The 112,545-nt window shown below is 41.5% G+C and overlaps 7 protein-coding genes across 12 annotated transcripts; 4 read left to right on the top strand and 3 right to left on the bottom strand.

Moving 5' to 3' along the window:
• Window positions 1-3,419: 3,419 nt before the first annotated feature.
• Window positions 3,420-50,060, top strand: usp9 (ubiquitin specific peptidase 9). Of its 3 annotated transcripts, XM_086123219.1 has the most exons (48): window positions 3,420-3,876; window positions 6,931-7,194; window positions 11,719-11,864; window positions 16,261-16,340; window positions 18,574-18,686; window positions 19,485-19,703; window positions 19,803-19,918; window positions 19,991-20,242; window positions 20,335-20,470; window positions 20,546-20,698; window positions 22,365-22,469; window positions 22,650-22,856; window positions 22,942-23,078; window positions 23,227-23,265; window positions 26,779-26,912; window positions 27,003-27,093; window positions 27,190-27,303; window positions 27,384-27,612; window positions 28,712-28,807; window positions 28,900-29,111; window positions 29,198-29,438; window positions 31,241-31,390; window positions 31,514-31,634; window positions 31,745-31,875; window positions 32,498-32,776; window positions 32,869-32,994; window positions 34,192-34,329; window positions 34,412-34,578; window positions 34,694-34,802; window positions 34,871-35,017; window positions 35,115-35,261; window positions 35,483-35,690; window positions 36,152-36,372; window positions 36,452-36,639; window positions 36,714-36,887; window positions 37,223-37,364; window positions 37,478-38,234; window positions 39,287-39,410; window positions 39,479-39,704; window positions 39,796-39,925; window positions 40,051-40,236; window positions 40,703-40,923; window positions 41,384-41,472; window positions 43,152-43,308; window positions 43,602-43,814; window positions 45,564-45,593; window positions 45,885-45,983; window positions 48,155-50,060. In XM_086123219.1, exons 2-48 carry the CDS (start codon window positions 7,099-7,101, stop codon window positions 48,398-48,400), a joined length of 7,842 nt encoding a protein of 2,613 aa, XP_085979345.1. In that variant the 5' UTR covers window positions 3,420-3,876; window positions 6,931-7,098; the 3' UTR covers window positions 48,401-50,060. The 3 variants fall into 3 exon arrangements, with proteins under 3 accessions (XP_085979345.1, XP_085979343.1, XP_085979344.1); XM_086123217.1 differs by lacking the exon at window positions 23,227-23,265 and having other exon boundaries at window positions 3,421-3,876; XM_086123218.1 differs by lacking the exons at window positions 23,227-23,265; window positions 45,564-45,593 and having other exon boundaries at window positions 3,421-3,876.
• A 2,982-nt stretch (window positions 50,061-53,042) lies between these two features.
• On the bottom strand, window positions 53,043-56,106 carry rpl8 (ribosomal protein L8). Its single transcript, XM_086124100.1, has 6 exons — window positions 56,001-56,106; window positions 55,418-55,561; window positions 55,213-55,354; window positions 53,513-53,731; window positions 53,313-53,428; window positions 53,043-53,235 (listed from the first exon to the last, which is right to left on the bottom strand). Exons 2-6 carry the CDS (start codon window positions 55,553-55,555, stop codon window positions 53,077-53,079), a joined length of 774 nt encoding a protein of 257 aa, XP_085980226.1. The 5' UTR covers window positions 55,556-55,561; window positions 56,001-56,106; the 3' UTR covers window positions 53,043-53,076.
• Window positions 56,107-56,664: 558 nt separating this feature from the next.
• Window positions 56,665-69,291, top strand: coq10b (coenzyme Q10B). 3 transcript variants are annotated; one of them, XM_086123327.1, is made up of 6 exons: window positions 56,689-56,812; window positions 59,150-59,341; window positions 61,729-61,887; window positions 63,473-63,665; window positions 65,810-65,911; window positions 67,122-69,291. In XM_086123327.1, exons 3-6 carry the CDS (start codon window positions 61,757-61,759, stop codon window positions 67,287-67,289), a joined length of 594 nt encoding a protein of 197 aa, XP_085979453.1. In that variant the 5' UTR covers window positions 56,689-56,812; window positions 59,150-59,341; window positions 61,729-61,756; the 3' UTR covers window positions 67,290-69,291. The 3 variants fall into 3 exon arrangements, with proteins under 3 accessions (XP_085979452.1, XP_085979451.1, XP_085979453.1); XM_086123326.1 differs by lacking the exon at window positions 59,150-59,341 and having other exon boundaries at window positions 56,665-56,812; window positions 61,732-61,887; XM_086123325.1 differs by lacking the exon at window positions 59,150-59,341 and having other exon boundaries at window positions 56,665-56,812.
• Window positions 69,292-69,930: 639 nt separating this feature from the next.
• hspd1 (heat shock 60 protein 1) lies at window positions 69,931-74,493 on the bottom strand. Its single transcript, XM_086123324.1, has 11 exons — window positions 74,390-74,493; window positions 73,269-73,444; window positions 72,814-73,149; window positions 72,625-72,720; window positions 72,273-72,366; window positions 72,007-72,175; window positions 71,819-71,918; window positions 71,331-71,576; window positions 71,088-71,262; window positions 70,837-71,015; window positions 69,931-70,759 (listed from the first exon to the last, which is right to left on the bottom strand). The coding sequence occupies exons 2-11, from the start codon at window positions 73,440-73,442 to the stop codon at window positions 70,598-70,600; spliced, it is 1,731 nt and encodes a 576-aa protein (XP_085979450.1). The 5' UTR covers window positions 73,443-73,444; window positions 74,390-74,493; the 3' UTR covers window positions 69,931-70,597.
• A 455-nt stretch (window positions 74,494-74,948) lies between these two features.
• hspe1 (heat shock 10 protein 1) lies at window positions 74,949-77,607 on the top strand. Its single transcript, XM_086124570.1, has 4 exons — window positions 74,949-75,100; window positions 76,990-77,145; window positions 77,237-77,326; window positions 77,407-77,607. The coding sequence occupies exons 1-4, from the start codon at window positions 75,098-75,100 to the stop codon at window positions 77,455-77,457; spliced, it is 300 nt and encodes a 99-aa protein (XP_085980696.1). The 5' UTR covers window positions 74,949-75,097; the 3' UTR covers window positions 77,458-77,607.
• A 1,671-nt stretch (window positions 77,608-79,278) lies between these two features.
• mob4 (MOB family member 4, phocein) lies at window positions 79,279-84,024 on the top strand. Its single transcript, XM_086123645.1, has 8 exons — window positions 79,279-79,449; window positions 79,985-80,047; window positions 80,347-80,447; window positions 80,577-80,619; window positions 80,686-80,772; window positions 80,863-80,942; window positions 81,009-81,120; window positions 82,136-84,024. Exons 1-8 carry the CDS (start codon window positions 79,285-79,287, stop codon window positions 82,268-82,270), a joined length of 786 nt encoding a protein of 261 aa, XP_085979771.1. The 5' UTR covers window positions 79,279-79,284; the 3' UTR covers window positions 82,271-84,024.
• A 41-nt stretch (window positions 84,025-84,065) lies between these two features.
• rftn2 (raftlin family member 2) lies at window positions 84,066-100,795 on the bottom strand. Of its 2 annotated transcripts, none has more exons than XM_086123644.1 (9): window positions 100,183-100,790; window positions 90,694-90,874; window positions 89,857-89,965; window positions 88,203-88,383; window positions 87,917-88,135; window positions 87,522-87,628; window positions 87,002-87,105; window positions 86,422-86,503; window positions 84,066-86,038 (listed from the first exon to the last, which is right to left on the bottom strand). In XM_086123644.1, exons 1-9 carry the CDS (start codon window positions 100,319-100,321, stop codon window positions 85,853-85,855), a joined length of 1,308 nt encoding a protein of 435 aa, XP_085979770.1. In that variant the 5' UTR covers window positions 100,322-100,790; the 3' UTR covers window positions 84,066-85,852. The 2 variants fall into 2 exon arrangements, 1 of the variants encoding a protein (XP_085979770.1); XR_015102252.1 differs by having other exon boundaries at window positions 85,967-86,038; window positions 86,422-86,900; window positions 100,183-100,795.
• Window positions 100,796-112,545: the final 11,750 nt, after the last annotated feature.

Here is a 112,545-nt window from a genome sequence, read left to right as displayed (position 1 = left end):
AACCTAGAGAAAAGTCTAAACACAAGGAGAACATGCAAACTCCATACAGGAAGTCATGCGCTCGGATTCAAACCCTCGACCTCTGCAATGTGTGGGAGAGGTACGACTGCCCATCGTGCTGCCCCAGCCTAAACTAACCAAACCTAATTCATTCTATCACGATTTCTGAAGGTCAGAGCCCAAAATTGGTTGGAGCAATTTTCATTCTGTAAGTAAAGTATATTTTATTTATACAGTACAGTGGCGTAGCATCGTGAAAATCCATGTATTGACGTCCATTAGAAATGCATTGGGGGGGGGGGGGGGAAATATAGCTTTTTTGAAAACATACAATTCCTAAAAATATATTATTTTGTAAATATTGTTGTTACTGTTTACCACTATGCATTTGAGAGTACTTTTCACAAAGAAAACTCACAAAGCGCTTCAGTTATTCAGTGTTTATTCTATCAGTTATACAATAAAGGAAGATATATATAAAATACAGAATCACCGAATATCATATCGATTTAAAATGTACTTATTTAACCTTTATTGAGGTAACCCAAGTGAGAACACATTCACTTTTACAATGTCGACCTCGCTGCAGACAGCATCGTAAAACAAAGAAAAATAAAAGCAAGCACGATAAAATATTTACAACGAACTGTAAAATGTGATGTACACAAATTGTACGCAAAACATAAAACACACAAACACGAGATAATAATATTAATAATACAATGATAAACACCCAGTAAAATTAATCTCCAATCAAATTACACCATGTATCCCTTCAGCCTACCTTAGTTGCTGGAAAGGTCTCATTTTACGTGTTTGAAACTGACACGCTCGCAGCATGCATGTCACTCACTAAATAATGAGTTTAAAATAAACAAGCAATTGTAGTCCTCCAATAGCAGGTACTTCGTACATTGGCGAGCAATACACATACAGAAATATAGTTCAAAAGTTCACGTCTCATCTAGTCGTCTCTCTCGCTTCAGTGTCCTTTTTAGCGCCGACCCTTCCAACCTCTGCAACCCCGGGGACTCACTTGGCTTCCTATCGTCCAGCTCCTCAGCAGCCTTACCATCGCTGCCAGTCCAGTAGCACCAACATTCTCCACCCAACAAAAACAAAAACTGGGGCTGACTGCAAAAATGGTACAGTTAACTCATTCACTGACACCTGGAATTGGCTCCGGCAGGCCCGCAACCCTCATGACAAGAAGCGGCTCAGATAATGGATGGATGTTTTCTTTTGTCATTTATTTACACAACATCCCAACATCAGTGGAATTTAGTTTGTAGTTTTGAGAAATGTTAAAATATTTGTTTTTAATTCAAAAGGGATCTGGTAACAAATTGCTTGTGTTTCAAGGTGTTATTAGAGGCGGACAATTTGCAAATGTACTTTTTTTACAGGAAACATGAAGTCGATGCACACGATTTGCTTTAAATGCCTCCAGACCTTAAATTTGACACCTGTATTATAAAAGAATACAATGTGCCTTTGCAATGGGCCAGCTTTTATTTTAATTACCGGCACTTGCTTAGAATAATTGGACAAGAATATCAAAAGCGACATCACATATAGAAATCAACGATGTCATGTAACGCAGACAGAAGATAGCACTTAACCAAAATGGGTGAGACAAAATATTGTCTTTGCAGTGTACCATATCATCATCTCTTATCAGAATCAAATTTATTGGTCAAGTATGTAAAAAAACACAAGGGAATTCCTTTCCTGTGCAGAATAATAATACAGTTTCAATCACCACCATCAAATATCAATTTTGCTGCTGTCTCATGACAACCAAATACGTACAATTATGAATCACCATATGGTCTCCCGATATATTCTACCAATAATCACCCTTTATTTCCCCTGTGTTTCCGTCAATGCAGATTAAAAGTTCTATACATTTTCCTTTCTTCAATTACATAGTGTGATGTATTGTCTTCTTCCAATGTTGCAATTACCATAATCTGTGACCCAACCTTGATTTCTCTGGTACTACTCACATCTGCATTGTATCTCCAGATGGTTTTGATATATTCCATCCAAGGGTCGCAGGGCATGCTGGAGCCCATCCCAGCTGTCATCAGGAATGTGGGAGGAAACCGATGTCCCCAGAGAAAACCCATGCAGGCACGGGGAGAGTACCCAGAGAAAACCCACGCAGGCACAGTAAGAACATGCAAACTCCACAGTGGAAGGCCGGAGCCGGAATCGAACCCTGCACCTCTGCACGGTGAGACCAACATGTTAAACAGTCGCCCACCGGGTCGCCGGTTTTGACATATTAACCTTCCTATTCTACACAAACATTTGCATTTTTATCAAACACAAAAAATGCTAAATCAATACATTTTTTTGTTTTGACTTTTTTGTAATAGGGTAAAGCTAGCCGCAAATATGTCAATTATATATTTACCGTTTAGTCCAATATTTTGTCTTGCGGTATTTTTTGTTTCTTTTCATTCGCGCGTGCGACGTTCCCTTACCCTCGGACGAAAGAAAGTCAAACGGTTGCCTCGTGAAAAACACAAATTTGGGGTTGTAATTAATGGTTTCTGTCTGTATTATTAATTCACGCATGATTGAAACACTACAATATCCATGTGTGTATAAAAATAGGCATCTATAACTAAATAGTTGGAGAAAAAAAGCGCATGATTAAAACACTACAATATCCCTGTGCGTATACAAATAGCTATCTATAATCATACAGTTGGGAAAAAAAGCCAAGGGGGTGAGACCACAAGCACGTCCATGTTCTCGACCGAATACACATAAAGGGGATACGCACATGAACATCACAGACTTGAAAGAGTTCTGCAACGGCACCTTTATATAAATCGTTGCTGTAGTCGCTGAATCACACGAGGGTATGCGAACAAACGACATGTTCCCTCAGAGTTAACCGACATCAACACGCTAATAGTTGGAACATTATTCGTGCGATTATCGTCCTTAGTTTATTCGGGGATCTAAAGTTTTGCTTTACAACTGTTTTTCCCTCCGACTCAACGCTGGATTGCGGCGACTAATAGGTAAGCGACACCAACTATGAATATCACAGCGACCGTATTATACACGTGGCAACATTGCATAAACTATTACAAAGTAGGAATGGGGGGGGCACGAAAAAAACTATGCTAAAAAACAATCTGGCTGGTTTAATTTGTTCTTGACAGGCGAGGCAGCCATTTTGCAAGTCGAGTTCAAGGTTCCGCCGTTTTTCCGATTGTCGTAAGGGGTGCACCTGTTAAAAACTCGAAATTGTCGACTTTTCGTGTGTAACTGGAACGCAGCATTAGTGTGTGGTGGGCGACTATGGTCTTTCAGGCTGAGCTCATCGTCCAGTTTTAGCAAAAACACGGAGCTGGATCTTATCGGAGCCGGACTTCCTCTGGCTTTCAGTCTGTGGAGCAGTTAAATGCACTTTCCGTTCATCTGATGTTGTGTTGACTGGGCTGGTACTCGGCCGCGGCGCAATCTCTTCTTACAGACGAGGGCTGACGCTTTTGGAGTTGGGACTCGCTCGTCTGGCCTTTTTTGAACCGGAACGACGCTTGCACCCGACTGCGCTTTCGCCATGTTGAACTGATTCAAGTTGTGTGTGAGTGACTGCTGCTGGGACCGAAGTGACAAGCCCCAGAAATTGGTCGAGAGTCAGGGGGCTGTGACTGCGCCGGTGACGCAGGGAAAAACACCCAGAAGTAAGAGTGGTGAAACGTCGGAATTACAAAGATCTTTCTAACAGCGGGTCGGTGTCTCCTGCGAAAAACCATCACCAAGACCAGGCCACGTTTATATAATATACGACAACGCCGCCGCTCAAGGCTGGATGTAGCCGGCGGATAGAGAAGTCCTATCAAATTCCTGGTGAGTTGTTGGCTAACTAGCTCCGTAGGCTAACCCTAGAGGTGGGATTGTTAGCCGTACGGCTAGTAAATTACTAGCGTCAGCTGCTGTGGTGCACGGCAGGTAACCAAACTACAGTATTTGTGTCATTCGTGCTTTTCATGTGCTGGGATGTTGCCCACTCACAGCTATCGTGTTTCCATTGTGTAATCATGTGTCAAGGTGGTTAAAATGCAATTCATTGTCCAAACATCACGTCCGTTCCCAGGAACTCGCCCGGTTTTACTGGCTGGACCAGGGCTACTGGTAGCTACTCGTCCATTGACGACGCTGTCTACTAGCTGAACAATTTCTATAAATATTTTGTCTATCAGTGTTAAAATGTATGGTGTATTTAACCAGTTTTCACAACCTCTACGTATAACATCCCTATTAAATGCTACCTTATATTGGGTTGTATTCGTTCGATATAAATGAAAGTATATCGGTAATCCAAGTTAAAAACTTGGATGCTAGTCCGAACTCTCGTCAATTTCAGGAAATAGACGACTCCTGCGTTCAGTTGTAGGCTCTTGTTATTCATGAGCAGCGCGACCTTTTCGAAACTCAGAAAACAATGGCCTTGTCTTTGCTCACTACAGTTGATTTACATACAAGTTGGACAAAATTCTTAAATGTTGAGTCCTATGAACCCGGTACTTATCAAAATAGAATAGGGTTAGCTAACTCCACCAACTCGGGACGTTAGCGCCGACGGGTAAACCATCGTTAGCATGTCCCAAGCAAACTGCAAATGGCGATTCGGGAGCACAACTTGGGCAACGGGGAACGTCTCACAATCACACTCGGTCTTCGTTGCTAGTAGTGTGGGGCGCTAACCATATTTCGCCCACTTATCATTCGCTTATCAATGCGTATGCTATGAGAGCGGCTCACGTAATGTCAGGCCTGGCCGAGTGATGATGAGGCCTGCACGTCTCAACGCAACTCGCTTTTGACGACAAGGCCTCCACGGAGGCTCGGCTGTTTGGGTGGATCGCCTTGGACGTTCGCTAGCCTCTACTCCGAAAAACAGACGTCAAATATGACAGCCATTTGCCGCAATTAAATAAAAGGCTCTTTTTCATCCCACGATTGTCACCGTGTACTTCTTTCTGCCATGGGCTGTGCATCCATTCGTTATCGGTTCGTACTTAACACTGAATGCTCGAATGTTGTAAAGCCGGTTCAGTCCAAAAGGCCGGTCGACATTAAGTTTATTCTAGAAAGGGCTTTTAGTGTGCTAATTGTCATGGCAGGTGGTTTAGCAACACCGTGGATGGTTAGCAGGGGGGTGGGGTGGATACATCAACCATCTTTTCCTTTTCCTTTTCCTTTGCCTAGGTTCTTGTATGGCATGTAGTATTTGGTGAGACAGGATATAACCTAGCAAAATGATGGGTAACCCACTTTAAATGACTTGAATAAGATGGACACTTTGGTGTCACCTCTAACACCATAAAATGAAACATCAGTCCTGTTTTCTTTCTAAGGCTGTCCTCCCAGTGGGTTCGGTTCATTCTGGTGCATTCTAGGTTAAGTGTGAATGTTGTCATCTCAATACCTGGTGTGCACCGTTGCACAGAACATAATTGAAACCACAGCAAATCTTGATGAGACATACAGTTTTTAAATATATCGTCACTGTCCTGTGGAAAACACAAATGTCCATATTTTTTTGTCATTTTCCATTAACATGAATATTTTTTATAAAATGGACATATGTGTTTTTCATAGGACAGTGACCATGATCTATGGTTGTTTCAGTCTGGATTAAAAAACTTTGATGCATAATACCTTTCATGACATGATTATTTAAAAATTATTATTGTAATCTCTGTAAAATGTAGTCATAACTCTAAATGTACAAGATCACTATCACGGCTGATCAAATTTCTCTCTGAGCAGAAATTCATTTGATTGGGAGGAACCAATCACTTCTCTTTCACGATAGGAGACATGAGACTTGAAATCGTCCCCAGTTTAAAGAAAAAAAAAACAGCAGAATTTCCCTGACATCATTTATTTGGTTGATGGTGTGTGCCATAGGTTTGACTCTGATTGGATACCTTAGCTAGACAAAATCCTGACAACCGATATTGCCTGTCTGACATTTAATGACATGTTGTTCCTTGACGGTGATGTTTAAATACAAGTCTAAAAATCATCATTACTATCTTCTTTGTGACACGTTTGTTTCATTTTGCTGTGGACAGATTTGTATGGTTTGGCCCTTTGTTTGCTCATTATGGACTGAAATGTTAATGGTATAAACAAAATGTAAGAAGATGATATATGATGTATATGATGATATATTAGAATGCATTGCTGTTTGTTGACATCAAAGTTTGACAATCCCACAAAATGTCTTCACTTTGCCTTTTACGCAGAACCTAATAAAGGCGGAATATCTGCCTTAAACCAAGGACCCCTTTTACCTTTCCACACAAGACCTGCCTCTGTAATGGGTCTGATAACTGCCTGCGAATGTGGGAATCTTCATCTGGGAAGACCTTGTGTTGTCATTTGCATTTGTACCAACATTAAAAAAAACATGGAAATTCATCAATTTTGTATAATAAACATTTAAACTGTTTCGAACAACTTGGGCACTCAATTTTAAGCCGAAAAGACACGATATGTCAGTTTGAAACATTATTTGGCACTTTTATAGCATCATAGTATTTATAGTGAGAAGTTACTATTGTTAATTTGGCCGAAGTAGCGTAATTTGGTGTAATCTGATTTAAAATAAAGTAAAGAGCAATTGCATTTTTCTTTCAGACAATTATTGATAAAAGGGTAGGAAAAGTAATGTTTCTACCCTTTGATCAATAACGTCTCTGGTGCCTCTTGAGATTTAATGAAATGAGAACTCTTGAAGGTCCTAAATTACTGTTTTTTCGGCCCCATATGATTGACGCAATGAAAATCTGCTTTGCATATATATATATATATATATTCCAAGTGATTTACCCTAGCCTGCTGATTAATTCCAACCTTTAACCTTTACCTCTCTCTCCTTCATCACTTCAGGTTATGCAATGGTCTCAGCGGCACATCCAGATCTCCAGGTGCTTGTGTCCCTCTCTCGCGTATTCGGCCGCTCTTCCCTCCGCTCCACAGCTGAGGTGGCTCTGATTTCCCTCCTGGTCAGCGCTGCATAAAGAGGCCAAGATTGCCAAGATCTGCCCTGTGGCGAGCATGACGGCCACCACGCGTGGCTCTCCGGTGGGGGGCAATGACAGCCAGGGCCAGGCGCCTGATGCTCAGAGCCAACCTCCGTTGCCACAAAACCAGGTCAGCATTTTAAATAAATTGTAAATGCATTAATTCAAGCTCAAAGTTTTGTCATCATAAAACTTAGGTAATGTCTTTAATACATTAGTGCATTCTTTGAGTAAAACCACTCTAAAGTGAACCTTCTGATCACAATGATACGTTCCAGACTGACGTAATTAAAAAAAAAAAAAGGAAACATTTTTCCCTGATAGTTTTACCTCTCCACACATGCATTTTACACTGAATACACTTCTACGCACTTATTAAAATGCACATCAATTTATTTAAGCACACTTAAAGAATTCCTTTGCTTAAAGAATTCCTTAGCCCAAAAAATGTCTTTCACTAATACACCTGACTCAAATTAAGCCAGAGGTGGTACCATCCTCACCACGTGCCATGACGTGCATGTATTCTGTAAATTCAACTCACTCGCTCTCTTTTACAGGAATCAGACTTTTAAGTTGAGACTTCCAAAAAGAACATGACTCTTATGTTAAAGTATTTGTTTATTAAAACTTGCATAGGAAAATGATGGACTTATAGCTTGTGGGGTGGGGCCACTTTTGTTTGAACCACTCGTATTATTTTGAAGCAGCCTTCAAGTGCTCTGTGCTCAGTGTACATCTGCGCTGCAATTGGACGCTTCAATGTCCTCCCGTTAAGAAAAAAAAAGGAAAAAATATCTTAAACTATCTAGTGAAACTATATTATTTTAGTTTTTCTAACTTTATTAGGTGTGTGTGTTTACATACTACCATGTTTCATAATACTTCTCCTTCTCTTCGGCCGCTTTGTGAATGGCCGTCACCTCATGTCTTTTTAATGTGTCCAGCCTGTAGTTGGTTGATGGCTCTCTCATAAGGGAAGCAGTAATTGCCTGCTGTGTTTGGGCGCAGTGCTTTTGGCATAAATAACAGTGCATGCCTTCCTCAGTATGCCTGAGCCAGGTTAATTCATTTAGCCACTGTTTGTCATAGTCACTGGCTCGTGTGTTTTTAAGACGATATGGAAAGAGGAATTAAAAAAAAAAATGTTTCAATCGTGTATGCGTTGAGTTCGTGTTGTTATGCTCCTAATTGGAAACAGATTCATGTAGCCTTGCTGATTTGTCCTGACACGAAGGAAACATTTATTTTAATAAACATGACATGCTTGGATGCCCCCCCCCCCAAAAAAAACAGGAAATATTTACCCGTTTGTGGAAAGCGCTAGGGAAAATCAGGCCACCGATAACACCGACTACCGTGGGGGTGAGGGGGGCATGATTTGATTGGTTTCTTCTTTGGTATTTGCTTCAGGTGTTTCCTGTGCCCAGGTGTTGATATAGCGCCTCCATAGTGCCGCAACGCTGCAATTACGGTTAAAATACATCGCTGCCGCAGTGGGACAGCTCAACACAGCGTAAAGCAGCTTTACGCTGTGTTGAGCGATATCAATCGGTCTGGCTGTGGGCAGCACAAAATTAGTTGGAGATGGCCTCCACGCAATTTTGAATGCAGGAAAAACCTTGTACACACAAGTTTGCTGTCAAGAAATGGGAGACTTTTGTCTAACATCACTTCGAGGGAACAGCTCGCAGAGTTCCTCAAATAAGAGGCCAAGTGTCATTCAAGGTATTACTCGAAACCCGAGTCATGAAAGAAAAACGAATTCAAACGTATATATTTAAACAGCCAAATGTTTACCAAACCCGATAATAAAAATGTCTTAGCTTTAAGTTTAACATTAAGCAACTTAATGTGAAAGTATAATGCCAAATTCACAATTTAACATGTTGTCACATCACCTACAAAAAAAGATAATTCGTTTTTGCTTATTTAAACAGAAGTGCCCAAGCCACAACATTATTAACAGTCATATATTCTCTCTGCTCTTTGGGGACAGGGACTGTCACTGCAGATGAGTGGGGAACATTCTCTGCCTCACCTTGTTCTTAATTGCACTATATCTAGGTCCAGCGGAGCTCAGTGCTGTCTTGCATGTTGCGGTACTACACTAACATTATACAACTCTACATTCGGACTTGCTGTGTTAAGCCATGAAAAGAAATTGCTTAAAAATCCACTATATAGCTGACGTTCCGAAGATGAACTACACCGTTGCGGGGGTTCACTAATAATATAACCCTATAAAAGTCAAAAGAAATACACATCCTTTGAAGACATATACTTGCAGAGTAATATTTTCACCATGTGGCATTTTATAGGATTTTCTAGAATTAATAAGACAAGAAGTCAAACACTCTTGTGGGTTCATGCTGAAGATGCTCGCTGATCTGAAATCTCACAAGTTTTGCGGACATCACATGTGATATCACACAATACATTTGTTCGGTTTTGTGCCACAATTAGATGGGGGTTGGGGGCTAACTCTCAGTTCCCTTATTTTGTTGCTTTGCCCGCAAGACCAAACACAATAACTTAAAACAACTTCATTGTTTTTTAAACCAAGATTTGGGTTGATTTTTGAATTGTACATTCTTGTTTGCATTTGACTCAGATGAAATCACTGTTCTTTTGCTTGTGACCTTTGAGACAGTAAAGATGATTTATTGATCCGTCAAGTCTTAAGTTGATCATACAGACGTATACTGTAGATGAGCCCGAAGCTGTATCAAAGCCTTTGCCTCGTGAAAGTACGGATGTATTTTGGAGGGAAACAGATCTCCGGATGAGAATTTTGCTCTTACAAGGGCAAGTCAGTCAATTGAAAAGGGCGCAGGGGGAAGCATTCTGTGACTTAAAACATCTTCATTGAGCAGGTTGTCCCTCCAGCTCACTGCCAACAAGGTGACCATGTACACTTTCAACTTTCAGTGTCAACTAATAATACAGTAAATAGGTTATTTCTGATATTGAGCTTGTAGTTAGTACTGGAGCGTGTGGTCACATAATTTAGTAACGATACTATCGACAGTTTACTTTATCAACGATGAAGGAAATTTTTAAGTGCCCTTGCCCAATTTCAGACACTGCATCTTAGGTTTTTAACAGATTTTTAGTGTTGTACCTTACCACGCATACTCACAGATGCCCAAGTGGATGAAAAGAGAGGGGTGTGGGGAAACGGAAAGAGAGGGGCAGTGAAGACGAGGCATCAATGAACAGAGCCCTCCTGAGTGATAGACAAGGTGTGTGTGTGTGTGTGTGTGTGTGTGTGTGTGTGTGTGTGTGTGTGTGTGTGTGTGTGTGTGTGTGTGTGTGTGTGTGTGTTGATGAGCTGTGGTGATACGTGAGAGGCAAGCTGTATATGTAGGTCAGCCAAGCAGCAAGCAGGAGGAGCCTTCACCACCCCCCCCCCCCCCCACATTTCGTATTTCTCACTTTCGCATTCATCCATCCATCGTGTTGACTTTCTCTGGCGTGTTTGACACCTGCCCTCACACCTGCCTACAGCAACATAGAAAATAGATGTCTCAAGTCGATACCAGGGTTCGGCAACCCGCGGCTCTTTCATCCTTATGTTACGGCTCTGCGTGGCTTCGGAAATTAAACTAAACTATCCGATTGAATAAATAAGTGACCGATTGAAGTGTATATTTGCCTCAAAAACGCTTATCACTTCTTTCTTGAGACCTTTTGCAACTCCAGTGTTCACTCTTTGTCTCAGTTATTCACATGTTTTGGCACCCACCTGCATAATGTGAAGTCCAAGCCTGTTGCATTTTCATTCTGCCACATTTGCACCTTTTTGTGCCTTGAATCCTAGATTCAAGCAGTGAATGAGCATTTCCCTTATCTCTTAAATATTATTTTATCTTGTCTTGAAATAATTTTTTTCTGGTGTGGTGGCGGGCAACTGAGCATTGACGCTATGTAAGCTTCCAGGACAAGTTTGTGTATTGTTTACCAAAGTCTTCATTTGCATATTTACTGACAAATATATTCAAAAGACTTATTGGTCTGGAAATTAGTACCTATGCAATTTTCTGTACGTTTCTGCGAGCAGAGGTTCGTATTTAGGCCAACATTTCTTGTCAAGATTCTCTCTGGTTCTAAATCAAAGTGGTGATTTCTTCTGGGATTATACAACATGCCTGTTGCAACTGAGTGCAATTTTGTTGTTATATTCACGCATAACAGTAAATGTAGGATTTAAATAAAAATATCAGATCAAATGCAATGCTAAGAGAGGGCAATGTTTCTCGGGAAAATTGGGAGGATTGACGTTGGGCAATAAATGGAAACAAAATGCAAACAAATAACCTTTTTCTTATATCAGTGTCCCGGTGTGTCAGGACTCACAATAGATTGTGGGCCCTTTATGGATAGGTGTATCAGATTGTGTTTTTGTCCAGCAATAAACAAATTTTCTCTGAATGTCAGCTATTTCTACCAATTAATTGGTTAATTTCCTTCATTCGGTGGCTGGTTTGAAATAAAATATGATCTTTGCTCGTAACGTCTATAAAACATGGTTCGCAAATTTGCTACAATTGGCCAATGTGAGTGGCAGCAGTTGAGAACCATTGCCCTATGTTACTGTGGTTCTGGGTGTATGACTGCATTTATTTCAAATTTTATATTTCTTATATTTTAGACTTCATCTCCTAACTCATCTAATGAGAACTCTCCAGTGAGCCCACCGGGTGAGCACGGACAAGGGGATGGACCGCCCCAGCTGGAGGAGGAGGAGCCCGCTTTCCCCCACACTGACCTAGCCAAGCTAGATGACATGATCAACAGGTACACAGGAAGCCTGCACTCTCTATCACGTCACTGGCTCCCCATTCATTTTAGAGTTATTTTCAAGATCCTCTTATTTGTTTTCAAATCTCTGAATAATCTCGCGCCACCTTACCTCTCTGAGCTCATCCGCCCCTACACACCTGCCCGGCGCCTCAGGTCTGTGGACCAGACTTTATTAGAAGTACCAAGAACTAAACTGAGGCTCAGAGGGGATCGAGCCTTTTCTGTTGCTGGTCCCTCTCTCTGGAATGACCTCCCACTAAACATTCGGCAAGCCTCCTCGCTGCCCATCTTCAAAACCCTCCTCAAAACTCACTTGTATTCTTTGGCATTCGACTCAGCATGACTTAGATTTGTTCTTGGTTTTACTGTTTGGTGCTTTCTACCGCCTTTATTACCGATTTGTCTTACTGTTTATTGTGCATGTTAAATTGCTCCATGTACAGCACTTTGTATGCAGCGATGGCTGTTTGAAAGTGCTCTATAAATACTGTTGACTTGACTTGACTTGACTTGACCTTCGCTGTTGTTAACTATCTATGTTGTTAATTTGGCACAAAACTTTTCATTCGGGATGTTCAATACCACTTTTTTTCCCCTTCAAACTGCTACCAGTACCTAGACTCAACACATGAGTACTCTACTCATGAGTACTCACTGATACCGATACTTTCTATTAAATCAATGACAGATATTAACTCATTGAATACCACCCCTTTTCACTGGAGCAACCCCCTCAATCCCTCACATTTTACTGAATTTCGACTGATTTGCAAGGCCCACAGAATTTTCTGCCCTATGGCTATAAATACATGCAACCTGTCAAAAGAAAGGTGAGACTCTCTTCTTTCAGCAGAAAAAAAAGATTGTTTCTAGCTTTCTCCGTTCGTTGGCAATCAGCATTAGAAAACTGCTAAGTTTGATGGAAAATGCCGATTTTCTGCAGAAATCCAGAGAAAATGAGTTTTTTGTAAAAGCATGCATTTCAAGCATCATTTCAAGTTTTACACTATTTTTTGCTTTTGTGGCAGCTCAAATACCTCAATAATGTGTTCCTCCTACAAAAGAACATTACAAATAATGTTTTTGTCGCAAAATAATTTATTTGCACATATCAAAACTATTGAACTATGAACAAAAGTGCAGCTGTGGAGAAGATGGTTTTTGGCTTCCATCCAGTTTGTCACCACATCGATTCATCCCACCACGTCCAGATGCACGACCTATAAATTATAGAAACATAAAAAGTTGCAAATATATCTTGCTGCAGAGTGAGGTACAATCATTTTATTTACCTTTCTTTCCACCACCAAAGCGAGGAGTCGTCATCTTTTGGCTTCTGGTTGGACAATCTGTAATGTATAGAAGTATGTACAATTACCACACTTTTATTTTTCAATTTTTTTTATTGTTGCTTTCCACTTACATTTCAGCATCTCTCACACACACACATACATACTCGCACACTGCTATTTACACCATTCATTCCACGTTGCTCAGCATCCAATTTGAAATGAAATGGAAAATGAATTTAACACTAGTGGTTTTAGCAGAGCTGAGCGGACCAAATGTGTCCTGTTTTTTTTTTGTTTGTTTTTTGAAAACCTATGGCGACATGCAAGTCAGCGCATTTACGGCGCATATTTTCATCCACATCTACGAGACGCATCAACCGTACATAAATGATGAGTGTTACTGGCAACTTCATAGTATAGCGGGGAATGTAGCGGTACATAAAAGTGACTGAGGAGGCATAAGAAGTGATGAAGTTTTGAATGGGAACTTGCAAGCTAGTCAGGAGTTACCTCCTCGTTCCAGCGGCTCTGGCGAGGACTCTCAGCTGCTTTCCGTTATGTCCGAAGGCACATATTCGTCCAACATCGGGATCCAAATCGCTCTCCAATTCATCGTTTTCGCCGTCGTCTTTACGAGACGATTCCAACGAATCGCTGACGTGTGCCCGGCGTCGGCCATGCGAAGCAATGCAGCCTCTTTGCCGGCATCGCTGGAAGTCGCCGGGGAGACGATTTGTGGGCGACGTGGGGCATCGGGAGGCACAAAATGCTCTGCCAAGCGATGATCGCTGACGTGGAGCAAGTTCATCTTCATCAGATGAACTCGAAACTCGGCGTGAGCTATGCGGGCTGCGTGTAGCACGCCATGTTTGTGCAGGCTGACGTTCGTTTGACGGGTGCTGCTTTCGATTAGTGACGGAAGCGTCATTTTCTCTTCCACACAAACACCATCTCCTTTGTTGTTTTGTTTCGAGGACGCTTTTATACCGAAAAAAAATCATTTTTATTAGTTATTTCCTTTTCTCCATCACTGCTAGTTGCTAATGTTCCAATCCACTATCCACATATGCCCCTCCTTCACTGTACGCCCTTTCTACTACTTCTGCTGCGTGATCCTGGTTGATTTTTGCACCACTGCCACCCGATGGCCATTTTTTTGCTATTTAACATTGCCGTCAAGCCTAATCCTGTGGTGAGAAGTTGCATTGGACTCTCTTGCACCTTCCCCCATGAAAACACGTGATTGACGTATTAATACGTCATGGGAAGGGAACGGCTATGCGCAAATTGACGTATTTATACGTCAAAGGGTGTAAATGAGTTAAATGAATAACATGATTTCAGTTAATCAAAATGACCTTTAGTTTATTTCTGGCAAAAGGCAGAACAGTTGCTCTCCAAAGGAGAATTGAAGTCAAAAATAGAACACACGCAACAAATTTTGAATTTAGGATTCATTTGTAATAAATAAAGTGACAACTCCCTAAATTGTTATCTTTGTTCAAAATAAATTGAAGTGCAAAATAATACAGGTTCAGGTGTTAACTGTTAAGCATGACTATGAATTTGGAAGATAGACCTGGGTGATAAGTGTGAAAATTGTTATCACAATGTAGGTATTTCATGTCAGCCAATATTGATGAATATATAGCAGTTTGGAAACTTTAGATCACTGCAAAGAGTTTTACAATGGCCCAGGGTCACTGTCTGGACTTGTACCAGACATTCAAGTTTGGATGCTGTACTATTTTCAACAATCCATCTTGCATTTTGTCACAGATGTTTGCTCGGACAGTTGAACAAACAGACTCAGGAAGAGATTGTCTTTTCTGCCGGCAGGAGGCGCAGTTTTCTACGAAGCCACTCCGTGTGCGCTTACCAACTGACACATGACCTCTTCTGCAGCCTCTGCCGGCTTTTTAATTGATCGTGTATGCAAATTACAAGTGATATATCAGAAAACCACTCCCTTCTTCATTTACATGTCATGCCTCTCAGCCCAGCCCACCGATACGCTCCTCAGAGGCCAAAACATCTCTCGGTACAAACAATGGATACATTGTTAATTCAATGGGTATATTTCGCATGAATTGAGACACTGGAACAAACTCAAGGACATCTTATCGTGCTGCTCACCCGAAGTTGAACATTCCTGTTTGTACTATCTGTTAACAAGGCCTCAGTTTCATTCAGCTCAAGTTCACACTTTTTCCTGTGTGCTCTACAACGCGTGTGGCGTTTGAGGTCAATCAAGCATACAACATGAAACTTTTAAACATGATAACCGAGTTTGTCTATACTCTATCACAGTTCGTCATTTATTCACGTTCTTTACAGTGTAGCAGAGCGCTATGATGCGATGTCGCATCAGATTTCTTCTTTGTGTTCAAGTCATGTACATCTTTATATGCGTGTAGAAAGAGAAACCGCGGTTGAAAACTGGTTAAATCCTAACTATTCCAAAATGTTACTTGAAGTACTCTTCCTTTTTTCCCCCAAATGCAATTTTATCATGCGTGATGAAATAATTAAATTATTAATTTCCTACTCCAGGAGAATTGGCAACAGCAATTTGCCACCCCTTTGTGTCCAAATGAAATTTTATTCTGATTTGCCTCTGTGTGACTGTTTTTATATTTAAGCCGTGTTAGATATTTGCAAACAGCCGTTTTTACTTGGGGACAGAGGGGATAGGGATGGGTATCTTTTACACTTGAACAAGTTTGATTTAAAAAAAAAACAAACATGCAAAATAATTTGGACTACGTTGTATAATTTCCATTTTAATGGGCAAATGAGAGGATTGACATGGATTAAAATGTTCCATCGCCTAGAAAGATGTTCTGTCAGCCATCCATGCTATTTAGTTCCCGATAGTAAAATGGCCCCATTGAGGACATTATTGGTTGCCATGTGGGTACCAGATACATTGGGCCCTATATCGACAACTTGTATCATTACTCACCCATTCCTACTTGTCAGGACTGTAAACTAGAACTCTGACCTCTCACCAAAAAAAAATTGTTGATCCATACATTGCACTGTTCTCCATGCATCTGTTGGAATTTCTTGATGATTGCTCCTGTCTTTCCTCCCAGGCCTCGTTGGGTGGTTCCAGTTTTGCCAAAAGGAGAGTTAGAAGTCCTTTTGGAGGCTGCTATAGACCTCAGTAAAAAAGGTAGGAATGTGCACCGCAAAATTCGTTTGAAATGTGCTGATATGTACCATAAATTACACATTTTTAATTGTATAAAGTAAAATTCCACAACCAGTGCAAAGAATTACCGTGAATGAAAAAGTATTAATTCGCCTTCTTCGCAATTTATTTATTTTGCATACTCAAACAGATCAGACAAGGTTAATCCAAGTAAACATAAAATGCATTCATTCATTCATTCATCTTCCGAACCGCTTCATCCTCACTAGGGTCGCGGGGGGTGCTGGAGCCTATCCCAGCAGTCTTCGGGCAGTAGGCCGGGGACACCCTGAATCGGTTGCCAGCCATTCGCAGGGCACACAGACACGAACGACCATCCACGCCCACACTCACACTTAGGGACAATTTAGAGTGTTCAATCAGCTTGCCATGCATGTTTTTGGAATGTGGGAGGAAACCGGAGTACCCGGAGAAAACCCACGTATGCCTGGGGAGAACATGCAAACTCCACACAGGGAGGCCGGAGCTGGAATTGAACCCAGTACCTCTGCACTGTGAAGTCGACGTGCTAACCACTGGACTACCTGGCCGCCCTAAACATAAAATGTAGTTTTAAATTGGTGATTTTGATTATTAGGGAAAAAATTTGAAAGATACCTGACCCATCGTGGAATAGGTACTTCCCTCAGCCTATAATAATTGGTTGAGCCAGCCTTAGCAGCAGCAGCAACAACTCTATGCCATTTCTACAATTGGCAATGAGTCTTTCACATCTGTATGGCAAATATTTTTTGGCCCACTCTTCCATTGAGAATTGCTTTATTTGATCAACACTGGAGCGTTTTTGAACATGAACTGCCCGTCTAAAATTCTGCCTGTAATGCATTTCAATGCGATTCTGGACTTGTCCAGACCTTCACTGAGTCACTCTAAAACCTTTTTGTTTTTTTTAAGACAGTTGACTTGCTGGTGTGTTTTGCATCATTGTCCTGCTGTAGAAACCAAGTGCGCTTCAGCTTGAAGTCTTGAACTGCTGGACGAACATTCTCCCTCTAGGTTTTCTGGTAAAGAGTAGAAATCCATACTTGCATCAATCACAGCAAGTCGTCCAGGTCCTGAATTATGGTAGCCATGGCATAATTCAGGACCGGGATGACTTTGCCTGGTCTCTTGCCTATTGCTGAGCCATGAAGGGAGGCTGACAGTTCTTTGGATGCTGTCCAGGATTTCTTTGTGACCTCCTGGATGAGTCGGAGCTCTGCTCTTTGGATAATTTTTGTAGAGTGGCTTTTCACCATTGCTTCTTTCCCCATTTGTTGATAAGGGCTCTAACAGTATTTTGCAGGAGTCCTAATGTGAGGTTCAGTCAGAACAAGAAATATCGCCTTACCTTGTGTGTCTCGTGTTTTGTTTTTTTTGTTTTTTTGATCCAAGGGGAACTCCACGGGTGTTGCTTTGATTGGAGAAGAGGAGGGTTTTAACATCGCTAGTTGATCTGGTGACCAGTGGCTTTGTTATTACTTTGGCTGCTAAATGCCATCTTGGTTGACAGTTGAACAGTTTTAAACAAATCAACACAGTCTGCAGATATGCCAGCTTCCTCTCTCCCCACTCCAAGCCCGCCCCTTTTTGGTTCTTTTCCGGCCAGTATTAGCTCGCTGTGTTGCAGTAACTCTTGGTCCCACAACTTGCAATGATTATATTGTCCTGCATTGCTTATTTCCCCACTCTGGGGCGGGGGTTTGGTGGGGTGTCAAGACAGCAGTTTTGTTTTCTTTTTCTTATTTAATATTGGGTGTGGTCAGTAACTCGGCTCGCCCCCCAAAATATGATAAGCCACAGTAATTAATGATTTAACATGGGGACAATTTTGAAAGACGGAGTTTGCCAAAATATCTCCACATAGATGTGAAAGTCTCATTTCCATTTAGAAAAAAAGATGCTCGTTTCCAGTTGCTGTTTTCACACAAGGCCAGGCAGATTGGAATTGCCTTTTTCCTTACTAAATAAAATCAACATTGAAAAACTGCATTTTGTTTACTTGGCTTATCCTGATGATTTACATTTGTTTGATAATCTTAAACATTAAAGTGGTGTTACTATGCAAAAGAGTAAGAATTTGAGAAGAGGGCAAATACTTTTTTATGACACTATGTCTCACTGTCCTCATTGCTATTTGAAAATGGGCAACAACCCCATGCAGTTCGTTGACAGTTATGTGTGCTATGTCAGAAATCATGTTGTCTTCCTGCAGGACTGGATGTGAAGTGTGAGGCTTGTCAGAGGTTTTTCAGAGATGGTCTGACTATCTCGTTTACAAAGATCCTGACTGATGAGGCAGTCAGTGGCTGGAAGTTTGAGATTCATGTGAGTACCTTTGCACTGCTGATGTAGCTTATTCAAAGAAATACTGTGACGAGTGGGTTCCATAAGTTTCTAAGCATCTTACACTGCCTGTAAAAGCAGGCTTTAAAGGTACTCATTGCGGTATCAATTGATTTAGGGTTATTAACACCACAATTACAAGAATACGTATTTTGTTATTTTTTACATTAGTTCCTGGGCCCAAACGTTTATGTCGCCAATAGTTTTATTTACGCCGATCAGCCAAGGTCCTTGGAATATTTACGTAAAACAGGTTGAAGACCTGTAGCTGCTCTACACTACCATGTGGAAAAAGGACTAAATCGATCCAAAACAATGACATCATAAAAGCCCTAAGGCAGAAATTATAAAAATAGAAACTACAATTACACCAGTTTTCTTTTAGCATGACTAGAACATTGAATCTTTTTCAGACTATCCTGTTAACAGCCACAGACAGCACAGAGACTGAAGTGTATGGCAGCAAATAGTCATCCAATAGCATTGCAGACCCCTCTCTGATGTAAAAGATTCCTGGGTGGTTCCTTGTCCATCTTAAAAACCCTACCATCCTTAGACAAAACTGTGATGCTAACCCGCTAAAGTTCATTGTCCTGGTGTAAGTTTCCTGTAGTGTGAACAGGCCTGAGTAGAGAGATCCCAATGAGGAGACATGATGGTATTCGTGCATTCCCAGTTGCTGTTAAGAAGGGACTTATGTTTGATGCGCATTTGCGTTTACTGATTGTATTAATTGTTTTTCTTTCTTTCTTTGCCTTTTTCTGCAATCTGTGTTTACAGCGGTGTATCATCAATAACACGCACCGCTTGGTCGAGCTGTGTGTGGCCAAGCTCTCTCAGGACTGGTTCCCTCTACTGGAGCTTCTGGCCATGGCCACCAACCCTCACTGCAAATTCCACATCTATAATGGCACGCGGCCTTCTGAGACCGTACCCGCGGGAACACAGTTGGCCGACGACGACCTCTTCGCCAGACCACCAGACCCACGCTCGCCTAAGGTATATCACTGCTCATGCTATTTATTATGGAATCAAAACATCTTGCGTTTAGTTGTTTTCAAAGCAGGTTACACCTCCTTTCTCTTTTGTCAATTCCAGGGCTGGTTGGTGGACTTAATAAATAAGTTTGGCACATTAAACGGGTTTCAAATGTTGCACGATCGCTTCATGAGTGGCGAAGCACTGAACGTCCAGATCATCGCTGCACTTATCAAGTAAGCTTGTTGACGAGCTTTCCCAAATGTGCGGTCCTGACTAGTCATGTTTCTCATTTTTTTCCATTGCAGGCCTTTTGGCCAGTGTTATGAGTTCCTCACCTTGCACACCGTGAAGAAGTACTTTCTCCCCGTCATTGAAATGGTCCCCCAGTTCCTGGAGAACCTCACCGACGAGGAGCTTAAGAAAGAGGCCAAGAATGAAGCCAAAAATGACGCACTGTCCATGATAATAAAGTCTCTAAAGAGTCTTGCATCCCGTGTACCAGGGCAAGAGGAGACTGTGAAGAATTTAGAGATTTTTAGGTTAAAAATGATTCTTAGGTAAGGACAGTGCGTTGGAATGGAAAATCAACACATTAATGCTGAAGTGATCTGAAATAAACTTTCTTTTTTTTTTCTCTCTCTCTTGCCAGGTTATTGCAAATTTCTTCTTTTAATGGCAAAATGAATGCACTAAATGAAGTCAACAAGGTGATCTCAAGTGTGTCCTACTACACTCATCGGCACAACCCCGAGGAGGATGAATGGCTGACTGCAGAGCGCATGGCGGTGAGCTCAGTCACTCAGTACTTCTGCACTCCATTTTGGTGACTTTACTTCACCGTATTTATTTTTGTGCCTCAGGAGTGGATCCAGCAAAACCACATCTTGTCCATCGTCCTAAGGGACAGCTTACACCAGCCTCAGTATGTTGAGAAACTGGAGAAGATCCTTCGCTTCGTTATCAAAGAGAAAGCTCTTACCATGCAGGATCTCGACAACATCTGGGCAGCACAGGTGGGCATCCCAGTATTGTCCTAATAATGTCCTTATGATAAAACTGCTGCTTTAATATAGTGGAACTTCCTTTTTATATTAAAATGCAATGTGAGTTTGCTAACATACCTTCGTTGTGTTCTGAACAGCAGTGTGTCTGCAGGTCCTTAGTCTTATGTGAGGTTTTCTACAATGAAGTCCCTATCATTCTTAAAGATCCTACTTCATCCTTAGATATAACCCCTCAAAGATCTTAATGCCACATACACATATGCATCAGTTGTCCAGTTATGTCCAACGAGTTTCTGGCAATGTGTCATTTTATTTTGTAGAGCGTAGTGGCTTTTGCATGAATAAATGCCATTACATACAGGCTGCAATCTCTCAATTTCACAAACAAATTCCAATGAAGTTGGACAGTTGTCTAAAGCAACAATGAATACGTTTTGCAAATCTTTTTTCAACCTATAGTCAATTGAATTCACTACAAAACAGGATAATTATTGTGAACGTGAACATTCCCACAACGAAAGGAGAGGCATATCTTAACCATTTTTACGTCATCATCATCCCATTTAACAACACGTAATAAGTGTTTGCAAACTGAAGATACTAATTGTTGAAGCTTTGTAGGGGGAATTCTTCCCCCTACTCGCGCACTCATACTACGGAACCACACTGCCATAACACATGCAGAATGTGGTTTGCCGTTGTCTTGCTGAAATAAGTAGGGATGTATCTGAGAAAGGTGTTGCTTGGAGGGCTGTGTATCTTGCTTCAAAACTGCATGTCCATTTCAGCATTAACAGATGTATAAATTACCAATTCCATGGGCACTAACATGCCATCATATTCTGGCTTTTTGAATTTAACAATCTGGATGGTCTTTTTCCTCTTCGTCCCAGAGGATACGACAGCTACGATATCCAAAACCAATTTGAAATGTGGGCTCGTCAGACGTCTGTACAGTTTTACACCTCGCGTCAAACTATCTTAAGATGAGCTTGGGCCTAGAGAAGCTGATGGCATTTCTGGTCATTTTGATAAGGATATGGTTCGTAGATGATGAAATCCCTAAATTCCTTACAATTGTGCGTAGAGAAAAGTTCTTAAACTGTTGGACGATTTGCTTATGCAGTTGTTCACCAAGTGGTTAACCTCGCCCCATCCTTGCTTGTGAACAACGAAGCCTTTCAAAAATGCCCCTTTTCACACCCAATCATGAGACTCACATGTTTCCATTTAACCTGTTCACCTGTGGATTGCTCCAAACAGTATTTTTTTTTTCTTATTTGTATTGAAACTGTAAATTTCCCCAGTGTGGGACAAATAAAGGATATCTTATCTTATTCCTCAACTTTCCCAGTCTTTTTTTGCCTGTCCCAGCTTTTTGGGAATGTGGTGCAGGCATCAAATTTAAAAAGAGAATATTTTGGGGTCGGGGGAAACACTAATTTGAACATTAAATCCTTTTGGAGTGTTTTCAAATGGATATAGTATAGTTTTATATATCGTACCAGTCAAGAAAATGTATCATGAGGAAGAAAAAAATGTCAACCCGGATTGAAATGGAAATTTATTTTACACATACCAACAACAGTAGAGCTCAGAGTCCCAAAGTATACATTGATAAATCAGTTTACTGTATATGTAATGGTCATTTTTTTTCCACTCCCTCTGCGTGCAGGCTGGGAAACATGAGGCCATTGTGAAAAACGTCCATGACCTCCTGGCCAAGCTAGCATGGGATTTCTCACCTGAGCAGCTTGATCATCTATTTGACTGTTTTAAGGTGAGTCGGAGTCTTAATAATTTGCCGTTCATAAAGTCTTAGATGTAGTTGTATGTATTTTAATTCAATAATATTCCATTAAATGTTTTTTTAACTGTTTAAAAAAAACAGGCAAAAACATTCTGCTGTTTAATGCAGTGGATACCACCAGCAGACATCACTAACTGTTTCCCCGTGCAGGCAAGCTGGACGAATGCCAGCAAGAAGCAGCGTGAGAAACTGCTCGAGCTTATCCGGCGTCTGGCCGAGGATGACAAAGACGGTGTGATGGCCCACAAGGTCCTCAATCTGCTGTGGAACCTTGCCCACAGTGACGACGTGCCTGTAGATATAATGGACCAAGCTCTTAGCGCTCACATCAAAATATTAGATTACAGCTGCTCACAGGTAAGTTTGTAAGATTTGTTTTTATCTTGATATAACAATGTGTATGTATGTATATGAACTGACAATGTTAGTTTTATATTCATAGGACAGAGACACTCAGAAGATCCAGTGGATTGATCGTTTCATAGAGGAGCTGCGAACTAATGACAAATGGGTTATTCCTGCCTTGAAGCAAATCAGAGAGATCTGTAGTCTTTTTGGAGAAGCTCCACAGAACTTGAGGTGAGCTCATGGCCGACATTCATCGCAGTTGAGCACAAATGAGCAAACTTCGCGACCAGTCTGTTTGACAAGACTCCGAGCTGTAATGCTTTTTGTCTAGTTCCTACTTGACAATATGTAGTTTGTTTGGATGGCTGTTGTTTTTCAGAAAGAAAATGCGAATTAACATGCAAATGAACTTAGTGGGGTAAGTGTTAGTACCAGGGTTTGACCTGCTTTTCCACTAGCCAATAAGCTTTTACTCTTTGACATGTTATCATGGACGTTTCTGCCATGAATCCGCTTTGGCCAATTATTTCTTGGGTTCCATCTCAAATAACCATATTTCATTTTTTGAACCCCAAGTGCATTTAGAGTCATACAGATACAGTGGAACCTTGACTCAATGTTAGTTACACACAACATTTTTGTGGAAAAGCTGCCTCTAGTTTCATACATGTTTCGTATGCAAAGCATTTCAGTATGGAAGCGTGATCGCACAATTTAACATCATTGGCTCCATGCGTAATTCATTGCGATAGTTGTTTTGTTTTTTTTACTTTTAATTAGACCTTAGATTGACCTGAAGGTTACTATTGGCTGTTAACGTTCCCAGCAAGACATCAAACTCATTGTCTCCACATGCAGCAAATGGAAAGCTCTTGTGTGTGCAGCAGAGGTTCCGCTTACACGTATGCTTCTTTCAATCACAATTCTAAAAGTGGCCGCCTAGATATCCGAGTAACGTGGCAAAAACTTTGACAATTTGTGTCTGATATACAGTGGGGCACAAAAATATTAAATCGCCCACCAATTGTGCCAGTTCTCCCACTTAAAAAGATGAGAGGGGCCTGTACATCTCATCATAGGTATACCTCAACTATGAGAGAGAAAATGAGAAGAAGAAAAACAGAAAATCACTGTCTCATTTTTAAAGAATTTATTTGCAAATTATAAAATAAGATAAGAAAATCTTTATTAGTCTCGCAATGGAGAAATTCCCAATTCACAGTAGAACAACAAAATATAGGAGCTGCTGGAAAGGCAGCCACTCTCGCGGCGCCATTTTGAAGTCAAAATAACAAAAATAACACAACACAACACATAGGACACAGACAGTCGTGTAATCTTCACCACTTTTCTGCATACACTTTGTTGTCTGAAGCAGTTATAGATGAAAGAGGAGAGGATCAAAGTCTCCTTTCACCAGTGGGTCAGAGACGTCATGCTGAAAATGTGCACACGTCTGCTACAAGCTAAGTTTTGAAAGCAAACACGAAGCTTTAGCGTCCATTGACGAAAAGAGATTAGTTCACTTCTCCTGTCCCACGTAATCCGCTTCAAACTCCAAGCCGCGACTCCCAGCTCCAAATGGTGGCAAATAAGTATTAGGTCACCTTCAAGCTCGATTTCAGACTCTCACAAACATATATCTTCTACTATAAAAGGCTGTTTGATCTTGTTCATCAGTGTAAAAGATGCCTGTCTTTTGCCAACAAAGGGCATCTTATGAAAAAGAAGCAGCTAAACCAACGACGAAGTGTGCGCGTGCATGTGTCATACTCAAGCGGAACAAAAGCATGGTGTAACTTCATTCAAATAAATGACCCGTCGACTCTTGCAATAAGATGGTATTGTGCATATTAACACGATTAAACACCTCTGGATAGAGACATGGTGTACAAGTAAGAGTGTTGACCATGTAGCCAGTAGAGTAGAAACTCCATAGTACAATGTCCACAAAATCATTAAATATTTTTTAAACATTTTAAATAGCTTAAAAAATCTAATTGTCATGATTGACTGTTCAAGAATTTTATTGTAAAACATTTTTGACCCCTATCATTCAGTCCTACGAAGCACATGGTTTAAATGGTGTTTAATCTTTATATTGGCCAGTTTATTTCGCTTTTTCATGGTTGCCTTGACTTTATATGAAGTACTATATGTTAAAATGAAATTATCTAAATTCCGCCTTTTTTCTCCGCGTCATTATTTTTCAATAGTTACCAAATGTATATAATGTGTATATGTATATATGTGTGTGTATATATATATATATATATGTATATACAGTATACTGTGTATATATATATATATAAATGTGTATATATGTATATATATAGATGTGTGTGTGTATATATATACAGTATATATATGTGTGTGTGTGTGTGTGTGTGTGTGTGTGTATGTATATATATATATATAATCTTGACCAATATGAAATAGTTATGTGACATACTTAGACAGTACCTTGAGACAGAAATACGCAAGGTGATTTGAGATGGAGCCCCATACCCCCCAAGGCCAGCATTTGAATATCAGTGGTGTTTCTTCTTGCCTTGCTCCCATTTAATTCACTGTGTACTGTCACAACCGTCTAATGATAGTCATCTGCCACAACGGGACACAAGTTCAGTTTGATACAGATAATGGTGAAACAATTTTTGTGTGTGTAATTGTATTCCGGATTTCAACATAAGGTCTCTCTTTATTCAGTTTACTTTTTTCTTGTAGATTGTGTCATCCAAAGTTTGTTTTGGAGGTGTCGCCTGGAATCATGCATTTAATATTAGGTTCAGTATTTTTGCCTAGGTTAGTGCCATGTTCCCGGAAATGTTTGTTTACTCAACAGCAGATGAGGCGGAGCCCTACATATGTATATACAAATGCATGTCAAACAATGTTCCCGACATAGTACAATCTATGCCAAGAGAAACTGGAGTTCAATACTCAATGAAAGGATTTTGGTGAACCCCTATTCGCAGAGATTAGGGTCTGAGCCCTTCAGCAAAAATGGAAAATTCATGACTAATTAACTCCTCCCTTGAAAGGAGTTTCAAATTGCATAGAGAGGCCACAAAATGGCGGCAAGCACTTTAAGGGATTGATGTTGTATGTTTTAAATATACAGTCTTGTACGCATATTACATTAATGACAATTAAATAGCTAAATTATTCAACAAAAAATATTGTCAATATTAGCTAGCATATTAACCTATGCAAAGCTAGTACAAACAGATTTATCATACATGGGCAAACAAATACATTCATTAACATTTTAAGCAAACTGTCATTAAGTCATGAAACACGACTTTACCATTTAAATTCTCTTGACATCTGTGTTTGAGCAATAGGGTTTATGAACAGAGGCGATTGCTCTTACCTTTTTTTATGATGGGAAAATGGTCACTCTTTCAGAAGTTCATTGTGTCTTAAGTAGATGAAGCACCCAGCCACTCGTCAGGGTGCGGTGTTTGAGTGCAAACAAATCTTTTAAGGAAATAGAATATTTCCATAATTTATCAGTTCAGTTTGAGCCTAGCCATTGCCGGTTAAATGAGAACAACCAGTTAATAATCCAGACAGACTCCTGTGTTGTTGTCATATGGTTCTCATTTGTATTCATTTATTTATTGATAATATATAATTGATAAATTATAAATGTATTTTTATACCATATAATATAAATATATAATTGATCATATATAATTATTTCATGGGTGCAAGTCAGGAAATTACAACTATGGTATTTTTTTGCTACATTGTTACACACACACAAATCTTGCTCTATGCTGCAGATAAATACCAATGCGAAATGAGCCAATTGTCATCCTCCTCGCCATCGAATTTGCAGTCTTTGTTGCTTCATTGCTCGATATTTTTGTCCTACCCTTGTTCCCTTCTATATACCTCACTCTTCTTACTGTTAACTTTTTAGTCAAACCCAGAGAAATCCACACGTGTTTTACCGTCATGACCTTATCAACCAGCTGCAAAACAACCATGCCCTGGTCACACTCGTGGCTGAGAATCTGTCAGCCTACATGGAGACAATGCGGCAGTTCTCCAAAGGTATACATTGAAGAGAAAAATAAACACGGAAAGTGAAGTAATCAGATGGATATATACTGTATGTATTTTATTTTTTTAAAATGATCGCAGAAGAACAGGCAGAGTTTGACCCTCAGATAGTCCGACCGGGAAGCCGCTACAGCCATGTCCAGGAAGTGCAAGAACGGCTTAACTTCCTGAGGTACTAAAGGACACTGATATACAAAGATAGTCAAATGACAGGAAAGGTGGTGTGACTTCCAGTTGCTCGTAATGATCAAATGTTTGTTTTTGCCAGGTTCCTTCTTAAAGATGGCCAATTGTGGCTCTGTGCTCCTCAGGCCAAACAGATTTGGAATTGTCTGGCTGAGACTGCAGTCTTCCTCTGTGACCGTGAGGCCTGCTTCAAATGGTATCATTCACTTTGATCCTGGATTTTTGTGTCTTCCGTACACAAATGTGTCGAACAACATCCCAAATACCACATTGCAGGTACTCCAAACTAATGGGCGATGAACCCGACCTGGACCCAGACATCAACAAGGACTTTTTTGAGAATAATGTCCTGCAGTTGGACCCATCCTTGTTGACGGAGAATGGCATGAAGTGCTTCGAGAGGTTCTTTAAGGCTGTGAACTGCAGAGAGGGGAAACTGGTGGCCAAACGTAGGGCCTACATGATGGATGACCTGGAACTCATAGGCCTAGACTACCTCTGGAGGGTAAGAAGTGCTCATTTTGTGTTTTTCTTCCAAATATTTACTAGCATATTTTCTTGGCATACACAGATCTGAAGTGATGCATTTTCAATGATCCAAACATACAAACCATTATTTCACAAGTATCACAGGTATAGACCCAGGATCGGCTTTTGTTAATTGGAAAACTACTGGACACAGGAAGGAAAACCCCAATGTCTCCACCACTTGTAAAGGTCCACCATAGAATGCCCCACTCCACTGAGGCCCCCGTGTGTTTCTTAAAGCTGCGACGACCAAATTTCAAAATATGAACGCAACTTCATGAGTGTTACATATTTAATGAATTAGATAAAAGTTATACAGTATTTGTAAACTTGTATGGCACCCATCCATCCATTTTCTACCACTTATCCGGGATTAAGTCTTGCAAGGGCCTTAGTAGGGAAGCTCAGACTTCCCTCTCCCCAGCTACCTTTTCCAGCTCGCCCCGGGGGGATCCCAAGGCGTTTCCAGGCCAGCTGGGAGAAACAGTCTATCCAGCACATCCTGGGTTGTCCTCGAGGCCTCCTGCCGGTGGGACATGCCCGGAACACCTCACCAGGCAGGCGTCCAGGAGGCCTCCTAATCAGATGCCCAAGCCACCTCCTCTTGATGTGGAGGAGAAGTGTCTCAACTCTGAGCCCCTCCCAAATGACCAAGCTTCTCACCTCATCTCTAAGGGAGACACCCTGTGGAGGAAACTCCTCTCCTTCGCTTGTATCCAGTATCTTGTTCTTTCGGTCATGACCCATAGCTCATGACCATAGGTGAAGGTAGGAACGTAGATTGACTGGCAAATTGAGAGCTTTGCCTTTTGGCTGAGCTCCTCTTTCACCACAACAGACTGAAACGAAGTCTGCTAAATGTGTTAGCATGAACACTGCCATAAATGGGTTAGAACTTTGTTGCGGACATGCCAGTGTGTCTGTCAAGTGGCAGATCAATGAACTAAATTCATTAAGCGACATCCTAGGAAGTTCATGCCTCTCTCACACATTTGTACCTTTCTTTTGGGATACAAGTTCACCCTCCTTTGAAGTAGACATGCATCATATTTACCATGTTTTTGATTTTGTGTCAGGTGGTAATTCAAGGAAGTGATGACATCGCCAGCAGAGCCATAGACCTATTGAAGGAGATCTACACCAATCTTGGACCAAAATTACAAGTCAACCAGGTACACACAGAACTGTGTCCAAACCTGTAATTTTCAGGTTAGAGGTCACCTTCTGCAAAAACAAGGTACTTGACGTTATGGTTTGCTTGCAGGTGGAAATTCATGAAGATTTTATCCAGTCATGTTTTGACCGTCTGAAGGCATCCTACGACACGCTCTGTGTGTTGGATGGAGACAAAGACAGCATAAACTGTGCACGCCAGGAGGCAATCCGCATGGTGCGAGTTCTCACTGTGCTTAAGGAGTACATCAATGAATGTGACAGTGACTACCATGAAGAGAGGACCATCCTGCCCATGTCGAGGTGGAATGACAAGCCTCAGCTATTCAACAAATGTGTGCCTTATTTTTCAGAGACTCCATTTTTACATGTTTTCTGTTTTCTTTCAGGGCGTTCCGGGGAAAGCATATCACGTTAATCGTGCGCTTCCCAAACCAGGGGCGGCAGGTGGATGACCTGGACATCTGGTCACATACCAACGACACAATCGGCTCAGTGCGTCGCGGCATCCTGAATCGCATCAAAGCGAACGCCGCACATACCAAGATAGAACTTTTTATCGGAGGGGAGGTGGTCGACCCTGCTGATGACAGGAAGCTGATTGGACAGCTGAACTTGAAAGACAAAACGGTAACTTAATCTCATTTTGTCTTATGACTCCTCTTGAGGATGGACTTTAATATAATCGCTATTGCCTAGGACAAAGTCTAAGAGCTGAGGCAGCCTAGACCTACCCAACATTGTGGGGGCGATCATAATCCACATTGCAAATTTTGTTGCTTTTTTTCGTTAACAGCAGTGGTCCAGTGGGCTCAGCAGTTAACTTTTAATATCCATGTATGAACAATCGCGTCTATAAATTAAAGAAATTAGTAAATAAGTGTGAATTGCTCTGAATGGAAAAAGGGAGTTTTCTTAAAGGAAGTCATTTCCAAAAAGGGAAGTTTTCTATTAGGAAGGCATTTGCAAGATGAGGAGTATCAGTATGTTCCAGTAGAATAGTGTTGTTCATAATTTTTTGATTTTACACCGAGCTCATCGATTGGATCGAAATCTCTCATTTGTATTTTTATGCAAAATGGATGATCAACTGAAATATCGTAATTTGCACTATCCATCAATGACATCATTGATCAGATACCCGAAATAAGACATGACAGCAAACACAACTTCTCCGGGATTGATCTGTGCTGTGTATATGAGAGCCTGAAAGCTAATATATTTTTAGCCTTTGGTTGTCTCATGTGGAGGGAAAGCTTTTTCGCCGGGAGGCAGAAGTTCCGCCACCGCGTCCTCAACCATCCAATCACAAAGTAATAGCATTCCTGAAGTTTTTTAATATTATTTATTTCTTGGTTGATAAAAACTCCATAAAACATTTCATTTATGTCAGAAAATGAACTTTTAGCAGTATGTGTGTTACTTATTTAATTTTAACTTCTACAATTCAAAATAGCTTTCATCGTTCAGTGTAAGTTACGTGAATTCTAGCCACGCGCATTCAAACAGTCACTGATGCAGGCGTGATGTTTGAAAACGAGCTCCGTTTTTGACAAGATACACTAAATATTTGTTAAAGGAGGATGCGAGATGTACTGCAGTTATCCTGAATTTGAGTTGATCTAGTCTTGTGACGTGATTAACAGATAGTCAATACAGTTTGCATAGATCGTGGCGAATCTGTACGGCTACACCCTAGCCCCAAATGGCTTTGAGTGTGCAGGGATTGACTGCACAGTAAATATACAAACCCAATTCCAATGAAGTTGGGAAGTTGTATTAAACGTTAAATCAGAATACAATGATTTTCAAATCATGTTCAACTTATATTTGGTTGAATATACTACAAAGACAAGATATTTAGTGTAAAAACAAACAAAGTTTCCATTTGAACATTAAATATATTGTATTTGTTGTGTATTCAATTAAATATCGGTTTAACATCCATCCATCCATCCATTTTCCGAACCGCTTGATCCTCACTAGGGTCGCGGGGGGTGCTGGAGCCTATCCCAGCCGTCTTCGGGCAGTAGGCGGGGACGCCCTGAATCAGTTGCCAGCCAATCGCAGGGCACACAGAGACGAACAACCATTCATGCCCACACTCACACCTAGGGACAATTTAGAGCGTCCAATCAGCCTGCCATGCATGTTTTTGGAATGTGGGAGGAAACCCACGCAGGCCCGGGGAGAACATGCAAACTCCACACAGGGAGGCCGGAGCTGGAATTGAACCCGGTACCTCTGCACTGTGAAGCCGACGTGCTAACCACTGGACTACCGGGCCGCCCGTTCGGTTTAACATGATTTTACAAATCATTGATTTCATTTCATTTCCTTTTTATTTATTTATTTTTTTAAACTTCTGATCGCCGATCTACCCCTGAAATCGTGTTTGCGTAAAGCCTATTAATTTTGTCATGTTTCTTTAGCTGATCACAGCCAAGTTAACTCAGGTCAGCACCAACATGCCCTCCAGCCCGGACAGCTCGTCCGACTCTTCCACTGGTTCACCTGGTAACCACGGCCACCACTACGGTGATGGGCCCAACCCCGAAGTAGAGAGCTGTCTTCCCGGTGTGGTGAGTTTGTACATGGTCACTTTTATAGAGTTGCACTTTAAAGAGTTGCCTCACAAATTGATGTTTGAATGTCACGTTTCTTAAAAGAGCATCTCTCGCTAAGTAACTTTTCCTGTTTTGCAGATCATGTCGCTGCACCTACGCTACATCTCCTTCCTGTGGCAGGTTGCTGACCTGGGCTGCCAACTCAACATGCCCCTACTTAGAGATGGAGCCAGAGTTCTCATGAAACTCATGCCCCCAGGTAATTGTTTCACTGTGCTTTCATTATTAGGCTGCATTTTTAGTTGAGTTGAGGGAAGCATAAAACTTAACTGCTCCATTGTGTGCGTGCGTGCTTGTGTTTTACTATAGATAACACCACTGTGGAGAACCTACGGGCTATGTGTTTAGACCATGCCAAGCTCGGGGAGAACAGCCTCAGCCCTTCACTGGACTCTCGCTTCTTTGGCCCCTCACCCTCACAAGTGCTCTACCTCATTGAGGTACAACTCCATCTAAAATGAATACAGTGGCAATGATTACATTAATTATACATACTGTATAATAAATAAAATAATAAAAATAAAAAGACAATAAATGTGAAATATTCATGCCAACTTAATATGAGTATGATGCCGTATTGTTGGTTCTGTTAGGGGCATCACAACTTGGCTCGAGTCCCCTCTATAAACGGCTTAATAGTGTCGGACCCTGTTAGAGTAAAAATATTGGGCTTGTACATTCAATGCAACATTTTGTAATGGTTTCCATTGATATTATTTCAGTGGTAAGCCATCCTTCCTGAGTCAGTAGTTGGCATAAGAAAAACAGCATACTTTTCTGTCAGATATTCTAAATCTTAAGTTTACAAGAAGGTTTGGAGCAAAGTTGGACATCCTTTTTTGCCATGAGTCCTTCAATTGCCATACTAGATATATGAAAAAAATACATTGCAATATTTGAACTAATACTTAATGTCTTTGATTAAATTATGAGCATTTGTGGTTTAAGTGTTTTCAGGCTTTTTAGAACATTTTGTTTTCAGAATTGCACTGCATGTTGTATCGGCTGTTGACATGACAGTGGGTTCCCTACAGGTTTTTACTGTTCATGCCTATATTCCAGGTTGTCTATGCTTTGCTGATGCCGGCCAGCGCCACTCTAGGCGAGGATGCGAGTGACTTCCAGTACAACTTCCTGAAGAGTGGTGGCTTGCCGCTTGTGTTGAGCATGCTGACCAGGAACAACTTCCTGCCATCAGCCGACATGGAGACGCGGCGCGGGGCTTACCTCAATGCGTTGAAAATCGCCAAACTCCTGCTCACGGCTGTCGGATTTGGCCATGTGAAAGCGGTGGCGGAGGCTTGCCAGCCCAACGCTGAGGGGAACATCCCTATTTCCCCGGTTAGGCTACAGATACTAGACCTCATGATTGGTTCCCAAATGGTTGATTCTGACTTCTGATCGTAATCTTTCTCCACTCCAATCGACAACAGATTAATCAGGCCACTCATGATCAGGCTCTGGTGCTGCAAAGTGCCCTGCAAAGCATCCCAAATCCTGCCTCAGAATGTATGCTGCGCAATGTAGCCATCCGCCTGGCACAACAGATTTCTGATGAGGTAACTGCAAAGAATCAATGTAGTACATTTTATAGGGGGGTTGAAATGTGAATATACATGGTCTTAATTTGGTAACTGGATGGCTCAGTGGTTGGCACACCTGACTTCGGACACCGGGCACTGGGATTCAAATACAGGCCAAAGCGAGCGTTAGCATCCAGTAGGGTCCCTTGACAAGGTTCTTTGCATTAGTCAACAGGAAATGCATCTCGTATAGGAACTGTCAAACGTATCCCGCAAGTAACTGGCTGGGGCGATTCCTGACTAATACTGAGCCCAGAGTCAAACAACAACTTTAATGTGCTTAATTTTTGGATGCTTATAGAGAAACCTGGAAAAGATGTTTTGCTCAAAAGAATTAAGGGAACATTCAGATCTGAATTAGCTCCTTATCGCTCAATTGTCTATAGTCTTTCAGAGCAAAAACACAAGGGTTTATATAAACCTCAACAGTTTTCTTAATTTAAACACTAGACTATATTAATTTGAAGTGATTCTTGATGGGGGTTTTGTTATAGCCCATCAAGTTTACTTGAGCTGAAGCAATGATGAATGTTGCAATCTGACACCAATGCACCCAGCAGTTCACCTTAATTTCTTTGGGGGTTGTTCTGGGCTCGTTTTGTTACAAGTCATATTTACATCTATTGGACTCATTAATTTTCCTCCTGCAGCCACCTCCGGGGAGGTTGGCTATACTGCAGTAAATTTCTCAATAGGTGCAACTGTAATCAGAGCACCATTAAGCTGCTTCGTAATGGTCTTAATAGCCTTTAGCTTTAATTTTCTATCATAATATGTCAATAATTATCTTTATTTCCTGAGCCAAATTGCTTCACATTTGTAGTGCCATGTTCACTGTGGTACAAACAAGTAAGTCTTCAAACTTCATAGTGATTACTTCTCACCCTTTAACAGACTGCGTAGACACACATGATGCTAATTAGAGGATATACGGTGGTTGAACATATACCTATAGTCAAATTCTTTTCAATAATATCCTTTAGGAGTACCATAATTTTTGTGAAGTCAGTTTGATGACATTTTTAAAAATTCTGTTGAACCACATTTTCAAAAGCAATGTCTGATTTTCATTGGCTAATTTTTATTACATTTGTAATTATTAATGTTCTAATTTGTCCACAATAATTAATTTGTCCATGTATGTATATTAATGTTTTTTTGTGACACTTTCAGAATTTTTTTCAGACATCAAAGTCTATTCCTGACATCTGTGTCATCCGAGCGGTACAGAAAATAATTTGGGCATCAGGCTGTGGCACGGTACAGCTTGTATTCAGCTCTAATGAAGATATCAGCAAGATATACGAGAAAGTAAATATAAAGTTAGCCTAAGTGAGAACTTATCAATGTACTTTTCAATGGCAATTGCATTTAAAAGCAAATGTATTTTCAGACGAATGCAGCGAAGGAACCTGATGGAGAAGACGAGCAGGTGTGTTGCGAGGCCTTGGAAGTGATGACTTTGTGTTTTGCCTTGATGCCCACAGCCCTTGACACCCTCAGTAAGGAGAGGGCATGGCAAACCTTCATTATAGACTTGCTGCTACACTGCCACAGCAAGTAAGTGCACCATTAGGTGTTGGGTATGTTCAGCATGAATGACAAAAAAAGCGGCAGAATAGGTTGACGTTTGCAGTTTTTTTTCTTATAGCGTGGTTGTCTCTGCTTTTGACAGATCTGTGCGTCAGATGGCCCAGGAGCAGTTTTTCCTGATGGCAACCAGGTGCTGCATGGGCCACCGACCCCTCCTCTTCTTCATTACTCTCCTTTTTACTGTTCTAGGGGTGAGTGACACGAACATAACATGAAGTGCTCCTTTGCCAGCTGCTGACTGCATCTTAACTTTTCTCAGACCACCGCTAAGGAGCGAGCTAAACATGCCGGGGACTATTTCACTTTGCTCCGGCATCTCCTGAACTATGCCTACAACAGCAACATCAACCTGCCAAATGCCGAGGTGCTGCTCAACAATGAGATTGACTGGCTCAAAAGGATAAGGGTAGGCTATCCTGTCTTTTCCCAGGTTAGCATGGGATTTGTTTTTGCAGTGTCGCCATTTTCACATAAGTTGATGTTGGTGATCTTACATCTACTAGGATGAAGTCAAGAGGGCTGGGGAGACAGGTGTGGAGGAGACCATCTTGGAAGGCCACCTTGGGGTCACCAAGGAGCTTTTAGCCTTCCAGACTCCTGAGAAGAAGTATTACATTGGCTGTGAGAAGGGAGGAGCTAACCTCATTAAGGTATTTGATAGGTGTCATCGCATTTGCTTTTTATACTCATGAGTTTCAGGGAATTGTTACACAAAAGCCTGAATTTTTACACCTTTTGTGGGGGGGGGGGGGCATCTCTGTTGTGTGTGGCAGGCAACACTCAATTCTTCAATCCTGATGTGATGAATATAATGGTTGATGTCCAAGTAGTGTTATAGAGTGAATCAAATGGTTTTTTTTCCCCTCATCAGGAGCTGATTGACGACTTCATCTTCCCGGCGTCAAACGTTTACCTGCAGTACATGAAGAGTGGCGAGTTCCCCACCGAGCAGGCCATCCCAGTGTGCAGCACCCCAGCCTCTATCAATGCTGGATTTGAGCTCCTGATGGCGCTTGCTGTTGGTTGTTTTCGCAACCTCAAGCAGATCGTCGACACGCTCACGGACATGTACTATTTGGGTAAGTCATTGGATGTGTCCAAATTCACAGGCTATGTCCTCCGAAGGCCGCATGACATCACGTCGGCACCACTCGAACGCCCAAATTTGCCACAGTTTATGCGGTTCACAGAGGCTGTGAAGTCGTTGAAGGATCGAGTTGCGCCCGAAGTGACTTGATAGGGAATTTGGATGCAGCCTATGTCTTAAAGCAGGGTTAACCACATTTCTTTGAGCTTAAGTCCAATAAAAAACACCTCTGCCCGAGATTCAATCTTTAATTACAGATATTGCGTATTGTAATATCTACAAAGTAATTGTAACGAGCACAGAAACTGTAGTTGTGTGTACTTTTGCCAAGACACTCTGTGACCCAATAAAAACTGCTGTGACATTTTGGGTCCCATCCATAACTTTGGGATCCCTCGTCTTTAAAAATATCTCCCACTTGAGGAAAGTTTGAGCACTTCTTTCTCTTTCCAGGCTGTGAAACCTTGACAGAGTGGGAGTATTTACCTCCTGTGGGACCACGGCCCAATAAAGGCTTTGTAGGTTTGAAGAATGCTGGGGCCACTTGTTACATGAACTCTGTAATTCAGCAGCTGTACATGATTCCTCCCATTCGTAACGGCATCCTGGCTATCGAGGGCACGGGCACCGATGTGGATGATGACATGTCAGGTGATGAGAAGCAGGAGAATGAGGTAACGACAGTTCATTATAGTTTCATTTTGATGGCTAAATGCAGAATTGTGTAATTATCTTTACCTTTTGTTCCAACAGACAAATGTGGATCCTCGTGATGAGGTGTTTAGCTATCACCACCAGTTTGACGATAAGCCCGCCAGTAAAGCAGAAGACAGGAAGGAGTACAACATTGGAGTGTTGCGTCACCTGCAGGTCATCTTTGGCCACCTCGCTGCTTCCAGACTTCAGTACTACGTCCCGAGGGGCTTCTGGAAACAATTCAGGTATGCAGTAGTTCAGTCTTTTCCACTAGTTTTGTTGGGTTGTTTTTAAGTGTCTTATACTTGTGGTCCTGCAGGTTATGGGGTGAGCCAGTGAATCTAAGAGAGCAGCATGATGCTTTAGAGTTTTTCAATTCTTTGGTGGATAGTCTGGATGAAGCACTGAAAGCCTTGGGTCATCCTGCTATGCTCAGCAAAGTGCTAGGAGGGTCCTTTGCCGATCAGAAGATCTGTCAGGGATGCCCTCACAGGTGAGTATTTTTTTCTATCTCAGAGGGTGACTGCTTTTTACAGCAACACAATGTTTTAGAATAAAAAAAGAAATATCAGATGCATGACAAATATTGGCACATTTATTTTTTCTTTGTTGTGACCCTCCTGAAACATTTCCACTAATGACCAGTTGAGAATCACTGATTGAGAAGATAATGTGTTGGTAAGGCACTGTTAGAAACTGCTGCTCTGTGGAGTAACTGTTGTTGAATCATAAAAAAAAAAAAAATCGTGTTGTGGGATAGATAGTTTGTTGTGCACAGTCTGGGTTCTTGGTAGCCCATTAAAAAAAAATTGTGACCTTTGCTTTTAGATACGAGTGTGAGGAGTCATTTACAACACTCAATGTAGACATCAGAAACCATCAAAACCTTTTGGACTCCATGGAGCAGTACGTCAAAGGAGATCTACTGGAGGGAGCCAACGCATACCACTGTGAGAAGTGTAATAAGAAGGTAAGATAGGAGAGCACCTGTTTTTTTTATAGTGTGTGTTAGTGTAAAATTGCGATGTAATTTGCACATTTGTAATGCAAAATTCACAAAAAAAAATGGACTTCCTGTTTTAGGTGGACACCGTCAAGCGACTTCTAATTAAGAAGCTGCCGCCCGTCCTCGCCATCCAACTGAAGCGCTTTGACTACGATTGGGAGCGGGAATGTGCCATCAAGTTCAACGACTACTTTGAATTCCCGAGGGAGTTGGATATGGAGCCGTACACAGTAGCCGGCGTGGCCAAGATTGAGGGTGATGACGTCAATCCGGAGAACCAAGTGATCCAGCAGAACGAGCCCTCGGAACCCACGCCTGTGGGCAGCTCCAAGTACCGCTTGGTCGGGGTGCTGGTTCACTCTGGTCAGGCCAGCGGTGGACATTACTACTCATACATCATCCAAAGGAATGGCGGCGATGGCGAAAAGAATCGCTGGTATAAATTCGACGACGGCGACGTGACGGAGTGCAAGATGGACGACGAGGAGGAAATGAAGAACCAGTGCTTTGGCGGCGAATACATGGGCGAGGTGTTTGATCACATGATAAAAAGGATGTCGTACCGCAGACAGAAAAGATGGTGGAATGCCTACATCCTTTTCTATGAGCGTATGGACTCGCTAGACAAGGACAGTGAGCTTGTCAAGTACATCTCAGAGTTGACCATCTCCACCACCAAGCCCCACCAGGTCAAGATGCCTGGCCTAATTGAGTGCAGCGTCCGCAAGCAGAACGTCCAATTTATGCACAACCGAATGCAATACAGCCTGGAATATTTCCAATTCATTAAGAAACTTCTGACCTGTAACAGTGTCTATTTAAACCCTCCTCCAGGTATGTGATTTGTCTGAGCACTTATAAATCACCACAACACCACCAACAGACACTTTAACCATTTGAACCCTTCTGTTGCCACATTATAAATGACGTATTACCACAAATAGTGGCTGTCTATTTATTGGACACCATGTCCATGCACTTAGGACTAACATCTCAGTCAAATAGATGCCATCTTTTTCCTCGTCAGGAACAAAACACTCATTGGTTCAGTGGCCTCAGTTCATAATTGTTATTGTTCCTATACTGACATTATATAGTTAACTGCTGAGCCAATTTGAATTATTTTTGGTAATCAGAATATCACCACCCACCAGAGCAATGGTGTTAACTGCACAATACAAAGATGATCGTCTGTTATGTGGGAACGTTTTAATTAATGGCGATAAGCATTCAGTACATTTTTCACCATCATAACTGTTTGTGGGTTCGAACTGCAGTTTGTGGATGGTATGTTGTTTAATGGCGGTTATCATCCCAGTTATGGGATCATTGCACTATGTTGTGTGTGTTTTACTTAAATTAACTTGAACAAGATCTTAGTGAAAGAAGAAGTATTTTTGATGGATAACAATAAGACCCGGCTGCCGAGAATCACACTCACTTTATGACATATTGTAACTGCTGTACAGGAAATTAAATATTTGAAGGCAAGCGTTTGTTCATAACAATCAACTTGTCATAATGATGTTGACCACAGCATTTCAAGAGAATTCCTCCATTAGCCTTCCAATTAATTACCTGATTTCTTAGCCCAAACAGATGCCTCCTGGATAAAAACAGATGATGGCTGTCACCATGTGTTGGCGTAAACCTCTTTACCGCACCACACAATGGTTGTTGCATCTATAAAGTGAAAGTTTTAAAATGAAAGCTCTGCATTGACTGAAGAGCTAAACATTTCAACAGTAAACAACAAGCATGTCCGACTGCGTAAACTTGAACAAACATAAATGGATATTGTTTCAAATGGTTTTGTTAAGATGTGTTTTCAAATGCTTTAAACCAATATATACAGCTGTTCCAAGCTCTCCGCTTTCTCTTTTCAGGACAAGACCACCTTCTACCAGAGGCTGAGGAGATTGCTATGATCAGTGCTCAGCTGGCTGCTCGCTTCCTCTTTAGCACAGGCTTCCACACAAAGAAAGTAGTCAGGGGTCCTGCCAGTGATTGGTAAACATTGTCTTCATTGTTTCTCCCTCCATTTTGCTCTCCTCTAAACAGGCCTTCTCTTTTACAAGGTATGACGCACTCTGCATCCTGCTGAGACACAGTAAGAATGTACGCTACTGGTTTGCACACAACGTCCTATTTGCTTACCCCAACCGCTTCTCTGAGTACCTGCTGGAGTGCCCAAGTGCCGAGGTTCGCGGCGCCTTTGCCAAGCTCATAGTATTCATCGCTCACTTTTCGCTACAAGACGGCCCCTGCCCCTCACCCACAGCCTCACCCGGAACCTCCACTCAGGTTCAGCTTTTTGTTACGGCTTTTAAGATGATTTGAGACGTTTTCCTACTTGATGTACTTGAAGTAACACGTTATATTTCTTGTTGATTAGGGCTGTGATAACCTCAGTCTAAGTGACCACCTTTTAAGAGCTGTCCTCAACTTGCTCAGACGAGAGGTTTCTGAACATGGCCGTCACCTGCAACAGTACTTCAACCTTTTTGTCATGTATGCCAATCTGGGTAAGGAGGAAACCGTCCACCTGTCGTGTACACCTGCTGTGACTTACTGGAGTTACTGCAATTATCTCTTTGTAATGCATTCATTCGTTTTTCCTCTCATTGTCTCCTTCTTCCTCCCCATATAGGCTTGGCAGAAAAGACCCAGCTGCTAAAGCTGAATGTGCCTGCCACGTTCATGCTGGTGGCGCTGGACGAAGGCCCTGGCCCCCCCATCAAGTACCAGTACGCCGAACTGGGCAAGCTCTACACAGTGGTCTCCCAACTGGTCCGTTGCTGTGACGTATCCTCGCGCATGCAGTCCTCCATCAACGGTGAATGTCTCGCACTTTGAGCTTCCCAAATTTGGACACATACAAGTTGAACATGTTGTTTTTCCTCCTATAGTGCAGTTTACTTGGTCGCGTCTAAAAACAAGAATCAATCTTTGATGCAGACCAAGTCAACCGTCCAACCAACCAACCAAATTCCTATTTACATGCTTCTGTCCATTTAGAGAAGAAACTTGGATTATTACTTTCTTCTATGGCGTAAAACAATGCTCAGCCATCAAGTGATTTCATATCAGAAAACGTGAATGTTAAGGGTGACGGCACCCTAATTAGAGTGCCCTATGAGGATCATCATCCTTGCTCAGGATATGGTGACTGACAAACCAGCCACTCTAAGCTTCTGTGCTGTGTTGCCAGAGCTTTGAGCTGAGGGCTCCTCAAGTGAAAAAAAAGAGAAAAATCGTATTTTCCTCCCCACAATCCAATAATTTGACATCCATCTACACAGGTAACCCCCCTCTGCCTAACCCCTATGGGGACACCAACCTGACAGCCCCCGTAATGCTGGTGCAGCAGCTTGTGGCCGAGATCCTGTTTGTGAGGACCAGCTATGTGAAGAAGATCATCGAGGACTGTAGCAACTCTGAGGAGACAGTGAAACTGCTGCGCTTCAGCTGCTGGGAGAACCCTCAGTTTTCCTCCACTGTACTGAGTGACCTCCTGTGGCAGGTAAAACTAAAAAACACCACCACTACCAGGACTTTCCAATGGGTTGCATTTGGGCTTGAGTGATGTATTTGGCGAGGCGGCCCGGTAGTCCAGTGGTTAGCACGTCGGCTTCACAGTGCAGAGGTACCGGGTTCGATTCCAGCTCCGGCCTCCCTGTGTGGAGTTTGCATGTTCTCCCCGGGCCTGCGTGGGTTTTCCCCGGGTGCTCCGGTTTCCTCCCACATTCCAAAAACATGCATGGCAGGTTGATTGGACGCTCTAAATTGTCCCTAGGTGTGAGTGTGGGCGTGGATGGTTGTTCGTCTCTGTGTGCCCTGCGATTGGCTGGCAACCGATTCGGGGTGTCCCCCGCCTACTGCCCGAAGACGGCTGGGATAGGCTCCAGCACCCCCCGCGACCCTAGTGAGGATCAAGCGGTTCGGAAAATGGATGGATGGATGATGTATTTGGCTTTGCACAGGTGTCATACTCCTATAACTATGAGTTGAGGCCTCACTTGGACTTGCTGCTCCAGATCCTTCTCATTGAGGACTCCTGGCAGACACACAGGTAAGAAAGACTTGATTGCTAAGATGGCAAATGGATATTCATTGTCAGAATTTTTATTTATGAGTTTTCCAGTGTGTCTTGCACTGGATTCCAGACTCTGTAACTCTCTGGTGTTCACAAGGAATCATCTCACAAACTACGAATGGATTTTTAAAAATTTTGATGGAATATACTTTGATGCGCTGGTTAATATCTGTGTTTGGACAAATGCTGGAGTAGAAGCTGTTTATTTGTTACAGTAATGATGTAGGCCACATGTGTCGCCACATCATTTTATGTGGCCCGCGAAAGCAAATCAAACATTTCAACTTCTATCTACCATGATTGCTGAAATCTGGACCAAAATTTCAACTTCTCATATGGAATAAATAATAGAGATATTGTAAAAATTTTCTTGTTACCAAACCCCCTGATTACACAACTTAAACAACCGTTGAATCAACCATTATTCTTGACTTTAAATGCTTTCAGTCATAACGGCGCTCCAAGGAAAATGGACACTTCAATGTGGCCCGCGACAAAAATGAGTTTGACACTCCCCCATGTAGGGAAAATGGCTGGCCCTCATGTTGAACTTTTATTGACATGCTAATCTTCACAAGCCATCATCCAACAGATTACTTTATCTAGTTCAGTGATGGCAGTAAAAAGTTGCACAATTGGTCCTTGCCTAGTTTAGACCCACCCGAACATGCTTGTGGATTTTCTCATTAATTCATTTTATTCTCAGGGCTTTGAATTCATTGCAAATGGACTGCTCTGTTCACCTTAGATGTTTGGCCTCTCATCCAAATAGGCTGGTGCTGTCCTAACCAAGCCTTGTTAGATGAACTGATGAGCCATAAGTGGCAAACTCAACTCTTTATGATGTTGAGTGCACACACCAGCCCATGAGTTGCATTATTATTTTGAAATGGAAAATGTCATTTGAGATGCCTTGCAGAGAGGCCTCTGTCTGTCAACAAGTCATTTGGGGTGGAAACTCCCTCATTGATAGTCCATTCAGTTGTAAAAAGGTAGTGGAGCTACATCTGTATTGACTAAGGAGTGTAATTTTGTTTGTTGGGAGCAAAATCATTGAGTTTCTTTGGGATGGGTGAAAGGACGCCACTGTATGTGGGGGTTTGGTGGTGTCATAAGCCACCTCTGCTTTCGAAATGGTCGTTCCACTTTTGTGTAGATAACCTCTTTCAAACCATCAGTCTCCTCCTTTAAGAATCTGTACATTGTTGTCCTCAAAAGAATGCTCCTACTCTTTGAGGTGCAGGTAGACAGCTTTGCACATGCTAATGCTAACAAAACTTTACTCACACTGATCGGTTTCAAGAATGTTGAAGAAGCAAAGCTTTGATCCTCATGTCAGCAGGTGTTTACTCGATGTAAACAAGCCCCAACCCATACTGACCTACAACCCATACTGCAAGAATAGAAGAAGCAGCAGCATTTAAGACTCTTTACCTAAACAAGCCATCACCCATTAATCTGTTTTTGTTAACTAGCTTGTCGATGGCAATGAGTACGTGGTTGGTTTTTGCGTCCAACATGGATTTTGACTCTCGACAACAACAATCACTCGCACTGATTGGTTGAATGTTTAAAAAGCAAACATGGTTGGTTGTTCCTCATCATCAAAAATAGGAATGTTGATGAGTAATGCTCTTCATGTTTTTGTGGTATAGGATCCATAATGTGCTGAAGGGAATTCCCGATGACAGGGATGGTCTCTTTGACACCATCCAGCGTTCCAAGAACCACTATCAGAAACGGGCCTACCAGTGCATCAAGTGCATGGTGGCCCTCTTCAGCAACTGCTCTGTGGCTTACCAGATCCTCCAGGTATACCTGAAAACATACAAGCCCAATTCCAATTAAGCGACCCGAATAAGAACTGTAGATAATGGATGAATTAGAATGATTCCTGTTGATGATTTCTGTTTTCTCAAAGAGTTACATAGATGTGTGAAATTAATAAGTGAAGGTGTTTTACGACTATGATTTTCATACTGTAGAGCTGAGGTGCTTTCTTTTTATCTGAGTTTTTAGGTCCAGTTAGTTTGATCTCACAAGTGTAATTATTACTCCAGACGTCCATTACACTTTGAATACGAAGGAGTTGTTTATGCACACAGAGTAACGGTGACCTGAAACGAAAGTGGACGTGGGCTGTCGAGTGGCTCGGCGACGAGCTAGAAAGGAGGCCGTACTCTGGCAACCCGCAGTATACCTACAACAACTGGTCACCTCCAGTACAGAGCAATGAAACATCCAATGGCTACTTCCTGGAGCGGTCGCACAGCGCACGCATGACCCTTGCCAAGGCCTGTGAACTTTGTCCAGAGGAGGTAATGGTCTGGGCACACCAAAACCCATTTGTTCCAATACGCTGTGCATGTAGATGCTTGAATTACTACACATTATTAACCATATTCGACGTTGGCAAGCCATATGTATCCGCCACTGTGTTGTTGTTTATAACCAAACAACCAGCACACACAATTTGTGTGTTCATTATACCATACAGTGGAACCTCCAAAGTCATAAGGCAGTTAGAATTTGTTCAAGTTTCAGGAGAGAATTCGACATGGTCTGAAAGTATCCAAACTGTTGCCATAATGGCATCTTTAAATTTGAAGACAATGGACAAGCTCTTTGATGAGAAAACAAAAAAGTAAAGCTCCTCCTCTTTGAGGACTTTTGATAAAGAAAATCAAAAAAAAAACCCCGTGGCAAAAATGACAGAATCACCACTTCTGGAGGATGATCATTTGAATGATTTATTATGAAGAAAAAAGGTAAATCAGATGTTTTCCACAAAAAAACACTTATTCAAACAAAATGTACTAAGAAGTTTGTTAACAATTACAATGAATATCTTGGTGTCCCTCAGTCATCGTGGGAGGTTCAGAACACATTTGTTCTTTTACCAAGTGTTTCTCGTTATCACGTCAATGTCGTTAGAGTCCTAGATCAGTGCTGGTCTCTACCACTTCGGCAGAAAATCGAGAGTCCAGTCAGTCCAAGACAGAGACAAGACCAAGGCTTAACGGAGTCGAGACCAAGACCTTCAATATGTGGTCTCTTGTTAAAACACTAACAGTGTTTTGTTGGAAAAGAAGTTGAAATCAATAGTCTTTTTCCCAAAATTGAAGCATTATAAAAGTAAAAGGATAACAAGGGATGAAAGTCATATTTCAAAAAGTGAATTTAAAAAATAAAACATAATTCGCATACGACACTATTTATTTTGGAAAATACACATTTTATTCTTTTTAAATAGAACTATATTTCTGGAAAAAAATGCACATTTTATCTTATTTTTAAAAAGGGACATTATTCCTATGTCTTTTATGATGAATATGTCATGGAGGGATGTCAGATTTGTGATCGGTCGCAATATCACAGCTTTTAATTGTCCCAAAGCTGAGGTAGGGATGAGGGATCTTTTTTTCTTTACCTTGTGTGCCACACTGGTCTTCCCAGTTATGCAATTTTAAAAAATTATATAACATTTTTTTTTTTAATTAAAAAAATTATGCACCCTCCAGCTAAGCCACATGGACCACCGGTGGTCTGAAGACCTTAGTTTGAGACCCTACGTAATTGTATGGATCACATTATACTCAATCTATGTCTTGGCTGTAAGTTCCATTTGCGGTTGCATGTTTACTGTCACACTTTTTCTGGTAAACATCTGTTGAAAAAACACTGAGCTGAAGTCGCATGATCACAGTGTGATGACAGATTGACGTTTAGTTAAATTTCATTTGAGCCAAACTCTACCACTGTTGGGTGGCTGAACTTTGTAGGTTCTGCTGTGTAGCACAAATACCCCCCCCCCCCCCCCCATACACACACACACACCCCTCCCAAATATTAAATGAATTCAAGTGGTCGGCGCGGGGTGAAATGCATGTTGGTCAATGTCGGGTCGATGAAAGGAGTTGCCGAGTGTTCAGTCGCCACGCCAAATGGCCTACCAACCCCCATTCTCCCAATGCAGTGTGTGTGATTGTAATTAGTTGCATTTGTTGATGTTGATTCTAAAAGAATTCCATTGGAGTGACATGCTTCTTGTAATATTTCATACACAGCTCAAGTGTACTCAGGGAAACCCAGGGAAGGTCAGTATTCCAGGCATCACAACATAAGGAAAAAGTCAATTTACTGGTGACATTTTAAGGGTTACTCTGGTAATAAACTGACCTCCCACACAATATTTTCTTTCTTATAATTTGATTAGTCATCTGTGGCCAAAGCTAGATGTAGAATGATGTGTATGAATGAATTAGGTATTTGTGTACGTCAGTGTTGAAACTGATTGACCATTGCCATAGTTTGAAGTTGATCTTGTGTACAATATCACACAGGTGGATGCAGTCAATAAATGTCTTGTTTTCCTGTCCTCTTTGCAGGAGCCAGATGAACAGGAAGCCCCTGACGATCAAGACTCTTCCCCGCCTGAGGACACCTCTTTGTACCCGCACTCGCCTGGAACAACACAGTTTCAGCAGGTAGTCACCCTTGCCGTTTTCCGTGATATGTCCATATCATGACAGTAAACCATACACATTCTGTTGTACAATTGTGTTGGTCCATGAGACTGGGCAAAGGTTAGTGGTATAAAAATCCAATGCATGATAAAATTCTTAGATGTGTACAAGGGGTGAAATGGATTACAGAATCCACCATCTTTGTAGTCATGATTTTATGATTTTTTTTTTGTTGTTCAGTATCCGTTGACTGTTTAAAAAATTAATTCTGTCTTCTCTGTAGTCAGGTTAAAACTCAAAGAATGAGAGTCTGAAATTTGACAGATTGTGACGGTCTGAGATTGAGTTTGAGATATTGTGGCAACAAAAGAGCAGACGAGGCTCGTTCCAAAAATGCTTTTCAATTATTTTGCCAAGACAATTGTCTTTACATTCCAAAAGTAAGTAGTTATTCACAGTTCTACAGGCCTGAGGATTTCACAAATGAACAGAAACTGTTTTTCGGTTCTGTTAGTTCCAGTGGTTTCCCATAGGATAATCTAACAATGGTTTCCGTAAGCATTCATCACGGGAATCCATTTTTCTATAATGACTATATTCATAATCAAGAATTCTGATTCTCAAAAGTATAATGTTTGAAGGGTAAATGTTTGAAAACTATGCATTAACAATGAACATAGTTACATCAGCAGCTGTGTACTCCAGGTTTATTCAATAGAATAAAATATGTTCTTTAACACTTTTATTGTACTCATATGGCATCGTGAATACAAAAAAATGACCATACTACGATATAGACTTATAGTATTGAACTGGCTTGACGTCCTCTCTGCAACCCCAAGACGATGCACTGTGTAATCTATTATCAAATTGACCAAAGAATCCACCACACGTCATCGTTGGGTCTACCGACAGTTAACATTACGATTACCACACCTTGTGACAAATTTGTAATTTATTCATAAAGTTACAACAAGTAAATTATAGAATAACTAAGACTGTTTCATAATATTTTCAATAGCGTAATATTAGCCTTTAGATCTAATGACCAACTTCACGTACTTGCCTCAGAATCGTGCCTCCCATCGTATTTCTCTTTCGTGTTTTGTGCATACATCACACGTCATCTTGGTAATACGCCCTTCTTCGGATGATTCGAAAGAAAAGCCATATGTATCCGCCAGCGTGGAGACAAAAATAGCAACCCGCATGCTCACATAATGTTTCCTGTTCCCCCCTGCCCCCCCCCCCACTTAATAAAAACAAAACCAAAAGTGGAATAGAAGAAAAACACTCACACACCACACCACAAACACATACAGGCACAGTGAAATCACATTGATCACACAGAAGAGATTCTATGGCGTACAGTCAACTAGCGTGTGGAGATTTTTATGGGAAGCGATTTTTTTTTGGTCCCGGAAACAATTGATCCCACGTAAACGGCACGCTACTGGAAACGATCGTTACCGTGAAATCCTCGGGCCTCTTCTAAAATGTAGTGGAATCTCATGCATGCTGGGCGCAAAAAGGGTATCGGATAAAAGAAAAAATGCCTCTTCAAACGGACCCTTGAATTAGTGTATGCTTCTCCCTACTACATCATCTTAAATCATACGTTGCCCACAAAGCCGAAACACCGCAGCTAACGACGACATTTACATACATTCGGTATTCAAGTTTAGGTCAAAAATAACCCGCTGGCATGCGTGAGCGGACAGTTATTCCCATCTGCTTGGCAACTGATCAGTTGGAATATCCCATTCTAAACAGGCAACGTACAAATGATGCAAACAGACGTCATTCCTGCTTGTTACTTTTCTACCATCAATAAAACACAATAATATTCATGTCGCTCACCACGGGAATAGAGCTCTCGTTTTCCTCCTCGCTTCAGATGTGCGCTTCTGTGCTGCGTCTGAGTTACTGAACCATGTTTGTTTACCTTTTCCGGCGAGTCGACACAAACTAATGTCCCTTTCACTGGAGGTATTCCAGTCGTGTTTATATGACCAAGTATACATGTTTGAAGAGGGGCAACCCGAGGTCTTATTCGAATTTTTTCGGATTGCGCATTTATTTGGCCTCAGTCCCTATCCCTACCGATATTACAAATAAAGGCCCCCTCTTTAATAAACATCCTGCTCCAAAAATATATACTTTCATATACTCTCTCTTTCTCTCTCCTCCAGAACAACCACCCTCACGGGCAGCCATACACCGGCCCTGCCGCGCAGCACATGAACAATCCTCAGCGCCCCGGTCCGGCCTCGGCACAGACCCCGGGCCCCACACAGGCCCCAACTCCGGGCCCGGCCGGCGTCCCAGGCCCCGGCGGCCCCCCTCCCGGCCCGAAATCACAAGAGAACTGGGAGAGCACGGAGGAAATGGCCCCGGTCCCCGCCTCCACCCCGGCTCCCACCCTGCCTAAGGAGTAACGCCGCCTTCCCCCGAAGCCCCCATTACCGCCTCCTCCCTTGCTCTGCTGTGCCTGGAGCCTCTATCAACCCGCTCTCCTTACTCCTCCTCTGCTCTCTTTGATTCTTAGAGCGTGGCCAGCGGGGGACGCCGCAGGAGAGCGAAGGGAGTGGATTTGAGAGTTCTAAATAAATGGGGGGGAAAAAAAAAAAAATTAACCCAGAACTGGCGATGATGATGAAAGGTGTACATAATGTTCATGTTCGTGACTGTTGGGATCGCCCAGTAGCATCACTCGCTGTGCTTCGCTGTTGGGAAAGAGGTTGCAGATCATACTGATGACATAAATGGACCTTATATGGAAAAAGAAAATCCCCCATTCAAAAACAAAAGACTTTGTTTTCATCGCCCATTTTTCGCAGTAAGAGTTTGTTCCAGTAATGGGATGGTTTAACGGTCATTCAACTGTAGAAGAAGAAGATGCTGAAGAAGGATGCGTTTGTTATTCTCACCAAGATGATGATGTTATTCGTTAGCTCCCCAGGTGTCGAGTTTGTTTGACGGTCGGGTGGGCTTTTACGCTGTTTGACATGGAAAGGCAGTTAATGCACCATTTGGTAAGAGAAATCATTGCCTTTTTTTTTCTTTTTTTTTTTGTTCCTTTAATTTTTTTTTTTTTTTTTTTTTTTGGTGAAGCTCAGTCAGTCAGTATGCTGTAACATTTAGCATGGCTTCTCACCAGAATAGTGTAGCCCGAAGGAAGACGTTCATAACAACCTAAAGCTGTTCTTGCTCCACACCTCCACAGGGGTTATGTTACCCTTTGGGGTTTTTTGTTGTTGTTTTCTACTCATCTACAATGAGGGCAATATTTTTGAACCAATGTACGACTAAGTGGCTTTTGAATTGCACATATAATCCTTCATATTTGGCAGTGGATTTTTGCCAGTGGGATAGACAGTTTAAATAAAATTTGAAAAAAAGATCCTGCTCCGCCCCCAGAAAAAAAAAACATATGCAACAGAATCGCTGCTCCAGCGGACATCTTTGTGGTGTATCATAGACGGTGTGGTTTAGCTTCCATCTCTTCTGTGGAGCCCCCATCCCCATGCCCCCCTTTTTTCGACGAAACCTGCTTCCCGTTGGGGTTCACAGACCAGTCGCTCACCATCTCACTCGGTGGACATAGGGGGGGCGCCATGGGAGGCGGTGCTTAAGAATAGCAGCTGGTTAGTCACATTGCAACTAACTTGTGATTCTGTAGTTCAAAGGTAAACATCAGTAAATACTGTATTTAATTGGTAACTTGAACATGTGTTTTTTTTTTGTCTAAAACATACCAAATACTCCTGCAAATGAAAATATTCTGCCCACCGTATTATATTTAAATATTTTGCTCTTATTTTATAGAATTTATTTTGTTGTATTTCACTAAAAAATAGAATTTGATTTAAAAGGAACATTTTTGTCCTTTTGTTATTTTTAAAGAAGATATTGACTGTACAGAGTTCTAATCTGCGCCCTGTTTTTTGCCGACTTTTGTTTTGGCCATGGTGTGACGTTGAATTCTGGAGCTACAGTCGCGATGTGGACTTTCACTTTGTGAGTTTTTTTTGTGCACAGAAATATAACAAAAAAAAAAAGCATTGCGCCCTTAGCAAATAAAGAACATTGAATCTTTGTCTGCGTCATGTTTACTCCTCAAACCTAAAAAGAGGTGGAATATATTTTGACACCTTAAACATTGTGAACTCCAAATTCCATATTAATAGTGAAATTAACATTAAGTGATTAGCCTCTAAAAATCTGAGGATGAAATCTACCAACATGTTACACCTCCCTTCATAAAACGCACCACGAACGACAATAATACGTTTTATGCTATTTGCTTCCACTTATTGGCCATTATACAATAGAAAAGGATTTTACTTGAGGTGGCATGGTGTGAGATTGCATGTTCTCCTGTGCTATTGTCCCCCTCTGACCCCAGGTACAGCACCGGTCCTTTCAAAGGTATAGCCCCCCCCCCCCCCTTGAACTTTTTGACCTTGTGACACATTTCATTGATATAGTTTACCTAAATGACTGATGATGAAATCCGCCTGTGTGTCATCTCATCTCATCATAAATCTGGCTGTTCTATGATGACTGACAACACAATTCCCCACTGACAAACATGGACACGGTAGCATCATGGTCTGGAAAACACATCCTACTTTTCAAGTTGTATTTATATAAAAGTTTAAAATGCTGTATAAATTTGTCCACTTCATGATTGTGTGACACTTGGTGTTGATTCCTTCAAAAAAAATCTTTGTCTGAAACCTGAAATTTGGGAGCAAACATTGTTGCAAGGCACTGAACTCAAGCTTCCTCCAGCGTTCCATAAGCACGAAAGTTAGGTTCAGAGACTAAAATGTCCTTTTGTGTGAAGAGTTTCTCTATACATGATCTGCGATTAGAACCTTTTGCAGTCATTACCCTATCCGTTAAAAAAAGCTTGATCAAAATAAAAACGCCTTAAATTATTAAACAATTTACCGCTGTGTACTACTAGCTTTTATCCAATCACCAACGCCTCCCACAAACAGGATGTGTAGAATTACAGTCCATGCTCGTAATGTACATCTATCTCAAGCACTGATTTGCAAGCATACTTTTTTTTCTCTCCATGTACAAGTGCGTACTCGCACACATGGTCGCATCCTGAAACTGAGAAGTCATTGTTTGTCATACCATCCAGTCAGGGTTCTATGAAGTAAAATGCACGCAATATGTAAACCCTTGCTCAATACACTCGTTATACAAGCAGGGTCATGTTGATTTGAATTTACCGTAATTTCCGTACTATATATCGCGACTGTTGTCACACGCTTTCAATTCTGCGCCTTATTTAATGACGCTGCCCATATAACGATTTTTCTAACTGCCGCTAGGAAGCGCTCAAGGTAAGAGTGAGACAAATTGACATACACTATACGTATCGAGGAAGACGCTATCATCTGTGACGCTAAAAACAACCGGCCACGAGAGGGCGCATTTCAACTGTGTTTTGGACTGCACAGCATCCACCAAAGGATTACTGTGCCCCGTCCAAAAAAAAAAAAAAAACCTCCCGAAAGACATTGTGGTGAAAGTTAATACGAAAGCGTGGATGGTAGAATGCCTAAGGAAGGAATGGTTGATCGAGTGTTACAGTAAGCGAGGATATTTTCATAGAAAAAAAGCATTACTCGACAGCAAACAGTGACTTTTATGGGGGGGGGGGTTAACCAGCCCTGTTCGTGTGGTTTTACTGCCGTGGTCCTGCCGGGTTACAGGCACTATTTGAAAAGTTATGTTATTAAAACTTTGAAAACTGTTTCTGTGTACCATCTTTCTTTGTAAAAATATCATGTTACAATGTGGGCACCTGCGGTTTATAGACAAGTCTGTGTACAATATGTTTTTTTTTCCCCCTTTAAACATGTAGCGGGTGTGGGTTATTATCAGGTGCTCTCTATTGTCGGGAAATTACGGTACTAGATAATGCGATTTCATTTCCTGATGTTTTGCTCTTGCTAGCAAACAGCCAATCAGAGCCGACACCATTTTGCATACTATAATTAATGGCACATCCATTCAAATCATATCGGTACGACACAAAAATTCCCTAATTTGTCACAATTCTAAACACCACTTTTAACTTAGGTTTGTTCCTGCTTATTTTATTAATCTGTTGAACAAGTTTCTGGAAATTGTGTGCATTTTATTTCATTTTAAGAATCTAGCGTTCTGTTGTCAAGACAAACTAATATAAAATTGTATTCAGACATGACTTCTCACCATCCGTGGCTACAAATGTAGCTCTGCCACTGATGTTAACTGCTTCATTTTTCTCTCTATATTGTAAAAGCAGTTATGGGCTGCTCCGTCTAAATAATGGGACGCTCTCTTGAGAAAAAAATGGAGCACTTATACCATGACGGCAGGTGGCCAGTACGGCCCTGCCCACAAACAATACGTGCTCTAAATGTTTTAATTAGGATTTAAGTCTATTCATTAGACTCTGAAAAAAAAATAACTATTTTGCCAAATGTAGCAATCATAGAAGCTCAAAATAAAATGCACTGTGGTTTGGAGCTGCATATTTCAAACACTTCCATCCAGTCATTGGCCTCTGTACAAAAACGGTTTTACCTTATGAAAATCAAGGATTGGTCATTAAAACACAGAGCAGTTAGCTGCTGCGTGCTATGATTAAATTGTTTTGGTCTACATCAAATCATTGGGTTCTCTAAAAGACAAAATACCAAACCTGTAAATGACTGCCACAAACTTTGAACTTAAAATACATTTACATCCATTCATTGGCCTCTCTACCATCATGAACTCAATACTGTAGTTCGTTGATTAGGCCTATTTTTAACCTGCCTTTGGCAACTCAAGAGAAAAAAAAGCTCAAGTTCAACATTTTGAGATGAGCCAAGAGCAATGCATTTTCTTCAAAATGTTTGAATTGTTGGGTGGGCAGTTAAGACCTTTTTCAAAAGAGTGCTTTATTGAGTTCACATATTCACTTATATTGCACCAAGCATTTTTATATGAATCTCTATTTGAATCAAGAGGTCAGAAAGTTTGTACACAAATTGCCCCCCTACCAAAAAAAAAATGAAACAACAATGCTTTGGAACAGTTTGTTTTATTCTGAGCAAACTCAGTTCTCCTTCTCCTGGACGGTCTTTGTTCCACGCAGCCTGCCAGTACGACGGGCAGCAATGAGACCGACCTTGCGACCTGCGGGCGCGTCCCTCCTGATGGTGGAGGGCTTGCCAATATGCTGATGATTACCACCGCCGAAGGGATGCTCAACAGGCTGTGTGTGTGGAAGCGCAAGATGAATGCAGGTACAAAAAGGAGCACCACAGCGGTCGCCGGTGCAAAGACACTTACGTTCATGGCCACACCACGGACACGAGGCCAGCAGTTCCTCTTGGCCTTGTACTTGTGGTATGCGCGACCTGCCTTCAGGATGGGCTTGTCAATACGACCGCCACCAGCAACGACACCTACACACACAAAAGATGAAAAAAAAATATTCATCCAAACAAGCACATAGATGGACATAGTCATCCGCTTCGACCGATCCTCACCGACGACGGCTCTGTTGGCTGAGGAGATGACCTTCTTGGAGCCAGATGGCAGCTTGACTCTGGATTTCTTGGTCTCCAGGTTGTGTGAGATGACAGTGGCATAGTTTCCGGAGGCACGCGCGAGCTTGCCCCTGTCACCGGGCTTCTCCTCCAGGCAGCAGACGATGGTGCCCTCAGGCATGGTGCCCACGGGAAGGACATTGCCAATGTTCAGCTGGGCTGTGAGGCGAAACACAATGACTCTGGTGAGCTTATGGATTTAACATCGAATGGACACCGCATCCGCCTTGGTGTCCAAATAATATTGTGTACATCAGCACCAAATTCTGCAACTCTGGCATCAACCTGAACGACGGCCAATTAATTAGGAACCAATTTGCCGGGCTCACCAAAGACCGACTCGTATAAGATTTTGCGCAAATCATTGACCACAATTTCAGCGTCGTCACCTGACAAAATAGTGAGCCTAGCTTCTATTTTGTCTTTGTACTGGTGTGTGGGTCATCTAAAGTACACGTTATAAGAGGATTGTAACATGGACTTCACACATGCTGAGTTTTTAAATAGGCCATTTGAGACTACTAGAACCTAGAGGTGTGCGTTATAGACAGTATATTCAACATATGGCATGAATTTGGAGATTTGGATCCTACCATCGAAACCAATTTTCTTTGTAAATTTCTGCCGTGTGCACTGCTCAGTATGACAGAAATACCCAAATTGTATGCCTCTGCCACCTTGCAGTTTTTGTGCTGTTGAATTCTTGTTACAAACTACTTTAAATGCGCCCCATTACTTCCAAGCAGCGGGTGGATAGCTCAAGTGGCGAAACACGATGCGAAGGCAAACGTTCGCTTTGCGTCCAGTGTCTACAAAGCAAAAGTCACTGATCAGCGCCTTCGTGGCAGCAAAAAGGCGACACTTCGCATTATCAAAAATATTTCGGGAAGACACCGAAGAAAGACTGGAAACCAGGCTGACTGCTAAACTATCGAGATGCAGCTGCAAAACACCAAAATGAGTGCTTGTGCGACTTAGTCCACTTGTCATGTAGGTCAGGCGGGAACTGCGTTACAGAAAATACAGAATAATGTCGACAGCCAGTGACGACCCTAATTGACAGAGAACGGCACGAATATATCAGCAGAGAGGGGGCCGATAAGATAAAAAATAGATTGGTTATACAATAAATATTTAAAATAAGAACCTTTATTAATTCTACATTGGAGAAATTTACTTTGTTTCACAGCAGCAATAGTGGCGCAGGAAATATAAAAATAGCTTGTCCAAGAAAATATTTGAAGTAGTGTAGATTGCACAAAATATAAACATGAAATATTTCCTGCGCGTCAACTATCAAAACCAATCTAGCAGCGACATTATTTGTCTTGAGTGCCGATGGTTAATTTTCACGTTTGACATCTGATTCCCTCTCCAAATAGTGCCATTCAAACTTGCTCTTCAAATTCCTCCAGAGACTTTGCAAGTCTCCAATTGTGACGTTTTGGAGGAATCAATCACATTTAATTGTGATTTGCACAATAATTATCCAAAACATTTATTATTCTATCGCTATTAAGTTCATCAGTTTAGCTCGTCGAATGTAATATATAGTGAATATACAGTATTTTTGCCCAGTCCTACTCGGACCTGTTCCAAACACGTTGCACAATACGTCAATGTGAAAATATTCCTCTTACCCTTCTTGCCACAGTAGATGAACTGTCCCGTGTGGATGCCCTCAGCGGCGATGAAGAGCTCGGTCCTCTTCTTGAAGCGGTACGGATCACGGAAGGCCACTTTGGCCAAGGGGGCACCACGGCCGGGATCGTGGATGATATCCTGGGAGAGGCCGCCAACGTCACGTCAAAATTCGTCCACCCAAAATTGGATCTCTGAACATACCTTGACGATCCCCTTGATGTAGCCATGGCGTTCGGCGAAGTCAATGTGGCGGAGTTTAGCGGCGCCTTTCCTGTGCTTGACGTGGGCTTTAAACACGGAGCCCGCTCCTTTTCTCTGTCCCCTGATCACACGTCCCATCGTGAACTGGATAAAAGTGGAAAACATTAACTTTAAGTCGAAACACGATTCACTGATTCGTATTGATTGACAGCTAGCAAAAGTCAGCAAGTAGTTACCGGTCTTTGGATACACAAACGCCTTCGACACATTCATTTGACAAGAAAAAAAATCGAAATTGGGGGAAATGTGGCGTTTTAGAGCGCTCCATTATTAATTAAATGCATCTATTGATGCGGCGTCTAGCAATCTAGCTTGCTCAGACTACAGTTACGCCATCTCACCCCTGAGCCACTCGCATGACTTGTAAGCAACAATTTTGAGGGCGATGGTTCCAAAATAATCCATATATACCGTAAACAAACGTGTTCGGCATCTTCCTAAATGTTCATTTTTAATGGATGACAGAATTAAATCAAGGTTTGCCGCAGATTAGACTACCACAATGGTACAGAAGTTAACCTACCTAAACTCCGTTGACGGAAAGAGGAAGTTGAAGGCAAAACCCAAGGTTTTCTTCCGGAGAAATTGGCGATGGGGCTTGTGGGAAATGTAGGCACGTTGAGCTTTCATCACCAATGTACTGTAATTTTGTCGTGGGGCTTAGTAGTATATGATTTTAATGGAGGACATTCACACATAGCATTTATAAGCATGCAAAAGACAACATGATGTTAGGATACAATCGACATCAGTGTCAAACTGCTGTTTAATGCATCTAGCTTCAGTAAATATGAAATAACACTCCAGTTAACAGTTGGACGATCAGTGAAATGCAGCTGTGTTGATGGTTGTATAACAAGATCCATCTGATCTAGGCTAGACTAAATCTTTTACTTTCTTCATCGAAGATGACTTCGCCGTGTCACGAATGTTTCAATGATATATACATCCAAACATATTATCGATTACATCAATGAAGAGGCCAAAAAGGTTAAAAGTCCAGTGCACTTGACTGAGTGAATCATGTTACAAGGAAAAATCCGAGCCAACATCTCGTGACAGTGCAGCGTATTATTTTTTTGCCTCGGTGACGTACTTCACAAGTAACCAATTAAAATCACTAAACTTTCCTCAATTGGCCAATACAAAGTCAGAATCGGAGGAAGAAGGCGGGGCTTGTTCTGAGACTCTCCGCTTCGGAGCTACCAGGTGGAGAAGAGTAAACTTCGTGGGGAAGATGGCGAGAGGAGCACGAAGTTTGCGAAAAATCGCCGCTTATGTGAAGACGTTACCGTCCGTGACCACCCGTGACGTTCGCTCCAGAAGCAATGTCAGGTAAACGTGTGTTTTTGGAAGACGTACAGCATAACCGGTTGGAACTATCTGCAAGCGAGTTGGACTGCGAACGAAACACTGGCGTTTCTCTGGTTGAAGGGATTTTGTCATCTGTAAAAATGTACCCAAACTTTGCTGACGTTTTAGTGGGTTTCTATCCAACATTTTGCATTACTTTACGTGGTAATTTTGTTGTGTGAATTGTAAGCGTTAATAAATTCCACAGTGTGTGGACTAAGTCCAGAAAACACACTGATACTTTTACCACCTGAAACTTAGCTTTACGCCATTTCCACTATGGATTTCAATTTCGTATCGTGTCAGTGATGTTGGACAGTTTAATCAAAGGCGAGATCCTGCATAGAAAATCTGTTGTCACGATCTCAGAAAATGTCACGGGGTGGACATATTTGTACAGTATCTTGTGGTTGCTGTAAGTGGTTATGTCGTGTTCTAATTGTCAAGTAATGACTTAATTTAGCGCTCTACAGAAGGGCAATTATCAGTTGCTTCATAATTTAATACCGTACAATCATACTATGTCATCGACCGGGTACTAGGGGTTCCCAAACACAAGGTCGCGGATCAGTACTGGGCCACTTGGTCCCAGGCGTTCGTTCTGTAGAATGTTATGATATTTGTGCCAAAGAATAGTAACGTAGTCCACAATCCCATGGGGTCGACCATACTGTCGGTCAGCTTTGCCTTTTCTGTGCAAACGCCAGTACTAGATTTTAGTTTATACATCAAGTTTTTGGTGGGGTGTCACAGTCTGTAGCGATGGACAAGTGCACGGAGGCTTTGGACAGACAGGCGAGTGCGCAGTATGACAACAAATTGCGTTTGATAGTTGATTTGGATCTGCATAAACTTCAACAGAGAGGCTGGGTTGCTGACCCAAAAGTACTGCCCAGCATGACTTCTATTGACCTTGTCAATTTTCTCATGTTCCACCGAAACCCTTTTTGTGGACCGAAGGGCCTTGAGAATGATAAAAGTATGGAGGCATACTCCATACTCTGCTTAAAAATAACAGCATAGACCAGCATAGTTTTATTTTGTTTTCGTGGTGGTCTAACCAGCTACTAGCGGTGCAGTTGAGGGAGGTTGGAGAAAGACTGGCTGACTCCAACATAAAGTGCATGACAGTCATCCAGCCGAGTTGTAACAAAGGCATGGATTAGTGTTTCTAAGTGCTGGTAGAAAGGAGAGGCTTTACCATAGCTGCCTAAAATGAAAGAAGCTAGATTGAACAACACTGATTTGCCTGTCGAATTTAAAATAACTGTCCAATTTAAAAGTCAAGTTCAAGACATTTGGGTTTAGCTAAAACACCACTGAGACGAGGAATCATATATATATATATATATATATATATATATATATATATATATACCCCCCCCCCCCCCCCCAAAACAAATCCACTGCCCATCCAGGCTTTGATTTCCTCTAGACCGGACAAAAGTGGCCTTAAGGAGAAAGCATACTTTTTGCTTAGCAGGACAAAGTTTTGACTCTCATCCGCATGGCAGTTTTTGCATAACATGTTTTTGCAGGGTCATCAAATGCAATTAAAAACAGTAGAGGCACCAAAATAAAACCCTGTGGAACACCAAAGAACGGAGGGGCAGAGCAGGACTCGGAGCAACCAAGGCTCACACTAAAACTCGTGCCTGCCAAAAGGATCTAAACCACTCTGGAGTGCTACCACTTATGCACACCTGATGCTGTAAATGCGCCATAATTATAATATAACAAAAATAACAGCCAGAGACTGTTACACCCGCGCTGCAAGAAGGAGAGATACCGACGCTCGTTCCTACCAACTGCTGTCAGGCTGCTGAATAAAAAATAGCAACAATAATATTAATAATAATTAAATGATGTGGAAAACAACTGTAAATAGCACTGCGATTTATCCATTTTGTATTTATATTGCACTTAATTGAACAGTGTTTGTTTGTTTTTTCTTCTTCTTTCTGCCTACATTCTTGCTGCTGGAGGCTGTAAATTTCCCCAGTGTGGGACAAATAAAGGATATCTTATCTTATCTTAATTCTAATGGTGGTATGAAGCTTGTCAGTTAAAAAAAAAGCTGCAGGATTCAAAGTATTGGACTTAAAGTAGCGTTCTATAGTTCAGAAAGTATGATAATTCATATTGTGTTCAGTGAAAGTTTTGTTGTTGCATGTTAATCCCAAACAAAATCTTTGTTCATTTATTGAGGTCAAATGTTGAGTATTTAAAATGATTTATTAAATTGTGTATGTGAGGTTGTGTTTGTAGTGCCAAATGCACGAATCTTTGAATAATGTTTGCATTTTCTTTTATTTGAAGGGACAAAAAAATAGGACATTTTATTTTTAAGTCATATCGCCTGGCCCATACGTTTTGGAGAAATTCTTGGAATAGGAGAACGGGCCAAATAATGTAGCGGGTGGGGCAACTGAGAACAATTTACCCCGGGATTGGACTGGCAAAACAAGCGAAGGGCTCCCACCATTTACAACAGCTACATTCAGCCTAATGGTAAGTTGTGTATGTAATCTTGTGTTTTTATTTGTTTCGATGCCGTCCCATCCAAATACTGTGTCTTTACGTGAAACGATTCCATGGGTGTTATGTATCGAATTGTCTTTTATGAGCAAGGTAGACTAGCTATAAATCGGTTAAGCGTTGCCGATGATTTGTTGTTTCTTTGATTTTAATTACTGTCGTTTGGAAAGTTTGGGCTTCCGAGAGCTTTTCCATGTTGCATTTTAATGAGCATGTCAAAAGCTACAGCTGCATCATATCGATTAGTATTGTAATTGAATAGAATCTTTACATTTTAAAATCGTTACATCCTTGAATCGTAGCGAGAATCGTATCAAATCGTTTTTTGGATGGAGAGATGTACAACCCCCGTTTAATCGTTTCTTACATGACATCTGTAACTTAGTTTTAGACATGCATTCATAGATCTTAAAAGGTTATACTATACAATATATTCTTATAATATAACAGTTGGTGACTTATTTCTACACTCTGGCGATCTTTTACAATTAAAATGTTAGTTATGACATTGCAACTGCAGTTTATAAATGTTATGGTGATAGAATATTTTCATTGTTTATCATGGGGGAATAGATTTTAAATTTTTTGTTGTTAAATTTGTTGAAACTTTGTCAAAGGATTTGAATGTATGCCAGTTTTGTTTTGTCATTGAATTCAAGTGAGTTTAGACTTAAAGGAAGCGTTGTCGTCTCGCCAGCTGACAGTGGTGAGTGAGACAAGGCCGGGATGGAATGCAAAGTAGTCTCCAGTGACGCAAAATTTAAGGCGAGAAATTGTTTGGATGCATTACACCAAATGTCAGTAAATGTCCCCAACAGGTTTGCACAGCAATGGCTCCCACACTACCGCAAACACCACTCGGAGCTCGTGGTATGATGTGTTAATTTCACTACTGTGCACTTCTGTTTCTCCCCCCCCTACATTGATGGCCTTCTTCTATTCTGAGGTTGCACTTGCATTGACCGTCGGAGTCGGTCACACGGCGAGTGGATCAGGTTTCAACCCGTCAGGAATGGGCGAGTCCCTCAATCTGATTTGCACAGAGCCAATTTTTTTTTTGTTCAATGACACCTATTGGTAACTTCTCATTGATGACGTGTCGAGACAGGTTTTACGACTCGTGGAAGAGCATGATCTTTTTATCATTCACATAACTGAACAGAAATAATAATTGCATTGACATCCTTCACGCTCTAATAGTGTCGGCGTCCCTGACCTTTTTTACCTGCAATGCTGTCACATGCTTTGGTGAATGACAGCATGACAGCTTCCACATAACACCTCTCAATCCATAGCAGTGAGTTTGGGATAGCAGCCATAAATCCATCAATACGTTTTTGTATTTTTGGAGTTGTTGTGGAATTTTGGTTGCCTTTATTGACAAGTGTATGATGAAACGGCCAAAAGATGTTGCCCTAACCGGCCGCAGCAGACTTTGATTCAAGTCAAATAAGGGTACATTGACACAGGGGTGATCTCTTACTTTTATTTTTTTTCCCCATGTATAGACGGCAACATTTTTGAAATGGTTGCCACACACAGGAAACTATAGGGCAGCCACAGTGACACAGTTTTTAAATCTGTTTTTATTAAAAACAGTCCTGTGTAAAAGGACAAACCACCTTCACAAGAAAGACTGGAGCGTTTAGTTTGGGACCGATTGTAATTGTCATTATATTTTACATCACTGTTGGACAGCGAGTGTGGGAAGGATCGCACGTCAATATGTCTGCATTCCTTCAACTTTCGCACCTTGGGAGCGATTTACCAAGCTGTCGGATTGATATTTGCCACTATACTGCTTTCACGTGTCACATTTCTCAACAAGAATCGATAGTCTACACATTGTTTGCCTTGACTTGTGTGTTTGACTCCAGACTAGCTTGAACTCTCATCTCCGTGTTGTGCTGTCTTTTAGCTTGATTCTTTCACAGAGAACCTGCAGAATTGGCTCATCAAAATCATGACAGAAGACCAAGCATTTGTTCGTCTGAGCCTTTTTAACAGAACCCGGCAAAGGCGCTATGTTATACCATATGCTGCGATCAAATCATGATGTCAGCGCCGGTGTCAAATTTGACTTATAAAATATATTTACTGTTACTTGTGTACAGCATTTCCTTACATACAGGTGCATCCTAAATCTGTCAGGACTCTTAACACAACCTTTAAAGTCAAATGTGGATCACTGTGTGAAATGGGCTACTGGAAATTGTAAATGCTTTTTATGCCTTTCATGTTGAGGAAGTGACCATTACATTTTTCATCCATTAAGAAATGTCCTCTGCATGGCCATCCCTAAAGGCATGTAAAGACGCTTGAAGTGGGCTAAGGTGGCATTGTGTCTGCTGTGTGTCCAGCAGGTACCTCCCATCATATGGCATCCTGATGACGCGCCTGCCTCCCTTGCTGGGCACCGCCATGCCTGGCCGCAGCGTGGTCCTTCCCGCCCGCGCCTTCTTCAACATTGCCAACACTTTCTCCAAGAGGAGGGAATACGCTGAAAGACGCATCATTGGGTATGTCGAGCTAATCGGGTTTCACGCCCAGTGGGTATTTTCTTCAAGTGTTATTCACCTGTGGTCTTTCTAGTGACGTCTTTAGCTAATAGATGATACTGCTCAATTGTTAGGACCCAATTATTCCCGGCTTTTAACTCATTCAGTACCAGCCAATTCTGGACCAAGTCTGAAAAGAAGTTTAAAAATGTCTTTGGGAGTGAATGAGTTAACTGGTTTGCTACCACTTGCCTTGGTAGAAATCCTAAGTTAAGATAAATGAGACAATCCGGAAAGTTTGGTCTGGTACCCACACGCTTCTTACTTTTTTTCCCTCTCTCTCTTCCTTTGCCCTATTCTTTTTGTGTGTGTGTGGGGGGGGGGGGGGGGATTTGATGTATTAAGTGGTTGTATTACTTGAATTAGTGTGCATACAAGAAGTCATTTTGTCCTTTATCAGAAGCATCATGCACTGTGTCACGCTTGCTGTTACATAATAATGACAAATATATATTTGAAGGGGGCGAGGCTGTGTCGCAGTCTAGCATTTCAGTCCTACCGTTCAAATCTTGTGTGTGTCTGTGTGGCGCTTACATAATTTGAAATCCACCATTGTGGCACAACACTCAAATTAACATATTCCCTTTGACTTCACTTTTATCTAGAATAATTTGTTCCAGTTCCAGCTGTCTCCATCATAAAACATTTATTTACTGTACATGTCTTTTTTAAGTCCCATTTAACAGCCGTTAAACTATCTCATATTAATAATATATGTGAAAAATGATCAAATATTTAAAAGGGTCTCTTAAACCTTTTACTCATTCTCTGATGCGTGTTTTAATATTTGTCAACTAGAACACACCCACTTTCTGCCACTAATGTATGTAGACCAATTTGTCAAGGCTATTTTTCAATGGCCAAAAATGGAACTGGATCTTGTCCAGCTTGTCAGTAAAATTCTGGTTTTTAAGCCATACCACCATGACCTCACTTTACCTTTGAGATCAATGCAGGTTTCGAGTTGATGATAATAAAGACAAGGGCGTGAATCTCGTCTCGTTGATTATGAGGGAAAGAAATGCCATAATGTTGGCAGTCAGACAAGTTGAGGCACCTGACGCCCAGGCAGAGTATGTATGATATAAAAAGAGTATGCGTCATGATAGTTCGTAGAAAGCCAAGTACAGGATTGTGATTGTGGAGTGAATGGCAACACAAACCGTGGAAAGAAGCCACACTTGAGTTGTGCGGTGAGTCTGTGTCATTCAGTGTTTCTTTGCTGCATTTAACTCATTCACTCCCGAAGACGTTTTTAAACGTCTTTTCAGACTTGGTCCAGAATTGGCTGGTACTGAATGAGTTTAAAAAAACAAAACAAACTGTATTTTACTGTATTTTCACACAACACAATTGAAAGTTAAGTCAGAATGCTCTAAAACAGCTGACAATATTGGTCACAGCTATGAAAATGACTTACAGTGAATTAATGACGAATGAAGAGGAGTAAGAAATCTTTAAGAAATCGTCACACAAGTATAAAAGGAAGTCAATTCCCAATTTAATGTTCATTTAAACATAAACATTTGTATTATTTTGTGTGCAGGTTTTCCATGCAAGAGATGTACGAGGTGGTGGCCGGCGTGGAGGATTACCGCCTCTTTGTTCCTTGGTGCAAGAAGTCCGACGTCATCTTTAAGCGAACCGGGTACTGCAAGGCCAAACTCACTGTGGGCTTCCCGCCAGTGACTGAAAACTACACCTCCCTCGTCACTACAGTGCGCCCCCACCTGGTCAAGGTGCGCTACTTTATTTCTAAGTTTAGCATATCTGCACAATCTAAGGCAGCGATTCCTATACCGTATTCAAGTGCAGCGTTTTATTCAAAGTGTCCATAATATTACAGTGGCGTACAACATGAAATGTACTATGCTATTGTATTTCAACATTGGTCATGGTGGTGGTACTTGAAGTTTTTTTTTCAGTGCCACTTGGTGTAAAAACTTTGATAGCTGCTCCTATAGGTCAGGGATGGTCAACTTAAATGATGGAGGGGGCCGCAATTTTTCATCAGCGCTACTGGATGGCCACCAGGACCATGCATTTCCGAATCAGATGAATGACAAAAATGCAATTCTAAATATATAATACAATACAATACATCCTGATTTATATGGCACTTTCACAACAACTGCTGCTGTAACAAAGCACTTTTACAAAACAGTTAACATAAAGTAAATAATAAACACAAGACAGCATAAATTCATAACTTTGCTGCTGTGAATCTGGAATTTCTCCATTGCGAGACTAATAAAGGTTTTCTTATCTTATAAAAACACGGACAGTCGTTCAATCTTAACCACTCTTCCCTCATACGCTTTGTCGTTTGAAGCCGTTCTAGATGAAAGAGTAGAGAATCAAAGTGTCCTATGGACAAAATACAGGATGTGCATATGTCTGTTTTTTTAATTGAAGTAATGTCCATCATAGTGTTTTAATATTCATTCATTCATTCATCTTCCGAACCGCTTTATCCTCACTAGGGTCGCAGGGGGTGCTGGAGCCTATCCCAGCTGTCTCCGGGCAGCTGGCGGGGGACACCCTGAATCGGTTGCCAGCCAATCACAGGGCACACAGAGATGAACAACCATGCACTCCCACACTCACACCTAGGGACAATTTTGAGTGATCAATCAGCCTGCCATGCATGTTTTTGGAATGTGGGAGGAAACCGGAGTACCCGGAGAAAACCCACGCAGCCCGGGGAGAACATGCAAACTCCACACGGGGAGGCCGGAGCTGGAATTGAACTCGGTACCTCTGCACTGTGAAGTCGACGTGCTAACCACTGGACTACCGGGCCGCCCTGTTTTAATATTTGTCATTTTTATTCATACATTCCTCAAGGTACATATAAAAGATCCAGCCTTCAATTACAAAGAATTTGAACAAACAAAAAGTAACCATATTTTTTTTCTTTTCTACCCAGTGCAAAAGACCCTTGTGCATGAAAATTACCATTCAAGGATGGCATAAAACTGCCAAACAGCAAACCAACATAAAGTCTAAGATCTCATTTTGGACATTTTTTCACAAAAATCAACTCACTCAGAATGTAAATAATATACCGGCACTGCGTTTGTCTTGCTTGTCATACCAAATCCACAAAAACGTGTTGGGCCTATTACCTCATGGATGAACTGAAAGATTTATGGCACATCTGGGCCAGTTTTATCTTTAACACGTGTAGGTATGTGATTTTAATATAACTGAATACATTTTCTTTCTCACTTTTTCCCCTGTGGTTTTCAGTTTTAATTTCCTAATTCCAACAAAATAATTGCAGGATGCAACCCTGAGATCAGCTATTTTACATCACACACATCTCATATGCACCAATTATGTGCACCCCTGAGGTTAAGGCAGTAAAAGACCTGGTGGAAGGCGCACGTAAGCCATGTCTGCCATCTCCCATAAAATTATACAGTTGAACTGCATTGGATTTGTTTTTTCTTTTCTAAACCCCAAAATCTCCTCAAAAATCACTTATAAATCTCCAGTATAGATTTTCCACAAAAATCTTCCAGGTTTACGCTCCCTAACCCTTTCCCACCAAAAAACAGTCAAAAAACTAGAACACGCCTTTGCATTGTTTATGAATCAAAAACAAGTTGATTCTCTATATTTTTTATACAGTATTATATATTGCAATACAGTACCGTGCCACTTCTTTTTATTAACAGCATGGAACAAAATGTTTTTGTTTTGAGGGTGGAACTGATTAATGCCGTTTCACTTCCTTTCAAAGAGGAAATCGATTTGATATACAGATAGATTGAGTTATGATCTTGGTCATGTAACAAATTTAACTCATAATTAGGGATAGCACTGTTTACGAGGCTAACTGACAAAATGAAACTGTCCCACTTCTGCCACCCGTCAGGCATCCTGCTCGGACGGCAAACTGTTTAACCACCTGGAGACGATTTGGCGCTTCAGCCCTGGCCTACCTGGCTACCCTCGCACCTGCACTGTGGACTTTGACGTAAGTACATTTTAAAATGAACATCAACAAGATGCCTACACGATGCAGTTTGACATCCGATTTTGGCTATGAGACGTGTGCGGTAAATGCACTTTTGTAATTGTGATTGTATTTAAAAAAATAAAATAAAATAGGTGCCACCGTATGAGTGGTTGTTTGAGGACAAGCACTGTAGAAAATAAATGAATGGTTAGAGATCCACACATAATGCATTTGTTATACAGTAATTGTTCCTTTTAAACCTAATTGTTTTTATATGGGAGATTTACAGCATAACAACAGCACTGTTAAAGATAACAAATTGCTTGATATACTCTTGGCAGCAAGTCAGAAGTCCATCACGGGGAAATGGTGAAAACTAGAATCATACGCCACTGAAAAATGGATTGACATTGTCCATTAAATTTACAGTACAGTATTTTATAGGAAAGCATTTCCTTTCACTCGAATTTTTTTTCAAGCTAGGTATGATTAAAATGGACACATTATGTAAAACCTGTTGTATCTGATTTCATTTAAAATTAGGCTCCTAGTTTTGTTTTTCCACACACACGACAACTAGGTTATTTTATTTCTAATCATTTGAACAAAACCTTGAGATACTAGTTTGACTCCTAACAAAACAGATCATCTTTCCCTATTCAAATATTTGGGAATGCCATCAAACCGTTGCAAGCCCCCCCCCCCCTTCAAATGCAATGTGTTTTTACTGATAAAAAATATCACTGTATAATATTTGACTTTATAAACTTTTTACCGTGTTGACAATCAAGTTATTAAAATAAACCGTTTTTTGGGTCACAATTAGTATCAGTTGAGTCGCCATTGTGCTGCTTGACCCTTGGGGGTAATATGAGATAGGTATACACGTACATTGGAGGTGGCCAATACATCAATCGTGACCTACAGGTTAACCAATTTTATTATTCTCAAAATTGGTTTCAGTTGCAATTTACCAATGGCACTGACAAAGAATGGGAATCTGGGGTGCCAGGAGAAACATTTTAAAATGGTACACGTGAGCTACGATAGTGATGTTTAATATACGAGAAGTGAGTAGTGTTTCCCAGGTATTTGTGTTTAAACATTCACTGCGTTATGGGTTTATATATATACATACAGTATATATATATAATTCATCATGTCTTTTGATTGTGCGCCGCGGTCCTTGTTTGCATTTCCCATTCAAAGAAGTATTGGTGTTCCTCAGATCTCCTTCGAGTTCCGCTCACTCATCCATTCGCAACTGGCGCACGTGTTCTTCGACGAGGTGGTGAAGCAGATGGTATCGGCATTCGAGCGCCGCGCCACCTCCGTCCACGGCCCCGAGACGCCCATCCCGCGTGAGCTCATGTTCCACGAGGTTCACCACACGTAGCGACGCTGCAGCGAAGGAGTGGAAAACAACAAAGAAAACGAAAGCAACGACTCATGTTTTACCTGAAAACGCCAGTGCCTTTGTCTTTTTTTTTCTTTGAATGTTTCTATTGGTTTTAGAGCAGATTTATTACCGAAGCACGCAAGCTTAGCACCACTTTGTGTGTCAGCTTGTTTGTTCCATCAAGATCAAGATCCTTGTTTGACTTGCTTTTTTTTTCCCCCTCACCAGCATCTTGTTGCAAGCTCCTCCCACTGGAGATTACAAGTTGGTGTCAGGTCAGCAATATTTTATTGGAAACAGGTAACCAGCGGGAAACATACCATCCCACATTTCATTGGTTTGGTTTGATTTGCTTAGATTGACAAAGGCAGGGAACCTTTTTCTGATTGGGGCCATTTCAGGTGAAAAATAAGATTTGGGCGGCAGGGGGGGATAAGATATTGGAGATGGGGGGTAATGATATGCTCAGAGAATGTGTGGGTTTCATGTTTTGAGGCTTTTTGTGACTGTTCCTCAGAAGGTGTGTTTAGGAAGCAAACACTGAAGTTGTTTCTTTTGTTGTGTAAATGTTTTTAGGTCAAATGAATAAATATGAAGGCTTCCCCATGTTCCAAACCAAAAATCAAACAGAAAATAATGGGGAAATTCACCCCCCCATGCCAGATTCACTCACCAACATATTGTATATAGGGAATCAAATCTATCTTGACTCCAGTGTATCCCAGCATATCTGCAGTTAAGCATCCTCAAATGCGTTTTCGACTTATTTCTTATTTGCTGGTTTTGAGGTTTTGTCGCTATCTTGGTGCCAAGTGATGATGTTGAAGTGAGTTGAGGGGCTTCATTTAAACAAAAAAAGTGCTTTGCTGCTGCTTTGTGGCAATTCTGTGCCAGGGAACTATATTGAAATGAGTTGAGGAGCTTAATTCGGACAAAAGTAGTATTTTGATGCCATCTATAGGCAATGGCGAACCTCTTTTGCACTCGGAGGAATACTGCAGAGGAGACTCAAGGAGTGACTGAAATAACACAAGTAGTAATCCATTTTGGTTTGAAGCGTCCATTTTAGCGATTCCGATCGTTCCCAAATTTGTGATGAGTTTTCATTACTTTGTGTGGGTGCAGCACGGTGATGACGTTTGATGAATCACCATGTGCTTAACCAAACATCTTGTGCACCACCTTGAAGACTTTCATGCTTGCAGAAACCTAAACATTCAGGACGTCCTCTCCAGATTCTCAGGTTGTTTTTTCCCCCCTTTGAGATTAATTCCATATACTTGCATTGAGCCTCCATCTGGCACACGAGCTGACTTTCACATGCCCCCATCAGGAGTTCTCATTTCATTTGTATTCAAGAATTGCCTGGTGGGCTGGATCAGATGTTTGGACTTCAGCAACAAAGGAGTCGAAGTTGCCCACCCACTTTGCTACAATTGTCATGTTTTGGATAGACAGCAAATGTTGGAAGAAGGGTGCTCATATGTTATTCACTCATGGTAGTCATTTGTTGACGCTGTTACCTACACAGAGCAAAGCTATTTCCATGCTGGACTCAAGAGGTGTGTCAATGTACAGTATATAGTATTTTATGTGCAATATCAGGAAGCCTTTATTTTATTTATTTTTTAAAGAAACATAGCAAAGCAAGCCAGTACGTATGCCCATGCGTATTTTTATCATTCTTTTTAAAAACCTGCTCACATATTTATTTAAGTGTAAATATCACATCAGGTTGTTTTCAAAAAGGGAATAGTGTATTTTTTTTTGATTAAGGGACTGATTTTGTGTTTTCAAAAATGGCATTTGCAACAAAAATGTACTAACTGCATGATATATAAAGTTTTTTTTTTCTAAAAACGTGTTGTCTCCCCCCCTTCAATTGGCAGCAGGACCAAAATAGCTGCATCATGTGAATGGTAAGAATAAATCTGCCTCTATGGTAAGAAGTCTATGCTGCTGTCATAAAGTAGAGTAAAGTTCAAGCCTTGAAGATGTCCTCGAAGGAGACTCGCATCTTTTTTCACATTGAATGCCACACATTCTACATAAATTATATACAGCTGTCTTTGCTTCAAGTGCAGCAAATGAGTGCAAAGTAAAATGTTACAACCATAGAAGAACAAATCATTGCAACAGAGAAGCAGCGGGCTACCCAGAACAACTCAAGCATTATAAGTAACGTAATAATTAAATGCCACCGTTTCCCTGCAAACACATTCCACGGTGAGTAATTTAACTTGTTTTTGATTTAGTGGCTACCTCCTTTGTCCAGCATTTGCATGGAGGGCGGACTGTGATATTGATGGCAATTAATACTTCAGGATATGTACTGTATTACAAGAACCCGAACACAGAAAATTTTGGATTTATTAAATATACCAAGAAGAAAAATCATCACTATTAATGCCTACATGGTACCGAGTATTTACTGCTAGTGTGCCATTTTATTACATACAAAATATATGAAGGGATGTTTTCATCATTTCTGAAACAAGTGGTGTTGAATGCTTTTTCAGAATCGAGATTTTTGGGGGTGTCGGGTGGAGGGCTTGGTTAGGTGGGTGGGGACAGACCTCATTTGTGGTATCCGTATCAAATTGTAGGCACGATGCCTGCAATCACAATGAATCCTAAATCATTTGAAAAATCAGTTTAATTAAATCAAATAAGCCTTCACCTGGTTCATCAGCCAGGCAAAATCCATGACATACAATATATATATATAAAAGAAAAATTAAGTAATGACAAATAAATGACAGCAACACATTCCTGGCTTCACACTCTGCGTGTCTTTTTTTCTTTTTAAACAATGTTGCTTTTTTTTGTTTGTTTTTAAGATATGAACTTTACAGGAAGTTGAGACAGATTTCCACTGCAGGAACTCAATGTAATGCCAAAAAGGAATAAACATTATTGATGGTTATGATCATTCCTAAATCTTCCATCTGTCGGAACGAGATCTACTTTATCATGACATGGCCGACATTCAACCAAGCCGTAGAGGGCATTGCTCCTGAAAACTTGGCTCCCGAATTCCTGCAGGGGAAGAAAATGGCCGTCGACATATGTGGTCCGATGTATTTTACAGCCTGTTGTGGATTTACGATGTGGAAAAGAAGCTGATCTCGTTGAAGCTGGCGCTACCAGGTATGCAAAGTAGAAGGGTTGACGACCCGCAGTGCTAACTTCCTGTTAGTTGTCTTCAGTGAGTTTTGACTGCAGAGTCTCAGAGGCGTCATTTTGTTTAGTCTATACAGTCATGGAGGGACAAAGGAACGATGAGGTAAGGTGGACATGTCTTCTTAAAAACCCATGCCACCGCCCATGCCACCCATGCCGCCCATGCCACCCATCCCGCCAGCCGGCATTTCCTTTTCCTCCTTGGGGATCTCTGTGACCACCGCCTCGGCAGTGGAGAGCAGTGAGGCCACGCCCGCAGCGTCCAGCAGGGCCGTCCGCACCACCTGCAGAGGGAGAGGACGCTTGAACCCCAAAACCTTTCACTGGGATAAGCGACAATATCCAAAGGAGACCACCATACCTTGGTGGGGTCGATGATGCCCTTCTCCACCATGTTGACGTACTCGCCCAGCATGGCGTCGTAGCCCAACTCGGCGGGGCCCTGCAATATCTTCTCCACCACGAGCGATCCCTCCACGCCAGCGTTCTTGGCGATGGTCATTGCTGGGATGCGCAGCGCCCGCCTGATGATGTCCACACCTGATAGGGAGCGAGAACTGCTTAGACCACGACACAGATTTGTTTCACAAAATGAGTAAGCTCTTTACTAACCAATCTTCTGGTCGGCGTTGACAGGTTTGATGGCGTCCAGGGAGGGAATGCAACGCAGCAGAGCGCAGCCGCCGCCGGGCACGATGCCTTCCTCCACGGCGGCCCGGGTGGCGTTGAGGGCATCTGTCACGCGGTCCTTCTTCTCGTTGACCTCCACATCACTGGTCCCTCCGATCTGCACGAGACACGCTGGCGTTATCGTGCCGTTCATGACCGTTAGGCCTTCCTGACTGGCACACGCACCTTAAGCACGGCCACGCCGTCCGAGAGCTTGGCCAGACGCTCGTTGAGTTTCTCCTTCTCGTAGTCGCTGGTGGTGTTCTCCAACTGCTCCACGATTTCGGCCGCCCGCCTCTCCACGTCGGCCGGCGCGCCGGCGCCCTTTAGGAGCAGCGTGTCGTCTTTGGTGATCTGCACCTCGCCCACCTTGCCAAAGTCGTGCGCCTGGATGTCCTCCAAAGCCACGCCGACAGCATCGTCGCCGAACACCTGAGGAGTGCCAACCGTCCGATGTCAGATAAATAGGGAGGATGTGGTTCAAAGGACTAGCCAACAATTGCTCATACTACAGATTGGTCGCCACCGTGAGGCCACGTTATTTTGCTCTTGTATGAAAGTTAGGATGTTCCTTGAAATACATTAACGTTTTTATGAGGGGTGGGTAGTTTGACTTTACAATGCTGAGTTTTTCTCTTCCGAATTGCCTTCACAAGGGATTCAACTGGACCTACAGTGCCCCCGGTGGCAATGGCCATATCCTTCAGCTGATTTTTCCTGTTGTCTCCAAACCCTGGAGCTTTGACTGCTACCACCTGCAGGCCAACCTTCAGCCTGCAAAATGACAAACACATACATGTCAGATTATATCAATCGAATAAATCATTATTTTATTCTCATTTTATTTATTTTGTAAGCTGACCTGTTAAGGACCAGGGTACTGAGGGCCTCTCCATCCACATCCTCGGCCACAATTACCAGAGGCTTGCGGTGCTGGTTGGCGATTTCCAGGGCGGGAACGATGCTCTGCACGCTGGAGATTTTCTTCTCACTGAGCAGCAGGTAAGCATCCTGGAACTCACATTTCTGACCTGCGCAGTTGGAAAATCCAGGCAATGTTGCATCATTCAAGGCCATCACACAGTAGTTTGTTTGGCAGTCGTGATGGTGAAAAAGCAAGCTTCTTACCTTTGGCCGTGTTGATGAAGTACGGGGAGATGTAACCACGGTCAAACTTCATACCCTCAATGACTTCCAACTCATCATGAAGAGTTTTTCCATCCTGGAAGAGCGCAATGGAGATCATTTATAGTATAAAACATCTTGACATTAAAATATTGTACAATGGAACAAAATGACGTTCGTGCCTCGATTAGATGCATAAGTTAAAAAAAAAAGCTCAGTAGACGTCCTTTGTGTGCTGCAGTAACTAAGGCTTGATGACATGATAGTTTAAAACTATCATACTATGATAGTTAGTTAAATACTATGAGCTAAAGTATTTTATTATCTCAAACAGACAACCTAAAAAGTCACTGACCTTCACAGTGATGACACCCTTGCGACCGACTTTCTTCATCGCATTGGAAATGACATTCCCAATCTCTGTGTCGCCATTGGCTGATATGGTGGCAACCTAAAAGACATGACCAAAATGTCATTTAATCTACAGGTATATTCAACCAGTGTTAAGCGGTTTGACCTTCTTCTTGTTAATGAACGCGCGCACCTGTGCAATCTCCTCAGGCGTGGTGACTGGCTTGGAAAGGCGCTTGAGCTCACTGATGACAGTTTCGACAGCCATCATGACGCCGCGGCGGATCTCCACGGGGTTGGCACCCTTGCTGATGGTGTCAAAGCCCTCCTTGGCGATGGCGCGTGCAAGCACGGTAGCGGTGGTGGTGCCGTCGCCTGCCTCCTCGTTGGTGTTGTTGGCTACGTCCTGCACCAGCTTGGCACCGATGTTCTTGTACTTGTCCTTCAAATCAATGCTCTTGGCCACTGTCACGCCATCCTTGGTCACCTTCGGGCTACCCCAGCTCTGCTCGATGATGACCGTGCGGCCCTGCAACAGACACAATAATCATTTCTTTGAATTCTTCTTAGGTTGTTGATTTTTTAATAACACTAACCAAGTGACTAAACAAATTGTGTTTGACTGTTGCATTCACTGTCATTTTGTACCTTTGGGCCCATTGTCACGGCAACGGTATCGGCCAATAGGTCAACCCCTTGCAGCATGAGGGCACGGGCATCTGCGCCGAATTTGACATCCTTGGCGTAGGCACGGGTGAGGTGAGGCGCGAGCTTCCGGCACACGGGCCTCACCTGCTTCATGATTGTGGGGAGATGAAACATGTCTGTGGAAACAAAGAAGAAGAAATGTAGCATTATTATTAAATGCCGCCGTTTAATAGTGCCGTGTTTTTTGTTTTTTTTTAAGGATGCCTGCCAAGTATAATTGGAAGCAAAGTACGAGTAGGCAATCATTGTCCGAGTCCATTTGTCTATTCCACAACACCATATAGAAGAGGTCCTTTGTGGCCATTAGTGGGATAGGAATCGAATGAATGAACTTACACTTGATTTCTAATTGAGTAACAACACAACTGATTGGTTTATTAGCATTTTGTATACATTTGAATCAGTTGAAACAAAACATCATACTTCAATTCACATACTATTAAAAAAATACATTTGAACCATTGCTCCAGGGCCATTAAATTTCACCCAAACCAGCCTCCGGTGCCTTTTGCGTAAACGCGAATGAGCTATTTGATGAGCGTGACATTGCTCATTCACCAACCCACGTGTCCTCGTGCAGGGTCGTGCGTCACAAGGTCAAATAGCAAAAACGCATGCGCAAGTACCTCTCCATCTCTCCACGCCTGATGAACAACCACTACTACAGGACTACGACCATTCCCTTCTGAAAAGCTCGTCAATTCATTCATCAAATTAAAGTCACTCTCCCTGCACATGATACCCACCACGCAATTACATGATTGTTAATCGTGGACTCTCTGGTGTAACATTATTTCCGTTAAGGATTTTATTTGAGCGTGAAACAATAACTTAAGTAAATGTGTCCTTGCAGAAAAGTGGTCAAATCTGTTAGTGAAGCTTGTGACCCCGCAGAAAAGTGGTAAAATCTGTTAGCAAGAAGCAAGTGAAGCTAGGTAGCTAGCTAGTCACATTTTTATCTTCTCGTCTAAGCAAATTGTTTTGTTATGAGCCAGCGTAGCTACAATGACTGTTAGTTGTAGCCGTTGGCATAAGGTAATTGTAATAATATTAACACTTACTCGCAAGGTGTGTGTTGTTAAAGCGGCTGCAGAGGAGGCACGTCTGTCAGACGAGGTGATATAACGACTGGAGGTGAGGGCTGACTGATGGAGACGCACATGGCCTATCACACATCCGGGTACTTCGCCGGCAAGCCCCGGATTCTGAATAACGTTATTCCTGTCAAAAGAAGTCATTTTTGTGGCCTTTTTTTAGAGCTTTTAACCCATATTTCAATTGTAATAATGGGGTTGTACAATAGAAATTGCAAAATCAATTCCATTTTGCCCCGTAACTTAAACAAGGTTGAGTTTAGATAAATGAATGCTCGTTCCGGGGCGAATATTCCAGAAAATTCTCTTTGCCCTATTGGAGGAAAAAAAGAGGTCAAAGTTGACATTGTGCAATGTTGCTCAATGCGGAAATTCGTTAAAAAGCTAAATAGTGGCGCATCAATTTTATTCCTTATCAAGATTATTCTAATAATAAGCGACATTTGTTTGTAAATAAAATGACATTATTTCGATTTCCCACGAAACTTGCTGGAATTTTCTCGCTCTTTCCAGAGCACGCTCAGGTCGCACGCAGGGCGCATGCGCACAAACCTTTCTGGACGTTTCCTCACGTGGAGTGATTCTCCTTGATCAGGTTGTCACATCTACCCTCACCGAGAACAACCTCGACTGGGATCCACACGCCGTCGACCTACAGACGTCACAAATTAAGTCATGGTAAGCTTGCACACAGCTGTTTATATATTAGTAATGACATAAAAATGTTATTTCTGTAGTTCGTAAACCTCCTAGCTATCATGCTAACATATTTGCCGGCTAGCATCGAGTAGCATGTAATGTTAGCCTTCCATAACCAGTCATTGACAAGGTCATGCAACTAAGGAAACAACTGACTCATAACATTTATTAAACTTCCTAATAAACATGACCGGGGTGAGGCATAATGAGTAGGTACCGTAACCTGCGGCGTAATGAATGAACACCATGTGTTATTTGGGCGTGATTATATTGTCAAGACTGAGCTTCAACCACGTGTTAACAGCGTTATTCCTTTCCATAGTAATTCACTGATGTGAACTACGCATGAAGATAGTGTGTGGCAAATTGTTTTTTCTTTGGCTGTTTTGTGTAATTCCCCATCAGAAGAGTACCACCGATGGCAAAGATGATTGAAAATGTGATGATAACCATAGACAAGAAATTATTGTGACATTAAAAAACCAATTTAGCTGCGCATGATAATATAAGCAGTTCTGTTTTAATGAAACATCATGAGGGTTTAATATGTCTGTGGGAAAAGTAAAATGAAACAAAATGACTGGCAATTCTTTTCTCTCCATAGTGTGTCAGGTGTTTTCGTGGTGCCCTCAGTTTTACTTTATTCTAGTTTTATTATACAGTGGTTAATTTGGAAAGGCACACATTAGTACTGTTCATTTGAAGAACATGGGAAAATAGGGATAAATTGTACCCGGTAGGCAATTTATGTATCTCTATTGGAGTGTTGTATCAAGAACATTTTTTTCCTAAAAACAAAACAAATTTACAGTGAAATGTTCATGGAATATCTACTGTGAAACACATTTCTTAGTTCCGTGTTTGCAATTCAAGTGAAATGACCCCCATAGCCTTCAACCAACTCCCCCTCCCCACCCACAAGCGACCTTGAGTCAATGTCACGTGAACGTCTGCCGTGCCTAGCCCATCACTTTTACAGCTAGCTGATGTCTGTTCAAATTGCCAGCTAAACCCAAAATGAAGACCAGCTGACTTTCATTGCACTCACTCGAATAACTTTTGTCATGTGCCTCCCACTTCCACCCAACCATCCCATCAAGTTAATCATTCCTCATGGCCGAATCTTACAACATTTTAACCAAAACCGAGTTTATTCAAGTATGACAACAACTTAACTTAAATGTAATTCATTTGGCACTAAGTTCACTTAGCAGGTTGACAGTAAAAGTTGAAAAAAAGCCTCCAGTTGATTGGTGGGGAAAAAAACATTAACACCCTCCTGGTGGGCTCATGTAGTCACTGGAGTTTTGTTCTAAAAACCAACGATTTTTTATTTTTATTTTATTTTTTTTGTACCGACTTCTGGGTCATACACAGAAAAGGCACACACAAACAAAAGAATAAAGTTATGTAATTGGATAATAATGTCGAAAGAATCGAGTTGAATTCATAAAAACGTTTACAAACGTTTTCATGAGAATAAAGTGGTAATTTTATTACTGGTAAGAAAACATGTTTGACCCCAAAAAATGAAATTTTACAAGTCAAAATGTTTTGCAATAAGATGTATTTCATTCAAGAACGACACCACAGTATTGTAGCAAAATATATTGTATTTTGCTATATGAAAACTTGCAATTTTACATTATTAAGAGAATTAAGTCACAATATGCTCTCAAAAAAGGAATAATAAAAATAACACGTTTAACATTAAAGTTCTGGTCAAAACATTATTATCCAAACAGTAATACCTTTTATATATTTTTAAAAAAATATATACATTTTAATGTATCCTTCATTTAACGTTAAAACTGAAAGTATGCCACCTTTTTCGCATCATTTTGCTATTGGTTTGTAAAATTTTGCAGGCCTTCAGAAAATTCCTGCCACTGTTTGACCGCGTGCTGGTGGAACGTTTCACGGCAGAGACGGTAACCAAGGGCGGCATCATGCTGCCTGAGAAGTCTCAAGGCAAAGTGCTGCAGGCCACAGTGTTGGCAGTCGGACCCGGATCTGTCAACCAGGTCAGAACATGACAAAGTGTTTGAGGGTCGAGAGCATGTTTTTTTCATCTTGTAATATAACCAACTCGATTGTTGATGTTTTTCTTGGCAGAAAGGAAATTTACAGCCAGTCAGTGTGAAGGTCGGTGAGAAGGTCCTCCTACCAGAGTATGGTGGAACTAAAGTCACTTTAGACGATAAGGTGTGGTACCTTTTTTGTCTAATCAAGCTTTTTATCGTTGTCTTGCATTTCATACTTCATGGTCTCGTTTTGCCATGTAGGAGTACTTCCTGTTCCGTGATGGAGACATTCTGGGCAAATATGTGGATTAAGGCAAGATGTGCTAGAAAGAAGAAAGAGAAAGCGAGAGAAGAAGAAATCATGTCTTTTTTTTTGTTTGTTTTGTTTATGCCAACTGTAAATAATTCTAATCACATTTTGTTACAATAATAAAATGGGCCATTGGCTTCTGTCTCGACGTACACCGTTTTCCTTGATTACTTTTTGGTGTTACCAAAAAAAAACCCAGACAATTTTAAATGCTAACAAAGCTTGTCGCTGTTTTGTAAAATGTTAGTGTAAGATAGGATTGACACGAGGAAAATATGACTTAAGATTTAACAAATCCTATATTGTGAGTGTTTATTTAGAGCACATGCTCTGAGGGTTTATTTCTATTGTTTTATAATTGCAGGGGCGGCTCGTCAATAGACTGTTCGAGGGTGCCGCCCAATTGCCTAGCTGGGTCATACTGAATTTGACAAAAATTAAAAAATGAAATCCAATTATAAAATACTTAAATATTTGTACTGCCTTTCCAGCAGCTCCTATATCTTGTTCTTCTACTTCTTCCTTTCATAACCTTGCTGCTGTAAATTGGGAATTGGAGAACCATTCAGAGACTAATAAAGGATTTCTTATCTTATATCTCTTTTAGATGAGCAGCGTCAATAGTATAACGTTATTGATGAGTAATATTGATTATTTATCCAGGGATGATGCTACACCGGGAGTTATATCCCACTCCCGTCAGCAATCTGCCAGTTAAGCCTCTCCAGCATTTTATTTTCTCAGCCCTTGTATGGAGAGATGATAGACTCTTCTTCAAAGTTTGACATGCATTATCATGGATTTGGAGCTTGTGTTAGACCCGAATGGAACGCAAATGTATGATCGTCTCATACATATATACACCAAAATACTCATTACATATGTACAACTACCAAAGTGATGAATAACTAGTTTTGATATCAGAGGCAAGTTTAAAATGTTCAAATATTAGATTTATTTTAAAAGAGTGATTGGTAACAAAAAATGCTTGCAATATCTCAATTTTAAGAGTGAAGACTTTGCAATTTTGGTATTTTAGCAACAAACATGAAGTCGAGGCACATTATTTGATTGACTCCTGTGCCTCGAGTCTGACACATGTCTATGGTGAAAGGGTGGGTAGCACAAATTGCTTTACAGTATTTTTTAGTGAAGGGAGTTGTTTTTTCTGGTGTGAGATAAATTCCCAGTTGGACTGTTTGCTTTTGGCTTTCTTAACCATTAGATTTTTTTTCTTACTTAAGTGTCACATAAGCTAACTACAACTCACCTTTATTCATACGGCAATGCACAACAGCCCCCACTGTTCGAATGGCGGATGCCCCGCCCACCATAAAAAATTGGTCGTACAATACTGTACTGTACAGTCTTAGGTTCTCAATAACCAGCCAGCAGCGTGTCGTCATTTCAGTAACATGATAATGAATATGATTCTCACCCCACACGCATTTTTTCATACAACGTTGAATAACACACACAAATTAGCTTGGAAAACGATTTATAATGAATGACGTACAGAAGGCTCTTGGCTTCAACATACGACATTTTCAGGTTACGACGCACAGTGCAATAAATCCCATGCTGTTTTTCTTTTGACTGTTTTATTTTTACGACCCAGAATTGTATTTCTTACAAATGTGTATCTGAGTGAAATACTGTTTTAATTGTTACTTTACAAGACATCTCATTCCGGTATGCATACAAACTCGTCGTAAACAGAACAGAGGACTCGTGCAATATTTTTGTAGTATCAAGAAGACGTGGGTGTAACACAAAATTGAAAGTACTTTAATGAAGGAACTGTATTGAACTTAGTACAGTACTGCGAAATGTATTTGATGTATTTCGACGTTGGTGACGGTCGTGCTGTAAAGTCGCGCTTCTGTCCCCTACTACATCCCAGCGGCTGTCCCACATCCGGGTATTCTGTCGAGATGGTCATGGCGGAGGGCACTGCAGTTCTCAGGAGGAATCGGCCTGGAACCAAGGCAAAGGTGCGTTGTCGCCCACCGGAAAGGGGCCAATACCGCTTAAAATGACACACCGACACGACGTGACGGGGCCCCACCCGACTGGCGAGGTTTCACCGCCGGATCTATGTCGAAATTGTCGATCGCTGACTTCCAGTCGGAAGGGCTCGCGCTGGTGCTAGGCAGCTAGCTGACGTTAGCATTTCCTTGGTCTAGTTTCTGGAACTCGCCGATGCCCCCCTCGGTAGATTTGACTACACAAACACCCTTGTGTACATTGCCAAATACAAAAAATATGAACAAATAACAGTCGCTCTCTTTCCAGCACCAACCCTCCGAATGTGTTAGCTTTGCAGGAAGCAGTCATAGCCCGGTTGACGTAATGAGCTCGCCTCAAGCTAACTTTGTAGTTATAAATTGGACGCAAACAGGTTTCAGTGGATGTTTTTGTATGCTTTTCGCTTGTATTTGCTTTTGTATTAACTTTATCTCGTGTCCGTATTGGGATTATTTTGAAACACTTGTTTTGTCACCTAATTTCGTCATTCCTTTTCTTTAGGATTTCTACAACTGGCCGGATGAGTCATTTGAGGAGATGGACAGCACCCTGGCTGTTCAACAGGTGTGTGAGCTCATATCTATAGGCGCGTGCCTGTGTTATTCAATCAGCACTCCACTTCCTTCCCAAGACAATCTGCCATGAGTGGTTTTTAATGGAATTTTAAAAAAACGGATAGATATAAGGTTGTGCAACCTCTTGTTGCTTGTTGTGTGAGATGATAATAATGTATGGCTTGAATTCCAATTCAGGGTAAAAAAACAACAAAAAAACAGCCATGGCCAGTTTGCTGTTTCATTAGCAACTCGGGGCAGAGTACTTTGCTGTGTCTCAGAGTCAATTTTTTTTTGTTTGCGTTACAGTACATTCAGCAGAACATCCGCTCGGATTGCTCCAATATCGACAAAATCCTGGAACCCCCCGAGGGTCAGGATGAGGGGGTGTGGAAATATGAGCACCTCAGGTATGAATATGATATCTTAATTCCAGAGGTGTCCTTGGTTTAACAGGTACCCAACATAAGGAGTTTACAGGTATGAACGACGTGCAAAGAACTTATTTGAGCTTGTGTCTTTGTGTGTGTCAACTGTAGACAGTTCTGCTTGGAGCTCAACGGGCTAGCGGTCAAACTCCAGGTAGGTGCACATACCATGCCGTGAAGCGTCACATGTGCTGTAGTGATGTTGGTGTTGGGCTTCCAGAGCGAGTGCCATCCAGACACATGCACACAGATGACGGCCACCGAGCAGTGGATCTTTTTATGCGCTGCTCACAAGACCCCCAAAGAGGCAAGTCCGCAACTGCTCCTCCACCCACGTTGTCACTGACCATCTTGTGTTAACTTTTGTGTTGTGGATGTGTGTGTTTGACACGTGCAGTGCCCCGCCATTGACTACACCAGGCACACACTGGACGGCGCTGCCTGTCTTCTCAATAGCAACAAATACTTCCCCAGCAGGTGGCTTACTCGTGCATGTCTTTCATGTATTTTTGCCAAGCTTATTCATCTGATTTGCTTTTCTAGGGTGAGCATCAAGGAGTCATCGGTGGCCAAGTTGGGCTCGGTGTGCCGCCGCATCTATCGGATATTCTCGCACGCTTACTTCCACCACCGCCAGATATTTGACAAATATGAGGTGCGTTTGCTTGGGAAATGACACTAGTCACCTGTGAGATGGGCGAAAAAATGTAGTTTGTGCATCGTAATGAATGAGAACATCGGAGGATCAGAATGTCACTTCATACCTAGATTCTGTAATACAAAGTCATTTTAACTGCTGTTGTCGTATTCTAATCTAATCTACTCTTTATGGTTAATTTTGGGTTTAGGTTGGCTCTCATTTTATCACCAAATTTTTAAAAAACGTACATGAAAAAATTGTAATCTATTTAGTCAATATTTTAATTGACCCACGTAATTGTAGCTTTTCTATATTCTAATTTATGTATATGAATATGTATATTACACAGTGGATAAGTCTACACATGCCTGCTATATAATTTTTTGTCATAGCAAAATGAACTCAAGGCAAATCATTTCAAACCTTTTTGCACCAGTCGTGTGACCTATAAACTGTACTACCAATTGAAAAAATAATTTTTATTGAGGGAAAGTCAAAAACAGCTCTCATAAAATATGCTCTCATAAACTGTGATGACTTTAGAGCAAAACTAATTGAAGTACATCCTTTTGAAGTGCATTTAAAAACATGTGACTAAATCTAGAGTAGACAAGTTCATTTCTTCAGTACCATACGTTATTTGTATCCATTTTTGAAATGTTATATAAGAGAGCAAAATAATCCTGTGGTACAAAGATATTGCAAATCCAATTCAAATAATTTATTTTTGTACTACACAATGTAAGATTTCAGGTTCGTGGAGTGGGTTGAAAAAGACAAGGCAAAAAACAAAAACACAACAAACAAATAAACGTAACAAGTACTGGGATTCTACGCACCGTTAATAGGTACAGTGTATGTTTTTTAGCGAATAACAACCCATGTCAGCTTCTCCCAAATTTCGCCCATTCTGCTGAACTATAAGTGTGCGATGCTTCCCTTTTATTTTAGTTTCACCTGAACGCCAACTTTTTTTAGTTGTACATAACACTGCTTTTTTTTTTTTATGATGATATTTGTGCACCAACAGAATGAAACATTCCTGTGTCACCGCTTCACCCGCTTTGTGATGAAGTACAACCTGATGTCCAAGGACAACCTGATCGTGCCCATTTTGGAGGAGGAGGTGCAGAACACCTCATCGGCCGGCGAGAGCGAGGCCTGAGGGAAACCCACGTGAATACGCCCGCACACGCACACAAACATCTAACACACACTACTGTACAGTGTACTAAGACCTACTGCCCAGCACCTTGTTGCTCCTTCGTCAACAACGTCAAGTGCAAGGGAAGCCTGCGGGACAATTTAGTTTCCTTCTCTTGTTTGTTAAAAAGCAACACACTTCTCCTTTAGGGAACCTTTTATGTATTGAGAAGCTGGATTTGCAAAAGGAAAAAAAAAATCTCAATGATTGACTATATTTTTCGGACTATATGTCGCTCCGGAGTATGTGTCGTACCAGTCAAAAAATGCATCATGGAAAAAAATAAAACATAGCCGTTGCTCCGCAGTATAAGTTGGATTTTGGGTGACATTTATTTGACCCCCAAAAAACAATACCAACCTCCTGCCTCCTCTGACCGTTGGGAAATTCAGAGCGTTGTTCAAACAGTGCGCCGAAAAAGGAGTGCCGCAGATCAGTGGGTCATGCAGTACAAGGAAAGGAAACTTCATGCCTGAGCTGCTGATTGCTTTATAACATAGGCTGCATTTGGAAAGGGGAGTGCGCTCGACCCTTCCAAACGCACACTCCCCCAGAGTGGGGTGTCAAACTGAAAACGCACCCTGTGTTGACAGCAGCAAATGAGTTGTCGTTGCCTTCGAAAATGTCGTTAGTAACTGTTTAAAAACATTTTTGGTTTAAAATGGCTGACCTCATCAAAAATCCTGTGTGGCATTGTGGCCAAATGTAGAATCCTGGACACTTACTGCACCTTTTGCTGGCGTAAAGAGTAAATCCTTGTTGTGGCAGACATATGTCTGCTTGCGGCAGCAGTTACATCACACTTTCGTTACCATGACTACAGTTCTTGTTGTCCTGCATCTTTTTCTTCCTTTACTTTATTTTGATGGTTGGCAGATACTTCGGTTGCATTACTGCCACCTTCTTTAGCGTACAGTACAGAAGGTGGCCACAAGTGGGAATGCATGACTACTTCTACTGTCTTCGCAGTCGGCAAATACTTCTGGCGCATTACTAGCAGTGTGCAGAAGGTGGCGGTAAAGTACAGAAAGTCAACAAGAGTAGATAACAGGGATTTTAGGTGTTCGGGCTCAAATTTTAATATACTGTGTACAAGTCGCACCGGAGTATAAATCACAAGACCAGCCAAATATGCACATAAATAAGTGCAATTTATAGTCCGAAAAATACAGTGTCGGTATTGTTGACAAAGGCACAAACTATTGACAGCCATCCCCTGTGTAAATAGCCTGTTTGGGCTTGTTTTCCCGACAGTACTTCACAGTTTTTTCTACGTTTGCTTCATTTTCGCTCTTTGTGTCGCCTGCCATTTTGTGTCGAGGAAAGGGGGTGGAGGGTCAATCAGTAATTTAGCTTGCTGACTTTAAGAGGCTACCAAAAAAAAAAATCCTCAAAACGTACACGTGACGTGCGTTAGTGAACAAACAACTCCTAGCTGTCCAAGTGTGCTCACAATATTCTTGATGTTCATAACGTGGCTGAAAAGTCAACTTAAAAGGCATAATGTCGGCCATGTTTACACCCCTTCCTTTCTGTCACCCTCATTAAGTTATTTTGTTTAATCTAATCCACTTTTTTGTTGAAGTGAACTGAAAAAAAGTTATTTTACTTAATATAATCCAGTTTTTTTTTAATGAACAACAAAAAGAAAAAACTTTGTTACTGTTTGTGACATTTTCATGATGTCTCATAATAAAAGACTTCTTATTCTGGAACTCGTGTGAAAATATGTATCAGAAATGAAAACTCTGACAAATGATGGGGATATGTATTTATTTCAGTAAACACTATCCAGATAAGGAATCAAATGTACAACTTAAAAACAAAACAACTGGAATTAATACTGGTTTTAAATGGTCTTTTCACTATTACAGCAACATTAATAAGCAACATTTTAATCATGGAAGAAGGGCTGTGTAGATTTACAACTATAAACACAACCATGTCCCGCTGATAATACTGCTGTCGTCCTTTGTAACACCATGATTTATGATTTTAATACATAGAAACTAAATTCAATGGAGTACCATATCGTGTACTAGTAATACTGGTCAAGATAATGATGTCTGAAATGGCATCTCTCCGACTGAGCCAACATGGCTGCCTTCCAAGCATGGCACGCTGTGAGCGTTCATATCGGGACCTATTCTACTTCCAGGAAGACAGAAGTGAAGAAAATGAATATCTGAGGAAACTCCACTCAAATCAAAATAGTGCCAATACTTTTGTCTAGTCGAAATGTATTCGAGCAGGCTACCATTTCGTCCCCCTGTTTACCAGGAAATACAATGCAAAGTGATTGGAATGTGTTCCATCCAAAAAGTCAAGGAAAAAAAACACCAGACATGTTTTTGCATAAACCGCCTCAAACCAATAAATAAATAACCTGCGGAGCAGCGACTCGCTCTCTTAATGGATAACAAAATCAAAAGGCCTAAAATTCTGCTCCACATGGTCCAAAAGTACAACAGGAGTCGAGAATCACATCGGTCCCACTCCATATATATTTCATGTTTGTAATTATGTTTTCTTTGGATTGTGTAAATAAATTTAAAAGTATCCGTGATGACAAGACAAAAAGCTGTAATGAAAACCACAGAACTTAACAAAAAAAAAAAAAAGGAAAATACTTGGGGCCAGAACTGTTACTCATGAGGTTCACGAGACATTTGTATTTAAATTTTCCTGTTAACAATATGGGGCAGCATGGTGGGCTACTAGTAGGTTAGCACGTCGCTTCACAGTGCAGAGGTTCAGGGTTCGACTGTGGCTCCGGCCTGCCTGTGTGGAGTTTGCATGTTTTCCCTGTCCCTGTGTGGGTTTTTTCCGGGTATTCCGGTTTCCGCCCACATTCTAAAAACATGCATGACAGGTTAATGGAACACTCTAAATTGTCCCTAGGTGTGATTATGAGCGCGAATGTCTCTTCGTCTATGTATGCCCTGCGATTGATGGCAACCAGTTCAGGGTGTACCCTACCTACTGCCTGAAGACGGCTGGAATCGGCTCCAGCACTCCCACGAGCCTCGTGAGGATAAACGGATTAGATATGGATGGATGTTAACAAGATGTATTTGAAAAGGTAGCAAAATTGACCCTCTGCCAAGCAGCACTTGGAAAATGCAGACTGGCCACTCGCTGTCCAGCAAAGATCAGACAGACACTTTTTTGTGTTGTTCTTTTAAAAGGTAATCTGCAGCCCACCAGAAAGACACTTGAGCATTTCTTCAATATTCTGGATATCCAGCTTCAGGTGTACGCAGATGCAGAAGACTGTACACTTTTATCTCAATAGTAATTTGTAGTTGTCCTAGTATACTTAAATTGTCCTACTAGTGAAGATAAAGAAAGTAATGGTACATGGACCTTAAGCTGGATATTGAGTAAATGCTCAAACGGCTTTCCCTATGTTCTTCTCGTTATGGCTTGGCTTAAAAAAAAAAAAGTGCAGCATTCTCCCACTGCAGAGGAGCAATGTTTTTGGCGCATGGCCACAGAAGAAGTGGATTTCCTCCATCTGGGAATCTCATGACATCAGTCCGCTCACATGCAGGTGACCTCCGCTTTGCCCTCCTCCTGGTCGAAGCAGCCCTCCTCCAGGTGCGACATCGAGCTGGGGGCTCCAAAGGCCGGAAAGCCACCAATGCCCCCAGCCACAGGGGAGAGCTCCTGCCGAAGCGCGGCGCCGCTGACTGAGCGGCTGGATACGTCGCAGTGCACCGACAGAACCTGAACATAGAGTCACAGTGTCCTTTAGTTTCTAGTTCCAGGTGACCTAAAGACATTCATCCATTCATTTTCAATAGGGTTTAGCCTCGTTCGGTCGTCACCCGGAGCCTGTACTTGCTGACTTTGGACTGGTTGCCAGTCAGTTTCTGGGCATGCACAAGGCAAACAACCATTCACAGATTCATTCCAAACTACAGACAATTTTTAGAATAACATGCATATATTTGGAATGTGGGAGGAAGTACCCAGAAAAAAAATTATACAAGCATGTACACCACTGCAAACTACAACCACAATAATGTGGTTCTACAGTTATTTTGGAACACATCCACAAGTCCAAATTGACCACCAGAGTGCAGTGTGGACCGTTGTACATTTCTCACCTGGTTCCTGTGCTGTGCTGCTGCCTGACTCCTGACAGGCCGCTGAAGAAACACAACTTGCTTGGTGGCCAGATTCCCATCACTAACGCACACAAACACAAAACAGTTAGCAAAGAAATACTCCATGCTGTACATACAATTTACTAGACACAATTTTTGCCTTTAGAGAAAAAAAAAAGATCAGTTTTGCAGCACAATGAACTTTTCTTCACTGCGAGAGATCTGACCTACAATAGTGTCAGGTAAAAAAATTGAAAACAGATACCTTACAAAATAAAATTGTAACTATTTTACCACTCCCATATGAGTACTAAATACAGCCATTTATGTGACATGGGTTCATGATTGTGTGCATGCAAAAACATGATGATGTGCGTGTTGCGAGATGCAATATGGTCATCTCTCTTATGGCTTTGCTTTTATCTTGTGGCATCTTTGCGCTACTCCAACTCTCTTGCAATCGGCCTGTGGGCACAAGCCTACAACCGAAGCAGATGTGATGACAGAGTGTACAATATCCCGCCCTCTTGTATGCTCGTGCTTCATTGCTGGTTGAATATAGTATTCATGTGCACATTACCTGTCATGTCGAATGATGGGAGTGGGCAGCACGCACGTCAGCAGCCATCCAAACTCAGCCAGAGTGTGAAGTAGCGGCCCGTAGTCTGTTTTCACACTGGACCCCTGAGTGGACACGACACACAGAAACACTGTTTAAGACAACAAGCAGCGTATACACGCAAATAGAAATTGCCTCCATCCAAGAAAAAAAGGACTCGGAAGGTTGGTTGTTGCATCACAGCATATCAGTGCAACCTTCGATACTGTGACCACGAAGCAGTGAGCATCACGCAGTCGGCTATGATAAAAAAGATGAAGCCACATAGAGATGATTTCCACATAGAGATTAGACAAAATGGTTGATCACCAAATCTTTGCGGCATTTCGTGTTATGCTTTTCATACAGCACAGTCGTGTAAAATTGCTTCTAGTAAGAGAAAAGATCGTCCAGTGATGCCATGACGTAGTCTGCTTTTTCATTAACATGTTGAAGTAATAACAAAAAAAAAAAAGCCTCATAAGAAGAAACTTTTGCCGACCTCAATGACAGTCCACTGCTCCACCACGATGGTGTCGTTGGCAGGAGGGGCGGTGCTCTTCTCTTCGTACACAAAAAGGCCTTCCAGCGACCGTGGCACGGGTTCACCTGAAACCCAGACAATCATTTTGTTGTCATCACTTTAATCCCGCAAGAAATCCAGACAACCGTTTTTTGGGAGAAAATCCTCAGAGTGAGTGCTCCCTCGTATGAGAGGAATAGGAAGTGAGGTTGTTAAGGCGACAGAGACAGTACTAAAAATAGGCAAAGCGGACAACCGGGGGCCGCAGCCACAATCACAACAGGAAGTGCCAAATCTTCTGGATGAATGACTCTTTTATGACTACTGAACAAACAACACAGTGGCTCCATGTTGGGCGGATGGGGGGGCCCGACCTTTTGGGGTATCCCAGTAGACGAAGGAGTCCACCAGCGACCAGCCTCTGCGGTAGTAGGCGGCCGTCAGCTCCAGCCAATCGGCCTCCAGGGCGCTCACCACCTGGCCCTTCCTGGAGACGCGCATGGACAACGCCCCCTGGTGGTACTGGCATGCCAACGATTCCAGAGGGGCGCAACCCGGAGCCCAGGAGTGGAAGAAGACCAGAAGTCGCATGTCTGGGAAGAAAGAATAACAGTCTGACATCCGTTTGATGAGTCTCCAGAGAGGTTGACCATGTCTCACCAGGACTGTATGCGACGGTATCCTCCAGTTCTCTGTCTCCTGGAGGGGTTCGAGGGGGAGAGTGTGGGGGAGAGCGGCAGCCCCTCTTCGGACTGTGCAGCCGGCTGCCGTTGCTCAACACGCTCACTTGCTGGAGGACTGAGCCGACGAAACGGACACCCCCACGGGCACTGCTGTTCACCTTAGGGAGAAACAACCTCCAAAAATGATTAAAGCCTTCACACATCGCAAAAATTGCATTTCCTTTCTCTCTATGCTAAGTCATATATTTTACAAAACCCAGTTTCAATAAGGTTGCTCATGGCCGAAAAGCTACATTGAATGTGAGTGTCCTGTGTTCCTGAATACTTATTGAGCATTGTTAGAAATAAAGGTGATGTCACAAAATGGAATATGTTGCAGCAATCAAATTCAAGACAAATGAATACCTGCAACAACAAAAAAAACCCAGAAAAAAATAAATAAAAATTGTAAAGGATTTGCAAACTCTTGTATCCAGTTCTTACTTATGTATATTGGATTGGATATATCTTCTTACTTATGTAAAAACTGGTCATAGTTAATTGAAAATGGGGTATGTACAGTGAACCCTTGCTATACTGTGGTTCACCGTTCAGGGCTTTGCTGTTTCACCATTTTTTTTAGTGCAGTTTTTTTTTTTTAAACAGTGCATTGTGTTCTGCATCCTGATTAGCGAAGGGATTGCAGACACATGTCAAAAGTCTCCGCGCCTCGTGTCTGCACAGCTTGCCAAATTTACATTTGCAACAAAAACAGGTTTAGATCTTTGGTTTAATTCGATAGTACAATTAAAATAATGCCACTTACTCTCAAAAAATGATAATGTATGTTATTTGCTAAAGACTCCTCATTTATTTAGGTTATTGCGCCCCGTGTTGTTATATTTGCGGGTTGGATGGTGAATGTTGATTAGGAGTTGCGTCAATTTGAGAAAAAGAGACAAAAACGTGAGGTGCACAGGACAAGAGTTTTGATTTCTTCTAATTATTCCGAAATTCCTGTCTAGAAGATCTATGTAGCCATGACTAATGTGTGTTTTATGGTGCTGGGGTGCATGTAGGTATGTTGTACATTGTGTCATTGTATATTTTTGTCATAGTTTCCCCCCCAAAATAGTGTTCATCAGCAATGGACGTGTCGACAATCAAGGTTGTTTAACATTGGACGAGTCGTCAAGTCTTTCTAAAGAAAACCTTTAGGAGCAGTTAAGATGACTACTTCACAGACGCCGCCTATCGCGGGTTCTTTTTGGGATGTAATCCCGTGATAAATGAGAGTTCACTGTACACTACGGACAAAAATATATCTCATGGCACACTATAAAATGAAAATGTCACAAAAACGTAGATACACAGTTGAACTCTGTACCTTCTGCTTTTGAGTGGAGGAGCATTTCCTGTTATCGTAAACCAGGACGTCAATCTACCACTGTGCGTTGTTTACATCGGATCAGAAGAACACCCTGGTGTAATGACCACTTAAAATATCCTAAGGATTCTAAAATGACTACTTCAAGCCAAAATGGCAGACTTTCATTTTGTTTTATGACACGGTTTCAAAATGTGTTTCCATATACAGTAGCTGATCAAGGTTTTCTCAAATGACCAGCGACAAAGAAAGTTGTTATCCTCACCCTGTCAATTAGTGCTCGAACAATCTCGCCGGTCAGTGAGTCTCCGGGTAGTGGCCACTCTTCCACCCTTAGCACAGGCACGCTGTGGCACATGGATGCCGTCTGTTGACTAGAAAGACAAAATAAAATGCACATATACATAGATAGATAGATGGATATCCATCCTCACAAGGGTTGCGGGGGGTGCTGGAGCCTATCCCAGCCGTCTTCGGGCTGTAGGCGGGGGACACCCTGAACCGGTTGCCAGCCAGTCGCAGGGCACACAGAGACGAACAACCATCCGCGCTCACACTCACACCTAGGGACAATTTTGAGTGTTCAATCAGCCGGCATGTTTTTGGAATGTGGGAGGAAACCGGAGTACCCGGAGAAAACCCACGCAGGCCTGGGGAGAACATGCAAACTCCACATAGGAAGGCCAGAGCCGGGATCGATCCCACGATAAAAAATGAATGTCCCAACTTTTTTGTGTGATTTTAAGGGAACATTTCCAAGTTAAAGAACACTCCTGATTTAATGTTAAGATTCAATGACTATTCTCATTGTTAATATATGCAGACCCTTGAAAGCTACTCTCTCTATTGGCTGGTGGATGTTGTCAAGTGGCTTTCCAGCCAATAAAAATCCCTTCTTCATTCTTGTAAACCGGGACAAACAAGAGTCAGGCTCTTCTGGCTCGCCGGTGTGACCTTCTGGCACAGCTTTGCGTGAAATATGCAGCTGGCTTCATCAATCATTGATGGATTTACTCGAGAGTTTGTTGCCAATTGAGGCGGTGTGCACGTGATATTCGTTTCAGAGTTTTGAACCACTTCAGAGTCAAGATCATCAACTTACTTCAGTCTGGGCCTGGCTAGGACGGCGCGGTACAGCAGGCTAAAGGGCAGCGAGCGCGTGCGGCCCACTGACAGGATGATGGGGTGCAGGGCGGCCAGGACGTAGCCCTGCGTGTAGTACGGCTGCAGCGCCTGAGGCAGCTCGGCCAGCGACGACACATACTGCACTGTGGGACGGCTACCTGCACCGAGGAGGCGGACAGGACCAGTTGGTTAGCTCATTTTATTATGAATAACGAAAAACGGCTAGACAAAGTCAGTCTGAGATTACATTTACCCATTTAGAGGGTATCTCCAAGTTTTACCTTTCATTCACCAACAATTATAACCTGCTACCCGAAAGCATGATAGGCTGTCCACTGTGGTAACCTTGCAATGCCATCAGTAACCGAGAAGTCAATGTTTGTCATACCATCCACAGTCAGTGTTGCTAACTAAGAATGCTAACTAAGCTAAAAGCTATGATGGACAGTCCCTCCCACCCTCTCCAGCCCGCCCTGACAGCACTAGGTAGCTCCTTCAGCCAGAGACTGTTACACCCGCGCTGCAAGAAGGAGAGATACCGACGCTCGTTCCTACCAACTGCTGTCAGGCTGCTGAATAAAAAATAGCAACAATAATATTAATAATAATTAAATGATGTGGAAAACAACTGTAAATAGCACTGCGATTTATCCATTTTGTATTTATATTGCACTTAATTGAACAGTGTTTGTTTGTTTTTTCTTCTTCTTTCTGCCTACATTCTTGCTGCTGGAGGCTGTAAATTTCCCCAGTGTGGGACAAATAAAGGATATCTTATCTTATCTTATCTTATCTTATCTTATGAGATCAAATGTACGCATATCCACAAACTTGCCCAACATGCTCATGAAGGCAACCTTTTGCGGACCTTAATTTACTATATAATGCTATTTTATTTTCTTTGGTTTGCTTTGGTGCTCATGTTCAGCTGACCGCAGCATGAATTCTTTAAAATTCTAAATGATGCTTTTTCCTGAGGTTTGTTTCTGCGATGAATGTGTTGGACAAGATTAGTCAAAGTGTAAATTTTATTTCATGAAACTATGACTGTGGATGGTATGATAAACAATGACTTCTTGGCCATGTTGTTTGCAAGCTATGGAGTGAAAGTAATGATTTTGATTGACATTGACTGATGGAAACAAACTTTTTTTTTTTACCAAAGACAGCTTCTTTTACTTTTATTGTAAATTTATGCTCGAAATTAGGGAGTCACAATAACTACCAGATGGATAATTACTGGACCGATATTGAAAAAAAAAATTGAATCGATAGAAGGAGCCACTCGAAATACATGTTGGTCTGGTTACTGTCCCTTTAAGCGCCGAGCCACTGCTGCATGTCGTAGGAGGAAAGGTAATGTGGCGCCGCTACACGCGACTTCAGAACTAACAGTGAGCCATTTGTTACAGTTTTCCCACAGTGGTTTATTTGAACAGCTACTGGAAATGTTTCCTTAAACATCACAATCCCCCGCAGCATTTAAAAACGTCATGCACAGCTTGAGAACTGTTGCTACAAAGAGCAATATTTTTAAGATACACACCGGACGAGGAGAGGACCCGTAGTTTCCAGCGCCTAAATTTTTTCTTTGTGCTTGTGTTATGTACTATAATCCTCTGGAGAATATTTTCCTGGTGAATGAACATCGGGTATGATTTTTATGCGAATGGGGACACCACACATTATTATTATATTGACACTATATCAGTGAGACAACAACATCGAGTTTTACCGTTTCTTTGAGGAGTTCATATGCGACGTGCGTTTGGATTGTTGTTGGTAGTCAGTAACAATAGTAATTTCAACACAGGCATACTACATTGTGAAACAATTCAAAAAATGTTTTATCTCCACCTGCATTAATATTGTTGTTGTTTGTATGTAGCAGGTTTTCTTTTGTTTTTTTGGAACACACAATGTGACGTGGACCATGCTTTAGGGAAGTCTTGGAGTTGTTTGGCTGGGTCCTACGTCTGCTTTAACATAAATAAGGCAGCGTCCAACATTTTAACAAAACGCAACCAACTTTATTAATCAGGGCCTAAGCTTTTGTGATTGCTCATCGACTCGCTGTCTCTAGTGCCAAGAGTTCAGAAAGTAGCAAAACATGCAATTGACCGTTTTTTTTTTGGTGTCATCTTCTGGCCCTCTTACATTAATAGGAAGTGGGATTCAAATGTTTTCTTTCAAAATACAACAACAGATATTTGTACCATAAAAAAAAGGTCAATTATTTTTTTTTAGGGTGCATCCATACGTTAACCCTTTCATGCCACCTGTAACCTGCTAACATGATAAGCTGTCTACTGTAGTGACTACGGTCCCTGAAAGGGTTAAATGATACAAATAAATTGTGACACGAGGCTCAAGGGATCTAAGAATACTATATCCATGTACTGGTAATCATGTCAGGAAAGTCACAGGTATCAAATCTTCTTCACTTAGAAGCGGGGATGGCCAGAGTGACCACCACTTGTGTCTTCCGATTTTTATTACCGGTACTCTTTCTTCTTTTTTTATTCTCTCAGTCTGGATACCCTGTGATACCATGCCAACTCACACAGTTCGGTCTTGATACTGAACTATGTCACACATCATCCTTCAGTGCAGATATTAGCGTCTGCAGTGTTCTTTTTAGGTCAATCAAAATACACCACAGTGACGACACACAATGGTGTCATGGTCATCTTCTCCCATCGGTGCTTTCGTCTAATTTTACGCACCTAGCCTGCCCATCTTCTCGGTAAACACTTTCTCCCGTCAAAACTACTGACACACCCATACTAGTGAACGTCACATGACCAAATCAAGAACAGAGGTGAGCCGTGACCTTTGCAAGTTGAGCTCTGGGCAATGTGACATCAATTTGAGTCGACAGCATGTAGCAGTAATGGGCAAAAGGCAGCCCCCTCAGATGGACAAAAATGGGTGCATTTTTTGCTTAATTCATATTCCACTGATGCAACTTTAATCAGAAAACTTGACTTGTTTTAATCATAACACAACGCTTGTCTGGAATATATATCTGCTGCTTTGCATCCAGATTGTGCGACACCGTGGCTAACATTCTAATGTTACTCCTGGCCGTGCTGCAATGCTCATGCATGGCTGTATGACCACATCCCTGTCTAAACGTGTTTTTTTTTAGCCCGCCGCCTGAAAGTTGATGTTAGTGGCAGCGACGAAGTGTATAAAAAGTGGTCATGGCCCCTTTGTGAAAATGCCCCCTTAAGCTATTGAGGAACCCACCGCACAGCCGTGAAACTACCAGAAAGCTCAGTGAACCCGATTAAGTACACATCTCCAGTTTACTGGCATTCCTGTAAGACCAACCACCCATTCCAATCCCTTTTACAACGGATAGAAAACAACAACAACATTCTCGAGCTGATACTTTTACGACTCGACTTCCATTTAAATTCAATGTGGATCACTGAAGTCTTAAAGGGTCACTCTGGAAAAACAGGCAACAAGGCCATATTTAACGCGTCCCCAGAGGATGATTCATATACACACAAAAACACATGCACACACACATTCTGCGTTTTCAGTAGCAACACCCCACCCCATCTCGCTGCCACTTACGCTGTCACCAACACACTGAGGCCTCTGTTCAGAGCAACAAAAAGTGAAAGGACAAAATAAAGGCCTGGCAGAATGGCAAAGAGAGTGAAAAGCTAAAAAGATAGGCGGTGGGATGTGGAGGGTGAAGAAGGGGGCTATTTAAGGGGTCCGACAAGAGATGTCTTGTGAGGGGACTGAATGGGGGAGGGATTGAATTTGCACCAAAACAGGAGTTTGTAATTCCTGTTTTGGTGCAAAGATGGAGTTTATGAGTCCATTAGGGAAGGTGGGAAGGCTAGAAATTTGCCTGGCAACAAGCCACTCAGGAAACGGAAGTGACACAGTGAACAGAAGCAGTAGCATTGAGCTCGATGCTAGCATGTTAAACAGCAGAGGTGCAGGGTTTGAATCATATTGGACTCGAATGGACTCGAGTCGCTGTTTTTCTGACTTGCAACCTCCATTTACTAATCCGCTTCTCCTGACAAGGGTCGCGGGCATGCTGGAGCCTATCCCAGCTGTCTTCGGGCAGTAGGTAGGGAAAACCCTGAACAGGTTGCCAGCCAATCGCAGGGCACACGGAGACGAACAACCATCCACGCCCACACTCACACCAAGGGACGATTTAGAGTGTTCAATCAGCCTGCTGTTTTTGAAATGTGGGAGGAAACCGGAGTACCCGGAGAAAACCCACGCAGGCCCAGGGAGAACATGCAAACCCCACACAGGAAGGCCAGAGCTGGGATCGAACCCACGACCTCTGCACTGGGAGGTTGACGCGCTAACCACTCAACCACCGGGCCGCACTGAAAACTAACAGTCAATAATAAATAAATAGGAGGGTGAATGCAAACAACAATTTGTACTCTGAACAAACAACAACAAAACCATAATTATGAATAACTATTCAGAAAAAAGAGAGCACCTCAAGGCATGCTGAAGTGAACGTTCAGGAAACATAAAATAAACTCATAAAATAACTGAAAATAATAAGGGGGTGGGGGTCAAATAAAACAGATTCCATGGGTAATGGCTAATGCTAATATGTTCATTGAAGACACTGAGCCTCACTAATGTTACCATTATCTCCATATCGGACACACTCCACCATGATTGAGAGTGGCTCCAAGAGCGTCGATTCGTGATGGCGGGCATCTAAACGCATGGCGGCCTTCAAATCGCCTCCAGATTTATTCATGAAAATCCCAATTTTAATCGGAAATAATCCGGCGAGGCCCGTTGGATGAGCAGATTAGACAGAGATTATAGAAAACCCGCATTTATCCTTCGAAACGATGACCAATGCAGAACTAAATGTCCTTTTTCATAAATGGAACAGGGTCTGTGGTATACTACCTTATGGTGTGTAGCCGTTTATTTTAACATGCTCTTTGTTGAAAAACAAATTGATGGTTTAAAAAAAAGGGGCAGATTTCCAATATGTTTGTATTTCCCATTACCTCGAGTCAGTGAGTGTTGTGTGTGAAATACGAATAAAGGTCGACAAAAGTTTTTTCAGACCTCCAATAGTCATGTGCTCAGATTTTTTTCAGACTTTTTTTTTTCCCTGCCAGATCTTCTCATCTGTCTCTAATCAGATGTGTCCTTGGCGAGGACGAAAAGTGTCGAATCTAAAGTGTCCTTGGGTGTCTTGAAAGGCGCTTATAAATAAAATGTATTATTATTATTATTATTATAATCTTCCAAAATCATAAGTTGTTTTATAGTCATGATTCAGAACAGTTTCTTTCAATCTTTCTTCTCTGATTGGCTGGGAGAAATTACATGGTTCTGTTGTTTTACAGTGAGGCAGGTGGCATTTTGCCTTAAATGACCAAATAATCTATTAAGAGATACTTACACTTTGTTGTCCTCATACTTAGACATAAACCATTCTTGATTTAATTATTACCCAACAATTACCGTATTGGCCCGAATATAAAACCGTGTTGTTTGCATTGAAATCACTGAAAAAGTGGGGGTCGTCTTATATTCGGGGTCTAGACATTATACCCATTCACGTCGCTCGATGGGGCCAGATACCATTGAAGCGATTGCTGAACTTGACTCCCCAGGCCAAAGCGAACCCCTGTCAACGAAGAATAAAAATAGCGGTAGCACGAAGAAGAAAAATAATGAATAGCGTTAAGAAAGAAAAGAGAAGAAAATAATGGAGAAACATAGCGACTGTCACGTAGCACGGTGGTGGTGGACCCCAAAAAGCAGGCAGGAGGGAGGAGCAGGGTGTATTTGAAGAATTGTATTTAAAACAAAGAAAACTAAATCCAAAACAAACGAAGTCCAAAGTATCAAACAAAACCCATGACTAAAACTAAAACATAACAATGAACTAAACATAACAGAAGCCAACAGCAAACAGCAACACACATGACAGTAGCAAAAAGCAACAATGACCCGACACCGAGTGTTCGGGCTGGGAGTCCTTTTAAAGGCCTGATTACCTATGACCAACAGGTGTGCAGCTGCCAGGGGAGCCCTACAGTGCCACCTGTTGGTCCCTAAACCGAATCATGACAGCGACAATCTGGAGAAAAGTGGGTCGAAGATCGGCCAGATTAAACGGGAGCCGAGGAGAAATTATGATGTAATTTACATTTCAAAAACGAGAAGCCATTCATTTACGAATGCGATTGCACTTTAGTTTACATATTTAAATGTTCAGATATTCAGATTTGAATGAGGCAAAATAACAGGCTTTTTCTCTCAAATATATTGTTATAATCATTTGTTTCCGGTATACTGTAATTATTTTCTGTATAAAAATTGATTTGGTGTTCAAAAAGTGTTTTTTCAAACTTGAGTCTTGAAAAAAAGGGGGTCGTCTTATAATCAGGGCCGTCTTATATTCAGGCCAACACGGTAAAACAAAGACGATAGACTAGTTGAGTTGAATAAAAAAAAAAAAGTCCACCTTTTATGTCTTTCTAGTGATGAGCACGACACGACCCACATTGGGACTAAAATTCCTCGCTCCCACCAAGCCTTTCTAGGACACATGTGATCACAACTGTCAAACTTTCAACTTGAATGTGGAAAAGCAGCAATTAGCCCAACCCCGCGCACCGCTCACCCCATTCTCCCACAGCTCCCAGCGCTGCACCCAGTCATCTTGGCCCCATTACACACTCGCCGAGAGGCACATCGAACCAAATGCGCTACGCGGCAAAAGCGTTCCTCTGTGTTCTTGTACTGTCGTGGATATTGGGACGAGAAAACACTGCAAAAAAAAAAGCTCATTTGTGAGTGATCTGTCAGCCAGGTGTACGTTGGCCATGATCATGTTTGTTCCAAAGAGGACGTACTCACATAGTTTTTGGCTCTGTAGCTACCAAGCTTCCCACAGAATACACCAATCGTTGCCAACAGCCCTTGACTGTGAAGTTACTCGAGCCCACTGAGCTTTCTATAGCATTAAAATAGCCTTTTCATTTTGGTTCCAAACTGGCATGGACTGCCGTAGCTTTAATCTAGCAAACACACTTGGAGGCACAGATGGTGTGTTTGGTGTAAATACTCTTGGTTTTATATCTTTGTCCACCTTCTCACAGGACAGAATAGCATAGAATTTGGACCTGATCCACAGAATCATCCTCTTCAACTTCCATCCATCCTTATTCAACACCACTTATCCTAAACAGGGTCGCGGGGAGTCGCTGGAGCCTATCCCAGCTGACTTTGGACAGGAGGCAGACTACACCCTGAACTGGTCGCCAGTCAGTCACATGGCACATATAGAGACAAATGAACATTCACACCGTCCCGTCACAACCAATCCCACGCTGTCCGCACACAAGTCGGGCGTGAGTACCATTACATCATCAGTGACTCCCTCTTTAACTTTTCAGAATGAAATCATATAGACATGCCGTGAAATGTATGAATTAGAACCAAATGCTACCGTGTGTGACTGCACAAAGGAACCAGAGTACGTGGGGATAACCTCAGAACTGTGAGACATGCATTATGCTAAGCACACCGCCCCCAAACCAGAAGTGTTTTTCGCAAATATTTAACAATAATACTCAAATATATCCGATTTCATGCATGTGAGACAAATAAAATCTGACTTTATTCATTAAGATTGCAGAATTTTCTGTCATCTAAATAAGCAGTATGACGTGAAACAAACTAGGTTGCATTGCAAATGATGAGGTACATATAAGCTGTCCTTGGGCATAATGGTAGTGAACTTCACAACTAGCAGATAGTGAACCGTTAAGTAGAATTCTTGTAGTTTCTTTTTTCAAAAATGAGAAGCCTATAGATTTTGAATGATATCCAAACTACGAATCTTGAGGTGCCTGAGCTAAGATGTCATACATGCACACAGTCTACTCACGAGTGCTCTGCCAGTCCCAAACTCTGTATTTCTTAAAGGCGAACAATTTTAAGTCGCCAGCTTTGAATTTCTCGTTAGCTCATATTGTGTCTGCCAGCTTGTTGACATGATGGTCTCACTACTTAATTGCCATTTCCTTCCAAATGGGTTACCAGAAGAGGGATTAAATCACCAGGAAAAAACAACCAGATGAGCCTCCCAAAGTATTACACATAACCAAAGTTAGATTCCATAAGCAATTCAAGTGTCTTTTTACTTTCTGATGCACTGCCACCAACGTGCCCACAAGTGTGCGTGTGTGAGTGTGAGGGTGTGTGTGTGTGCGTTTGTGCATGCAAGCGTGAAAAACCTTCCCTGACCTATTTCTCCATCAGCTGAAAGAAGGAGCCTGTTGCTGGGAAGGAAACGACGAGATGACATCTGAGCACATTTTAATAAGTTCTTGTCACTTATAGAAGGGCATCCAGTTTGCCATGCAATTCTACAAACACGACTACAGTGACTAAAAGTGTAGTGTTGATCCTCTCCTCCTTGGCAGCAAATAAAATACACTCCCAACAAGTAGTACTGTCACTAAAAGTGGATGAGCGGTAGCCTTAGCATGCAACAAGAGATAAGATGAGAGAAGCTAATACTAATTGTTAAACTAATGTGAAATGCGGCGTCACGAAAGACCAGAATAAGTGCTGAGATGCACAGTACACTATTCATGGAAGTCTGGCAAGAACCTAATTATAGGTGAGTTTTGCAAAGAATAGCTGGGGATAAGTTCCACAGAAAACAATTATCAAGGTTAAAATTCTGCATTGCCGTGTTTTTGAAGGAATTTCCGATAAAGTAACTGTTGTGATGTGGCATCTGTAAAGCTTACATTTGAGGCGGCAAAACAAGAGAAATTGAAAAATATACAGTATATATTTCAAAATTTGTATTATTACAATTTAAGAATGTATGCACCAAAGTAGCAAAATTGCACCAAGAAACAATTACAGTATGCCTTTATCTCTGAATAGTTTCAAGCGACAACCTTTTGAAATAATGATTTCAAAACTGAATATTTTATTGAAAAAAACTAAAGGGTTAAAACAATTATAAAAAAAATGAATGCGTTCAATGAAAGGGCCTCTTAAAAAACACCTTACTTTCATGTATGCTTTGTACTATCTGCAGTTAAAAAAAATAAAAATTGAGGAAATCCAGTCATGTCGATGTTGAATTTGACCTTCATGGATAACACTTTAAACACTTATTCATTTAAACACTGAACTGCCAAGTGCATAATATGTCCCAAAAAGTTATCCCATTCAAAGCACGTACTCTCAACGGGCACTGTCTGCAATTAAGTAAATATTGGTCCCGATTTGAGGAAACATGGTATATTTTAATGTTAAAGCTGACCTTCGTGGATGGAGTCTATGAAGTGCATCCATTGACATCGTTATGAATCTCACTTTGGGAACCTTTACCTTGGTTTTTAAAAAAAAATCTAAAAGTGAATTTTACTTCATAAAAAGACATCACTGCACGTTCAGCGCCTACCTTCCAAGCTAAAGTCCAGGAGGACATAATCGTAGACGGTCTCGGTCTTGGTCTCCACTTGAGGTCTCTTGAGCGTCGAGTAGATCTTCCCGGGGCTGCTGTCCTCGGGGTCCTCCAGCTTCCTTAAACCGCAGCCCATGGCCTCGGAGGCGGGTCGAGAGCAGCGGAGGAGCCGCTCTAAATCTTCCCGAAACCCGGCCGACCACTGCCTCTCTCTCTCTGGTTCACTCTTTTGCGGGAAGGTTCACCCACACTTACGGGCCGCGGTCATCCCTCGAGCCGCGCACGGTGATGGTCCTCCTCGGGCGTTTTCTTCACAGACGAAGTGGAACAAAGACAGTCGAAACCGGAGTTGAGAAGCAAAAGGAGGTCGGTCCCTCGTCCGGCTCCGGAGTTTGCTTGTGAAGCGTGGGGAGGCGGAGTGGACTCTTCCCCGGAGAAAAACTTTCCCAGGCAGTCAAGAGCGCAAAAATGACCCAATTTCCTTTTCGACTTTTCAAAATACGACCACCTCTCTTTGGATTTCCGAATGCTGATTTGATCACCCGACTGTTAATCAGTTCTGTTTGTGATTGTTCATCCCATCCTTGGCACTCGTGAGCAAGCGACCTGACGTACAAAATGTGACAACCAGTGATGGGACAAGGCGAAAGTCGCCACAGCTGTTCAGTCACTTTTGTGGTCATTTGTAAAATGATGTGAAGTTGCTTCGTATTCACATTTTTATAAACATTTTTTACATTCTTAAAAATAATGTAGAAACTATCATGATCTACTCTGTCAAAAATATTCGGTGAACTCAAAATTAAATGTGACGACCGATCAAATTTTAAGACAAACATGTCAAACATGTCTCCGTGGTAACGGTGGCTCAGGTCCCGTCCCTGCGTGACACATCTGGACTGAGTGCTACGTGACCATATTTGTATGTTTTATCAGCCTATTTATAACCGGTCATCCTGTTTTTCCACACAAAAACATAATATTTCATGGAATATTTGTCAATCTACACAGACATCTACTTCCTGTTTGAGTCCATGCAGGATGAGGATCCTCCTCCTGTTTTGTCCTATTTGTTCCCAATGAAAGTCCAAATCCAGAAGGGATTGAGCGAACACAAATACATACAGTATTTAATTGCAAACAGAAGGAAGATTGTTAAGAATTCGGCGCGTTGTGTGAAGTTCACTCTAATTGTTTCTTGAGAAAAGACAGAATGAACAATTTGGCTGATTCATTCTCAACTATTTAAAGAACTACCATAGTTATGGGGAGTTGAGCTACATCCATGCAAGAGAAAAACTATCTGGGCAATAATCATCCAGTAATTGATCATTTTCCCCAGGTCTGATTGAGGAAATGTCCAGCCTTCTTGTGTGGAGTTTGCATGTTCTCCCCATGCCTGTGTGGGTTTTCTCCGGGTATTCCAGTTTCCTCCCACATTCCAAAAAAAATGCATGGCAGTTTAATGGAACACTCTAAATTGTCCTTAGGTGTGAGTGTGAGCGCGGATGGTTGTTCGTTTGTGTGTGCCTTGTGATTGGCTGGCAACCGGTTCAGGGTGTACCCCGCCTACTGCCCGAAGACAGCTGGGATAGACTCAAGCACACCACACGACCCTTGTGACAATAAAGTGGATCAGAAAATGGATAGATGGATGGAGAATTTTTATTTTACAATGATCAATCACAAATTCTAATTCTCTTCCTCTACAAAGCAAGTATGAATGTAGCATTTCATTGTGCTTTTACAAGTCTATAATCCATTGATCAAATGACTGCACATTTACACACAATGAATGTGTACCCTTGAGGAAACTGCTTGATCAAGCATGAGCAGCATTTAAGTGGTGTCGGTGAGAAGCTCACTGAAGTTAAGTGGTCCAGACAGATGGGTCCATGCCCACCATCCCCCTCGCTCTTTGACTCGTAGGCCATCTGCCTCGTTCTTATGAGGAGTAATTCAATCAGTGGCAGGCAGTGAGCCTTAATCTTTGACTGACTGTTACCTCATCAGTCACTCTTGAGAGACAAGGTGTGCAGTGGCCTCACAGCTGGACGTCACACCTCATGTTTTCTCTCAGTGACTAAAATTAGATGAGATTAAAAATCAGACAGAGGCTAAATAATATTTCATCAAGAAACCAATGAACAAATGAAATAATTAGCTAACGCATAAGTGAAATAACGAGGCAATGAACCTCCCCCCACAAAAATAGCATTCCAGTGAACTGGCTAACATACTATGTCATGAAGCAACTAATGAGGAGTACAGTATTCACATTTCATTTTTCCACATTTTATCTGACAGCCTCATCGCAAATTTAAATCCATATTTGCTTTCTCTCAACATTCAACACACAACAGCCCATGTCCCAAATTTTTTTTGGGGGGGGGGGTGCGGGGGGTGCAGACTTGTTGAATATAAAAAAGACATTTCTTGTCGATAAGTTTTCACAGCCTTTGCTCAGGACTTCGTTGATGCACCTTTGTTGCAGTATCAAGTCTTTTTGAATATGATGTCGGAAATCTTGGCATTCCCATCTTTGGAAAGTTTTGCCCAGTCTTTTTTGCAGCACCTCTAAGTCTGGGCTCTGGCTGGCCACCTCAAGGATATTCCGATTTATTCCGAAGCCACTCCTTCAATGTCTTGGCTGTGTGCTTGGTGTCGTTGTCCTATTGAAACCTCCGGCCCTGTCTGAGGTCTTGAGCGCTGTGGAGCATGTTTTCATCCAGAATGTGTATGTAAAATAGCTGTTAGTCGTGTGCAGTGCTGCATATTTTGGTATCATCCATCCATCCATTCTTTGGAACCTACTGATTATCCCCAGAAGGGTCATAGGTGTGCTGGAGCCTAGCCCAGCGGACTTTGGCCAATAATATCATCATAATTAACTCAATCTAATCTTGTTTTCTGATTAAAATACAAAGCTCCCAAATGAAATAACTCGTCAATAAATCCACTATGGATTTAAGTCACTGTGCTAACAAACCAAAAAAAAACCATTTGAAAGTTCAGTAGTTGTTGTTCATTCGTAATTGAGGCAAGTCTCTTTGTTTTTTTTTTATGAAAATAAAAGTAATAATAATAATAATAATACATTTTATTTATAAGCGCCTTTCAAGACACCCAAGGACACTTTACAATAACAAAAAACAAAAGTGGTATTTGTATTACAATATGTCAATAATAATGGCATCAGCACTCTTTTCTGCCATCATTTCATGAAATTGCACAGATGAAGGCTGACCTGAAGTCACCCTCCCCTCCATCGGGGGACGTGCAAATGGAGTTTTGCACTTTTTTTTAACAAGCTTACAACATTCGTAGAATTAATTACTGTAGCCACAAAAATTGCTTCATTATGACAGGTGGCAGAAACAAATAATAAAGCCCAGCAAGGCCACTAACAACCAACTGCATTTATTACACACACATGCACACACAGTCATTATTGTGTCTGCATTGATATTTGTTGAGTTTATTTTTGTGTATGATGATGTGCAAAAAGGAAATAGATGAAAGGAAAGAAGGAAGCAGACTGGATGAGAGGTATGAATGATATACAGTACAGTAAATAGACTATTGGGACGAAGGTTAGAGGAAACACTTAAAATAATATTCACTGCGGACTGTATATTCATCTTAATGTGACAGACGGTGTCTGTATTAAGACAGCTGTCGACCGTCGACACCTGCATTTGCGATTAAACAACAATTAAATACAAAACAATAGTTAATGATTTCGCACCATTCATTTGAGCTCCGTTGACCCAATTTCTCTGTCGAACGCACTCTTGATTATTATCCTTATGTGAATAGTAAGCTGTGATTGGCAGGCGACTAGTTCAGGTTATAGCTCGCACTCGCCGAGTCCTACAAAATAGGGTCAAAACCTCAAACTCACCCGGACACTAACGAAAATGTATTGGGTGGATTATAAGAATGGATGGAAACAGGAGTGGAAGGTTCGTCTCCACTGTTGATTTGTTTGTTGATAACGCCATCTAGCGTCGAAAAATCATAGTGCAACCCTAATTTGGTTCAGAACCAATTGAACACCTGCAAATAATGCCTGAATTATATTTATTTACGAGAAATTTGGAAAAATTCCAAGTAGGTATTTCTTTTCTCTTTTACTTCCTTTTCATTCTTTTGAACAAGTAAATCGTGCGGGATGATGTCATGCATTGCAAATGTTTTCTTTCTTTCCCTCCTGTGAACTAGCAAGCGATACACCGACAGACAGAAGAAGTTTATTTTGACATCGGATTATATAATTTTACATAGAGTTTATTGAATTTGACAAAGGATTTGTCTAAAATTAAATTCAGCAATTTCCATCCACAGCCATCCATCCCCTGTGCCACTCTGTTGATCATGAGCTGGGGTCCACCTCAACGTACTTCGGGTGATAGGTCAACTACAACTCTGGACTGGTTGCAAAAAGAAAATAATAATCTCAGAGCACATCCGGCTATAGAGACAGACAACCATCCGCACTCACATGGTCACTGAGTGGGACTGCATCCATGCTGTTAGCAACGAAGTCAGACAATTATGCCACTGTACACCATCGGTAACTATTTCCGGTATTTATTATCTCTAATCAAAAACAAACTATTCCTAAATCTGAAGGCATATGTAATTTGATACAGGTGTCATAATGATTTATTCTCGTGTTTCTTGAGTGTTTGAATAAATTTGATATCACACATTAAAAAAAGAAGAAAAAGTGAATTACAGTACACTGGGATGTTTGGAAGCAACTATACAAGTGGAAGGAAGAGTTTCATTTCATCATTTACCGACATCAATTAAGAATCAAGGTAAAAGGATATTTGGCAACATTAGTCAAGGGAAAGACAGAGATGTTGGCTTTTACAAATCATCGGCGCTGTTTCACTGTGGCCAGACACCCAGTCCATACAAATGTACGAGGCAAACTCTAATGCTGGGCATTGTCAGAAAACACATGTTACATAAATTTCTCCATTTCAATAATTGACAGTGCTTCTGGTCGTGTTTAGGCCACCAGCAGAGAAGAACCCGTAGCCCTGACCTACCACCAATTGGTCCAATAAAAATAAGCTCAATTTGCACGATGACATGACAAAGAGAATTAATAACAACATATCTTCTTCCTCTCTCTTAGATGGAAATTGAGTCAAGGTCTTGAAGAGACCCCCAGAGGAATGCAACACCGAACATCATGCACCCACACACACACACACACACACACACACACACACACACACACACACACACACACACACACGCACACACACACACGCACACGCACACGCACACACACACGCACTTTCAAAAGTCATTTAACGTTTTCACGCCAAGGTGGCAGCATAGCACGAAGGCATGATTTTCAACAGTGGCACACTTGAGCATTGACCACAGAACAATCACCGTAGCAACCCTATAATAATAGTGTTTATACCATCTTAGTACCTCTAATATTGTAAATATTAAGTATAGAAAATAATAATATCTTTACTGTTAGTGAGGAAAACACAGTATGCTAAAGAATAAGACATGCACATGTTTTTACAGAAGTAAAACTATCAATAAATTGAAGAGGAATTTAGAATGTAATTGTTTTGAATCACCATAATGATGTAATGGTATTTGAATGAAATGTCATTTCAGTGAATTGAATAACTGTATATATTATCTTGCTAAGGTATTTTTAAAGAGTCACAAGTCACAAATATGTTCTCCCCATGCTTGCGTGGGTTTTCGCCAGGTACTCTGTCTTCCAAGAAGACGCAGCATGTTACACTAATAGACTGGTGAGCAGACCAGCGTGAACCCCACCTCATGCCCAAAGTTAGCTTGGATAGGCTCGAGTTGCCTGCAACCCTAATGAGGACAATTGCTTTAGAAAATGGAAAATAGAAAACCTACTTGCTGATTTAAGTCGCTATCCAACAAAGTAACAAATTAGCAAATGAACGATATAACGTACGATTGAACTAACAATAGCATAAACCAGCAAATAAATCAACGAACTAATTAAAAACTCATTCAGTACCAGCCAATTCTAGACCAAGTCTGAAAAGACGTTTAAAAACGTCTTTGGGAGTGAATGAGTTTTAATCCAGTAGCACTAACCGGCTAATAACCTATATCAGTGGTTCTTAACCTTTTTAGAGGTACCAAACCCAAGCAGTTAACATGCACATTCACCGAACCCTTCATGAGTGAAAAATAAATATTTTTTTTAAAAACAAATTCAAGATACAACCCCCCCCCCCCCCCGAATTTTTTAAAACCAGAAAAAGTAAATACAATTTCAAGAGATAAGTATACTTTTTTGTTTTTTGTTTTTATTGTACAACGTACACAACAGTCACACGTTGACGACTAAGCGAACTAAATTTCCCACAGCACTGATTGGACAAGCAATGTCATGTGATCATTTGAAGCCAGTGATGGACAAGCAGGCGTGTCATAACTAACATTTTGAGTCGCGTGTGTCTTACCCTCCATGGCAGAGGCTCCGTCGAACCCCTAAGACCCCTGGGGTTCGATCGAACCCAGGTTAAGAACCACTGACCTATATACAAACAACCCAACAAAATAATAACTGGACTAAGGAACAGGCTAATAAACAACAAACAAATTCACTACAGCTAACAAACAACTAATTAAATATCTAGATAATCAACCATGGAAGAATTATTTAACCAATTAGCTGATGAATAATCTAACAAACAAACACAATATAGTGAACCAATTAAATTAAATGAACCAATGAATGAACCACCTAACAAAGGTCGACTACAAAGAACCAAATGCTGTACCTCGCGATCAACCACTTCACAAACCAACTGAGTTCTGTAACTAATTAACAATCCAACTAACAAACTAGATATCTACCGAATAAACCAAGTGAATCAACTAATGAACAAACGAACTCGCTAACAAACAACTATTCATTCATTCATTCATTTTCCAAACCGCTTGATCCTCACTAGGGTCGCGGGGGGTGCTGGAGCCCATTCCAGCTGTCTTCGGGCAGTAGGCGGGGGACACCCTGAATCGGTTGCCAGCCAATCGCAGGGCACACAGAGACGAACAACAATCCACGCTCATATACACACCTAGGGACAATTTAGAGTGTTCAATCAGCCTGCCACGCATGTTTTTTGGAATGTGGGAGGAAACCGGAGTACCCGGAGAAAACCCACTCAGGCCCGGGGAGAACATGCAAACTCCACACAGGGAGGCCGGAGCTGGAATTGAACTTGGTACCTCTGCACTGTGAAGTCGACGTGCTAACCACTGGACTACCAGGCCACCCAACAAACAACTAAAACTCTCAGCTAATGAATTATTTGTATTGTCAACAACACAGACAAGCAAACAAACCAATGAAACAAGCAATAAAAAACAACCCCGTCTAGCTAATGAATCAACCAAAATCCCAACAAACAACAACCAAACACACTAAAAAAGTCAGATGGACTCAGCTCTAGCAATTTGCAACTTTGAGCAAGCAGGATAGAAAATGTATACAGATAAGCATGGATGGTTGGTTTTCATTAGACAGCAACATGAGCTCAATGATTTTATTTTAGCTAAACGATGCTAGTTCTGTCAGAATTGCATTCTCTAACTTAACTCATCTTTGTACACATTCGGTTGAAAAATCGCAAACGAGTAAGGGGTTTTCTCATGTTAGCAGCGAGCTAGTGCGGTGTGTGTTGCTATTTCAGCAGCATATAACGTATGAGTGTGAGGGGTGAGCTGGGTGCACTAATGGGCCTCACTGGCTGACCACATTCCACAGCTGTGTGGCTCAAGGACTGACACATACTGTATCTCCTCTCCTTTGCAAGTATTCCTGAGGAGCCACTCTTGCATGCCTTCAAAGTTTTTTTTTTTTGAAAAACAAAAACAACAATTGCTCACTCAATGAACGATTTAAAAAACAAAACAAAAAACAGTTTATAGGTCCCTTCCGTGGATTTACCCAACTGTGTCTGGTTGCCTCTTCTTTGAGTAGATATTCTACTTTCTATGTCTTGGGTCATTTCTCTTTCACCTCTCCAGAGGATGAATCCTAAAAACGGACTTTTTTGGATGGTTCGCAGGCATTCAAGGGATAGTTTAACATGGAAGCAACTAACTGGCCCCTTGAGAAAGGGAATCCATGGGAATATATAACAATACTGTGTTATTATAGATCTGTAGAATGGAAATCTTGGCTGTCCAATGAAAAGCACAAACTGTGTTTCCAAATGTTGGTAGTTTTCAATTGTAATCAATTACAAAAATAACAAAAATAAAATTACATTATATTATCATTGTATGAAAGATAAATCGATACCTTATTCATTGCATAGGGGAAATATGGATCAGAATATATATTTTTTGTGACATGTACCACTATATTAATTGTACTTGTATAATTAGTAATTAAAAATGGTGTTTACAGTTTTCAATCCGCTAGCAAGATTTGAATATAGCTTCACTTCATGTCTCTTACAAAAGCCATGCCCCTCACTAACATAAAACTGCAAAGGACTGCTTTAGTGAGGATGGCCCATTCGCCACTTATAAACTTTCGAAATGTATGTTTTTTTTCATCAGGAAAATGATATGAGCTTGCATTTTCAATTTCATCTATTTGTTTTGGAGAAATCAGTAAATAACTAAGTACTGCACTCTCAAATTGCCCCTTTCTGCTAAGCCATAAAGCCACGCCCCCTCCTGATTCCTTTTTCTTGGTGGGAGGCAGCGGAGTAACTGGGTACGATTTGTCCATTCAACATCATTGTACATACATCGCTAATAATGTTTAAAAAAACTGCAATCATTGGCAGCAACATTTATGTGGACATCTCTATTATCTCCACTTCAACTTTTGAAAATATCACAAGGATAAGCCTCGACACGGCTCATTAATGACAGAATGCAGAATTGAGCGGCTTACATGGAATTTCTCTCATGCTGGATCTATTTTCATTGATTAGTCCCCATTATACAAACACAATGCTTTCAGGCTGACATTAAAAAAAAAAACTGTCCGTGCCCATTAAAAAAAATAAAAGAAATCACAATCCCCAAGATGCGCCGAATGTCATAAAAAATGTATCAAATCACTGCTTAGTTTTGCAGGAGAGTGAATTTTCTGACAGACCTATTTCGTAAGTGCTTATGTTCCGCCCAATCAAAGGTCCCTTTAAGGATGTGCATGGTTAACAAGCCGACTTTAACCATGGCTGCTGCATTGCTAGCATGACTTATTCATGTTGGAGTGTTGCAAAACAGTAAAGCTGTTTCTCAGTTTGTGTTCTTGTCTGTTCTTACTTCCCTGTGATCTTGTGAAATGTCTTCAGTTGCAGTTATTAAATCCCTGGTGTTTCCAAAAAGAGACCCCAAATATGGGTCTGGAAGTATAGTATTCCGCCTGACGCAAGGTCAGTCTTGAAAAAACTCATTCACTCCCAAAGACGTTTTTAAACGTCTTTTCAGACTTGGTCCAGAATTGGCTGGTACTGAATGAGTTTTAAGTGAAAAAGTATTATTATTTCAATAGCACTTCAGTTTAGCAACAAAAGTTACTTTTTATTTCGCATCAACAGAATTATTTTTTTGGTGTTTCATCAGCCTATTATGTCATATGCTATTTATTTATGACTATTTTTTAAAATTCTTTAATTTCAACAGATTGACGCTCCATCAAAGAATAAAATGTGCTTATTTGTAACATAAGGTTCTATTACTGGCTTCAAAGATCCGATTTTGTTTTTTTCTCTGACATGGACTTGTTGGAAGATCACAACACTCCCAAAGTCATTCTCAAACCCCGCTTAACAGATACATCTACCAATATTTTCATTCGGTGACTATATGACACTTCTCAGACAATTGTATAAGACAGTTACTGCCTTTGCTTTCAAGATACCCAGCCATTTCATTTCCCGATCTGCTTTATCCTCACAAGGGTCGCGGGGGGTGCTGGAGCCTATCCCAGCCGTCTGTGGGCAGTAGGTGGGGGAACACCCTGAACCGGTTGCCAGCCAATCGCAGGGCACACAGACACAAACTCACACTCACACTCACACTTACGGCCAATTTAGAGTGTTCAATCAGCCTGCCCTGCATGTTTTTGGAATGTGGGAGGAAACCGGAGTATCCGGAGAAAACCCACGCAGGCCCGGAGAGAACATGCAAACTCCACACAGGGAGGCCAGAGCTGGAATTGAACCCGGAATTGAAGCCTCTGCACTGTGAGGTCAACGCGCGAACAACTGCACCACCGGTCCTATGCTTTCAAGATACCATATTTTATAAAAATGAAAGACTGCATGACTATTTATATCAATTTGTGAATAAATCTTAAATTGAGCATATTTGGAAAGAGCATGTTTCTGGCTTACAACGTCAATTTGTTTATCCTAATGGGAAGCACGTACAAATATCAGTCAGCTGTACAGGCTTGGTCTAGTAGAAAAAGCCTGCGCGTTATCGATGTCAGCAAGTGTGTAACAATCCTCCCAGATTGGGATTGTGACCTTGAGTGGGACATTTAATCCTTCTGCTCAAGACAACGAAAGGTTTCTTGTGCAAAATACACTTTGCATCAGAATCGTAGACATGCGTCACACAAAACCAAGCATACATCTGCTAAATTTGCCAGCAGGGTTGCGTAAAACCTTTTCATAAGAATTGATTTCGGTTTTGTGATGGCACGGTTCAAAGGTCCAGGTCGGACCCTCAAACTAGCGGTGATCTGAAGTCAAAATGCTCAGTGATGTTTTGTACATTTGGAAGCAAGCACATTATCAGTTGTGCATGGTATGTAACACAACACATGCTGAGGTCAAAGGTGAGATGACTGGACACATGCAACAATGCTCAACTGATTTTGTTAAGAATCCCGTGTTGCTATTTCAAATTGTTTGCTGTGACTTTGTAATTTATTTGTGCATTCATTTTTATATGTTCCTCCTTAGTTATTCTATTCTTAGTTAATCAAGCATGACTGCTCATGACAACATTGATCTCGAGGAGAGGTGAATCTAGAAAGCTGTATTTTTCACCGCTCGCCAAATTTAGAATTGTTTGGCCTTGGCTCCGGTCTACACCCCACTGAAGTTGAATTATAGCAAATCCAAAGGTCATGTTTATACCTCTGCTGAACTAGTCGAAATTGTTTTATGATAATCATCCATAATACAAAGCAGTTTTTAATACAATTCACATAGTGCATAGGTGTCAAACTCAGGTCCTGGAGGGACGCTGCCCTGCATGTTTTCCAAGTCTCCCTGTTGCAACACACCTGATTCAAATGAACAGGTTCAATGTCAGGCTTGCGCAGAGCTTGCTGATGATCGGATCATTTGAATCAGGTGTGTTGCAACAGAGAGACTTGGAAAACATGCAGGACAGCGGCCCTCCAGGACCTGAGTTTGACACCTATGACATAGTTGATTGTGCAACTAATCCATAATTTTGAAAGCGTTTAATAGTTTTTTTTCCTCTTAAGTAACATTAATTTATACAATACAATACATCTTTATTTATATAAGAACTTTCACAACAGCTGCAGCTGTAACAAAGAACTTTATAGAGCAGTTAACCTAAAATAACAAAATACGGTAATATAACACAAGACATGCATGGACAGCCATGCAATCATAACCATATTCCAGCATACGCCTTGTTGGTCGAAGCAGTTATGGATGAAAGAGGAGAGAATCAAAGTGTCCTTTCACCAGTGGATCAGAGACATGTTCAAAATGTGCACACGTCTGCTACAAGCTGAGTATGAAAGTAAACAAGAAGTTATAGTGCCCCTTGATGAAAAAAGAGATTGGTTCACTTCTCCTGTCCCATGGAAATCCGCTTCAATTCCAAGCGCCGACTCTCAGGTCTAAATACGCATCCGCGCTCCACGCCGACGCTCCTCTCTCCTCATCCACAGCTCCAGCAGCCATCCATCAAGCCGCACCGACGCAGACTGTCCAAAAGCACTCCACTGAACACAGATTGTTTCTTCAATGAAGGTCATGGCCAAAATGCTGAAAACAGACCACAATTGGTTCACACGAAGCACAACAAACACCATTTGACCAAAAAAAAAAAAAAAGTTGGACTCTTTGCACCAGATCTTGTACCTGTGCTTGAAGGGATTGGAATCACTGCATCGGGAATATTTTGCCTCTCCTAATCTGTTGTACCATCGTTTTTAATGCTCCATTATATTTTGTCCCTGATGCCTTTTTTTTAAGTCTTTTCTTTGTCATGTTGTCCTCTGTGGATGAAAAAGGTCTCTGTCTATTTTATCAATAGAGTAGAGATTACAGATATCTGTTTGAAAATTAAAAGTAAAAAGTT

This window comes from Hippocampus guttulatus, chromosome 11 (assembly GCF_054856545.1).
Source record: "Hippocampus guttulatus isolate MCC_2025c chromosome 11, RoL_Hgut_1.0, whole genome shotgun sequence".
NCBI lineage: Eukaryota > Metazoa > Chordata > Actinopteri > Syngnathiformes > Syngnathidae > Hippocampus > Hippocampus guttulatus.
Note: the sequence above shows the minus strand (reverse complement) of the source record. Positions and strands in the feature narration are given on the sequence as shown.

Bases quoted from the DNA above. Each gene is read 5' to 3' on its own strand.
- hspd1 (XM_086123324.1), bottom strand. From the start codon at position 73,442: ATGTTTCATCTCCCCACAATCATGAAGCAGGTGAGGCCCGTGTGCCGG. The intron at 71,263-71,330 runs GTGCGTGTGCCA...TGTCTCGTGCAG, and splicing joins ACGGCGTGGCCGTGCTTAAG to ATCGGAGGGACCAGTGATGT. The intron at 71,016-71,087 runs GTTAGTAAAGAG...GCTCCCTATCAG, and splicing joins CAACGCCGACCAGAAGATTG to GTGTGGACATCATCAGGCGG.
- coq10b (XM_086123325.1), top strand. From the start codon at position 56,715: ATGGCGAGAGGAGCACGAAGTTTGCGAAAAATCGCCGCTTATGTGAAG. The intron at 56,813-61,728 runs GTAAACGTGTGT...CTGTGTGTCCAG, and splicing joins CGCTCCAGAAGCAATGTCAG to CAGGTACCTCCCATCATATG. The intron at 61,888-63,472 runs GTATGTCGAGCT...TTTTGTGTGCAG, and splicing joins GCTGAAAGACGCATCATTGG to GTTTTCCATGCAAGAGATGT.
- rftn2 (XM_086123644.1), bottom strand. From the start codon at position 100,321: ATGGGCTGCGGTTTAAGGAAGCTGGAGGACCCCGAGGACAGCAGCCCC. The intron at 86,504-87,001 runs GTAATGTGCACA...TGTGTGCGTTAG, and splicing joins CCCATCATTCGACATGACAG to TGATGGGAATCTGGCCACCA. The intron at 86,039-86,421 runs GTGAGAAATGTA...CTCTATGTTCAG, and splicing joins CAGCACAGCACAGGAACCAG to GTTCTGTCGGTGCACTGCGA.
- mob4 (XM_086123645.1), top strand. From the start codon at position 79,285: ATGTATTTGATGTATTTCGACGTTGGTGACGGTCGTGCTGTAAAGTCG. The intron at 80,448-80,576 runs GTATGAATATGA...TGTCAACTGTAG, and splicing joins TGGAAATATGAGCACCTCAG to ACAGTTCTGCTTGGAGCTCA. The intron at 80,773-80,862 runs GCAAGTCCGCAA...TGACACGTGCAG, and splicing joins CTCACAAGACCCCCAAAGAG to TGCCCCGCCATTGACTACAC.
- usp9 (XM_086123219.1), top strand. From the start codon at position 7,099: ATGACGGCCACCACGCGTGGCTCTCCGGTGGGGGGCAATGACAGCCAG. The intron at 11,865-16,260 runs GTACACAGGAAG...CTTTCCTCCCAG, and splicing joins CTAGATGACATGATCAACAG to GCCTCGTTGGGTGGTTCCAG. The intron at 43,309-43,601 runs GTATACCTGAAA...TTATGCACACAG, and splicing joins TGGCTTACCAGATCCTCCAG to AGTAACGGTGACCTGAAACG.
- hspe1 (XM_086124570.1), top strand. The intron at 77,146-77,236 runs GTCAGAACATGA...TTTTCTTGGCAG, and splicing joins GACCCGGATCTGTCAACCAG to AAAGGAAATTTACAGCCAGT. The intron at 77,327-77,406 runs GTGTGGTACCTT...TTTGCCATGTAG, and splicing joins AAGTCACTTTAGACGATAAG to GAGTACTTCCTGTTCCGTGA.
- rpl8 (XM_086124100.1), bottom strand. From the start codon at position 55,555: ATGGGACGTGTGATCAGGGGACAGAGAAAAGGAGCGGGCTCCGTGTTT. The intron at 55,355-55,417 runs GTATGTTCAGAG...GGCCTCTCCCAG, and splicing joins ACATCAAGGGGATCGTCAAG to GATATCATCCACGATCCCGG. The intron at 53,732-55,212 runs GTAAGAGGAATA...TTCGCCTCACAG, and splicing joins CATCTACTGTGGCAAGAAGG to CCCAGCTGAACATTGGCAAT.